The sequence below is a fragment of the Corvus moneduloides genome, chromosome 24 (genome assembly GCF_009650955.1).
Source record: "Corvus moneduloides isolate bCorMon1 chromosome 24, bCorMon1.pri, whole genome shotgun sequence".
NCBI classification, from domain to species: domain Eukaryota; kingdom Metazoa; phylum Chordata; class Aves; order Passeriformes; family Corvidae; genus Corvus; species Corvus moneduloides.
In genome coordinates this window covers 612,151-745,076 of record NC_045499.1, presented here as the reverse complement: position 1 = coordinate 745,076, position 132,926 = coordinate 612,151, and the positions used below count along the sequence as shown (strand labels likewise).

At 61.8% G+C, this 132,926-nt stretch overlaps 12 protein-coding genes and 1 non-coding gene across 29 annotated transcripts in view; 9 read left to right on the top strand and 4 right to left on the bottom strand.

Moving 5' to 3' along the window:
• Window positions 1-14,252, top strand: part of LMOD1 (leiomodin 1) — a 21,171-nt gene extending 6,919 nt beyond the window's left edge. The window contains exons 2-3 of the mRNA XM_032133129.1: window positions 11,025-12,614; window positions 13,422-14,252. Coding sequence (XP_031989020.1) covers window positions 11,025-12,614; window positions 13,422-13,448 — 1,617 coding nt within the window. The 3' untranslated portion in view covers window positions 13,449-14,252. The remainder of the gene's footprint in view (window positions 1-11,024; window positions 12,615-13,421) is intronic.
• Window positions 14,253-15,441: 1,189 nt separating this feature from the next.
• LOC116455358 (collagen alpha-1(I) chain-like) lies at window positions 15,442-18,460 on the top strand. Its single transcript, XM_032133135.1, has 2 exons — window positions 15,442-15,921; window positions 17,778-18,460. The coding sequence occupies exons 1-2, from the start codon at window positions 15,450-15,452 to the stop codon at window positions 18,308-18,310; spliced, it is 1,005 nt and encodes a 334-aa protein (XP_031989026.1). The 5' UTR covers window positions 15,442-15,449; the 3' UTR covers window positions 18,311-18,460.
• Window positions 18,461-19,017: 557 nt separating this feature from the next.
• On the bottom strand, window positions 19,018-23,291 carry SHISA4 (shisa family member 4). Its single transcript, XM_032133136.1, has 5 exons — window positions 23,027-23,291; window positions 21,910-22,081; window positions 20,652-20,785; window positions 19,490-19,672; window positions 19,018-19,404 (listed from the first exon to the last, which is right to left on the bottom strand). Exons 1-5 carry the CDS (start codon window positions 23,097-23,099, stop codon window positions 19,358-19,360), a joined length of 609 nt encoding a protein of 202 aa, XP_031989027.1. The 5' UTR covers window positions 23,100-23,291; the 3' UTR covers window positions 19,018-19,357.
• A 725-nt stretch (window positions 23,292-24,016) lies between these two features.
• On the bottom strand, window positions 24,017-32,504 carry INAVA (innate immunity activator). The gene is given in 11 exon segments (XM_032133242.1): window positions 24,017-24,377; window positions 25,565-26,132; window positions 26,942-27,256; window positions 27,258-27,342; window positions 27,683-27,736; window positions 28,835-29,039; window positions 29,667-29,786; window positions 29,865-29,989; window positions 30,708-30,767; window positions 30,937-31,111; window positions 31,353-32,504. Coding segments are annotated over 11 exon segments (2,127 nt in total). The 5' UTR covers window positions 31,680-32,504; the 3' UTR covers window positions 24,017-24,284.
• An 82-nt stretch (window positions 32,505-32,586) lies between these two features.
• LOC116455395 (protein FAM107B-like) lies at window positions 32,587-35,550 on the bottom strand. Its single transcript, XM_032133244.1, has 5 exons — window positions 35,378-35,550; window positions 35,059-35,095; window positions 34,178-34,322; window positions 33,964-34,102; window positions 32,587-33,020 (listed from the first exon to the last, which is right to left on the bottom strand). The coding sequence occupies exons 1-5, from the start codon at window positions 35,492-35,494 to the stop codon at window positions 32,910-32,912; spliced, it is 549 nt and encodes a 182-aa protein (XP_031989135.1). The 5' UTR covers window positions 35,495-35,550; the 3' UTR covers window positions 32,587-32,909.
• Window positions 35,551-37,233: 1,683 nt separating this feature from the next.
• Window positions 37,234-39,231, top strand: TMEM167B (transmembrane protein 167B). The gene is made up of 3 exons (XM_032133245.1): window positions 37,234-37,340; window positions 37,934-38,065; window positions 38,530-39,231. The coding sequence occupies exons 1-3, from the start codon at window positions 37,331-37,333 to the stop codon at window positions 38,610-38,612; spliced, it is 225 nt and encodes a 74-aa protein (XP_031989136.1). The 5' UTR covers window positions 37,234-37,330; the 3' UTR covers window positions 38,613-39,231.
• Window positions 39,232-39,959: 728 nt separating this feature from the next.
• Window positions 39,960-40,254, top strand: LOC116455564. Its single transcript, XR_004244422.1, has one exon.
• Window positions 40,255-42,510: 2,256 nt separating this feature from the next.
• On the top strand, window positions 42,511-56,141 carry KIAA1324 (KIAA1324 ortholog). Of its 2 annotated transcripts, none has more exons than XM_032133379.1 (22): window positions 42,511-42,678; window positions 44,857-44,977; window positions 46,048-46,240; window positions 47,390-47,537; window positions 48,103-48,183; window positions 48,470-48,575; window positions 48,653-48,802; window positions 49,734-49,822; window positions 49,897-50,074; window positions 50,675-50,803; window positions 50,886-50,976; window positions 51,068-51,173; window positions 51,246-51,383; window positions 51,485-51,739; window positions 52,343-52,516; window positions 53,374-53,539; window positions 54,285-54,381; window positions 54,455-54,556; window positions 54,937-55,063; window positions 55,131-55,309; window positions 55,390-55,555; window positions 55,799-56,141. In XM_032133379.1, exons 1-22 carry the CDS (start codon window positions 42,580-42,582, stop codon window positions 55,865-55,867), a joined length of 2,964 nt encoding a protein of 987 aa, XP_031989270.1. In that variant the 5' UTR covers window positions 42,511-42,579; the 3' UTR covers window positions 55,868-56,141. The 2 variants fall into 2 exon arrangements, with proteins under 2 accessions (XP_031989270.1, XP_031989269.1); XM_032133378.1 differs by having other exon boundaries at window positions 55,751-56,141.
• A 2,012-nt stretch (window positions 56,142-58,153) lies between these two features.
• SARS1 (seryl-tRNA synthetase 1) lies at window positions 58,154-66,006 on the top strand. Of its 3 annotated transcripts, none has more exons than XM_032133252.1 (11): window positions 58,154-58,347; window positions 60,565-60,635; window positions 60,801-60,881; window positions 61,428-61,586; window positions 62,019-62,162; window positions 62,449-62,604; window positions 63,340-63,561; window positions 64,113-64,242; window positions 65,104-65,261; window positions 65,349-65,478; window positions 65,552-66,006. In XM_032133252.1, the coding sequence occupies exons 1-11, from the start codon at window positions 58,212-58,214 to the stop codon at window positions 65,704-65,706; spliced, it is 1,542 nt and encodes a 513-aa protein (XP_031989143.1). In that variant the 5' UTR covers window positions 58,154-58,211; the 3' UTR covers window positions 65,707-66,006. The 3 variants fall into 3 exon arrangements, with proteins under 3 accessions (XP_031989143.1, XP_031989141.1, XP_031989142.1); XM_032133251.1 differs by having other exon boundaries at window positions 58,157-58,347; window positions 60,777-60,881; XM_032133250.1 differs by having other exon boundaries at window positions 58,156-58,347; window positions 65,104-65,478.
• Window positions 66,007-67,382: 1,376 nt separating this feature from the next.
• CELSR2 (cadherin EGF LAG seven-pass G-type receptor 2) lies at window positions 67,383-98,132 on the top strand. Of its 5 annotated transcripts, none has more exons than XM_032132947.1 (35): window positions 67,393-71,158; window positions 73,671-74,318; window positions 74,881-75,103; window positions 75,679-75,794; window positions 76,214-76,302; window positions 76,915-77,072; window positions 77,516-77,679; window positions 78,150-78,275; window positions 78,725-78,891; window positions 79,283-79,468; window positions 79,581-79,694; window positions 81,260-81,434; window positions 82,359-82,500; window positions 82,936-83,056; window positions 83,244-83,427; window positions 83,843-83,944; window positions 84,616-84,710; window positions 84,791-85,000; window positions 85,882-86,065; window positions 86,823-86,966; window positions 87,497-87,734; window positions 88,110-88,295; window positions 89,266-89,392; window positions 90,379-90,579; window positions 91,076-91,250; window positions 92,187-92,299; window positions 92,380-92,456; window positions 93,264-93,390; window positions 93,904-94,020; window positions 94,103-94,233; window positions 94,733-94,821; window positions 94,912-95,055; window positions 95,593-95,799; window positions 95,872-96,100; window positions 97,509-98,132. In XM_032132947.1, the coding sequence occupies exons 1-35, from the start codon at window positions 67,399-67,401 to the stop codon at window positions 97,528-97,530; spliced, it is 9,291 nt and encodes a 3,096-aa protein (XP_031988838.1). In that variant the 5' UTR covers window positions 67,393-67,398; the 3' UTR covers window positions 97,531-98,132. The 5 variants fall into 5 exon arrangements, with proteins under 5 accessions (XP_031988840.1, XP_031988838.1, XP_031988839.1 ...); XM_032132948.1 differs by lacking the exon at window positions 97,509-98,132 and adding an exon at window positions 97,276-97,313 and having other exon boundaries at window positions 82,993-83,056; XM_032132946.1 differs by lacking the exon at window positions 97,509-98,132 and adding an exon at window positions 97,276-97,313.
• Window positions 98,133-98,200: 68 nt separating this feature from the next.
• On the bottom strand, window positions 98,201-101,450 carry PSRC1 (proline and serine rich coiled-coil 1). Of its 4 annotated transcripts, none has more exons than XM_032132951.1 (6): window positions 101,332-101,450; window positions 100,194-100,231; window positions 100,050-100,107; window positions 99,289-99,640; window positions 98,681-99,086; window positions 98,201-98,595 (listed from the first exon to the last, which is right to left on the bottom strand). In XM_032132951.1, exons 2-6 carry the CDS (start codon window positions 100,207-100,209, stop codon window positions 98,480-98,482), a joined length of 948 nt encoding a protein of 315 aa, XP_031988842.1. In that variant the 5' UTR covers window positions 100,210-100,231; window positions 101,332-101,450; the 3' UTR covers window positions 98,201-98,479. The 4 variants fall into 4 exon arrangements, with proteins under 4 accessions (XP_031988842.1, XP_031988843.1, XP_031988844.1 ...); XM_032132952.1 differs by having other exon boundaries at window positions 101,337-101,450; XM_032132953.1 differs by lacking the exon at window positions 101,332-101,450 and having other exon boundaries at window positions 98,681-98,851; window positions 98,930-99,086; window positions 100,194-101,166.
• Window positions 101,451-101,550: 100 nt separating this feature from the next.
• On the top strand, window positions 101,551-104,394 carry PPIL1 (peptidylprolyl isomerase like 1). 2 transcript variants are annotated; one of them, XM_032133275.1, is made up of 4 exons: window positions 101,551-101,679; window positions 102,844-102,998; window positions 103,078-103,146; window positions 104,112-104,394. In XM_032133275.1, the coding sequence occupies exons 1-4, from the start codon at window positions 101,624-101,626 to the stop codon at window positions 104,330-104,332; spliced, it is 501 nt and encodes a 166-aa protein (XP_031989166.1). In that variant the 5' UTR covers window positions 101,551-101,623; the 3' UTR covers window positions 104,333-104,394. The 2 variants fall into 2 exon arrangements, with proteins under 2 accessions (XP_031989166.1, XP_031989167.1); XM_032133276.1 differs by lacking the exon at window positions 103,078-103,146 and having other exon boundaries at window positions 101,571-101,679.
• A 1,383-nt stretch (window positions 104,395-105,777) lies between these two features.
• Window positions 105,778-120,096, top strand: LOC116455411 (copine-5-like). 6 transcript variants are annotated; one of them, XM_032133271.1, is made up of 21 exons: window positions 105,787-106,181; window positions 107,462-107,502; window positions 108,140-108,186; window positions 109,296-109,399; window positions 109,985-110,024; window positions 110,108-110,184; window positions 111,153-111,212; window positions 111,297-111,360; window positions 111,590-111,693; window positions 111,896-112,000; window positions 113,063-113,104; window positions 113,365-113,440; window positions 114,149-114,202; window positions 114,278-114,339; window positions 115,129-115,175; window positions 115,837-116,018; window positions 116,976-117,103; window positions 117,253-117,273; window positions 117,954-118,011; window positions 118,237-118,310; window positions 119,231-119,363. In XM_032133271.1, exons 1-21 carry the CDS (start codon window positions 106,099-106,101, stop codon window positions 119,298-119,300), a joined length of 1,539 nt encoding a protein of 512 aa, XP_031989162.1. In that variant the 5' UTR covers window positions 105,787-106,098; the 3' UTR covers window positions 119,301-119,363. The 6 variants fall into 6 exon arrangements, with proteins under 6 accessions (XP_031989164.1, XP_031989165.1, XP_031989162.1 ...); XM_032133272.1 differs by lacking the exon at window positions 119,231-119,363 and adding an exon at window positions 119,370-119,512 and having other exon boundaries at window positions 105,792-106,181; XM_032133269.1 differs by lacking the exon at window positions 119,231-119,363 and adding an exon at window positions 119,370-120,096 and having other exon boundaries at window positions 105,793-106,181; window positions 117,171-117,273.
• The last annotated feature ends 12,830 nt before the right edge of the window (window positions 120,097-132,926 follow it).

The following is a 132,926-nucleotide window of genomic DNA, read 5'->3' as shown; positions in this document are numbered from 1 at the left end:
GGGTATAGCAGGGATTATATCGTTCCTTGAACATCTTCCCAGTTTGTCCCTAACACATGTGTACTGAAACTCTGCTCTTCTGTTTATCAGCTGGTTCTGTCAACTGCCAAGACTGTTCCTCCTCCCTTCCAAGAGTCTTCACTAATTCCCAGCCCTTGCCTCTCTTTTAGCCATGTCCTGACCTGGTCTCTTTTCCCTCATCAGAGAATCTTTATGATTGGAAAAGACCGCTAAGGTCATCAAGTCCAAAGAATCCCAGAATCCCAGACTGGTTTGGGTGGGAAGGGACATTGAAGCCCATCCCATTCCCACCCCCTGCCATGGGCAGGGACACCTTCCACTGTCCCAGGGTGATCCAGCCTGGCCTTGGACACTTCCAGGGATGGGGCAGCCACAGCTGCTCTGGGCACCCTGTGCCAGGGCCTCCCCACCCTCACAGGAGAGAACGGACCAGAATATGTTGTTCTGAACAGCTTCTGGCCTCCAGAAGAGGTGAAAGGGGGTGGGTGACACCGGGACATCCACCCAGAGGCTGCTCCAGTGGCTTCTGGCTCATGGAATGGGCAGTGGGCAAAGATGTGGATCCTTCCACCGGCACACAGAGGGGACTAGAGCTGGCAGCTTCCTGGACTTTGCGTTCCTCCATGGATGAAAGCCAGGGATATCCAAACTAGTCACACATTTGGAAAGAAACCAAAGGTATTGAGCCGTTCCTATTTGGTCCTTAAAGGAGGTCACAGATGGTGCCTCCAGCTGCACAAGTCACTCTCCAACTCCCTGACAGGAGGGAGCAGCCAGGTGGGGGTCGGGCTCTGCTCCCAGGGAACAGGGACAGGACAAGAGGAAAACGGCCTCAAGCTGCACCAGGGGAGGTTCAGGTTGGACATCAGGAGGAATTTCTCCATGGAAAGGGTGGTAAGCTTTGGAAGGGGCTGCCCAGGGAGGTGGTGGAGTCCCCATTCCTGGAGGTGTCCAAGGAATGCCCGGACATGGCCCTGAGTGCTCTGGACTGGATGACAAGGTGGGGGTCAGGCACAGGTTGGACTCGATGATCTCAGAGGTCTTTTCTGACCAAATTGATTCTGTAATTCTGTGGAGTCCAGGAGATCCCTTTTATTTGTCACCTTTCATTGCTCAGAAATGAAAACTGTTTTCTGTGCTCTGGTGTTTTGTTCTGAGTTTCTAAAAAAGTCCCAACCCTGTCACAAGAGGGACAAGCAGCACAAGCAGGAGCTGTTCCCTGCAGCAGATGATAAAACAACCCTCCAAGGTAAACACAGAAGCAAGAACAATCCCATGACAGCTCCCAGAAGGATCTGCAGTGTGGAGAACAACTGAAAAAACTGAAGTGAGAGCACAGGCATCTTTGAGCTGCATTCCTGAAAAAATGGTGTGAGAAAGACCTTCACGGCTGGATTGGTGTTTTTGTAATGCCCTTGGGGTCAGAAGCCTTGCTCTCCTTGTTTTTCCTCTTGTGACCAGGGCAAGTGGCAGCACAAAGTGTTCCCAGTGACACAGAGGTCACGCCAAAGGCACACACAAGTCTGGGAGATCCACAGTCCATCTAAGGGCACAAGCAGGGAAAAAATGTGGATTTCTAGTCAACTGGAAAAAAAAAGAGTAAAAATCTGAGTTCTATATTTACATAAAGCACAACTCGGATGCAGATAAATCCATGGAAATGTTTGGAGTGTTTAGCTTACATGGGCTGAGCTGCCCGGGAAGTTTAGGACGTGTTTATGTTGAGCTGATAAATAGACATGGAGGAGGAGAAGAGCGGGGTCCGTTATGTGTCCCTCTCTTTCGCAGCACTGTGACATCACTTGTGTGCTAAAACCATCTCAGTGACTCAGCTCCCAGCAGGATGCTGGGATTAACCGGTCATATTGCTCCATCCCACCCTTTGCTGTGTGGGAATCGTGGCAGGATGGAGCAAGAGGATCTCAGTGTCAGGGCACATGTTTTGAAGTCAAGATGTGGCTGACAGGATGGCAGGGGACAGACACACCGTGGAGGGTCAAGAGTTCTGCTCTGTCCTTTCCTCTGCCCAGAATGTGGAGTAAACAGGGATGAAAACAGAAAGGAAATAAAACCAAACAGAAAGCTGTGGAAACAAGAGCCTGTGCCAGCCATGGTGTGGCAGCAGGACCAGGGCAGTGCCCATCCCCTGTGCTGGGCACTGGTGGGGGTCACACCTTCAATCCTTTGAACAGTTTTGGGCTGCTCAGTGCAAGAAAGTCATTGAGAGGCTGGAGCATGCCCAGAGAAGGGAACAGGGCTGAGGAAGGGCCTGGAGCCCCAGGAGCAGCTGAGGGAGCTGGGAAAGGGGCTCAGCCTGGAGCAAAGGAGGCTCAGGGGGGACCTTGTGGCTCTGCACAAGTCCCTGACAGAAGGGGGCAGCCGGGGGGGGTCGGGCTCTGCTCCCAGGGAACAGGGACAGGAGGAGAGGGAATGGCCTCAGGCTGGGCCAGGGGAAGCTCAGGTTGGATCTTGGGGAAAATTCCTGCATGGAAAGGATTGCGAAGACCTGGCATAGGCTGTCCAGGGCAGAGGTGGAGTCACCTTCCCTGAAGGGATTTAAGAGCTGTGTGGATGTGGCTCTTGTGGATTTGGGTGGTGAACATGGCAGTGCTGGGGGAATGGTTGGACTTGATGACCTTAGAGGGCTTTTCCAACCACAGTGATGCCATGATTCAGTGATTTGCTGAAATACAGCTGGAGAGGCACCAGCCCAGGTCACAGAGGCGTCCTGTGGAGCCCTTTTACCATGTGCTGAGCTTACACACAGTATTTGGGTCAGGATTTATGCTGCATGCTGCTGAGGGCTCCAAGGGGTTCCTCCTGCTGACAGGGGCACCATGGCATATGTTGGACATGCCTGGCACAGGAATGAGCACCTGCACAGCCACGGGAGCCTCTGCTGAGGAGAGTGAGCTGCTGTTTGCCTCCTTACAGGGAATTCCCCAGTTCCCAAGAACCAGAGATGGTGACCCCTGGCATGCCCGGCTCTCTCCCACTAAGTGCTCTGTCCTGGGATGCAGCTCCCATGTGGTGCCAGAGCCTGAGGAGCCGGTGCTCCTGTTTCCCACAAACTATTTAAGGGAATCACCAGCAAGCCAATGACCAGCAAAACTGGTTTGATTTTGCAGGGAGGCATCTGAAGCTTGGCTCTTCTCACCTGCTTCAAGGACCTGGAATCATCTTCCAACACCAGGTGCCCACGGGCAGGGAGGGGTCTGTGACAATCCCATGGGCTGCTGGATGGGATCCATTGGACACCTGCACCAGCAAGGGGCCTGGAGATGTGTCCCCACGAGGCTGGGAACAGTGTCCTGCTCCTTGAGCATCCAGCCTTTACGACACAGAGGATGGAGATAGGATTAAGACTTGCTAGGGCTGAATTGCAGTTCTCCTGTTCCTAAAAATCCGAGGAATGCTTTTTGTGGGCTTCCCACAAAGTGCACTGGGCAGAAATCCAGCCCAGAGGTGTTTGTGGTGTGAATCGCTGGCATTCTCTGCCCTTTTTAACCCCTGATGAAGAGACAACCAGGGAAAAGGTCTCATTTTGGGAATATTCAGTTCAGCCATGGCAGTGCCAGGAGAAGGGCTGTGAATACAGCAAATAGAAGAGAAAAACCTAGACTTCTAAAACCAGATTTTGTTAGAGGAGCAAAAGTTTCCATTTGCAGAGTATACAGTGGCTTTACAGCTTTCTGGAAAATGGCTGTGTCTCCATGGAAGGGCTGGAGCTCTTCTGTTAAAGGAAACCAAGTTGAAATATTTATCGGCCTTAATTCAGGAAAAAAATGCAAAATCAGGGCCAGAAGCTGCCCAGTCTCTGGAGAACAGCTCTGCATCTCAGAAAGGGGACTTCTTAAAAACACTGGCCTGAGACATGCAAAGACACAGTGATATTTGGGGTCAGAGAGGTCTGGCCAGAAGGGAAGGGGAAAAGCTGAGCTCCTCATTAAAATGACAGGATAATATGTGAGGCAGGACAGGGCAGGGAGTTGCTTACATCTCTCTGGGCTTTGGCACACAGAGCATGGCCAGGGGTCATGTGTGTCCCAGTGCTGGAAGCTGAGGTCCTTTCACCCTTCCTTCATGCCAAGAGTCCAAACATACCAAGAGAGAAGCTCTTTGCAGCCTGATCCTCTCAAGGAGCCCTGAGGATGTGAGCAGGGTCTCCCACAAAGCTCTCCATGGTATTTGCTCTCAGCTGAGGAGCAGAAGGGTTGTCCGGGGTGTTCCGGGGTCAGCAGAAGTCTTGCGGTCCTGCTTCCTCTGCGGGTCTCTGGCAATCCAGGCTCAGCAGCTCCCAGGACTCAGCCAAGGACACAGCATTCTTTCTGGGAAAGTCCTTGGCTCTGAGTTGTCCCTAGGTTACTCAAAACTGGCTGAAGAATGGAGGGAAAGAGCTTGGGCAGCTTGTTGTGGTTTGGCTTGACTCTAGCAGCCCTCTCCAGGAGCAAGTACTCAAATACCAGGATCATCAAACAACCTGCAACCCCCCTGCCTTTGCCCCGGCCACCTTGATGGCCTCTCCGTGCAGTGGGACAGTCTTGGAGGACATCCCCATCCCTGAGGAGCTCTCACAGGGCTCATGCTCAGCCTCCTCAGCCTGCAGGGTCACACTGAGGGGTGGAGGGGTGCTGGTGCCTCATTCATGGGCTCTGGCTGGGGTTTGGGATAGCTGGGTGGGACACAGGGAACATGGGGGTCCTCAGAGTCTGGCAGGCAGGGAGGTGTCTCCAGAGGGTGATCCCCAAAGTTAGAGCTGTGGATTCAATCCCAGAGTCTTGTGGTGGCTCTGGAGACTTTATAGGGCTTGGCAGCATGTGTAGGACAGACTGAAACCCCCCAGGCAGTGAAAGCAGATTGGCTTGTTGGTCTTGGATCCATAATTATCCCTAAACCTGCTCCTTCAAGTAACCCAACCCAGCTCCCTTCCCTCACCAGTCTGGTCTGGGACCCCCACAGCTGACCAAGAGATTTTGGTGAATTGTCTCTCTGTGTCTCAGAGGTCTGCCCTCATCCCTGGGCTTCCCCATTTTTCCACCTCCAAAAGCCAGTCAGGATTTGTGTGGGACCGACGGAGTTGTGCTGGTGTTGTCTAAGCCATGCCCTGCCAAGAGATGAACTGGAAAAAGTCCCATAGGCTGCAGGAGAAATTTCTCATACCAGCTGAGGCTGGGAGAGAGGAACAACCCCTTGGCCTGGGCGTTATTCCCAAGTCTGCAGCTCTGGAGGGATTCTGGTTGCTTTGCAAGGAGCACAGTTCTGGGGGGACAGTCTTTGTTGGTGGCCAAATCCATGTGCCAGACAGCCAGCATGGCCCTGCCAGGGGAGCTGCCAGACAAGAGGGAGGCAGTGGGTCCCCAGAGAAGGGTTGTGGTGGGCTCCAGTGCAGACGCAGAAACCACCATCAGCCACCTTGGAGCTGACCCTGGATTTCCCAGCAGTATGGCTTATTGGGATGGGCCTGATCCTGGCTCATGTTTCCCCTGTTGTGCTCCTGAGGTTCTCATATCATCACAGGGTGATGTCTCACACTCAGCTTCCAAAGGCCCCCAGAGCTGCAGGTGATATTAGAGACAGAGCCAGTGTCATGCTGAGTTCACTGTTCCTGGAGCCACTTCCACAGGAGCTGCACGTGCAGGTTTGGCCTGAGATCTTTTGCTGACACGTCCCTTTCCTCATGGGGACCAGCATGGCCCGTGTCCCCAGCAGTCACCCGCACAGAGGAGTGTCCTGAATCATGGAATGGTTTGGGTGGGAAGGGACCTTAAAGATCATCTCATTCCACCCCCTCCACAGGCAGGGACACCTTCCACTAGCCCAAGTTGCTCCAAGCTCTGTCCAACCTGGCCTTGGACGCTTCCAGCCACAGCTGCTCTGGTCACCCTGTGCCAGGGCCTGCCCACCCTCACAGGGAACAATTCCTTCCCAATATCCCATCTAACCCTGCCCTCCAGCAGTGGGAAGCCATTCCCCCTTGTTCTGTCACTCCACGCCCTTGTCCCAAGTCCCTCCCCAGCTCTCTTGGAGCCCCTTTAGGCCCTGGAAGGGGCTCTGAGCTCTCCCTGGAGCCTTCTCTTCTCCAGGCTGGACACCCCCAGCTCTCCCAGCCTGGCTCCAGAGCAGAGGGGCTCCAGCCCTCAGAGCATCTCTGTGGCCTCCTCTGGACTTGCTTCAGAAGCTCCATGCCCTTCTGATGTTGGAGGCCTTCTGGCTTCCCCCTTTCAGCCAAGCCCTCCTTGAACCCCAGTGGGGTACTCCTCCCTGGAGCCAGCACAGAGCTGCTCATGCCCCTGAGATTCCATCCTCACATCTTCTTCTTTGGCTGAGCCAAGCACATCCTGCCGTGATGTCCATGAGGGACATACCCAGGACATACCTCTGAAAATAACTGCAGGCTGGGGAAAGTTGGCCCCTTCCAAAGACAAAACTTCTGCAAACGTATTTCCATATGTCCCCTCTGCCAGGGACTGATCTAACAGCAGCTGCCAGGTCACCAAGTGCCCCTTCCCTCATCTTGGCTACAGGATTTGTGAATCCCTGGGTAACACCTCCTCTCCTCTCCTCTCCTCTCCTCTCCTCTCCTCTCCTCTCCTCTCCTCTCCTCTCCTCTCCTCTCCTCTCCTCTCCTCTCCTCTCCTCTCCTCTCCTCTCCTCTCCTCTCCTCTCCTCTCCTCTCCTCTCCTCCTCTCTCCTCTCCTCTCCTCTCCTCTCCTCTCCTCTCCTCTCCTCTCCTCTCCTCTCCTCTCCTCTCCTCTCCTCTCCTCTCCTCTCCTCTCCTCTCCTCTCCTCTCCTCTCCTCTCCTCTCCTCTCCTCTCCTCTCCTCTCCTCTCCTCTCCTCTCCTCTCCTCTCCTCTCCTCTCCTCTCCTCTCCTCTCCTCTCCTCTCCTCTCCTCTCCTCTCCTCTCCTCTCCTCTCCTCTCCTCTCCTCTCCTCTCCTCTCCTCTCCTCTCCTCTCCTCTCTTCCCCTTTCCCTTGGAAATCTGCTCTGGGCACAGCAGGGTGACTGTGCCCACATTCTGCCTGCTGAACAAACAGCCAGCTCAATAACTACCATTAAACCAGCAGTTTTCTACCCCAAAATGAGCTGTAGGGTTTTCGGGGCAGGAAGTGAGACCCTCACTCCGCCTCCAGATTCACTCTCCCCATCCCCAGCTCTATCCCCAGCCCCATCCCTTGTTCAGTGCTGGAGCGAGTGCTTGGATTCCAGACGAGAAGTTCCCAGTCTCCTTTGCCTTTTAAGGCAACATCTGAGTGGGTTTGAGGGTTACAAATGCTAACAAGCCATGGCAATGCTCATTTTAGTCTATTTAGAGGAAACGGGAAGGCATTTCAGTTCATCAAAACACTGGTGATTAATCAACCGAGTACCAGGCTGTTTTCATTAGGCTTATTTTTAAAGGTCTGACACGCTGTGTAAAAATACTCCCCTAATAACTGTGCTTGTGGCAGAGGGAATGGCACAGAGGGGGTGCAGCTGCACTGGTTCCCAGGTACCCAAGGTAAATATGCCAGTGGGCAGAGAGGAGTGAGCAGGCAGGACTTGGGATGGCCATGAGGAGGGGAGTGCTGGCCCTGGGCTGCAGGAGAAGCTGTGCTGGTGGCCACAGGGACAGCCAGGGTTTCCAGAGCAGGGGAAAGTTGCTTTTCTCTCTCCTCTTCTCCATCCATGCCATGCAGCTCTGCCACCAAGCTCCACTTCCAGCTGCACTTCCAGCCTGGAGGTGAGGACTTTGGCATGGTCACCAGCCAAAGTGACACCTGAGGCTGGCACCTGCAGCAGGGCTGGGCCAGTGGGCCACGCTGAGAGCCCAGGGATGGGTGGGAAGTCAGGAGGGGACAAGGACACGTTCCCTCCTGGGCACACATGTGGCCTCAGGCAGGGCCCAGAGCAGACCTGCTTTGGAGATGTCCCCAGGCTCCAGCAGGGGATGGAGATGGGCTGCAGTGACCCTTGGCTTTAGAAACACACATCTGGTTTCTTGCCTGAACTTTTTTCCTCCTGATTCCTCCCCCTCTGCTGCCACTGGAGCTGGGCGCCTGCCAAGGACTCTCCCAAGGCAGCTCTGCAGGAGATGGAGCAGCTTGAACTCTCACCCCCTGTGACCATCCAGCACTTCTTCCAGTAACCTGCAGTTCTTTGATGGGATCCTTCTGATGCATCCCAACTTTGCTGGATGCAAATGATGCCACAAGTGCTACCAACAGCGGCACAAACACCCATGATGGTCACTGCATATCTGCTGCATTCCCTTTGTCCCATTCTTGGGGCCACACCTGGCTCCTTTTCCCCTGGCTTATTTTCCCTGACTTCTCTCAACTCCTTTTCTCTGGATTCATTTCCCCCCCCCCCCCAGTTTTCCCACATCCCATTCTCTGGCTCCAGGTCTCTCCTCCCCCAGACCTGCCCCACAGCACAGCACGTGGACATGTGGACCCACATCTATGGATGGAAGCTTTAATGAGATACCAGGACATTCCCAGCATGTGCTGCAGCAGCCTTCCCAAGCAGGGAGCTTGGACTAAACCATCACCTTCTCCGAGCATGGGAGATGTTGCTGGTCATTCTCACCAGGGTTTTTATCCCTTTCTCCAAGATCTGCTCATTCCTGGCCAAAGCCTTTGCTCTGCTTGGTCTTGGATGTGCCCAGGGTGCTCAGGGGAGACTCAGGGGTCCCCAGTGTCAGGCTGGGTGAGCTCGGGCTGGGAGGGAGAAGATTTTTGGAGCAGTTGGCATGGAGATGAGGCTGCTGGCTCTGACTCAAGGGGTGCTCAGCCTGTGGTCACCAAAGGGTCTCAGAGCCCTGAGGACAATGGATGTCCTTTCTCACAGGAACCTGCAACCTGGGCACTGGAGAGGCCCTGTTGGGCACCAGCAGTGGAACAACAGTGTCCTCATCCCACAGTCCTCCTGCCAGGGCTCTTGCTCCACCGAGGTGCTTCAGGATGTCACTGAGCATCCGGGCACCATCCTGGGAACAGGCCACAGCTTGGTGAGAAGGACCTCCAGCTCAGCGCCAGAGGAGGTGGCATCACCTGCTCCCTGCAATCCCCAGGATACCTCTGGGAGCCCTGTCCCTGGTCCCTGGGGTGGCAGCAGTGGGGACTGTGTGGACACCAGGCCAGGCTCTGTAGGGGTCTGGCACGAGCCCTCCTGTCCCTGTTCAGCCTTGCGCCAGGGAGCCAAGAAACCTCTTAACTAAATAAACAGCTCTCTCGTCCCCGATGGCATCTGTTTATACACCAGGTACAAACAGTCCCCAGGGCTGCCCATGCACAGCCAGTTCTTTCCACAAAACATCTGTCCCTGAGGGCTGGCAGTGCTGCGCATGGGGAAAGCTCAGCCACATGCTGCCCCAGCACGGACACCATGGAGTCCCAGGATGGACAAGAGGAGGAGGCCAGCCTGACTGCAGACTGGGGTGTCTGGATTCAGATTTGGGGGTTCCAGGCACCGGATGAAGCCACAGTGTTGTCCTAATTGTGAGAGGGTCCAGGGAGACTGTAAAGGCATCACAGCTGCATCTCCCGGAGGCATCTTCCTTCCTGCTTTCCCTGGAGTCCTAAAATCCCCCCAGCAAAGATGATGAGCCAGGCCAGTGGTGAGGACCTGTGTGTTCCCTAGCTGTGGAGGAGGGAGAAGGAGGTTTAAATTGCCAACCTTGATGTGAAATTTATGGTAGGATCCTCCACTGTGCAGCAAACTTGGTCCCAGTGTCAAGTTCATCTGCCTTCAGCCACCTGAAGCGTTGGCTCCTCTCCCTTGAGATGTGTTTCATGTCATGGAGTCCCACATTTGTTTAGGTTGGAAGGAACCCTAAAGTTCATCCAGTTCCACCCCCTGCCATGGGCAGGGATACCTTCCACTAGCCCAGGGTGCTCCAAGCTCTGTCCAGCCTGGCCTTGGACACTTCCAGGGATCCAGGGGTAGCCCCAGCTTCTCTGGGCACCCTGTGCCAGGGCCTGCCCACCCTCACAGGGAAGAATTCCTTTCCAATATCCCATCTATCCCTGCCCTCTGGCAGTTTAGAGAGAAGGATGGGAACCATATCAAAGGTCATACCAATGCTGATGGAGACCCCTCCTACCCACTCAGACTTGGGGGAAGGCTGCAACAAAACATTGGCTGTGTTCCCAAGCTGCTGGAGCTGGTTGTGGCCAGCAGCAGTGCCCAGGACAGGCTGTGCCAAGGGCAAGGGTCGAGTGCTTGTAAAAATGACCAAAACTTCCTTCTGACCTTCCCCCAGACTCTCCAAGTTAAGCTCTTCCCTCTTATGATGTCTTTGGACACTGGAGCAGATGTGCTGGGAGAACCTCATGCATGAGAAAGCAATAAATGCCATGCTTCCATTTCCTCGGTTTTCTGCTCAAAAGTGCAAGCTGCTGTTGAAAGGAGAATGGTTTCGGAGAGCCCAGGGTTGGAGTGACTGCTGGGTCAGCAGTGCTGTGGGTGCTCCCCTCCTTGCACACACATCCAGGACAGCATGGGAAGTGTTGGGCTGCAGACTGTGAAAAGCCACTAAGCATCCAGCTGGAAACCATTTAGGAAAGGAGGGAAAGCACCTGGGGCTCACAGGGAGACAGGCGCTACCTCCATCCCCAGTTAGAACAAGGATTAAAAAATGATAACTTGTAATGGGTATGAGAGGAGGTGCCTCCCGCAGCTTGTTAGTTCATGGCCTGTTAGGGAGGGTGTCCTGCAGACCTCCGAGCCCTTTGGGAAGGGGTTGGAGGCAGAAGGAGAGCAGAGCTGCCTTGGAGAGCTGCAGCAGGATCTCATCACACCTGGGTCCTGCAGGCTCTGCCTACGTTCAAGGCACTCAGATGCTGAACCCTTTCCTGGAGCTGGGACCTCAGCTGGGCCAAACATTCCTCTTCCAAAGGCCAGACACAGGCTGCAGGATGTTCCCATGTGACAGAAGTCGGTGAAAGTGAGACTGGGGTGGCGAGTCTGTAGGTCAGAGGCATCTGTCTCTGTAATTCCCAGGTGTTTTTCTCTCACTAGGAAAGCAGGTTGAGCAAGAATAAGAGAGACAAAAATGAAGAAGGAAAAGGAAAGGAATCTCCTTCCAAAGACCTGGCCCAGAAACGAGATACTAAAGTGGGGAAAGACTCTAAAAAGGAAGAAAGTGTTCAGAAAACAGACCTGAAAGGTAAAGCTGAGACTGAGACCAAGAGCAAAGAGAACAAAGCCATGAACGATAAAGTCAAGGCCATGGAGAAAAAGCTGATGGGGAAGGACAAGAAGGAGGAAGAGAAGGGTTCAGTGTTGAAGAAGGGAACAGGGAAGGACAAAAAGGAGGAAGAGAAGAGCTCAGAGTTGCAGAAGGATGCAGGGAAGGATAAAAAGGAGGAAGAGAAGGGCTCAGATTTAAAAAAGAAGGATGCAGGAAAGGATAAAAAGGAAGAAGAGAAGGTCTCAGCAGCAAAGAAGGAGACAGAGAAGGAAAAAAAGCAAGAAGAAAAGGATTCAGCATCAAAGGACACAGGGAAGGACAAAAAGGAGAAGAAGAGTTCAGAATCAAAGAAACAGGCAGAAGAGGACATAAGAGGGGAAGGTAAGAAAGAAAAAGATAAAAAAAAAGAGGAAAAGGGTTCAGCTGTGAAAAAACCCGAGGCAGATGAGAAGAATAAATCCCAGACAGAGCCAGAAAAGGCAGAAAAGGTGGAGGAGAAACAGGAGGCCAAGGCAGGAGCTGGGAGCAGCCCTTCCAAGCCTTCCTCCAGCAGCTCTGCAGATCAAGCCAAGGATGATGAAGCCTCCAGCATCTTTGACGAGCTCATCGAGAAGGTGAAGAACAACGACGCTGAGGTGACCGAGGTCAATGTGAACAACTCCGACTGCATCAACAACGAGACCCTGGTGCGCTTCACCGAGGCCCTGGAGTTCAACACTGTGGTCAAGGTGTTCGCCCTGGCTAACACCCGCGCTGATGACCACGTGGCCTTCGCCATCGCCATAATGCTCAAGTCCAACAAGGTGCTGACAAGCATCAATTTGGACTCCAACCACATCACGGGCAAGGGTATCCTGGCCATTTTCCGGGCACTGCTGCAGAACAACACGCTGACAGAGCTACGTTTCCACAACCAGCGGCACATCTGCGGGGGAAAGACCGAGATGGAGATCGCCAAGCTCCTGAAGGAGAACACCACACTCCTGAAGCTGGGCTACCACTTCGAGCTGGCTGGGCCACGCATGACCGTCACCAACCTGCTGAGCCGAAACATGGACAGGCAGAGACAGAAACGACTCCAGGAGCAGAAACTGGCACAGGAACGGGGGGAGAAGAAAGACCTTCTGGAGGTGCCCAAGCCTGGAGCGCTGCCGAAGGGGTCCCCCAAGGCATCCCCGCAGCCATCCCCCAAGGCTTCTCCCAAAAGCTCTCCCAAGAAAGGTGGGGCACCCACCACACCACCCCCACCTCCTCCGCCGCTCGCCCCACCGCTGATGATTAACGAGAACCTGAAGAACTCACTCTCGCCGGCCACGCAGAGGAAGTTGGGGGACCGGGCGCTGCCAGTCCAGGAGAAGAACTCTCGGGACCAGCTCCTGGCAGCCATTCGTTCCAGCAACCTCAAACAGCTCAAGAAGGCAAGTGCAAGGCCAGGTGGGGCCCACCCATGGGGTGGGGCTGGGAGCTGGGGGCTGGGGGCTGGGGGCTGAGGTCCTTGCCACTGTCACTCTGGCAGTGTCCTCTGGAGCAGGGTGTCCATGCTCCCAACCCCTGCACAGATCCAGCCTTTTGCCAAGCACATGGGGAAGGAAGATCCATCCTTTAACACCATCCCTGCAGAGCAGATGGGGTCAGCAGATCCATCCCTTGGCAGAGCTCCTGTGTTTGGCAGACCTGCCAGGATCCAGGGGTTGGGACACGAGGAAGAAGCCATCTGTAACTTATTACTCACTGCACCCTTGATATCTCGTTGTTGTGGCTGAGCCCACGCCCCTGGGGTGGGAGGTGGCCCCAGGATGGCTGGAGGGGCTGCATCTCCAATGCTGGTCCCAGCATGGAGCCTTGAAACCTCTCACACGCTCCGGGTGGTTTGTGTCCCTGCTGGGCTGTCCATGGGCTGGAGTGTGGGGACAGCCAGAGGTCATTGAAAGGTTTGGGTTGGAAGAGACCTTAGAGACCACCCCTTTCCTGCCACGGGCAGGGATACCTTCCACTAGCCCAGGTTGCTCCAAGCCCAGTCCAACCTGGCCTTGGACACTGCCAGGGATCCAGGGGCAGCCACAGCTTCTCTGGGCACCCTGTGCCAGGGCCTGCCCACCCTCACAGGGAACAATTCCTTCCCAATATCCCATCCAGCCCTGCCCTAGATGTCTCTGGACCACATCAGGGACATTCCTGCAGCCCCTCCCATTGTTCTCCCAGTAATGGGGTGTCCTTCCCTGCAGGTGGAGTTGCCGAAGCTGCTGCAGTAGGGAGCGGGAGGATTTTTCCCCTGCAGCCCATGGCAGACCCCCAGACACTCACCTTTCTCGTGACTGTTTCCATGACAAGCCCTTTGGAACCTGCAGTGACCGATGCCAAGGAGCAGGGATCTCTCTGGGACACGGAGGACGGGCCGGGCCCAGCAGGACATGATGGAGGACATTGTATTTATTTTTTGATGGTTGTGAAGCCTTCAAGCTCACTCTTCTGCCAGCACCGTGCCCCGCCGGCGATGCCAAGAACAGAGCAGGGGTCTGCAGAGCTGATCCTTATGGAAATCCCCCCCTCAGAGAGCAATGAAGGGGTTTGGCACCCTCTATCCAGGGTCCAGCCTGGGGTGAGCGGGAGTAGCCCCAACCTTGGGGGGGCAGCAGGGGACACCCAGACCATCATCACATCACCACAAGGTCTCTGGGTGGCCAGCAGAGTTTTGGGATTCAGGCACAGCAGTGGCTGCAGAGTCGGGGGTTCAGACTAGATGTCAGGAGGAATGGGAGGGTCGGAGAAGGGAGCAGCCAGGGAGAGAGGAGGCATGGAAGTGGTGGGACATGGGGAGCCAGGCTGAGGCCAGGAGCTCCGGGCATCTTTTACACACCCACAGCACTGCTGGGGATGCCCCAGAACCCTCAGAGCATGGAAGCCAAATTCGTCCCAGGGAAAGTAGGGAAAGCACCGACTCAAGGAGGGTAGTGGGTTTTGGGGTTATGGGATGCCCATCCTTCCTGTCGTGATGCCTTGATCACGATTTGTATGACTGCGGCCACTGCATCAGCAATAAAGCTCACCCGACGCTTCCCGTGCCTCCGGACAGCTCCACTCCCCCAGACCCCAGACTGGGAATGGGCTCAGCAACCTCGGCCAGGGGCAGCTCTTCCCTCTTCCACACCCACAGCCCACCCTGAACTAGGCACCCTGGGACCACGTGGACACCCCAACCTGGGTGTCCCTGGTCACCCACCCACCCAGAACCGCCCCCGGATGGGGCACTCGGGACCCCCCAAATGGGACACCCAAACCCTCCCAAATGAGGCACCCTGCTGCTGCTGGACACAACCAGGCACCCAGAGCCATGCAGACACCCCAAAAGCCTGGAGTCACCCAGACCTGGGCACCCCAGGACCACCCCACAGTCACTCCCAACCCTTTGAGGCCACCCAGAACTGGGCACCCTGGGGCTGCCTCAGGGTCACTCCAAAACCCCGGCGTGACCCCAAAACTGGGCACCCCAACCCCCGGGCTCACCCATAACTGCTCTCCCCCCTGGCACCACGGGGCCGGGGCCGGTTTGGGGGTGCAGCAGCTCCCGGGCGTCCCCTGGGAGGCTCCCCCTGTCCCGGGTCACCCACGTGCGTGGTTGAGAGGCGGCTCCCGGTACCAGGGAAACGCCGTTTTTGGGGCATTTCCGCAGCCGCGCAGCGCCGTGGGCCCAGCGGGAGGAGTGGTATCGGTACCGGGGGGTCCCCACGCCCCTTGCCCCCGCGCTCCTGCCCCTTGGGTCGGCCCCCGCTAAGGCGGGACCTCAACCGGGCACCGCGGGGCCATTGGGACATCCCACACCGAGCATCCGGCCGGCCGCGGGGTGGGAGCACCGGGGCATCACCCAAACATCGGCGGTGTCCCCTAAACCCACGGGGGCGGGGCGGAGCGGGGCAGCGCAGCTCCCGGGGGGGCGGGGGCCGGCAGGGGGCGCCCTTAGCGCACCGGGGCCGCCGGTAACGAACCGGGGGCGGAGCGGCGCGCGGCGGGGCCGGTAGGGGGCGCGCTGCAGCCCCGGCCCGTCCGCTCCGTCCCGGCCCCGGCCCCGGCCCCGGCCCCGGCCCCGGCCCCGGCCCCGGCAGCGGCAGCGGCAGCGCCCGACGGGGGCTATCGGGGGCTATCGGGGGCGTCTGGCCCCGCTCCCCCCGCTCCGCACCGGGGAACCGGCGCAGGGCACGAGGCCGCGGCGATGGACGGCGGGGCGGCGGCATGAGGCGGCGGCGGCGGCGGGGAGCATGGCGGCGGCGGGCGGCGGCGGCGGGGCGCGGCGGGGGCTGCTGAAGCGGAAGCCGAACTTCACGCTGCAGGAGCTGGAGGTGCTGATGAGCGAAGTGCTCCGGTACGAGCCGCTGCTGTTCGGCGCCGCCGCCGGTACCGTGAACGCGTACGAGAAGCAGAAGATCTGGTGGCGGATCACGCACAAGGTGAACGCCGCCGGCCGCCACCAGCGCGACATCGGCGAGGTGAAGAACCGCTGGCGGGGCCTGCGCCGCCGCGCCGGGGACAAGATCAGCCGGCACCGGCTGGAGCGGCAGGGCCCGGCCGGCAGGGCCGCCGCCAGGAACGGGAGCACCGGGAATAACGGCAGCAACGGGAACGGCGCGGCCGAGCCCGGCCCAGGGCCCGCCCCCGCGCCCGGCTGGGGACCTCGCGGCGCCGCCGGAACCGACCCTCCGGTGCGCAGCGCCGAGGGGTCTGCACAGCACGGTGAGTGCGCGGGGACGGGGCACGGACACGGGGAGGCTGGGGCCGGGACAGAGGAGTGGAGAGACGGACATGGAGGACCGGGACACGGACATGGGAGGACCGGGACTGGGACTGGGACAGGGACAGGGGAGAACGGGGCAGGGTCACGGGAATGCTGGGAGCGGGATGCGGGAGGACCGGCACACAGACACAGGCACTGGGACTGGGACAGGTGTATGGTGGGACAGGGACATGGAGGACCAGGACACAGACATGGGAGACCAGGGCAGGGACTTGCTGGGGGGACCGGGATGGGACATGGGGGACCGAAAAGGGGCCACGGATGAGCTGGAATGGGACAAGGAGAAATGGGATCAGGAAGTGGGGGCAAGCGACAGGTACATGAGGACACTGGGACCGGGACAGATGCATGGAGGGACAGGGTCACGAGGAACAAGGACCAGGACATGTGGGACCAGGACATGGACATGGGAAACCAGGACACAGACACAGGGCCACTGAGATTAGGAGAGGATTGGGAGGAACGGGGACACAGGGGACCAGGACTAGGATGTGAGGGGATCAGGATACAGGAGACCAGGACAGTGACATGGGGATACTGCGACCAGGATGTGGGGTCCAGGACACAGACATGGGGGACTGGGACTGGGATGCAAGAGAACTGAGACTGAAACAGGTCGCTGGGACCAGGACAGGTGCATGCAGGGACACAGGAGACCAGGACCAGGGTGAGGGGGATCAGGAAAGGGACACAGCCAGACCCGGACACAGGGGCAGGTGCATGGAGAGATGGGGATGGGGACTAGGGGGACCTGGACCAGCACCTGGGGAACCAGGACACAGGGCATCAGGACAGGAACATGGGGAACTGGAACAGGGACACAGAGGCACTGGGACCAGTACAGGGACATGGTGTAACCAGGACATGGACCTGGACTGAGAGCAGGGAACCAGGACCAAGAAACTTGGAAACAGGACAGGTGTGTAGAGGGACCAGGACAGAGACACGGGAGATTAAGGCCAGAACAGGGACACTGGGACCATGCTGTGGGGAACTGGGACACGGATACAGGGGACAATGGGGACAGGGACATGAGGGATATGGGGGCACTAGGCCTTGGAGAGGTACATGGAAGGATTGGCACACAGATCCAGGGAAACAGGGCAGGGATGTGAGAGGACTAGAACAGACACAGACGTGAGGGGACTGGGACCAAGATGTGGGAAATACCAGGACTAGGACACTGGGACCGGTACAGGTGCATGGAGGGACTGGGGCAGGAACAGTGGGGCAGGGTCACAGGTGACAGGGATGTGGGAGGACCAGGACAGGGACATAGAAGACACAGAGAATAACAGGGGCACCTGGACCAGGACAGAAGGGTACCAGGATCAGGACAAGGATATGGGTGACTGGGATTAGGACAGGGACAAAAGGCAGGCGGTACTGGGACTAGACAGGGATAAGAAGGGGCTGGGAACAGGGCAAAGACATGGTGGGATTGGGACAGTGACATGGGGCAGGACCAGGACAGAGACAAGGAACATGTGGATACTGGGACAAGAACAGGGATGTGGGGGTACCAGGACCATGCAGACACATGGGGACACCACATTCAGGACAGGGGTATGGGAGTACTGGGACCAGGAGAGGGACAAGGGACACGGGATGGATTTGAACCACCATGAGGGACACAGGACTAGGGAGATATGTATAGATGGAACCAGGACTGGGGGCAGGAGAGGGCGTGTGGGAGCACAGGGATGGAGACAAGAGGGTCTGTCACTTGGTCCGTGGGGCACTGGAGACACTGGAGATCCCTCCAGCTGCCCTGTGCTCCCCGTCCCTCCCACAGGTGTCAAGGAGGAGCCGGTGAAGGAGGAGCCGGTGGAGGTGAAGACTGAGCCCTTCCACGGCCCCGCTGCCGACGGCATTCCCGGCCGCGGCTCAGAGCGCCGGCTGCCCCGCACTGGCATCTGCCCGCCCAGGGAGCTGTGCGAGGGCTGGAGCCGGAGCCCCCCGCGCCCCGCAGCCCCCGAACTCTCCCTCGGCGACCTAGGCGGGCAGCAGGAGCCGCTGGGCTCCGACTTCCCGAGCCTGCTATTGGAGCAGGAGGCCGAGCAGCTCAGTCACTGCGGCGCGGGAGAGGCGGGGCCCCCCGGGGCGGCGGGGCTGGACGGGACCCCCGAGTGCCCCCAGCTCAGCCTCGTGCAGTCCAGTGAGCGGCTGGTGCAGGAGATGCGGGCATTCCGCCGGGAATACGCCGAGAGCCGTCGGGAGACCACGGCGGTGCTGCGCAGCATCGCCCAGGCCCTGGGCACGCTCAGCCGCAGCCTGGCCGAAATCCGTGACCTCTACCTCCGGGAGCGGGGGGTCCCCAGATCCTGAGCCCCCCACGCAGCTGGCTGTGTACACACACCCCCACCCCTCCCCCCTGCACCCACCTCGCTGCTTTTATTATTATTTTTATTATTATTTCTTTTCCTCTCCATCCCACTTCAATAAAACTTGGAGCTGCACCCCCTCAGCTCCCCCCACCCCGGGCTCCTCAGAGGGGTTTGGGGGGTGATGGGATGCAAGGGCCTGGGAGATGGGACAGGAGTTTGGCCCTCCAGGCAGGTCTGTCTGGCTTTGCTCCTGGACTGATGGACTCTGGTCCCAAATTTAGCCACCAACGGTGGGGGGGATGAATCCCACCAGGAACAACCATCGGGGTGACACCACCCACCCACCCTCCCCCATTTATTCCTGTCCAGGGGAGGGAGCGTGGATAGAAGAATCGTCCCTGCGCCTACAGTCCCCATCCCGGCGCTGAATTTGCTGTTTTCTCACCCAGAAGATGTCCAAGGGTGGTTTCACGCCCCCGTTTTGAGTGAGAGGGGCTGGGTAGGCTGCAGCACTCCGGGCTGGCTCATCCAAGCGGCTGATTTGGTAGGAAAGACCCATCCCAACAAAATTTTGGGATGGAGAAGTCTCGGGAGCAGAAGGAGCAGGGCGGAATTCATGTTCCCCCATCTTAAAGCTGGCGGGAAGGGGTTGGAGGTGTTGCCCTCCCCTTCTTTCCCCATTACAGAGTCACCGAGACGACACCAGGGTGTGGGCACAAGACGTGGTTTAATGCCAACCCCGGGGGTGAATCCTGAAGTGTGCGTGCAGGGTGACAGCGGTGCACGGCCCTCGGGGGACCCCCCTGGGGACCCTGCCGCGGGTGCTCGGGGCTGCTGGCACCCAGAGCCGCAGGGGTAGGCACCCACAAAGGGCCCAGTGTGCGGCACAAGGGACGCCCTGTTCTGCTGGCACCGGATCACCCCAGGATGGCCGAGAAGAGCCCGATCCAGCCCCGGCTGGGGCACCCCTCCAGCGGCATGGGGGGTCCCGGGGGTCCCCAGCCCGGCCCCGCTGGCCGGCAGTGGGTGCGGGGGTCCCGGCGGGGGCCTATGCTCCAGGGTAGCTGGGCTGTGCCGGGGTGTAGGGCGGTGGTGCTGCGGGGGGAGCAGACGGGGTGTCACCGGGCCACCGGGCCCCCCCGGGAATAGGGAGGGACCCCGTTCCCCCCGCGGTGCTCACCTGTGGGGTTGTAGGCAGGGGGGCCGGAGGGGTACATGGGGTACTGGACGGCAGGGCTGGGCGAGGGGTACATGGCCATGGGGGTGAAGCCAGGCTGGGGAGGCATAGGGCCGGCTTTGGGGTCCATGGGGAAGGGAGCTGGAGGAGCTGCGGGGGGGTAGCTGCACAAGGGGATTTCCGGGCCTGCGGGAGAGATTGGGGAGGTCTGCGGCACCCCGGCACTGGGACAGGGATGGTGCCTCGGGGTGGTGGGCACCAGGGTAGTATCAGCAGCCCCCAATCCAGTGCCCAATATTCCCCCCACATCCCTTCAGGTCCCACCACCTCACCACCCCACAACCTCTCCACCCTGTACCTCAGGACCTCTCCTGTTCTCCCCATCCGTGTACCCCATGCCGCCTCCTACACCTCCATCCCTGAAGTCCGCCCCCCCCCGCATTCCAACAGCCCCCCTTCTCCTTGCCTCCCCCATCCCCCCCCCCCCACGCACTTACAGGACTCTTCTGCTCCCCCTCATCCCTTCAGCTTCCACCCTGCACCACAACCCCGCCGCACCCCTCCAGCCCCCCGCCGACCCCTTCACCCCGTACCTACAGGATCCTGCACACCCCCATCCCTGCAGCTCCCCCCTTCCACCCCCAGGCCTCTCTGCATTCCTCGAGGCCCCCTCAATATCCACCACCCTGTACCTCAGGAACCCTCCTGCACTCCCCCCCATCCCTGCTGCCCAACCCCCACACTCGGATCCCCCCCTGCATCCCTCCAGATCCCCCCTCCTTGCCTCTTCCCGAACTCCTCCACTCTACCTACAGGACCCTCCTGCACCTCCCATCCCTGTAGCCCACACACACCCCAGTTCCCACAGGCATCCATCCAGGCTCCCCCAGTCACTCATCCTGTACCTACAGCACCCCCCATCTGTGCATCCCCCATCCCTGCACCCTCCCATTCCCCCAGGCCCCCTCAACCCCTGCACCCCGTTACCTGCAGGACCCTCTGGACCCCCCTCCTCCTGCACACCCCCATCCCTTCCGCCCCCCACCAGACTCCTGTTCCCCCTGAATTCCTCTAGGCCCCCTCAATCCTCCTCCACCCCCTTTACCTACAGGACCCTCCTGCACCCCCTTCTCCTGCACCCCTGTCCCTGCCCCCAGCCCCGCACCTTGCAGGGGGGTGGGGGGGTGCCGCCGGCGCTGGTACAAGTAGCAGCAGGAGCACATGAAGCAGCAGACGATGGTGGTGACGATGGCGATGAAAAGCACCACGGCTGAGGCGATGCCCGCGATGGTCTTGGGGCTGTGGGATCCCCGGGCGTGGGGAGCAGGGCCTGGGGGGCATCCGGGGCACACACCCCCGGCCAGCACCCACTGATACTGCCCACTGCCCAGTGCCCAGCACCCAGTGGCACTGTCCAGTACCACTGCCCAGCACCCAGTGTGACGCTGCCCAGTGCCCAGTACCAATGCCCAGTGACACTGTCCAGAACCGCTACCAGCACCCAGTACCAGTGACCACTGCCCAGCACCCAGTAGCATTGCCCACCCAGTAGCAGTGCCCAGTACCCAGTGCCAGTGCCCTGTACGAGTGCCCACTGCCCAGTGACCAGCATCCAGTAGCAGTAACCAGTGCCCAGCACCAGCACCGCTGCCCAGCACCCAAGTGCAAATTCTCAGTACCAGCGTCCAGCACCCAGTGCCAACCCCCAGTACCAGTGACCAGTCCACGGCATCCATCCCCCTCAATGCGCAGTGCCCAGTACCAGTGTCCAGCACCCAGAACCCAATACCAGCCCCCAGTACCAGTACCCAGTGCACAGCACCCAGTAGCAGTGCTCAGCACTCACTGCAAAGCACCAATGCCCAATACCAGTGCCCAGGGCCCAACAACCCAGTACCAGTATCCAAAACCCAGCACCACTGCCCAGTGCCCAGTACCCAGTGTCAGTATCCAGCACCCAGAGCCAACAGCCTGGCAACCCAACAGCACTGCCAGCACCCAGTACCACTCCCCAGTGCCCAGAACCAGTGCACAGCACCCACATTCAGCGTCCAATAACAGCGCCCAGTGCCCAACACCCGGTGCCCCTGCCAAGTACCAGTGCAGAGCACCCAGCATCCAGCACCCGGTGCCACTGCTCAGTACCAGTGTCCAACACCCAGTACCACTGGCCAGCATCCAGAACCAGTGCCTAGTACCCAATACCAGTGCACAGCCCCCAGAATCCAGCACCCAATGCCCAATACCCAGTAAAAGGGCCCAGATAACACTGCCCAGCACCCAATACCAGTGCCCAGCACCCAGCACCTCTGCCCAATGCACAGCACACAATGACCAGCACCCAGTACTAATGCCCAGCACTCAGTCCCAGCACCCAGCCCGCCCAGGGGAGTCCCCAGCCCCATCAGCCCTGGCTGTGGCACCTGAAGGCAAGGCAGTGGCGCTGCTGGCGCTCGGTGAGCAGGCGCAGAGGGTCTCGGCAGCAGTACCGCTGGTGGCACGTGCCACAGCAGAAGGTGAAGAACTCGCAGTCGAAGCCAGGGTGCCATGACCCGTTTCTGTCCACGTACCACAGGCAGTCCTCGCCCCCGGCCACTGTGGACAGCCACCCATCACCAGGGCCTTGGGGCACCTGGCCATCAGCACCCTCGGGGGCATCGGCAGCACCCCATGCCCTCCATCCCCCACATGAGCACAGCCTGTACCCCACTGTGTCCTATTCCCTCGTCCTGGTCCATCCTGCCCCATGGACCCCCCAAACCCCTGCTCTGCCCCATCCTGCCCCATATCCCTTAAAACCCTGCTCGATCCTGCACCTATGGACCCCCACACCCTACTCCATCCAACCCTACACCCTTGCAGACCCCCCTGCAGCTTGTGCTGGAGCCCTCCAGGATGCGTCCCCCACACCCTTGCAGACCCAGCTCCCCGACCCCTCCAGATGCCCCCAGATCCGCCCAGCTTCCCCCCTTCCGCGTGTTCCAGTGGCACTTCCCGCTCTATTTCTGGCCGGTGCCACCTGTCTTCCCAGAAATAGCCGCGGGCCGAGGCCCGGGGGCGGCCGGAGGCGCGGGGGCAGCGTGCCGGGAGCCACGGAGATAGGCTTTGCGGGGGTCTCACACGGCATTCACACCCCCCAAAATGGGACCACGGCAGCTCAGGGGCAAGTGGGGAAACTGAGGCACGGGGTTCGTGCGTGGGAAGCCCCCAGATTCCCCAGGGCTGGACATCCCGGCTCGGTCAGCCACCGTCTCCCTGCCTGCTGTTCCCGGGGGTCAGCGGCTACCGGGGACACCCCGAAACCAGCAAATGGGAGGTGGGTTTGGGGGGGGGGGAGGGGGGTGGACAGAGTGCCCAGGGGGACACTTCGGTGCAAGCAACCCCCGGTCAAAGAGGCCCTGTGTGGCACGACTCACAGTGACGGCTGGCGGCACCGAGTCCCACCCAGCGGGATCCCCGTGTCACGGACGGTGGCACCGTGTCCAGGCGCAGGGTGGCACCGGATCCCCCGGCCCTCCCCGCTCCCCGTATGTCTCTTACCCATCGAGGCGGCCACGGCCACCAGCAGGGTCCCGGCCAGGGGCCAGCCGCTCCCGGCGCCGCCGGGCCCCATCCCGGGGCCGGGCCCGGTGTCCCCGCTCAGCGCTGCCCGGGACAGGGGCGGCGGCTGCGCGGCGGCGCCGGGACCGGAGCCGCTTCCGGGGCCGGTGCTGCCCGGGGCCGGTGCCGCGGTGCCGCTCCCTCTGCCGGCGTCTCCCGGTGCCGGAGCGGGGCCGGCGCAGGCCCGCAGTGACGCCGCAGCCCGGCGGCGCTCGGTTGCTGCCCGGTGTCCCCCCCCCGTCCCGCCCCCCCCCGACGCCGCCTCCCGCCGCAGCCACCGGCCCCCGCCCGCCCCCACCGGGAGGAACGGCACTGGCAGGGCCGCCCGGGGATGCGGGGACTGGAGTGGCCTCGCTGGCACTGCCCCCCTGGCACCCGTTATTTCCCCTCTTCCTGCACTCCATCCTTTCGCTCGTCCTTGCACTGCTCCCCCGCACCCCATCCCCTACATCAAATCCCTTCCCTACCCCCTGCTCCCCAGCATTTCCCCTCTCAGCACCTCTTCTCCCACCTCATCCCACCCCTGCACTCCTTATTTCCCTCCCCTGCACCCCATCACTTTGGTTCACAACACCCTTTCTCCAACCCCATCCTTTCCCTGAACACGTTATTTCCACCCCCCACCCCGCACCCCATCCCTTCACCCATCCTTGCACCCCTCCACTGCACCTTTCCTTTCCACCCTCCTGCACCCCAGCCCTGCACCACTCACCTCCATTCCATCCTTCCCTTCTACTCCTTGCCCCTTTCCCAGCCCGGGTCACTGGGATCCACAGCTGGATCTGGGGCACCCTCTTGGCACTGGGGTCACCCCATTACTGCCCCGAGCACAGCCAGACCCCAAATCCGCAGAGTCTCATCCTGGCAATGCCAACTGGACCCAGGGATGGGGGACCTCAGAGGGGGCACGGAGGTGACACATCCTGAGGGTGACGTATCCCAAAAAGCACCTTTATTAGAGACCAGAACCTCAAATTCAGGATCGTGGTGACACCAAGGTCACCGCAAGCATCGGGGTCACAGTGTCCCTATCAGCATCACAGTGCCAGTGAGGGAACACAGGGTGGGGGCCAGCCCCTGCCACCCTGCCGTGGCTCCCACCCGTGCCCCCACGCCGGGGTGGGGAGGCGTGAGACATCCCCGCCGTGCCTGGGCCAGCCAGGATGTGCCCCCTGCCCCAGGGTGGGGGTGTGGGCACTCACACTTGTGTGACGATCTCACCGTTCTCGGGCACGTAGACCTGCACAGGCACGCCGGCTGCTGAGCGTCGCAGCACCTGCACCGGGGGGCCCTGGGGGGACAAAGACCCTGTGGGTGTTGGCCCCCACCCTGTTTGGGCACACCACCGGGGGCACATCCCGGTACCGGCGTTGAGCTGGGGCAGTTGAGGGGGCATGGCCGCAGGTCCCCACTTGCCCAGCATTTGTCCCAGCAAGACCTCCAGGAGGAGAGAGGAAGCTGGCCCCTTCAGTGTCTGCAGGGACCCTTCCCTGCTCAAGGCCACCCCAGTGCTGCCCCAGGGACCCACATGAATCCTGCTTGTGGCAAACTGGGTGTGCCAGGAGGGACTCACATAGGTCCTGCCCTAGGGACCCCCTTGAAGTCCTGATCCTTCCCATGGGACTCTTGTGAGACCCCAATCTTGCTCTAGTAACCCCCTTAAGGTCCTGGTCTTTCCCATGGGACCCCAGTTCTTCCACAGGAACCCCCATAGGGTCCTGGCCTTGCCCTTGGGACCTTCAACAGAAAGTAGGGACCTACATGGAACCCCAGCCCTGCTCCAGAGAGCCCCTTAAAGTCCTGACAGACTCACATGGGACCCCAGTCCTGCCCCAGGGGTCCTGGTTCTGCCCCTGGGACCCAGATGGGACTCCAAACCTGCCCATGGGACCCTTAGCAGGTCCTCATACTGCCCTGAAGGACCTTAAAGGACCTTATTTCTGTTTCCAAGACCCTCACAAGACCCTGGTCCTGGCCACTGAATCTCCTCAGGAACCCAGTTCTGCCCCAGAGACTCCTCTGGGACCTGAATTCTTCCCCTGTGATTCCCTCAGGACCCTAATCTTCCCATGAGGACCCACTCAGGATCGTGGTCCTGCCCCAGGGACCATCAGGGACCCTCCAGACTCAACCTATGGGACTTGGACCTGCTCAGAGGACCCTTAGAGGGTCCCGATCTTGCCCCAAAGGATCTTAAAGGACCTTGATCGTCTCCTCGGGATCCTCCTGAGACCATGGTCCTGCCCCAGGGTCCCTTCTGGGATCCCAGTCCTGCCCCAACAACCCTCACAGGACCGCATGGACCCCCTCAGGACTTCACTCCTGCTCCAGAAATCCTCATGGAACCCCACCAGAGCCACATGTCCCTACACTACTCACTCAGGGTGACAACTCATGTCACCTGCAGGACAGCACCCAGGTCTCCTTTCTCCCACATGACCACTCCCATCCAAACCCCAGCCAGACACCATGTCCTACCTGAACCAGTGACAGGACTCCACGAGCAATGGGCCCCTCCCTAGTGGTCCCACCATGGGGTCTCCGGAAAGCCCCTTGCCGGTCAAGGGAGTGGGGCCGGGCACCCCTCAGCTGGGCACGTTGGTGCCACGACTTGAGCTCCTCAGTGACGGCAGCCTTGGAGAGCCCCCGGGCCCCAGCGGGCGCGTAGTCCTTGAGCGAGGGCGTGCGCACAATGCGGCTGCGGGAGGGCACCAGGCGCTGGTACCGCAGCGGGGCCAGATCCTGCTCGTACAGGAAAGTCGGGGGGCCAGCGGACGGCAGGAACTGGAGGGCACCTCGCGGGTGGTAACCAGGCTCGGTAAGGGGCAGCGGAACTGCAAAGGACACGTCAGGGCTGCTGCTGCCCGGGGAGGTGGCGTGGGAGATGCTGGAGAGGTCGGAGATGCTGTCATCGGAGCCAGAGCGGCACGCGGGCCCGGGGCTCAGGATGCAGGAGGTGGGCACGGTGACCGTGTAGTAGGTGGGGCGCCGGCGGGGTGCGACGCTGCGGCCCCGCGGCTCGGCTGGCTGCCAGCACGGGTCCACCCTGCAGGCAAGACACTGTGGCTGTGGGAGGACCCTTCCCCTTGCCCCAAAGCCAGGGCGAGCCCTGGGAAAGGTGCGCCCATGGGTGTGGGGTGCAGCCACCTAGTGGGGAGACATCCAGCCTCCTCCCATGGGATTAGCTCCAGCTTCCCGGGGGGGCAGCCTCCAGCCTCCTCCCAAGGGATTAGTTCATCCTTCCCATGGGGCTGACCTCCAACATCTCCATAGGGTTACTTCCATCCTCTCCATGGAATTATCTCCAACCTCCTCCCAATGGATTTCTGTCCATCCTCCCCACAGGGTTTTCTCCCACATCCCCCCCACAGGATTATCTTCATCCTGGCTCTGGGATTATCTCCATCCTCCCCGATAATATTGTCTCCATCCTCCCCATGACTCAGCTCCACCATCTCCATGGGGTTAGATCCATCCCCTCCCTATGGGATTATATCTGTCCTCCCCATAAGATTTTCTCCATCCTCCCCATACAGTTAGGTCCACCTTTCCCTTGGTGTTCTCTCCATTATCCTCTCCATGGGATTATCTCCATCCTCCTCCCCATGGCTTTAGCACCATCATCTCCACGAGGTTCTCTTCATCCTCTTCCACAGGATTACTTCCATCCTCCTTCCCACAGGATTAGCTCCAGGGTTACTCCCATCCTCTTTCCCACAAGGTTAGCTCCATCTTATTCCCAGTGGGACTATCTCCATCCTCCTTCCCATGGATTGAGCTCCATCGTCCACATGGGATTATCTCCATCCTCCCTTGCAGGAACCCTTGCCTATCCTCCCCCTGCTCAGGACATACCTCAGGGACTGGGTCTGTGCCCGCCGTCCTGATGGCTCTGGGGTGCTGGGAGCGCTGGAACCCGCCTGCCGGCACAGCACCAGGGTCCGCATGGGGATGAACCGGTAGGGAGGGTCCCCTATCCTGGATGCTGGGGAGCCTGTGGGGTCAGGGCTGCCGGGGGCCAAGGAGCTGGCGGGGGCAGCCATCAGGGACCCAAGATAGCACTGGGAGCTCTGGGTTTCCCCATCCTCAGGGTCCACACTGGCATTTTTGGCCCTCTCATAGGGTCTGTCCAGGCTGGTCTCCTGCCAGGGAGTGGGGGGGGGCCGTCAGAAGCCCTGACTCCTCCTCCTCCTCGGCGGGGTCCTTTGGAGATGGGGACCTCCGTGGGGTGGCAGGTCCTGGTGGCCGTGTGTCCTCTGTAGGAGAGATGGAGGGTTGGGATGGAGGGGACACAAAGAGAGGGTTGGGATGGAGGGAACAGGTGGATGGTTGGCATGGAGGGGACATGTGGGGGGTTGGGATGGAAGGGACACACAGGAGAATGGCACAGAGGGGACATGTGGGGGGTTGGAAGGGACACACAGGAATGGCATAGAGGGAACACATGGCAGTGGAGTGGGATGGAGGGGACCTGTGTGGGTTGGGACGGAGAGGACACAGGGAGAGTTGGAATAGAGGGGACACAGGAAGGGTTGGAATGGAGGGAACATACAAGGGGTACCCTGGTGTCCCCCCTGCTCCCAACAGCCCCCTCACCCTCCTCCAGCAGGCCGGCGTCAGACATGGAGCTCTCGTCGGAGGCACTGAGCTCTGTGGGGCAGGGCCCTGTGAGAACAGAGCCGGGGCCGCCTCCGGGTGCCAAAGCGCTCCCACGGCCCCGCCACCACCCAGCGCATCCCCGCGGGCCTCCGCTCCCCTCTCCCACGCTGCCTGTCCCAACATGCCCCAGGATGGCGGCGGTACCGGCCAGGCCGGCTCTACCAAGCCGCGTGCAGTTCCCAGCCTGCCTGGGATGGGCAGGCCGGGGGTACCAGCAGGGAAGGAGCCGCCAGCGCTGCTGTGGCCCTGGTCCTTGGAGGGGACGGGGACAGAGAGAATGGGGACAGCCTTGGATGGCCGCCACTGGGATGGGGACACGGCAGCTGGGCCACATCCTGCCCCCCTTTGGGTGCACGTGCTGAGGATGGGTGATCGGGGAGAGTTATGGGGTGCAAGCGGCAAGGGTGAAATATTGGGGTACATTCAGGGGAGTGCAATGAATGGAGGTGAAGTACTGGGGTGGATTCACTGGGTACCGCTGGGGATGGTTTATCGGGGTGCATGCACTAGGGATGGAGTTCTGGGGTGCATGAAGGGGGTACATACGCAAGGGCTGGTGTGTTGGGGTGCATGCACTGAGGACAAAGTTTTGGGGTGCACTCACGAGGGTACAACCACCAGAGATGAAGTATTGGGGTACCTTCAAACAGGGTGCATTGACAGTGAGAGCGTACTGAGGTGCGTGTACCAGGGGCAGCCTTCCAGAGGGCATCCAAGGGGTGCATTCAGCAGAGATAGGGAACTGGGGTGCATTCACCAGGGATGGTATGTTGGGGGCATTTGGGGGGGTGCATTCATTGGGGGTGTAGAACTGGGTTGTATTCACAGGGGATGGAAGGTTGGGGTGCATCCAGGGAGGTGCATTCACCAGGGATGGGGAACTGGGGTGCAGGCATTGTGGATGGCATATTGGGGCGCATCCAGAGGGGTGCATGCACTTGGGATGAAGGACTGGGCTGCATCCAGTGGGGTGCACAGGGAATGTGGAATTCAGGTGCATTCCCCAGGGACACCCAACCAAGCAGCACCCCATTCTGCCTCCCTGCCCTCCAGCATCCCCCCACCAGCTGGGGGGCTCGGGGGGCTCACCCTCGGCAGTGCTTGTGTCCCGCTGCCCTGCCAGGAGCCGCCGCTGGATCAGGACCTGCTCCAGGTCCCGCAGCTTCTGCTCCTCCCGGAGCGCCGCCGTCTGCCGCCTCTTCCGCACCCGCCGGTCAATGTTCTCCTCGTGGCAGAGCCGGCGGGAGGCCTCGGCAATCTGCAGCTGCAGTGCCCGCTCCCGTTCCAGAGGGTCCTGGGGGCGGGGGACATGCTCAGAACCACACCTCGACACCCCAAGCCACCCATTGTGCTTAACACTCCAACACCACCCACAGCACTTGGGATCCCAACCCCTCCCAGCATCTCATCTGGAATCCCAACACCCAGCGCCACTCTTGGATCCCAACACCACCCGTCATGCTCAAACCCCACCACTACCCATAACAGTTGGAACCCACCTCCTCCCATAATTCTGGCACCCTGATACCACTCATCACACCTGGTACCCCCCCTCCACCCATCACCTTGGCACCCCAACTCCACACATTATGTTTAGGACCCCATGACAACCCATTAACTCAACACCCCAACACCACCCATCACGCTTGGAACCTCACTTTGTCCCATCCCCTGGGGACCCCAACACCAAACATCACATTCAGAACCCAAACACCTCCCTTCACTGGGGTATCTCAGCCCCCCAACACCATCCATCACGCTTGGAAGTACCCCCCTGCCCCTCCCACTCACAGCACTCGGCACCCAACCACCACCCATGGGATGGGGATGGTGACATTTCCAGGTGTCCCTCAGGCACCCAGGGGAGGGGAGGGGAGGGGATGGGGTCCCCACCACCTTTTCACCCCAGGGACCCCCTCACCACCCCACGCAGAACGACAATCTCATCCAGCTTGAAGGCAGCCCCGATCCTGCGCCGGACTTTGGGGGGCTTCTCGCCGGCTTTCAGGGGGTACTCGCGGGGCAGGGTGCCTGTCAGCTCCTGAGGACGGCACAGGGACACTGAGCAGAGCCATGGCAGCATGTGAGGGCAGGCAAGGGGTCCTCGTGCCCTGCTCACCGCCTCCCGCAGGCACAGCCGCCGCAGCTCCTGGACGCAGCCGTCGAGCCGCGCCTCCAGCGCCTGCTGCTGCCGCCGCCCCGCCTGCACCCGCTCCTTCGGCGGGGACACCGGGCTGTCGGGGCCTGGAACGGACACACGGATGTCTGGAGGGATGGGAGCACCCACGTACCATCCCCCGCCACCCCACAGCCTCCCTGCCTTAGCTTCCCTCCACCGCAAGGGGAGGCAAAAGCAGCCGTGACCCTCCTAGCAGCACCCATGGGTGCTCCGGCTGCCCCAAAGCAGCTGTGCCTCCCTTCCCCCCCGGCAGCACCCGTGGGTGTTCTGACTCCCCTGGGACACCAGTTTCCCCCACCCAGCAGCACCCATTGGTGTTCCAACCCCCTCAGGGTATCCAGAACCGCCCCCCGCCCCCCCCCATCAGCACCCATGGGGGTCCTCCAATCCGCCAGGGTATGCATGAATTGCCCCAGCAGCACCATGGGCGCTCCAGCCCCCCCGGGACACGCGTGACGTCCCTGTTGGGGAAGGGGGGGGGGGGCACAGGAGGAAGGTTTCAGTCTGACTCAGCCATCCCAAGCCAAACCCGTCTGAGTCAAATCCTGTCCAGAGCACCCCCCACCACACTGGGGGTGCCTCCCCAAACCCAGGGGAAGCCCCCATTCCTCTACCCCTTCATTTCCCCAAAGCTTTTCCCAAGCAGCTCTTGCATGTCCCCAGAGTGTCCCCATGCACCCAAGTCCTCGGTTCTCTGCCTGGGAAGGAGGGGCACGTCTATCAGAGCACCCATGGGCGACAGGGGCACCCCAAACCTCCCTCACCCCCAACCCCCCTTCTCACCCGAGTGCAGCATGATCCCGCTGTCCGTGTCACTTGCCTCCCCCATGCCGCGCCGGGACCCTGCGGGCAACAGGGGGGACACAGCTCGTCCCCACGCCCCTAGCCGGGCTGCACCCATGGGTGCCCCCCACCCCGCACCCCCAAAACGCCTCATGTCACACCGGGTGTGCCGCGATGGCGCCGGCGGGGAGGCGAGGCTGTGTTTGCTTTGCCTTCTTGTAGGTCCTACCATAAATAAAGGGTGCGGACAACGCGGGGCGGGGGAAGGGTGACACTCTTGAAGGGCTCAAAGGTGGTCGGGGTGCGGCGGGGGGGCGCGGGGGCCCCTCGCTCCCGCCCCAGCTGGTTTCACTGCGCACCTCTGCCAGTTTTCCTTTCTTTTCCGTCTGGGCTGGCGGCAGATCCTGGGGTGGGAGCGACCGCCGGCCTGGGAAAAGGGGGTCCCCAGCACCCCAAGACCCCCAAACTCTTGGGGAGGGAGTGAAAGGGGGGCAGTGGGGCGGGGGGGGGAGGGGGTTCACACCCCTTTTCCAGCGCCGTCACCTCGCTGTGCCTCAGTTTCCCCAACCCGCTCCACGTCGCACTGGGCGGCCAGAGGCAGAGCAAACGTCCCGGGGGTCCCGACGGGGTGGGAGAATCCCTTACCTGGGCCCGCCGCCGCTGCCGGCTCTGCTGCGCCGGGGCACGGACGGGTCTGGGCTTGAGCGGAGGGAGGAGCGGGGGGAGCAACACCTGCCCCAGTCCCCGCCCCGCTGCGCTGCACCGCACGGCACGGAATGGAATGACACGGCACGGCACGGTACGGCACGGCACGGCACTGTGTGGCATGGAATGGCACTGCATGGCACTGTATGGTATGGGGTGGGTGGCACGGGAACGTACAGTGTGGCGTGGCTCTTGGTGGCACGGCATGACATGGCATGGTGTGAGATGTTTTACCATGGTTTGGTTCATGTTGATATGGCATGGCATGGCATGGTATGGTGTGGTTCAACCTGGTACAGTGTGGCACAGCATGGCATAGAACTGTGTGGTGTGGGATGGAACTGTGGCCTGGCATGGAATGTCATGGCACGGTATAGGTGTGTCACAGCATGGCCTGGCACAGTGCAGCATGGGGTGCTGCAATTTGGTGTGGTGTGGCGCTGCAGCCTGGCACAGCCTCATGTGGTGCTTATTGGAGGCTCCATCCTTAGTGCCATGTAGGCATGGGCCAAGCACAGGGACCACTGTCCCCATCCTTGCCCTGGCCATGCACAGCAGGACAGTGCCAGGATGGTGCCAAGGCTCTCCCAGGCCGTGACAAGATAATGCCACAGCCACTGTGGCCCCTCTGAGCTGGATTGGGGTGAGTTGGGCACATCCTGCATTGCTGCACCTGGCAGGGTGGGGAAGAGGCTCATCCTCGTGGGATGGGCTGGACAGGATGGGGTGAAAAGGCAGGGAACAGGCAGGGTGCAGGCAGGGGGATGCAGGGAGCAGTGTGGAGGGGGCTGCAGGCTCCCCAGAACAATGGCCTGTTCCCCTCCTTGGTGCCCAGGGCGGTGCTGCCAGCCTGGGGCTGCTGATGTGAGATCAGTGCCTCCTTCCCTCCCAGCGGGCTCCAGCTGCAGGTGGAAGGGGCAGGGGTGAAACACGTTTAACTGTGGAAATGGAAAGAAACACCAGGAGAAGACAGAGGAGAAAGGAGAGGGAGACTGAATGAGTGAGGAAGGCTCTGTGCCACCAGGGGATGGCTGAAGGCCTTGGATGGACACCAGCTGCAGCTGGGCTGGTGGCACCACCAGCAAAATGAGCCAGTGGCCACCATGGCCACCCTTCATCCCCACCATGCACCATCAGCCCATGGCAATACCGCCCCATTCCTGTCTCTGTCCCATTTCAATCAAGAAAAACAAATAAAAGACTTTATTTGATGTTTTCTGGTTCATGGAGCCAGGGCAGGTGCAGGTCAGGGGGAGAGTGTTGCCTGCATCCTCCACATCACCCATGGCACTTCCCTGGCTTTATCAGCTCCTTCCAGCCCTGGCACCCTGGTTGTCACTGGCATGGGGACACCAAGGCTCCAGTACTCATCCCTGACCACAAGCTCACCCAGAATGGCAGCGCTGAGTGCCGTTCCCAGTGCCAGGATGTGCTGGGGACGGGGGCAGCCCAGTGTGTGCCGGGGGCCTCAGGGAGCTCTGCTGGGCTGGCTTCCGCTCACGTCTGCCGGGCACCCGCCTCCTCCAGCTTCATCTTCCGCAGGCTGTCCCTCACCAGCAGGAACTCGGGGCGAGGGTCCGGCTCTGGCCCAGCCACCCCCCGCTCGTGCTGCAGGAGGGGCAGCCATGGGGCCTGGTTGGGATCCCCCCAGCCCTCCCCATGACCCGGCTGTCTCCTGAGCCAGGTATTTCCTCAGCTGTCACCATGACCTGGTCACTGTTGGCCATCCCTTGACCTGTGTCCACTCCGTCCAACTTCCCTCAGCCACCCACCAAGCTGCCTGGATATTACTCAGCCCAACTGCCCCAACAGCCTGATCAGCACCTGGCTGTGCCCAGGGAAGGACATGGATAGGTAGCTGGATGGGCATGGGGAGGATGGATGGATGGATGGATGGATGGATGGAGGGAGGGATGGATGGACGGATGGATGGACGGATGGAGGAATGGATGGATGGATGGATGGATGGATGGATGGATGGATGGATGGATGGATGGAGGGAGGGAGGGATGGATGGACGGATGGATGGACGGATGGAGGAATGGATGGATGGATGGATGGATGGATGGATGGATGGATGGATGGACGGATGGATGCGTGGATGGATGGATGGATGGACGGATGGATGGATGGATGGATGGATGGATGGATGGATGGATGGATGGATGGGCACACGGATGGATGCGTGGATGGATGGATGGATGGATGGATGGATGGATGGATGGATGGATGGACGGACGGATGGATGCGTGGATGGATGGATGGATGGATGGATGGATGGATGGATGGATGGGCACACGGATGGATGCGTGGATGGATGGATGGATGGATGGATGGATGGATGGATGGACGGATGGATGGATGGATGGATGGATACATGGGTGCATGGAGGTTGGATGGGAGGATGGATTCATGGGTACGTGGATGGATGGTAGATGGATACATGGGTGGATGAATGGATGGATGATGGTGAGGTGAAGGCAGGAGGGTTGGCCTGGATGCAGGGATGGAGGCTGGGACAGAAGGACAAGGACAAAGAGACATCACAGACCTCCTCAAGTCTCTGGTGGCGCTTCCTCAGCTGCTGCTCCAGGTCGGACGGGGGCCCCCGCAGCTCCTCCCGCAGCTGCCTCAGCCGGAGGCTCTCCAGCACCCGCGGGAGCTCAGCCCTGTGCCGGGGCAGGATCCCCCTGTGGGGATGACAGACTTCAACCGGCCACCCCACCCGGCCACCCAGCTGGAGGTAGGCCTGTCCCTATGCCCACCTGCTGTGGCTGAAGAGCAGCTCCCGGTGCAGGTCCCGGTGGCTCCGGGACTCCCGTATCGGGTTTGGCACCTTCTTAGGCTGAATGAGGCCCCTGTGGCCATCAGGGGCCAGGTCCAGGGAGAGAACATCGCTCCTGTCACCTTCTGGAGGGGTAGGGGGATCAGTGGGGGATGGGAGCACCAGGGGATGGGTCACCAGAAAAATGAAGTCACCAGTGGGAAAGGGTCACCAGGGAGGGGGTCATGGGGGGATGGGGTCACCACAAGGGGTAGGACAACCTGGGATAGGGTCACCGGCGGGTGGGGAGGAGCCACATGCCAGCACAGGGTGAGATCCTGGACACCAGCCCTGTGTCCCCCAGCCCCTGGAGTCTTGTGGTGACATAGCCTGGAGTCCTCACATGCTGCCCCCAGCACCCCAAGGGTCCCTGTGTACAAGTGTCCCTGTCCCAGGCCACCCTGTGGTCCTCATATCCTCCCATCACCCCTTAGGGTCCTCATTATCCCTGGTGTACCCACCACCCATCAGGTGCCCATCACCTCTCAGGTTCCTGTTGTCCCTTGGGGTCCTCATTGTCCCTGGGGTCCCCATCACCCCTGGGGTGTTAGTCATCCCTCAGGGTCTTCATTAGTCCTTGGGGTCTCTATCGCCTTCAATGTCCCCATTGTCCCTGGAAATCTGTTCCCCATTGCTCCTGAGGACCCCAAGTTCCCATCACCCTTTGGATTCCCACCACTCCCTGGTCCCCATAACATCCAGGTTCCCATTGCCCCTGTGTCTCCATCACCCCTGGCATCCCCATTTGCCTTGGGGTATCCATCACTCCCCATCCCCATTCCCCTGGGTCCCACAGCCCCATGCCCTAGTCCCAGCACCCACCCAGCACCGCGCTGCTCCTCAAGGCTTTGTCATCATCCTGAAAAAGGCAAAGACAAAGTTGTCACTAGTGGGGACCAAATCAACCCCTGATGTCCCTCCCGCTGCGAGCTGCAGCTGGCCTTGGTGGGAGCAGGAGAATGGAAATTCTCCATGTTAGATCTGAACAGAACATGTTAGAACCTAAGGAGGGTGAGGGGTCCCCAGGCTAAACACCAGAGGACAGGCAGACGTTGGCCCTGGGGATGTGTCTTGGCATGACCCCTGTTGTCCCCTGCCACCCCCAGCACGGGTGTCCTTGTCCCCCTGGCATCCTACTCACCCTCTCGCTCTGTGAAAGGCTCCATGTCCTCAGTGCCAGCTCTCCTTGTCCCTGCACCCTGGGGGCTGGGGGTGCAGGAGCACAGCCGGGGCCAGCCCCACAGAACCAGCGGATCATCGCTGTGCCCTGCCAGTGCCAGTGACGGTGGCAGTGACGGTGGCAGTGACGGTGGTCCTTCTCCTATCAGCAAGAGGCACTAAGCCCTGGGATTAGCCCTGACTGGGTTGAGGGGATGATGACAGATGTCCTGCGCTGGGCTGCTGGCACTGTGCCCGTGGCTGCTCCTGGGGGCACTGGGGTCACCAGTCCCACTCTGGACACTGGAGTCTGCTGGGGGCACTGGAAGCACTGAGGGGAACTGGGACCACTATGGGTGCACTGGATGTGCTGGGGGCACCAGACTCAGTGGTGGCACTGGGAACACTGATGCTGGGTACATTGGGAACACTGGGAGTACTGGGAACACTGGGTCTATAGGGGTACTGGGACCACTGGGGGCACCGGAGTCTGCCGGGGGCACTGGGAGCACCAGACCCTCTGGGGGAGCACTAGGTTGACTGAGGGCACTGGGAGCACTAGGGACATTAGGAACACTGGGTGTACTAGGAGCACTGGGCTTGCTGGGGGCACAGGGAGTACTGGGAGCACCGGGACTGCTGGGGGCACTGGGGGCCCTGGGAACACTGGGAGCCTTAGGTTTGCTGGGGGCCCTGGGAACACTGGGAGCACTGGGGACTGCTGGGAGCACCAGGACCACTGTGGGAACTTTTGGGCCACTGGAGGCACTGGGAACCCTGTGGGTACTGGGGTCACTGGGAAAACTGGGACAACTTGGGGCACTGAGGTTTGCTGGGGGCACTGCGACTGCTGGGGGCACTGAAAACACAGGGACCATGGGGGCCACTGGTGGGCACTGAGAACCCTGGGGGCACTGGGGATTGCTGTGAGCACTAGCAGCACTGGGAACGCTGGTGCTGGCTGCACTGGGACTGCTGGATTGTGTGGGTTACTGTGGGAGCTGAGGGTTACTGGAGGAACTGAGCTGGGGACTGGGTGCTCTGGGAATTATGAGGGGTGCAGGGAGTTACTGGGTGCACTGGGGGTCAACTGGGAGGCTTACAGGGGATACTGGGATGGTGATTGGGTGACATATGATGTTACTGGGAGACTGGGGTTACTGGAAGTACTGGGATACTGGAGGCACTGGGGTTTATCGGGGGACCTGGGATTACTGGGGGGCCTGGCAGTTACTGGAAGGGCTGGGAGGGGGATTGGTGCTTGGAGAGGGGCCTTAGGTTTAGACTGGGAATTACAGGGGAACCTGGGGGTCAGATTGCACTGGGGGGTTACTGGGAGGACTGGAACTCACTGAGGGCTGGAATGGAGACCAATTGCACTTGGGTGGTACCGGGATACTGGGAGGATGGAGGGTTACTGGGAGGACTGGGGCTTACTGTGGGCTGGGATGAGCACTGGATGCTGGGGGGTTATGGGGAGATTGAGTTACTGGGGAATCCGGGTTTCACTGGGGTCTGGTTGCATTGGGGGGGCGGTTACTGGAAGGACTGGGGATTACTCGGAGTACTTGTGGGTTACTGGGAGGACTGGAATGGGGTCTGGGTGCACTGTGGGGTTACTGGGAATACCGAGGCGTCTCTGGAGCACTGAAATGGGGACTGGTCACACACGGCTGAGCGCACCAGCAGCTCCTGCGCGGACGGGGCGGCGGCAGCGCTGGGGCTCATCGCTGCTGCTGGGCGGGCACTGGGCCGGCACTGGGCCATACTGGGCCATACTGGGGCTGCACACGCACCTCCCCCAATAGGCGTTCGATTGAGGCCGCCTGCTCCTCAGGGTCCGCGTCGGGCGGGTCGGCGCTCGGCTGGCCGTGCCTGTCGGCCGCTTCCGCTGTCGCGTTGGCGCCGCGGGGGCCCGGGGGGGTCCGGGGCCGCCATGACCAACGGTGGGAACGGGGCCCGGGACAACCGAGGGGCAACCGAGGGGGCCCTGGGGAGAGCCGGGGGCCGGCAGAGCCCATGCTGGGAACGCGGGAGCGAGGGGCTGTGGGGCGACGGGAGGGCCGGGGGGCCGCCGTGACTGGTGGTGGGAACTGGGGAACGGAGGGGCCCGGGGAGTCCGGGCGGATCCGAGTGGGTCCGGGGCCTCAAAGACTAACGGGGGAGGGAGGGGGGGGGAACGGGGCTTTGGGGGTTCCGAAGGCGGGGGGGCTGACGGGGCGCTGTGGGGAGAGCGCTGAGGTGCCGGGGGGGGGAGGGGGGGGTTGGATGGGGCTGAGGTGGGGGAGGACTGGGAGGAGCTTTTGGGAGGCGATTGGAGACCGTGTCCCTTTGGGGGCGGGGTACGGGGCGGCCTGAGTGTCTTCGGGAGGGACACTGGGAAGTCTGTGTCCCTTTCCGGGGGCATCCTGGGAAGTCTGCATCCCCCCATAGGGGCAGAGCTGGGAGGTTGTTCCCATGGAGTGTGGGGGTCCCCTTGGAGGGGGCTGAGCAGGGACCCGCAGTGCCCCCTGACCCCCCCTGACCTCCCTCCCCGCAGTTTACTCCCTGGACGGGCTCCTGGTGTTCGGGCTGCTACTGGTTTGCACTTGTGCGTACCTGCGGAAGGTGCCCCGACTGCGCACCTGGCTCCTGTCCGAGCGCAGGGGGGTCTGGGGAGTCTGCCACAAGGGTGAGGGACACTGGGGACACTGGGGTTTGGCGCAGGGGTGCTGGGAAGACTGGGATGGGGGCACTTGGAACACTGTGAGCGCTGAGAACGCTGGGGCACAGGGTGGGGGCACTGGGAACACTGGGATCTGGGATGAAGACATTGGGAATACTGGGAGTTGGGATGGGATCCTGGGGTCTGGGATGGGGTACTGGGAACACTGGGGTACAGGATGGGGATGCTGCGATCACTGAGTTCGGGTCTGGGACGGGGGCATTGGGTCCAGGATGGGAGCACTGGCTTCTGGGATGGGGACACAGGGGTCTGGGATGGGGGCACAGGGATTGGGAATAGGAACAGTGGGTCTGGGATGGGCTCACAGGGAATCTGGGATGGGAACATGGAGTCTGGGATGGGCTCACGGGGATTCAGGATGGATCTGGGATGGGGACACGGGGTCTCACCCCACTCCGTCCTACCTGCAGCTGCTGTGATTGGGACCCGCCTGCACGTGGCTGTGTCTGTGTCCTGTCTTCTCATGGCCTTCTACGTCCTTGTGGGGAAGTGACCACTTGGAGGCCTGCTGGTGACCTGAGAGAGACCCTGGGACTGACAAGAGATCCTACGACTGATTCCAGAGACCCCAGTATGGACCAGAGACCCCGGTACTGACCCCAGTGTCCCAGTACCAACCAGAGACCCCACTGCTGGCCCTGGAGACCCTGATACCGACCCTGGAGACCCCAGTACTGACCCTGAACCACCCCAGGTCCTGCCCCTGGCAGCAGCCTGTATCCTGCGTGTGGCAGCCTGGGGACCATCATGGCCCATCACCCTCCTCGAACCCACCGTGGGCAACTGTGGGGGCCACCAGGGCACCTTTAGACTGTTGGAAAAGGATTTCCTGTTAATCCTGTGGAGAAGTGGGTGAAGGGACCCCTGTGGCTGGGGGACCCAGCTCTGCCCCGTGAGCCCCTTCTCTTGATGCCGAGCAGGGTCCTGGCGGTGGGACCATGGCAGACTGTGGGGCCCACACAGGGCCCCCCGCATCAGTGGGATCTTCCCATGCCCCTGCAGCATGAGGGCCCTTAGGGGGGTCTCCCTCTGCAGTGGGGGGCTGTGACCCCCCCCCGGGTTGTAAATACTGGACCACCACATGCAAATAAAGTGGGGGTTCCTCTGTGGCAGCACTGGCTTGGGGGTGCTGTGGGGCGGGGCAGGCCTCCTGGGGGGTTTTGGAGGGGTCCTGTGGGGCTGGTGCTGTGCCAGGGAGGTGCTGTGGGGATGTTTCCTGCAGGGTGGGGGTTCCTCTGGGAAAGGGGGATTCTGTGAGGCTGCTGCCCTGTCCGAGGGTGCTGTGGTGTGGGTCCCATTGTGTGTGTGTGTGTGTGTGTGAGGAGGTCCTTGGAGGCTGGCTCCTGTGGGTTGGAGGGCTCCCATGGTTATGGGGGTCCTGGGGTGGGGAGGATTTGTGCAAATAAAGCGTGGACTCCCCTGTGGGTGCCCTGGCGGGGCTGTGGGGTGCGAAATTACTGAGTGGAGCCTCCTGGCCCGGCGGTGCCGTCCCCGGTGCGGGTGCCCTGTGGGGGTTCCCGGCGGTGCCGTCCCCGGTGCGGGTGCCCTGTGGGGGTTCCCGGCGGTGCCGTCCCCGGTGCGGGTGCCCTGTGGGGGTTCCCGGCGGTGCCGTCCCCGGTGGGGGTGCCCTGTGGGGGTTCCCGGCGGTGCCGTCCCCGGTGCGGGTGCCCGGTGGGGGTTCCCGGCGGTGCCGTCACCGGTGCGGGTTCCCGGCGGTGCCCGTGGGGCGCGGGGAGGGTGCAGGGCGCTCCTCCGGCCGGCGGGGGCGCCACGGCGCCGCCTCGCCTTCCCGTCGTGCTCCGCGGCCGCGCTGTACAAAGGGCAGGACCGGAAGTGGCGGCGGTGTGGGCGCGCGTGTGTGTCGGGTGCGTGTCTGTGTGCGCGCTTGTGCGGGTGTTTGTGTGTGTTTGTGTGTGTGTGTGTGTTTATGTGTGTGTGGGGTGTGCGTGGCTGAGGCGCCCCCTCCCCTCCCCTCCCCCTACACGTTGATCTTATTCGATCGGCCGGGCCCCGCCGGGCCGAGGTGAGAAGAAGACGCCGCGAAGCCCCCGGGCGCTGTGCGGCAGGGCCGGGCGGGATGAGTCGATCAGATAGGCGAGGCCGCGGCCGCTGAGCGCCCTGCGATTCTGACCCGCGCCCTCGTCCGCAGCCCCGGGGCCGCCACAGTCCCGGCCCGGGCCGTGTGGGGAGGCGGCAAGTACGCCCGGTACCAGGCTCCGTGCGAGCTTTGCAGGGGCTGCTGCAGCCCGGCGGGCCTTGCACGCTCCGTGCCACGCTGGGTGTCGTTCGCCGGGCTTTGCAGTTGTGTGCGGCACAAAGGCTCTGCACGGGGCTCTGCTGGCACCTTGCCAAGTGTGTGAGTTGGGCACGGGCCCTGCTAGCCCCGCAGGGCACTGGGGACTCTGACGAGACCTGTGAGTCCCGTGCAACATGTTGTGTGTGACACCACAAGCGTGGCCTCTCTGTTTTATTGGGTGTGTGGTGATGGGCACAGCCGTGGTGGTGACAAGACGATGGCCACAAGGGGACAACCACGGTGATGACTGGGGGATGGCCGTGGTAACAAGAAGGACAGCCATGGTGCTGACAAAGCTGTGATGGTAACCAGGGGACAGCCACGGTGGAGACGAGGACCATGCTGGTAATAAGAGGACAGCCGTGGTGATAACAGGAGGACAACTGTGGTAGTAGCAAGAGGATATCCATGGTGGTGACAAGGGGACAGTGGGGTGGTGACCAAGGGGTGACACAGTGGTGACAAGAGGATACCCACAGAGGTGAAAAGGGGACAGCTGGGGTGGTGGCAAGGCCATGGTGGTGATGAGGGGACAACAGTAATTCTGGCACTACTGGGAGAAGCAGCTGTGGTGGCTGCTGATGGTGGCCCTGCTGTGAGGACACTCAGAGAGGGGGCTCACCAGCTTAATGGTGCCTGGCAGGCTTCATCTGCTAAGGTGACACTGCAGATGCTGTGGGGCACGGCCACCCCATGCCACTGTCTCCAGCTGTGGCCCAGTACACCTGGGGTTGTGCCCATGCTGCCATGGGGACAGGCATGACCCCTCCCTGTGGCTGTGTCCCCCATGCCCATGGTACCTGCTGGCATCCCTGTGCCAGCACAGATGGACAGGTGTCACTTGTGTTCCCTAACCCACAGGGTGTGCCACCAGAGTTGGGACCTCTGTGTCACCTTAGCAACTCTGTTCCCCATGTCCTCCTGTATTCCCCTATGTCCCCTTGTGACTGTGACCCCCATGTGCCCGCCTTCCCCATCTCTATCAGCTATGTCCCTCATGTTCCCATATTGCCTGTATCCTTCATGTCCCCATATGTCCCCCATCTTCCTGTGTTCCCATATCAGCTGTGTACCCAGTGTCCCTCTGTAGCCCCATATCAGTTGTGTTCCTCTGTGTCCCCCACGTCCCTCATGTTCCAATATCCCCTCTATCCCCTGTGTCCCCCATGTTCCCATGTCTCCTGTATTCCCCTTGTCCTGTGTCCCTGTATCAGCTCTGTACCCAGTGTCCCTGTGCCCCCGATGTTCTTGTGTCCCTCGTGTTCCTATATCCCCTGTACCCGCTATGTCCCTCGTGTCCCCCATGTCCAGCCCACGCAGCTGCGTGTGTCCCTGTCCTGTACCCAGTGCACTGGGGCTGGCCCAGCTCTGGGAGGACGTGCCCTGCGGGGCACACGGGTGGGACACAGTCCCCCAGGGGTGGAGGCAGCTCCGGGGTGCGACCCCCCCCTGCCATGTCCCGGTCCTTCCCCAGAGCCGGGGGAGCGGGAAGCGGGGCTGTTCCCGGGGGCGAGATGCCCCGAGACGGTCCCAGTGCTGTTCCTGGAATAACATTCCCAATTCTGTTCCCAGGGATAAATTCCCGATGCCGTCCCCGGGAGCACGTTCCGGGATTACGTTCCCAGTCCTGTTTCCGGGGATACACTCCCAAGGATGATGGGGTTCCCGGTGCCGTCCTCATGGATAGCGCTCCCAGTGCCGATGCCCGGCGCCATTCCCGGGATACCATTCCCGGGATCATGTTCCCGGTTCCATCCCCGGGTATAACCCTGCCGGTGCCGTTCCCGTTCCCATGTGTCTATTTCCGATACCGATCCGCGGTGCCATTCCCGTGAATAACATTCCCGGTGCCGATTCCCAGTGCCGTTCTCATGGCAAGCGTTCCCGGAGGCGATGCCGGCTGCCATTCCAAGGGGTTCTATTCGCGATCCACTGCCCGTTCCCGTTCCCTGGGGCGATGCCCCGTGCCGTTCCCGGGGGTTCCGTTCCCGGGGGTTCCGTTCCCGGGGGTTCCGTTCCCGGTGCCGTTCCCGGGGGCGGGGGCAGGTGGCGGCAGGTGCGCGGGGGCCGGGCCGTTGGCGGGGGCGGGGCCGCGGCTCCGGTGCTCGCACCGGCCGTTGCCGCCGCCGTTGCCGCCGCCGTTGCCGCAGTCGTTGCCGCCGCCATGGCCGGTATCGGAGCCCGGTGGATGCCGCTGGTGCTGTGTTTGGCTGTCACCGTGTCACCGGCACGCACCGGGGAGCAGCTACACGTCTGCAAGGAGGTACAGGCACCGGGAATGGCGGGGGGGAGGGCAACCGGTAACACACCATCACCCCCAAATTCCCCACACACACCCCGGGGATGAAACGGCGTCCCGGAGCACGGGGAGGCCGGTCCCTATGGGATGGGTGGGACAAGGAGGGGACAGGTAGGGGTCGGGGATCCCGGTGGCACCGGGGGTGGGGTGTCTCCTGTAGCGGAGAGGGACTGGCCGACCCGCTGGGGGCCCGGGGAGGGGTCTTCGCTCCCAGGGGCTCGGCCAGTCCCCGAGCGTCTCCTTGGGGACCCCAACTGGCGTCGTCCCATCATTGTCCCCAAGTCCCTCTCCCTCAGACCCATTGGGGTCTCCCCAAACCCTCCCTGAGTGCTGCTGGGGCGGGCGACAAGGAGCGGAGGGACAATCCCACGTGCCATTCCCAGCCCAGCACACGGTGGCCAAAGTATCCTGTGAAGAAAAACTAGGGGGGATATGTCACTCACCAGGATCTGTTTGCCTTGGGGACAGTGGGTGAACCCCCAAATGCCCTCCCTGGGTCGTCCCCCCCACCCCCCCATTTTCCTCCCCCCTCCTCAGAGCTGCGGCTGCTTTTAATCTGGGCCAGGAATTTTTTTTTTGCCGTGATCCAATTATTTTTTTATCTTGTTCCATGATCCGGAGCTGGAAACAATAGACTGGGGCTGGCACCTGCCCCAGGAGGGATCAGTCCCCCAGAGGGGGTGTCCCCTGTCCTTCACTAGGGACAGCCCTTTTCCCTCCCCTGGCCAGAGCAGAATGACAGTGGCAGTTTGGGGTGCCCTCTGCCTTCAGAGCCACCCTGGGGCTGAATTAGGTCAATTTACCTAGATTAAATAAAAACCTGGAAAAGTTTGGGAAGAGAGAAAAAATACCCTCTCCCCAAGGGAACCCCTAGGGACTGAGAGCAGTGTGGTAGTTCGGGGCTGCTGAAAGTTGAGGTCACCCTTTAGGTACCCCCAGGGTGGTGGGGACCTTCCTCTGTGTCCCCATCCCAGGGCCGGGGGGGCTCCGTGCTGCCTGTACATGGGCAGGGAGTGCTGCAGGCACACCCTGTCTCCCCTTTTCCTTCTCCACCCCCCTTTTCCCTCTCCAATCCCTCTTTCCCCTCCACACCCCCCCACCCCCTCTTTCCCCCCCATTGCTGCGTTTCCAGCTGATGGGAACATCAAAGCAGTTGTTTTCTCATCAACCTGCCACGCTCCAGCAGCCGCTGGGAGCATGAAGCCACAGCACCGGCTCTGACACCCCAGAGCTGCTGTGAGAGGTGGAGAGCTCCCACTGTACCCCAAACCCCAGCACCACCGCCAGATGTGGCCTTCACCCTGCCCACGCTGTCTGTCCCTGGCATCACCTCGCCAGCCTTCAGCCAGCCCCAGCCTGGTGCAGCTGGCAGGATGGAGGGGGTCACGGTGCCCCTGCTGTCCCCAGCACTTCCCAGTTCCCCCTACACCCCCCTGTGCTGGCCCCCCATGCCTGGGGTGCTCCCACACCGTATCTGGGTTGCACTGCAGCTGTTTGACAGGCGAAGGGTGCCACAGCCATGCCAAGGCGCACCAAGGGGTGTGACAGTGCCATGTGCTGCCAGGAACATGGGGGGCCCCGGGGGTTCACCCCGGGAGGGGGTGCGGGGCTGTCGCTGCTCTGAGGCTATCTTGTGCTGTGGGCTGTTGGGGAGATCCTGGGTGACCCCACAGCGCTCTCTGAGGGAACACGTCCTGGGGTGGGGGAGTCGTTACCTGAAGTGCTGCCTGCAGCAGTCCCCCAGACCCCCCCAGCCAGGCAGCCCCCCACCTCCAGCATCCCTATGGCCCAGGGTCCCCCACCCTGGGCGACCCCACCCTGAGCACCCCCTGCCACAGCATCCCCCCACCCAAATCGTCCCCCCCACCCACAGCACCCACATTTCCCAGCATGCCCCCATACTGACCCCCTCGCCACAATACTCCCCCACTCGGAGCACCCTCCCAAGCCCCTTTTACCAGGCCCTGGGCACTGCGGGATGTTGCCACACCTTAATTCAAAACCATCCCTTCAAGGCACAGCTGGGCCCAGGTGCTGGGCCCAGGTGCCAGGCCCAGCCCCTCTCGGGGGGCACAGGGTGTGGGGCAGCCCGGGGGTCTCGGAGTGCAGCTCCCCACCACATTCCCTCTCTGTCTCCTGCAGTCCGAGTACCACTACGAGTACACAGCATGTGACAGCTCAGGCTCGCGCTGGAGGGTGGCTGTGCCACACACGCCTGGACTCTGCACCGGCCTGCCCGACCCCGTCAGGGGCACTGCGTGCTGTGAGATTTCCACCAGGAATGGGACGGGGTCAGGTTTGGGGGGTGGGAATGACAGGGGTGGGAAATGAGGGCAAGGGGAGGGAGAGAGAGGGGAGACAAGCACAGCCATTGTCAGCTCCAGTGCAGGCAGCAACAGGAGGGATGGAATGGGATCAGTGGGATGGGAATCCCCCTGGGATGGATGGCAGAGGAACTACAAACACTGAGATGGCATGGGGTAGGAATCACACACACACGGAGTCCCTGGGATGGGATGAGAGGGATGGAAATCACACGCAGGCATTGGGATGGGATGAGCCAGATGGGAATCACATGCACACATGGATAGGATGGGATGGGAATCACACATACAGTCATGGAATGGGATGAGAGGGATGGGAATCACACAGACACTGGGGTGGAAATCCCCTCACCCCACATGCACACCAGGACAGGACGAGTGAGATGAGAATCCCCCTCACACAAACTCACTCACCAGAACGGGATGAGAGAGATGGAAATCCCGCTCTCATAACGGGATAGGATGGGATGGGAATCCCACACATACAAGTACTAGGATGGGATAAGAGGGATGGAAATCACACACACACTTGCACAAGGATGGGATGGGAATCATACACACAGTCACCAAATGGAATGAGAGCCATGGGAATCCCACACACAGTCACCAAATGGAATGAGAGCCATGGGAATCCCACCACATACACTGGGATGGAAATCTCCACTGGGATAGGTTGAGTGAGATGAGAATTCCCCTCACACAAACTCACTCAGCAGGATGGGGTGAGCAGGATGAGAATCCCAAACACACCCCCCCAAACCTTGGGGATGCCCCAGCTCCATGGCAGAGGGTTACATCCTGCCTGGATTGGGCAGAGCTGGGCATCAGGTGCCAAAACTCATGGATGGGGGGGGTTGCCTCTGTGGAGTGGTCAGAATGGAGGATCCCAACACCTCCACCAGCTGGGAGCTCTTGGAAATGTGGAGCTGAGGGTGATGAGGCTGTAGCAGCAGCAGGGGGGCCGGGGGGTGACCCTCCAGGCCCCATGCCCCCCTGTCTCCATTGGCAGCATTCTCCTGCAAGGCGGGTGAGTTCCTGGAGATGCAGGCACAGATGTGCCGGCCCTGCGCTGCGGGCACCTACTCACTGGGCACTGGCGTCCGCTTCGATGAGTGGGACGAGGTGCCCCATGGCTTCGCCAACGTGGCCACCAACCTGGAGGTGGATGACGGCTTTGGCGATGCGGCAGGGAACTGCACAGCGTGAGTCATTGTGTCACTGGCTGTGACACCAGCACGTGGGCACTCAGCATGTTAGGACTGGGTGCAGGGCACAGCAAGCAGGATGGGTGCTGTGACGCCCCTGTGCATCCATAGCACCCTGTTGCCCCAACACCCCATCCCCTTCTGTCATCCTGCCTGGGAGGTGACACTAGCAGGGCACCCTGATCACAGCAAGGGAACACCCAGCAGCGTCACCCCACAGCAGTGGCAGGATCCCAACCCCATGGGACCCCCATATCAACACTCCTCAGAGACAGAGCACCTGTGGAGGTCCCCACAGCACCCATGGGGGTCTCCACACCTCTGTGCCACCAGCCAGTGCCTTTATTTACCACCACAGCCCTTTGATCCTCACTGGCAACCTCTGAGCTCTTTCAGTTGTGCTGGCAGTCACCAGACCCTCCCAGTTGTTCCACAGCCATTAAACCTCCTACCAGCTGGTTGTACCAGCAGCCTCTAAACCTTCCTGGTTTTACCACAGCCTCTGAACCCTCCCAGTTGTACCAGCAGCTGTTGAGCCCTCCCAGTTGTACCAGCAATCTTCTGATGAAACCCTCCCAGATGTCCCGATAGCCACCAAACCCTCCCAGATGTCCCGATAGCCACCAAACCCTCCCAGCTGTACCACACCAGTGAGCCCTCCCAGTTGTACCAACAGCCACCAAACCCCCCTGGTTATACCAACGACCACCAAACTATCCCATTTGTACTGGAAGCCCCTGAACCCTCCTCATGGTACCAACAACCTTGAAACCCTCCCAGTTGTACCAACAACCACCCAAACCCTTGGTTTTACTGGCACCACTGCACTGCCCCATCGATGCCCCTCTCAGCCATTCCCTACTCCCAGCAGCATGTTCCTCATCCAGCCACATTCCCAGAACGGGGCAACCCCACTCTACTCTCCTTGCAGTCCCCATAGCTCTCAGCAGGGCAGGGGATTCTCCCCAGGGATACGTGTCTAGCCACCACACCTTGCCATGTCCCCAAGCTGTCCCCAAGCCCCTGTGCCCCCCATTTCCCTCCTGCTTCCTGGGGACCCTCCCAGCTGTCCCTACAATCCCTGTCCTGCCTCCCATGGGGTTGAGAGTGGTGACAGAGTCCCTGGGGCCATGTCACTCGCCCCAGGTCAACATGGGTGCCACTGGGGGACTACGTGGCCTCCAACACGGATGAATGCACGGCCACCCTCATGTATGCTGTGAGCCTCAAGCAGTCGGGGACTGTCACCTTCGAGTACATCTACCCGGACAGCAGCATCGTCTTCGAGTTCTTCGTGGGTGACAGGGGGCAGGGGTGGAGGGTGTGGATCCTTGGGGACATGAAAGGGGTCTCTTGGGACATGGAGGGGTCCATGGGGATATGGGAGGGGGTCCTTGATGGCATGAAGGGGTCTCTAGGGACATGGGAAAAGTCCCTTGTGACCTGAGTGGGCCCCTGGGCACTCCTTAGGGGTCCCTGGGGACAGGATGTTTATCCCTAGGGACATGGGAGGAGTCCCTCAGAGCATGATGTGCCTCCCTGGGGACATGGCAGGGGACCCTGGAGACGTGGGAGGAGTCCCTGAGGGGATCTCTGGTGACGTGACAGGGGTCTCTGGGAACATGGGGAAAGGGACCCTGGGGATATGGGAGGGGTCCCTGGGGATATGCTGGGGGTCCTTGCAGACATGGAGGGGTCCCTGGGAACATGAGAGTGGACCCTGGTGACATGAGGGGAGCCCCTGGGGACATGGCAGTGGTTCATGGAGACATGAGGGGGGGTCCCTGGGAGCATGAGGGGTGTCCCTGGGGACATGCGGGGTCCCTGTGAACATGGGGTCCCTGGCACTCTCCCTGCAGGTGCAGAATGACCAGTGCCAGCCCACGGTGGAGGAGTCCCGCTGGATGCGGACGACAGAGAAAGGCTGGGAATTCCACAGCGTGAGTGTCCGGAGGGAGGTGACGGGGGGGGGGGGAGAGGTGACACAGGGGGGGAGGTGACACGGGGGGGAGGTCCCTCGGTGTTCCCCCGGCGTCTCTTGCCCCGCCCCTGGGAAGTAGATGCTCCACGAGGCTGCAGAGGGGGCGGTGGGTGGTGGCAGACGGGGGTGCCACACCCCCCCCTTCACTGGTTCCAGCCCCCTCCTCGGCAGCGGGACCCCCACCCATGGTGCCAAACCCATCCCTGGCAGTGGGATTACCCAGCCCCGTGGGATCCCTCTCCCAGGTGGAGCTGAGTCGCGGGAACAACGTGCTGTACTGGCGGACCACCGCCTTCTCCGTCTGGTCCAAGGTGCCTAAACCGGTGCTGGTGAGGAACATCGGCATTACAGGTGGGTGGGGGCAGGAAGGGGAGTCTCAGGGGTCGCGCACCCCCCTCTACGCTACCTGAACCCCCTCCTGCTCCCAGGGGTGGCCTTCACCTCCGAGTGCTTCCCCTGCAAACCCGGCACCTTCGCCCCCACCGCCGGCTCAACCGCCTGCCAGCCCTGTCCCGCCGACACCTTCTCTGGCAAAGGGGCCACCGCCTGCCAGCCCTGTGACCCCGATACCTACGCCGGTGAGAAGGGACACCCGGGGGTACCCCGTCCCAGAGCTGTCCCTCTAGTATGTGCCCCTGAGAAAGGGAGGGATGATGTGGGGAGTAGGGGTGACCTGACATCCTCTGGTGGGGACAGTGTTGGGGCCCCTCACAAACCTGACACCTATGCTGGTGAGAGGGGACACCCTTAGGGGTCCCTTTGTTCCCGCACTCTGTGCTGCAGAGGTGGCCCTGGGGGAGGGAGAGGTGATGTGGGGAGCAGGGAGGACCTGTTTTCCCATAGTGAGTCAGGGACATGGATACCCCACAAAGTGAGGACAGTGTTGGAGTCCGTTCACGAATCTGACACCTCCACCGGTGAGAGAAGACACCCAAGTGTCCCTCACCCAGAGCTGCTACCCTTAGGGGTCCTCCTGTTCCCCCAGTGCGGGGGTGCCCCTGGGGAAGGTGGTGCGGGAGACAGGGATGACCTGCTATCCCTTGGTTGGGAGTGGGGACATGGACACCCCATGTGGCAGCACTGGGGTCCCCTTGTGAGCCTGATGCCTACTCCAGTGAGAGAAGATCAGGACGTCCCTACCCACGAGCCTTGGGCTTCCTCTTGTTCCCCCACTTTGCACTGCAGGGGTTGCCCTGCGGGAGGGAGAGGTGATGGTAGGGACAGGGAGGACAAGGACACTCCGCAAGGTGGGGACAGTGTTAGAATACCCTTGCGAGCCTTATGCCTCCACTGGGGGTCCTCCCACCCAGGGCTGACACCCTTAGGGGTCCCTATGTCCCTCCACTCTTCCCTGTCTGGGTGTCCTTGGAGCAGGTAGGGGTGATGCGGGGAGTAGGGAGCACCCACTACCCCTTGGCTGGGAGGGAAGACGAGGATGCCCCGCGTGGTGGGAGCAGCGCTGGGGTCCCCGGGCCGTGCTGGCTCACCCGCCGTGTGCCCCCTCGGCAGAGCCCGGCTCGGGGTCCTGCAAGCCCCGCCCCCCCTGCACGGACAAGGATTTCTTCTACACCCACACGGCCTGTGACGCCGGCGGGGAGGTAATGCGGGGGCACCCCGGGGTGGTCCCCCTGTCCTCCGGTGTCCCCCCCCGGCTCACCCGCTCCCGCGGCAGACCCAGCTGATGTACAAGTGGGCAGAGCCGAAGATCTGCAGTGAGGAGCTGCCGCAGGCGGCCCGGCTGCCACCCTCGGGAGTCAAGACCCGGTGCCCACCCTGCAACCCTGGCTTTGCCAAAGGCAATGGCAGCACCTGCCAGCCCTGTCCCTATGGCTCCTACTCCAACGGCTCCGGTAAGGCGGCCCTGTCATTGTCCCCAAAGTGTGACTGGGGCACCCCGAGCTGCCAGGGGAAGGTGGGTGCCACTCTGGTGCAGGGTTGTCCCCTCTCGTCCCCATGGCTCCAATAAGGACACCTCCATCATTGTCCCCAAGGACTAACTGGGGTCCCCAGGGCTGCCAGGGGGAGGTGAGTGCCACCTCAGTGCAGGGTTGTCTCATCCTGTCCCCATCATTGCTCCTAAGGGGTGACCATGGCACCCCAAGCTGACAGAGAGGAAGGTGGTACCACCCTAGTGCAAGCGCTGTCCCTATGTATCCGGTGAGAACATCCCAGTTATTGGCCCCAAGAGGTACCTGGGGTCCCTGGAGCTGCCAAGGGAAGCTGGGTGCCACCTCAGTACAAAGCTGTCCTCTCCTGTCTCCATCATTGTCCCCAAGGGGTGGTGACCAGGACACCCCAAGCTGCAGGGAGGGGAATGTGGTACCACCCTAGTGCCGGGCTGCCCCCTCTTGCCCCCATCACTGGCCTCAAGGGGCAAGCAGGGCACCTCAAGCTGACAGAGGGGGAGGTGGCTGCCACCCTTGTGCAGGGCTGTTGCCTCCTGTCCCCAGCCTGCCTCAGCTGCCCAGCGGGCACTGAGCCGGCGCTGGGCTTGGAGTACAAGTGGTGGAACGTGCTGCCCCCCAACATGGAGACCACTGTGCTCAGCGGCATCAACTTCGAGTACAAGGGCATCGCAGGTAGTGGCAGAGGGTTGTCCCTTCCCTGTCCCCTGCCAGGGGACTGCCAGAGACCCCTCTGAGCGTCACTCCATCCCTGCAGGCTGGGAGGTAGCCGGGGACTACATTTACACGGCAGCTGGAGCGTCTGACAGCGACTTCATGATCCTCACGCTGGTGGTCCCTGGCTTCAGGTGAGGTGGGGACCACCACCAGGGTGTCCCCAGGGAACAGGGGGGACACAGCCGTAGGGCAGAGCTAGCAGTGTCCCCATGCTATCCCCAGCCCTCCGAGCCCAGTGCTGGAGGACACAGAGAGCAGGGAGGTGGGCAGGATCACCTTCGTCTTTGAGACGCTGTGCAGCGTTGGCTGTGAACTCTACTTTATGGTGGTGAGTGGGGGGACACAGCAGTTTGGGGGGGACACAGTGAATTTGGGTGCCACCATCCCCCTGTCGCTGCAGGGTGTCAACTCCCGCACCAACACTCCGGTGGAGACGTGGACAGGCTCCACAGGGAAACAATCCTACACCTACGTGGTGGAGAAGAACGCGACCATGAGCTTCACCTGGGCCTTCCAGCGCACCCCCTACCATGAAGCGGTGAGGGGCGGGGAGCCCTGCTTTGGGAGGGCTGGAGGGCCCCCAATTTGGGGGGCCAGTGGGGGTCGGGAGGTTGATGGTGATGGTGCTCTCGGTGCCAGGGCCGGCGGTTCACCAGTGATGTGGCCAAGCTGTACAGTGTCAACGTCACCAACGTGCAGGGGGGGGTGGCCTCCTTCTGCCGCCCCTGTGCCCCCCAGCCCGCTGGGTCCTGCACCCCATGTTCCCCTGGCAGTGCTGTGGACCCCGGCTCAGGCACCTGCCAGCCCTGCCCGCCTGGCACCTACCTGCGGGGTCACCCCTCCGACGGGACACCCACCTGCCAGCCCTGCGGCCCTGGCACACACAGCAATCAGGTGACTGGGAGTGGCAGGGGGTCCAAGTGTCCCTAAGTGTCCCCATGGGTGATGCTAATGGGCCCCAGAGGAATGACACCAGCCTCCCCACACCCAGGATGTCCCAGATGGTAGCACTGGCCAGCACCAGGAGGGTGATACCATTACGGGTGGGTGACACCAGCCCCCCCAGTCATCCTGGGTGCATGACACTGTGTCCCCAGGGAGGTGACACCAGGCCCTTACAGCCATTCTGGATGGGTGACAAGATGGGTGGCAGTATGGATGACAGTGTCTGACCATGGCTGGGTGATGCCTGCCCTTGGCCATCTCCAGGGAGGTGACACCAGCCCTGTGGGTGACAGGGTGGGTGACAGTGTCTAATACTGGGTGGGTAATGCCAGCCCCCCAGCTGTCCCCAGTGAGATGACACCAGCCCCTCCCAGCCACCCCAGATGGATGACACTATCTGACACTGGTGGGTGGCAGTGAGTGACCCTGGCGGATGCCACCATGGCCCTGCTGTCTCTGAGGGGTGGTGCCAGCTCTCCACAGTCCCCACAAGGGTGTCCCCAGTGGGTGCCGTGGCCATCCCTGAGCCCCCGTCCCTGTCCCTGTTCCCAGCTGCGGTCGCTATGCTACAACAACTGCAGCCTGGCACTGGCGCTGCCAGGCCGGATGCTGCACTTTGAGTTCCCGGCTCTGGGCATGGGTGCTGGGGTGGGCACCGGGCCCAGCTTCACCCCCAAGGGGCTGCGCTACAGCCACCACTTCCGCCTCAGCCCCTGCGGGCACCAGGTGAGACCCACGCGGGCAAACACGTGTGCACACATGGGAACGTGCCCGGACATGCAGGATGTGGGCATGGGCACACAAGTGTAACCCTGGGCACATGGGTGGGCACTCAGGAGAGTGGGCACACGTGGGCAGGAGGCCATGGAAACATACATGCAGACATGGGAACACACCTGGGAAGGCAGGTCCCACCTGGGCACGGGCACACAGGTACAAACACAGGCACAGGAACGCAGGTGCACACATGGGCACACACAGACGGGAGGGCACAGGAACACGCATGCATGTATGGGAACACACCTGGGCACATGGGTGGGTGGTTACGGGTGCACAAGTGCGAACGTGAGCACACATGGGGGTGCGTGTGCACACACGGGCACGTGAGTACAAATATGGGCACATGGGTGGGCACTCAGGAGGGTGGGCACAGAAGCACAGGTGGGCACACTTGGGCACGCATGGGCAGGAGGACTCGGGAACACACATGTACACATGGGCGTGTGCATGGGTGAACACGGGCACACACCTGTGCACGTGGATGGGACAGGGGCATGCAGGTGGGCAGACATGGGCACACATGCATATGTGCTCATAGGCATGCAAGCACAAGGACATGTATGCAAACACACACACACACAGGTGTGCAAACACGGGTGTACATGCAGCCATACCTGCACACACACACGCTCTTGTGCAGTCACATGTGCACAGTCACACACACGCCTGCACAGTTGTGCAGACACACGTGAACACTCATGCAGACACGTGGACACTTGTGCAGCCACACCTGCACACACAAACACCTGTCCCTTGCACACACATTGCCACCCCACACACGTGTGTCATGTGTGTCCCCACAGGGCAGGAAGATGGCCTCGTGTGCTGACAATGTGACGGCAGGTCGGGGGGACGCTGCCCGTGTGGTCACCTCTTACGTGTGCCAGAGCATTCTGGTGCCCCCTGACATCACCGGTGCCCGCACAGCTGTGTCTTCTCAGCCTGTCAGCCTGGGCGACCGCCTGCTGGGTGAGGGGGCCACTCAGGGTCACTGAGACACATGGGCGAGACAGACAATGGAACACCTTGGTGGCACTGGGACACTACCACTGGGACACTCCGTTGGGACTGGGACACGTGTGGGACAGGGACTGGGACACCCTGGTGGCACTGAGAGTGGGACACCTGGTTGAGGTGCGACACCCTGGCAGGACAGGGGCCAGGACATCTCAGTGGCACTGGGATACATGGGTGGGACAGGGAGTAGCCTACTCCAGTAGCACTGGGATGCCCTGGTGGGACTCAGACACATGGGTGGGACAGGGAGCAGCACACCCTGGTGGGACTGGGACACCCCAGTGGCACTGGGAGTGGAGTACCCTGGTGGGATTGGGACGCTCTGCTGGGACTGGGACACTGGCACTAGGATATTTCAGCAGCACTGGGATACCCTGGTGGCACAGGGACACCCCAATGGGACTGAAATACACCCTGGTGGAACTGGGACGCTACAGGGGCACCTTGTTTGGGATTGGGACATTGTCACCGGTATACCTCAGTGGGATTGGGATACACTGCAGAGGGAATGGGACACACTGGTGGGACTGGGACTCCTCAGTGGGACTGGAAGACCTTGGTGTGACTTGAGGCACCCTAGTAGGACTGGGACTCTCTGGTGGGACTGGGACACCCTTGTAGGACAGGGTCACTCTGGTGGCACTAGGACACTGGGACACACCCCAGTGGGACTGGAGACATCCCTCTCTCCCCGCAGGTGTCACCACCAGCTCCGTGCTGGACGGCATTGTGTCTCCCCCAGAGCTCTTCCCCCCCAGCCACCCTGACCTGCCTGACATCATCTTCTTCTTCAGGTGCAGGCAGGTGACAGGGAGGTGACACCCACACAGTGCCCCCACTGTCCTGACCCACCATGTTCCCTGGCAGGTCCAACGACATGACACAGCCCTGCAGTGGTGGCCGGGCCACCACCATCCGCCTGCGCTGTGACCCCCTGCGCCTTGGCACTGGCACCCTGGCTGTCCCCAGGTGGGGAGGGAACACTGGGGACCCCAAGGAGTGATTTGGGTGACCCAAACATCTCTTGCTGTCATGGGTGGGCATGTCCCTGAGGTGCTTCGCTTTGGGGACTCCACTGACACAGTGTCAGAGTCCCTCACCCTGAGGCGTCATCCTGGCTGTGTCATTGGCATCCTGCGTGTACTCAGGTTGGCAGTGGAACAAAGGAGACCCCGGGGGAAGTTATGGGACCCCCAAGGTCTCCTGCTGTCATGGGTAGGCACTTCCTTGGGGTGCTTCACTTTGGGGATACTGCTGTCATGGTGTCCCCACCCTGGGTTGTCACCTTGGCTGTATTCCCCACTTTGGGGTGTCACCTTTTTGAGCCCCTCCTTTTTGCCCCTCCCCAGCAAATGCCCTGAGGGCACCTGCGACGGCTGCACCTTCCATTTCCTGTGGGTGACGGCCGAGGGATGCCCCCGCTGCTCCAGCTTCCACCACCGCCCCATCGTCGGCGCCTGTATCGGCGGCGTTCAGGTACCGCCCCGTGCCCTGGGCTGGGCTGCGGCTCCCGCGGCCCCTGACCCCCCTTTCCCCCCACCAGAAAACCACCTACGTGTGGCGGGAGCCCCGGCTGTGCCACGGCGGGGACGCGCTGCCGCCACAGGTGATCCAGGCGTGCCGGAGCGTGGATTTTTGGCTAAAACTGGGAATTTCCACTGGGACATGCATGGCTGTCTTGCTGGCCGCGCTCGCCGCTTATTTCTGGAAAAAGACTCAAAAGTGAGCAATTGGCGGCGGGCTTTGGGGACACGGGGGCTAGCACTGTCACGGGGGGGTGATGGCACCGCCTGCATTCCCAGGTTGGAATACAAATATTCCAAGCTGGTGATGAACGCGGCGGCCCGGGAGAGCGAGGCGACGTCTCCCGACAGCTGCGCCATCATGGAGGGGGAGGACGCGGAGGACGAGCTGCTCTTTGCCACCGAAATGTCACTTTTTGGAAAACTTAAAGCCCTGACGGCCAAGGTGAGCGGGGCGGGCCGAGGGGGGGGGGAGGTGGTGCACAACTCTGGAGTGGCCACCAGAGAAGCCATGGGGGTGGGATTTGAGGATGGTCAGTGCCTCAGTTCCCCCAGCCCGGGGGGCTCTGTGCCTCAGTTTCGCCACCCCGAGGGGGCTCCAGCCCTCAGTTTCCCCACCCCGGGGGGCTCCGGGCCTCAGTTTCCCCACCACAGGAGGGCTCCGGGCCTCAGTTTCCCCACCCCACAGCGGATGCCGGATGGATTCGACTCGGTCCCGCTCAAGACCTCATCCAGCAGCACCGATCGGGAGCTGTAAGAGGACGGGGGACACACTCGCATCCCCCAGCCCTCCCGGGAGCTGTGACGGGGCAGGGGGCACCCACAGACGCCCTGCCCCCAGGCAGCTGTGAAGGGAAGGCGGGGTACCCACGACCCACCCCCCGTCCCCCTCAAAGTGGCCTTAGGGACCCGCTTCGGACCGGAGCTTCGTTACGGCTTTTGTACGTGTGGCCCCACCCGTGCCCCCCCCCGTGTCCTCCCCATACCGAGCACCCAAAAATACCAAATACAGGAGTGGGGTTTGTACAAGGGCTTCGTGTGTGTGGGCATACGGGGCTGGAGGGGGGCACGCGTAGGGGGTGCGGGGAGCGGAGCGTGGGCACCCAAAATGGGTGGAGGGAGGGTGTGGGGGTGTGCGCGCGGTGTCACACACGTGGGAGTGGGTACCTCGGGCTGGGGTAGGGGTGCACACGTGGCGGGGCCAGCGGAACTTTGACTTCCACCTCCATGCCCCCTCGGGGTGCGAAGGGGGATAGGGTCCCCCACATGGGTGGAGGCACGAAGACCCCGCCGGGACCCCCAGGGAGGGGACGGTGAGGTGACATGGGGTGACATGCGGTACCATGGACAGCTACAGTCGTGCCATGGTAGAGGGGCGTAGAGCAGCCTTTGGGACTCCCGTGCGCAACTGGGGTGCGGGGCGTCCTCGGCTAGGAGGTCCCCACTGCCCACCAGTATCCCCGGGATGTGGCTGAGGAACCCCGGAGGTGCTCGGGGTGCGCGGGCAGACCCGCGGAGATCCCTCGCGGGGGGGGGGGGGGGGGGGGGGGGGGGGGAGCTCAAGGACTGCTCAGGCCCCTCCAGACCCCCTACATCCTCCCCAAACCCTCTCATACCCTCCCCATACCCCAGTCCTCCCGCCCTGCCAGGGCCTCCAGACCCACTGGAACGCCCCTTTGGCAGGGGTCAGGGATGCTCGGACCGCTCGGGCCCCCCCAGCGCCCCCATATCACCCCCGTACTTCCCCTGCCCCCCCATTCCCCTGCCCCCCCATTCCCCTGCCCCCCCATTTCCCGGTCCCCCATTCCCCCCCCATTCCCCCGTCCCCCCATTCCCCCCCCATTCCCCCGTCCCCCCATTCCCCCGTCCCCCCATTCCCCCGTCCCCCCATTCCCCCGCCCCCAGTTCCCCGCCCCCCGTTCCCCCTTCCCCGCCCCCCATTCCCCCGCCCCCCGTTCCCCGCCCCCCGTTCCCCCTTCCCCGCCCCCATTCCCCCGCCCCCCGTTCCCCGCCCCCCGTTCCCCCTTCCCCGCCCCCCGTTCCCCCTTCCCCGCCCCCCATTCCCCCGCCCCCCGTTCCCCGCCCCCCGCCCCCCCTTCCCCGCCCCCCATTCCCCCTTCCCCGTTCCCCCGCCCCCCATTCCCCTGCCCCCCATTCCCCCGCCCCCCCTTCCCCGCCCCCCATTCCCCCGCCCCCCGTTCCCCGCCCCCCGTTCCCCCTTCCCCGCCCCCATTCCCCCGCCCCCCGTTCCCCGCCCCCCGTTCCCCCTTCCCCGCCCCCCATTCCCCCGCCCCCCGTTCCCCGCCCCCCGCCCCCCTTCCCCGCCCCCCATTCCCCCTTCCCCGTTCCCCCGCCCCCCATTCCCCTGCCCCCCATTCCCCCGCCCCCCCTTCCCCGCCCCCCCTTCCCCGCCCCCCATTCCCCTGCCCCCCATTCCCCCGCCCCCCATTCCCCCGCCCCCCATTCCCCCGCCCCCCGTTCCCCCGCCCCCCGTTCCCCCTTCCCCGCCCCCCATTCCCCTGCCCCCCATTCCCCCGCCCCCCATTCCCCCGCCCCCCCATTCCCCCGCCCCCCATTCCCCCGCCCCCCATTCCCCCGCCCCCCATTCCCCCGCCCCCCATTCCCCCGCCCCCCATTCCCCCGCCCCCCATTCCCCCCGCCCCCCATTCCCCCGCCCCCCATTCCCCCGCCCCCCCTTCCCCGCCCCCCATTCCCCGCCCCCCATTCCCCCGCCCCCATTCCCCCGCCCCCCATTCCCCCGCCCCCCATTCCCCCGCCCCCCATTCCCCCGCCCCCCATTCCCCCGCCCCCCATTCCCCCGCCCCCCCATTCCCCCCGCCCCCCATTCCCCCGCCCCCCATTCCCCCGCCCCCCCTTCCCCGCCCCCCATTCCCCCGCCCCCCATTCCCCCGCCCCCCATTCCCCGCCCCCCATTCCCCGCCCCCCATTCCCCCGTTCCCCCGTCCTGCTGCGCCACCTCCAGCCCACCAGGGGGCGCTGCTGCCCCCGCCCGCACCGCCCCGGCCGCGCCCCTTGTGCGCACGCGCGCGGAGCCGCTGTCCCCGCCGCAGTTCCCGGTGCCGCCGCCGCCATCGCCGGTCATGGTGCTGGACCTGGACCTGTTCCGCGCCGACAAGGGCGGAGACCCCGCCATGGTGCGGGACATGCAGCGCAAGCGCTTCAAGGACCCCGCGCTGGTGGATGCGCTGGTGCGAGCGGACGGCGCCTGGCGGAGGTGTACGTGGGGGGGGGGCAACCGCCGGGCTGGGGGCTGGGGGACCCCGGAGGGCTCGTGACCCCCTTGTCACACGCGAGCATGTCCCCCCTCCCTGTGCCTTTCCCCGTCAGCCTGGTGACCGGGCCGCAGGTGATGGGACCCCCCCACACCGCCCCTCCTCGGGGGATCCCCTCCCCCTCTCCCGCTCTCCCTGCTCCCTGAGGACCTGGAGCCGGCCCGCACACTGATCCCCGAGCCGCCTCCTGAGATGGGGTCACCTTTAGGGGGCTCTTTCCCACCCTCCCCAGCTGTTTGGTGGTCCCTCCCCAGCCCTTGGGGATCACCTCGGTGGATCATCCCTCTCTGGGACTGGACCCTGTGGGTAGATCGCAGCGGAGACCGAGGGTTTGTCCCTGGGTGGATCCCCCTCGTCCCTAATCCCAGGGATTGAGGTGGGAGTTCTCCCACTAGACGCGCCTTCCCTCCTCCCAGGCTGGGGGGCAGATCCCAGGTTCCCCTTAAACGGCACATGGATCCCGTCCCATGGCGATCCCCAGCGATCCGCTCCCTGCACTGCCGCAGGATCCATCCTAAGAAGTGCTACGCACAGATTTGGGGTACACCTACACCTGGGCGGCTCGGGGGGGGCAGGAGCCGCCTCCCCGTGGCTCCCGGCGGGATATGAGGCAGCGGGATCCGCATCCAGCTCCGTCCGTGGGTGCCGGATGTGGAGAGGGGTGTGGAGGGCGGCGGGAGGGGTGGGTACCCCCAAACCCCGCCGTTCCCAGGGCACCCAGCATTCCACTGCTGCGGGATGAAAGCGGCGCTCGGAGCTGCCCTTTAATGCGTGCGCCTTGATGTCCTTGTGGGATCTTGCCTGGGCGTCCCTGGCTCCAGCCGTGCCCTCGTTTTACCCCTGAGCGCTTCATCCCACGGGATCGCCCGCTTCCCAGCCCCGTTCCCGCGGGCTCTGTGTCCTCGGGACGGCGGTGCTGGAGGATGGCGGGGGCTGCAGGAGGTGACAGGGTGACACGGGCGGAGGGCTGCAGGAGGTGACAGGGTGACACGGGCGGAGGGCTGCAGGAGGTGACAGGGTGACACGGGCGGAGGGCTGCAGGAGGTGACAGGGTGACGCGGGCTGCCGGGACGCGCTGGCTGATGCAATCCCGCGGCGCCGGTGCCGTGGAGCCCGTGCTGTGCTGTATCCTGTTGCGTGTTCCCTGGCTCTGGATCATCCCCTGCGGACTGACCCCTCCCGCTGATGGGGTGGCACGTTCTCGGCGTTGGGTGTCCCCAGTTTGAACTGCCCCGGGTCCTGGGCTCTGCCCCTCCCGTCCCTGGGGTCACAAAGGGGATACATCCATGCTCCCCTCATCCAACAGCCCCTGAATCTCGTCACCGTGGCCCCAGATCCCAGGATCTGCTCTCTCCTTAGCACTGCCATCCCGCTGAAGGAGGGGTTTCATCACAATGTGGGATCCCAGCGCAGTGTGGGGGTCCCATCTTGGCATGGGGGAGTCCCATCCTGGCAGGGGGGTCCCAACCTGATGTAGGGGTCCCAGCACAGGGGGGCTCCGAGCCCGTGGAGGGGGGTGGCCCCATCCTGGCATGGGGGTCCCAGTGCAGCATGGGAGTCCCATGCTTTTGGGGGGTCCCATCCTGGTGTGAGTGTCCTAGCCCAGCATTGGGAGGGCTCCCAGTGCAGTATGGGGGTCCTACACTGATGTGGGGGGTCCCATCTTGGCATGGGGATCCCAGCCCAATGTGGGGGGTCATAGCGTGGGGCGGGGATCCCATTCCAGTTTATGGTTCCCAGCCTGGCATGGGACATTCAGCCCAGTGTGGGGGATCCCATCTTGGTGTTGGGGGTCCCATCCCCTCATGGGGGTCTCAATGTGGAGGTCCTATCCCAGTGTGGGGGTCCCAGCCCAGCATGGGGAATCCCAGTGTGGGGTTCTCGTCTTAGAGTTGGGGTGTCCCATCCCCGCATCAGGAGGTCCCAGCACTTCATGAGGGTTTCCAGCCTGGCATGGGGGTCCCAGTGCAATGTCACTCCAGGGGTTTTCCAATGCCATCCCTACTCCCTGCGGCTCTCCTTGCAAAAACCCCAGGGCTGGTGCCTGTGGGTATTCCTGGAGCTGCCACCCCCACTCCTGCTCCCATGTCACCTCTCTGCACCAGATGGGCACCCCAGCCCCTCTCCCACTCCAGCTGACAGCCCCTGCCTTCCTTTCCAGGCAGGTTTCGTGCCGACAACCTGAACAAGCTGAAGAACCTGTGCAGCAAAACCATCGGGGACAAGATGAAGGTGGGGCACAAGGGCCCTGGGTCACCTCATGGTGGGACATCACCAACTGGTGACATCTGCCCTTCTCCCAGCCCTCCAGCCTCTCCCTTGTGTCACTGAGGGATGTTTTCCCCCTGGAATTCTACTCTTCAATTCTCCCAGGGTTACTTTTTCCTCCCTCTGCAGAAAAAGGAGCCAGTAGGGACAGATGAATCAGTACCAGAGAGTGCACAGAACCTGGATGAACTCACAGCTGATGTCCTGGGGGTGAGTGAGACCCCAACTTTCCCCACTGTGCCTACAGTTTGGCCAGAGCTTTGCCTGGAATTGCCCAAACTGGTGGCCTGAAGTGCCCACCAAATGAGGGGGGACTGCCTGAAGCCCCAGCTGGGAGGATCCTTTATCTCCCAGTCCCACACCAGCAATAACCGACTCTTCCTCGGTGTCCTTGATCTCCCCAGCATTGCTCTATGTCAGTCAAGGGCTCATCCCTGGGAATTGGAGCAGCCTCAGTCCTTCTGTGTCCTCAGTGTGTCCCTCCCTGCCTGCTTCCACCCCAGTTTGGTAGTCACCCTGGTTAATGAGTGCAGTGCTGGCTGCCATGTGAGCAGCTCAGGCCTTCCAGAGCCCAGCTTGTCACCCCTTTGTCCCCTCAGGCTGTTGTTGAGTGTGTCCAGCCCAGGGGCTCACTCCAAAATCTGTGGGGGTCTGGAATTCACCATGCTGGGTCCAGGATTCCCTTTGCTGGGCGAGCAGGCTCCCATTCCCGGTGGTCTTCTCCCTCCCCCACCTCATCTGGAGGTCTTTCTGCAGTGTCTCCAGGTATCCCAGATAAAAAAAATCCGGCTGCTCATTGATGAGGCCATCCTGGAGTGTGACTCTGAGCGTCTGCGGCTGGAGGCTGAACGCTTTGAGAGCCTCCGGGAGATTGGGAACCTTCTCCACCCCTCGGTGCCCATTAGCAACGACGAGGTGGGACACGGGGTCAGCAGAGCTGGGAAGCTCACAGTGGGAAGCAGGGGGCTCCCAGCGGGGTATCCCCCAAGCCTGGCTGGGTGGGCGAGTGAGGGAAATCTGCATGACAAGCTGGCATTTCCCGCCGGGATCAGACAAAGAGCAGCTCAGACGATGCTGGGCACACCATTGTTGGGGGAATTCATGGGAAAGGCGCTTCCTGTGGTGGGGATGGGGTCTCCCTCTGCTGCCTCCATTCATCCACGGGAATATTTTGCCGTGGGAGCACAACTGGGCCAGGCTCGCTGCCAAGTGGCTGCACAATAAGCTATGGGCTGGAGTTTGAGCTCCCAAAGTGGGCTCAGTGTGGTTCAGGGACTGGTGTCACAGAGTTCCAGGGCACTGAGGAGGTGATGGGCTCCCGCTCCTCTTTTCTCTGGGTTCCTGCAGGATGTGGACAACAAGGTGGAGCGGGTGTGGGGTGACTGCAGCTGCAGGAAGAAGTATTCCCACGTGGATCTGGTGGTGATGGTGGATGGCTATGAGGGGGAAAAGGGCGCCGTGGTGGCTGGCAGCCGCGGCTACTTCCTTAAGGTGAGAGCTGTGACCCCAGGATGATCGGGATCAGAGGGGAACAAGGAGGGTCAGGGGCCTTTGGTTTGCCTCTCCTGGGATGGATGATGGGAGCCTCCATGGTGGGGGTGTGGGATGGACTCTGACCACAGTGGTGCATCGGGATCTGTTCCTGCCGAGGTCTGGGGTGACGCTGAGCCTGGCAGCCATTGCAGCTCCGTGGACTCCGTGTCTCCTGGGCCCACTGAGCAAGGAGGAGTAGTCCAGCGGGGTGTGTGGTGACAGGCAGTGTGTCCCTTGTTCCCAGGGCCCGCTGGTGTTCCTGGAGCAGGCACTGATCCAGTACGCGCTGCAGAGCCTCCGTGCCCGGGGGTACACCCCGGTGTACACCCCCTTCTTCATGCGCAAGGAGGTGATGCAGGAGGTGGCCCAGCTCAGCCAGTTTGATGAGGAGCTTTACAAGGTGAGGGATTGCTCCAGATTTGGGACTGAACTTGGGAGCAAGCCACCCCCATGGGGTTGTGGGGAGGGAGGCAGCGAGGTCCCCTCTGCCCTGGCAAGGCTGTGGTGGTGGCAGCAGTGGTTCCTTCCCCTCTCCTTGGGATCCGTTTCCACATTGTGATGGTGCGGATGTGGCAGGGAGGTGGCTTGTCTTTGGGGTCCATCCCCATGGGAAACACTTCATGGTGACACTGCAGTGACAAGGAGGTGGCTCATCTCGGGTCCATCTCCATGGGTGACACACTGTGATGGCCATGAGGTGACAAGGAGCTGGCTGGTCTCCGGAGTCCATCTCCATTGGTGACATGTGGTGACAAGGAGGTGGCTTATCTCTGAGGTCCAGGTTTATCAGTGCCACAAGATGGTGATGAGGTGACAAGGAGGTGGCTCATCTTCGGTGTCCATTTGCACGGGTGAGACATGATGGCAGTGCAGTGACAAGGAGGTGACTTGCTCTGGGGTCCATCTCCATGGGTGACATGGGTGACAAGGAGGTGGCTTTGTGATGGTGATGCGGTGACAAGGGGTCCATCTCCACGGGTGATACAGGTGACTTGTCCCTGCCATCAGCCCCTTTGAAGGACCAACAAACTCCTGTGATGAACTCCCAAACCATCCAGCCCTGGAAAAACTCCCTGCTGGTCCCTGGAGGTGTGGGAGCAGCTAGAAGAGAGCCAGTGGCTCGTGTCCCTTGCAGGTGATCGGGAAGGGCAGTGAGCGGGCAGAGGACAGCTCCATCGATGAGAAGTACCTGATTGCCACGTCAGAGCAGCCCATCGCCGCCCTGCACCGCGACGAGTGGCTGCGGCCCGAGGACCTGCCCCTCAAATATGCGGGGCTCAGCACCTGCTTCCGCCAGGAGGTGGGATCCCACGGCCGGGACACGCGCGGCATCTTCCGCGTCCACCAGTTCGAGAAGGTGAAGGAGCAGGGAGTGTCCCGGTAGGAATTCGGGTTGTACTGAGGGCTGCTGTGAAGTTCCAGTGGGAATTCAGGGTGTACCCAGCATCGGTGTGGGGTTCCAGTAGGAATTCAGCGTGTTCTGGTGGGAATTCATGGTGTATCTGGCGTCACTGCAGCGTACCCAGCAGGAATTCAGAGTGTTCCTATTGTCACTGGGGTGTTCCAGCAGGAATTCAGGGTGGGCAGGGGGTTACCATGGGGTGAACCTGCTGGGAATTTGGGGTGAACTTGGTGTCAACTGCAGCATTCCCAGTGGGAATTCAGGGTGTACGCAATGTCACTGCAATGTTCCAGTAGCGATTCAGGGTGTACCAGATGTCACTGTGGTATTCTGATGGGAATTGGGGTGTACCTGGTATCACCACAGGTTTTCAGTGGGAATTTAGGGTGTACTGGGTGTCACTGTGGGGTTCCAGTTGGAATTTGGGGCTGTATCCAGTGTCACCGTGGGGTTCCAGTGGGAAGGGGGGTTTTCCAGATGTCACTGTGGAATTCCGTCTCCCACAGATTGAGCAGTTTGTCTACTCCTCCCCCCATGACAACAAATCCTGGGAGATGTTTGAGGAGATGATGGCCACAGCTGAGGAATTCTACCAGTCCCTCGGGATTCCCTACCACATCGTCAACATCGTCTCCGGTAGGGGCTCCTGTGCCACGGGGGGTCGAGGGGGGCCCTGACCTGCTTCCCAGCATGGCAGTTCCTTGTCCCTGGCTCATTGCTGTCCCCAGCCTGAGGAGGAGGAAGGGAAGGGGACATTTTGTTTTCTGTGGAATCCTCAGCCTTGCTCTGGGCCCATGGGAGCGGGTGTGGGCACTGCTGTGATGGATTGTCCCTGCTGTCCCTTCCAGAAGGACAGTTGGAGTGTCCCAGCTCCTCCTGGAAATGCTCACCGGAAAATGATCTGGTTTAAAAGCTCCTGTGGCTGACTGAGACCCCTTTATCCCCTTGGCAGATCAAGAACCCCACATCCCCACAGCTGAGCAGGAATCCCTCATCCCTGTGGCTGATCCCAGATCCCCATGGCACAGTCCCATCTCCCTACAGTCAAGTGGGAAGCCCATGTCCATGTGGCTGAGAAAGAGCCTCATGTCCCCATAGCTGAGTGGGAATCTCACATCCACATAGCTGAGAGGATGGTCATTCCTGTGACCAAGCAGGACCCCATATCCCCATGACACAGCAGGGACCCCATGTCCCTGTGGTCAGGCAGGAACCCGATGTCCTGTGGTTGAGCAGGAGTCCTGCATCCCCATGTCCAGGCAGGACTCCCATACCCCCACGTCCCCATGACCAAGCAGCAGCCCTGTGGCCGAGCAGGGACCCTACATCTCCATGGCTGAGAGGTAACCCCACATCACTATGGCAGAGCAGGAATCCATGTCGGATTGGCACCAAGTTGTGGGAGTCACTTTGGAGGCTTCACCCTGCATTCTACCCCAGGATAGGCAAATTCAGGATGGCAGTGGGACCCCCCGCTCAGCACTGTCCCCCCTCCAGGCTCCCTGAACCACGCAGCCAGCAAAAAGCTGGATCTGGAGGCTTGGTTCCCCGGCTCTGGCGCCTTCCGCGAGCTCGTCTCCTGTTCCAACTGCACGGACTACCAGGCCCGGCGCCTGCGCATCCGCTATGGCCAGACCAAGAAGATGATGGACAAGGTGAGGCTGGTGGGCATGGGGGGGTTCTTCCTGTGCTCCCTTTGCTTTCCCCGTGTCACATATGTCTCCCGTGTCCCCCTGCCACAGGTAGAGTTTGTGCACATGCTGAATGCCACCATGTGTGCTACCACCCGCACCATCTGCGCCATCCTGGAGAACCACCAGACCGCTGAGGGCATCCGCATCCCTGAGAAGCTCCAGAACTTCATGCCCCCAGGTAACATCCCCCTGCGCCCCCCTGTTCCCTGCTCCTTGGCAGGGGGGTTGACAGGGGTTCCTTGTTCCCCCAGACCTGCGGGAGCTCATACCATTTGTCAAGCCAGCACCCATCGAGCAGGAGCTCTCCAAGAAGCAGAAGAAGCAGCAGGAAGGAGGGGTCAAGAAGAAGGCAGGGGGAGGACGTGACCAGGTGCTGGAGGAGCAGATGAAGAACATGGGGGTCTGAGGGTGTCCCCCCGCACCCCAAGGACTTTGGGGGCCTCCCGAGTCATCTCACCTGCATTGCCAGGCTGTGCCCTTCACCATCGTCTTCGCTTCGGAGGGGAGTCACCGTCCGTCCCCCCCGTGGTACAAAGAACTGACACTGTCAGGGCACTGCCCCTCTCCCTGTGTGTCCCCCCCTACCCCGCTGAGTGGAGCCGGGATCCGCCATGTGTCCGTCCCCCTCAGGCTGAGTGGTGCCGGGGACACCCGTGCCCATGGAACATGTCCCTCCTCCATCCAAAATAAAGGCAAGACCTGCTGAGCGGTGTGTTCTTGGGTTCCGATGAGGGAAGGGGGGGGGGGGGGGGGGGGGGGGGGCGGGAGGGGGGGCAGGTCGGGGTGGGAGGAATCCAGCCCGGGGAGGTGTCTCCGTTGTACACCACCCTGCCCTCCCCGCCCTCCCCCCCTCCCGTCCCCTTCTCTCTCCCCCCTGCCAGCCCCAGACAAAGCCCCTTTGTGATGCAAAGTGGGGCCGAGGGCCCCCAGCCTCAGCCCCAGCTGCCGCCCGCCCCCCACCTCCGGGGTGGGGTGACACACGGGAGGGTTGCCCCCTTCCATCCCCATGCGGGGGGACTTGGCTGCGCCCCGCTGCGTGTGCGTGGGAAACCCCCGGCTGCGCCGCGGGTGTCGGGTGGAACCGGCGGGGAGCGGCCCCGTGAGTCACCGGAGCCCCCGGCGGAGGCGGGGGGGTCTCGGCGCTCCAAGTGCCGCCCCGGCGCGGGGGGGCCCCTCCCCGCTACCCGTCCGACCCGTTCTGCCGGGGGGGGGCTCGACTCCGCGCCGCCTGCCCGCACCCACGCCCCGGGAACGGCGCCGGCTTGGGGGATGGCAGCACCCACGGACCGCGGGGATCCGCCCCCGTCTAGCTTCCCCAGTCCCTCCCAGTCTGGCCCAGCGCCCGCCAACATCCCCTGTCCCCCCCAGTTTGCCCCAGTGCCCCCCAGCATCCCCAGTTCCTCCCAGCCTGGTCCAGTCGCTCCCAGTCTGTTCTATTGCCCCCGGATCGGGGGGGGTGCCACGGCGTGAGGGGACACGGACTCCCGTGTGTTGAGTCACGGCTGGCGGTGGGGACACGGGGGTTGGGGGGGGGCGTGGGTGTGTCACAAGGGCTGTGTGTGTCACACATGTGCTGTGTGTTTACACACATGATCTCTGTGCCGTGTCACACACGTGCTCTGTCTCACGTGTGTGCTCCATGTATGTCACACATGTGCCGTGTGTTTCACATGTCCTCTGTGTGTCACATGCGTGGTTCCCGTGTCATATGTGCTCGCTGACGCCTGTGTGCCCTGCGTGTGCGACGCGCCTGTTCCCTGCAATGCACAGGTGCGTGCAAGGCCCTTCGCGTGTGCGTGTACGTGTTACATGTGTGCGCGCAGGGCGCACACGTGCACCTCACATGTGTGTGCGCAACCTGCGCGCGGGTGCGCGCTCGCTGCCCCCGTGCTGCCGCTGCCGGTGCGGGTGCCCGTGCGGGTGCCGGTACCCGTGCGGGTGCCGGGGGCGGCGGCGGCGGCTCCTTTAAGCGCGGCCGGGCCGGTGAAGTGGCGGCTCCGCCCCAGCGGGCGCGCGCGGGCGAGGGCGGGGCGCAGGCGGCGGCGCGGGTCGCTGCGGGCACCGGCACCGGCACCGGGGGCACCGGGGGGCAGCGGCTATGGGCCCTCCGCCCGCCCGCCGGGCCGCGCTCCCGCTGCTGCCGCTGCTGCTGCTGCTGCCGCTGCCCGCACCGGGACCCGCCACCGCCATCGGCGCCGGCACCCCCACCGGCATCGGCACCGGCATCGGCACCGGCACCGGCACCCGCACCCGTCCGTCCAGCACGCTCCCGGCGCCACTCCAGCTCCGCGGCGGCAGCGGGGGCAGCGGCGGCTCCGGCGGCACCGGGGACAGCGGCGGCGCGCGGCCCCCGCCGAGCACCGGGGACAGCGGCGACAGCGCTGGGCCCGCACTGGCCGCGGGCGGCAGCGATGGGACCGCACCGGGCACCGGCTCTGCCGGTGGGGACAGCGGCGGCGGCGTTACGGGGTCCCGAGGTATCAGCGGCACCGGGGTTACCAGGGACACTGGAGGCACCGTGAATACTGGAAGCACCTGGAAGCCTGGAGGCACTGGGGGCGCTGGAAGCACCAGGGACGCTGGAGGCGCCCGGGATACTGGAGGCACCGGGGTTACTGGAGGAACTGGAGACACTGGGAGCACCGATATCCTCAGGGGCACCAGAAGCACCAGGAATACTGGACACACCGGGGACACCAACATCCCCACGGACACCAGGAGCACTGGGAACATGCTGAGCACTGGGGATGTTGGGAGCACTGGGAGCACTCCAGTCCCCAGGGGCACCAGGAATTCTGAACTTACTGGGGAGACTGGGAGAGTCTCCAGAGACGCTGGAAGCACTAGGAAAGTCCCCAGGGATACTGGGAGCACCAGGGATACTGAACATAATGGAGAGACTGAGAAAGTCCCCAGCAACCCCAGGAACACTGTGGACACTGCACATGCTGGGAACACCAACATCCCCAGGGAGACCAGAGGCACTGGGGATGCTATGAACACTGGGGATGTTGGGGAGTCCCAGACCACAGTGGTTCCCAGGCCCCCCATACCTCATCACCGCCCCCGCCGCAGCCCCAACACAGCACCTCAGTTCCAGCCCTCCAGCTACCAGGCCACGGTGGAGGAGAACCGGCCAGCAGGCACACCGGTGACACAGGTGACAGCGCAGGACCCTGATGAGGGGGAAGCAGGCCGGCTGCGCTACGCCATGGCTGCACTCTTCGACAGCCGCTCCGATGCCCTCTTCACCGTGGACGCTGTCACTGGTGCCATCAGCACTGCTGCACCGCTGGACCGTGAGAGCAAGAGCACCCACGTGTTCCGCGTGACAGCAGTGGACCATGGGACACCCCGGCGCAGTGCCATGGCCACACTGACGGTGACGGTGAGCGACGCCAATGACCACGACCCAGCTTTTGAGCAGCCAGAATACCGAGAGAGTGTGCGAGAGAATCTGGAGGTGGGCTATGAGGTGCTGACAGTGCGGGCCACCGATGGCGACAGTGGTCCCAATGCCAACATCCTCTACCGCCTTCTCAATGCCGGTGATGCCAATGAAGTCTTTGAGATTGACTCCCGCTCAGGCGTCATCCGCACCCGCGGCCCCGTGGACCGGGAAGCGGTGGATGCCTTCGAGCTGTTGGTGGAGGCCACAGACCAGGGCCAAGATCCAGGTCCCCGGAGCGCCACGGCCACTGTCCGCATCACTGTGGAGGACGACAATGACAACACGCCGCAGTTCAGTGAGCGGCGTTACGTGGCGCAGGTCCCCGAGGACGTGGTGCCCAATGCAGCAGTTCTGCGGGTGACGGCCACTGACCGTGACAAAGGCAGCAATGCACTGGTGCACTACAGCATTGTCAGTGGCAACACCCGTGGGCACTTCTACATTGATGCACAGACAGGCACTCTGGATGTTGTTACCCCCCTGGACTACGAGGTCACCAAGGAGTTCACCCTGCGGATCCGGGCGCAGGATGGTGGCCGCCCACCTCTCTCCAACATCAGCGGTTTGGTTACCATCCAGGTGTTGGATGTCAATGACAACGCACCCATCTTTGTCAGCACGCCCTTCCAGGCCACCGTGCTGGAGAATGTCCCCGTGGGCTACTCCGTCATCCATGTACAAGCCATTGATGCCGATTCGGGTGACAACAGCCGGTTGGTTTACACCCTGCTGGAGACCGGCACCGGCTTCCCCTTCACCATCAACAACAGCACCGGGTGGATCGTGGTGGCCTCTGAGCTGGATCGGGAGGTGGTTGATTTCTACAGTTTCGGGGTGGAGGCACAGGACCAGGGCACCCCCCCAATGGCCTCCACAGCCAGCGTCAGTGTCACCGTCCTGGATGTCAATGACAACAGCCCTGAGTTCACCCAGCGGGAGTATGGCGCCCGCCTGAACGAGGACGCAGCAGTGGGCACCAGTGTCCTGACTGTCTCTGCCATCGACCGCGATGCCAACAGCGTCATCACATACCAGATCTCCAGTGGCAACACCCGCAACCGGTTCTCCATCACCAGCCAGAGCGGTGGTGGGCTCCTCTCCCTTGCCCTGCCCCTGGACTACAAGCTGGAGCGGCAGTACCTGCTCACCATTGCTGCCTCAGATGGCACCCGCCAGGACACTGCCCAGGTGATTGTCAATGTCACCGATGCCAACACCCACCGCCCCGTCTTCCAGAGCTCCCACTACACCGTCAACATCAATGAGGACCGGCCAGTGGGCACAACAGTGGTGGTCATCAGCGCCACAGATGAGGACACGGGGGAGAATGCCCGCATCACCTATGTGATGGAGGACAGCATTCCCCAGTTCCGCATTGCTGCTGAGACTGGTGCCGTCACCACCCAGATGGAGCTGGACTATGAAGACCAGGTGTCCTACACCTTGGCCATCACGGCACGGGACAATGGTATCCCGCAGAAATCCGACACAACTTACCTGGAGATCCTGGTGAGTGATGTCAATGACAACGCACCCCAGTTCCTCCGCCATTCCTACCAGGGATCCATCTACGAGGATGTCCCCCCCTTCACCAGCGTCCTCCAGGTCTCTGCAACTGACCGTGACTCAGGGCTCAACGGCAGGGTCTTCTACACCTTCCAAGGGGGTGATGATGGTGATGGTGACTTCATCATTGAGTCCACCTCGGGCATTGTCCGCACCTTGCGCCGTCTGGACCGGGAGAACGTGCCGCTGTACTCCCTGCGGGCATTCGCCATGGATAAGGGGTTCCCGGCCCGGCGGACGCCAGTGGAGATCCAGGTGACAGTGTTGGATGTCAATGACAACCCACCTGTGTTTGAGCAGGATGAGTTTGACATCTTTGTGGAGGAGAACAGCCCCATTGGGCTGGTGGTGGCCCGAATCACTGCCACGGACCCCGACGAGGGCACCAATGCCCAGATCATGTACCAGATTGTGGAAGGCAACATCCCCGAGGTCTTCCAGCTGGATATCTTCTCTGGAGAGCTCACCGCCCTTGCTGACCTGGACTATGAGGCCAAGGCCGAATACATCATGGTGGTCCAGGCAACCTCGGCACCACTGGTCAGTCGGGCCACTGTCCACGTGCGGCTGCGTGACGCCAATGACAACAGCCCCCAGCTCAAGAACTTCGAGATCCTCTTCAACAATTACATCACCAACCGCTCTGGCAGCTTCCCCGGGGGTGTCATCGGTCGCATCCCTGCCCATGACCCCGACGTCTCCGACCACCTCACTTACGCGTTTGAGCAGGGCAATGAGCTCAACCTCGTGCTGCTGGACCCACACAGTGGGGACCTGCGCCTCAGCCCGGCCCTGGACAACAACCGCCCACTTGAGGCCGTCATGAGGGTGTCTGTCTCTGGTAAGATCCCCACCCGTGAACGGGGCTTTGTGGAGGGAGGTGCATGAGGTTTGTGTCCACCCCTATTTCTGCATGGGGGCGAGGTATTATGGGGGTCTCAGTACCCTGTTTTGGCTGCCCCCACCCTCCAGATCAGAAGGATCTGGACGATGTGTTGTGGGGTCCCATCATCCCACTGAGGTGTTTTGGAGTTGCACCACGTGGTTGCCTCCACCCTCCAGATCTAGGGGAGGGGGGGATAATGGGATGCTCTGCCCCCCTCACAGCCCAGACATCCAATCTGGAGGCAGTTGGGGTGCCTAGCACCCCCTTTGCTTTCCCCAGCCCCTGGGCTGTCCAGAGGTGGTCCTGGCACTTCTCTGTGTGTCACTGAGCAGGGTGGGGCAGGACCCACTGCATGTACTGGGGGAGCAGAGGCTGGTGTGTGCCAGCGGGGTCCTGATACCCCTGGGGGCTTGCTATGGGGGCCTGATGGGTGAATCTGGGAAGGCTCAGGGTGCAGTGCAGGATTGGGGGAGTCCTAGCATCATAATGTTTGTGTTTCCAGGAGACTCCACTGCTTGAATTCAGGGCAGGAGACACAGGGCCTGGTCTGTGTATTTGGGGGGGGGCACCTTGACCTCCACTGAGAGGCCCCCAAGCCCAGTGGGGGTGGTCGCAAGATAAGGGGGGTTGTGCTATCAGTTGTCACCACCGTTTGGGCTGGGGGGTGTCCAGGAGGTGCTTCTGGGGGATGGGGGTCACCCCAAGGTGGGGGAACATCTCCTTGGCCACCCCCAGGTCAGGGGGGGAAACTGTGTCACAGGCCATGCCTGATGTCCATTGTCCCCAGCCACATGGCCCCCATCAACCCCCAGCTTCCCCTAGCTGGGGTCCCTGCTCTGGCCACACAAAGCAGGGGGCCCAGGGCACAAAGGGTGGGGGCAGGGAGCCCCCCGTGCCCCCCCCCCCAAGCGCAGGGGCAGCCGGGAGGGGAACAAAAGGTCCAGCCATAGCTGGGCCCCCGCAGCTGCAGCCATGGCAACCTTCCCCCCGCTGGCCACTGGCCACCAGTCACTGGCCACAGGCCACTGGACAGCCCTGGCCCCTGCCACCCCTGTGGCACCCCCTTCTGCCTGCTTGGCCCTCCAGCTGTCCCCATGCTCCCTTCATCCATCTGTCTGCCCACTCCCCATCTGTCCTGCGTCTCGCTGCCCTTGGCCAGGGGAGGACAAAGAGAAGGAGGAGGAGAAAGGTGGGTGCCCCAGTGCTGAGCAGAGATTTTGCTCCCCCAGCCCCACAACCAGCACCAACCCCATAACCAGCACCAACCCCTTAACCAGTGCTGGCTCCCTAACCAGCCTCAGCCTCATAGACAAAACCAGCCCCATAACCAGCCCCAGCCCCATAACCAACCACCATCCCCATTCAGATGCCCCCATCCCACAGTGTCCAAGCAGGTCAGGTCCCCCACAGCCAACACCATCCCCATCCCACTGTCCCCATCCTGTGGTGGCCAAGCAGGATGGGTATCCCATCCTGCCAGTGTTGTCCCCATTCCACAGGGCCAGGTGGGACAGGAGCCCCGTGACCAGTGCCAGCTCCATTGCTAACACCAGCCCCATCCCGCTGATCCCACCCTGCACTGGCCAAGTGGGATGGGTACCCCAAAACCAGCACCAGCCCCATAATGAGCACCAGCCCCATTCCACTGTCTCCACCCCAGTGGAGTGGGATGGGTACCCCAAAAGCAGTGCTGTCCCCATTACATAGGGGTCAAGCACATCAGGTCCCCGATAGCCACTGTTGTCCCCATCCTGCTGTCCCCATTCCATGGCGACCAATCAGGATGGGTGCCCCATAACCAGCATCAGCCCCGTAGCTGGCATAGTCCCCATTCTAGAGTGGTTGACTGGGACAGTGGCCCCATAACCAGTGCCATCCCCATGACCACCTACAGTGCTATTGCCAACACTGTCCCCATCCCATGGTGACCAAATGGAATGGGCACCAACAGCCAGCACCATCCCCATAACCAGCACTGTCCCCATTCAACAGTGGCCAGGTGGGACAGGAGCCTTGTAACCAGTTCCAGCCCCATTGCCAACACCGTCCCCATCCCGCTGTCCCTACCCTGTGATGGCCAGGTGGGATGGGCACCCCAAAAACAGCACCAGCCCCATAACCAGCACCAACCATATAACCATCGCTGTCTCCATTCCTTGGTGGCTGAGTAGGAAAGGTCCCCCATAGCCTGCACTGTCCCCACCTGACAGTCCCCTTCCTTGGTGGCCAAGTGGGATGGGCACCTCGTAGCCAGTATTGTCACCATTCCACAGTGGCTACATGGGCCGGGTGTTTCATGGTCAGTGCTGTCCTCATTCTATGGGGACCAAGCAGGTCAAGCCCCCATAGCACCATCCCCATCCAACAGCAGCTGATTGGGTTGGTTGTCCCATATCTAGCACAATTCCCATCCCAGAGTTGTCCATTGCTGTCACTGACCCCCTCCTGTGTCCCCCCTTTGTCCCAGATGGTGTTCACAGCGCGACAGCGCAGTGCACGCTGCGAGTGACAGTGATCACAGATGAGATGCTCAGCAACAGCATCACCCTGCGCTTGGCCGACATGTCCCAGGAACGCTTCCTGTCCCCCCTGCTCAGCCGCTTCCTGGAGGGGGTGGCCGCTGTCCTGGCCACCCCCCGCCACCGCGTTGTCCTCTTCAACATCCAGACGGACACAGACGTGGGGCCGGCGCGGATCCTCAATGTCAGCCTCTCAGCGCTGCTGCCAGCCGTGGTGCCGGGCGCGTCGCGGTTCTTCTCATCGGAGGAGCTGCAGGAGCGGCTGTACCTGAACCGCTCGCTGCTGGCGGTCACCACGGCCCAGCACGTCCTGCCCTTTGATGACAACGTGTGTCTGCGCGAGCCCTGCGAGAATTACATGCGCTGTGTCTCCGTCCTGCAGTTCGACAGCTCCGCGCCCTTCCTCGCCTCCGACACCATCCTTTTCCGCCCCATCCACCCCGTCACGGGCCTGCGCTGCCGCTGCCCGCCGGGCTTCACCGGTGACTACTGCGAGACCGAGATCGACCTCTGCTACTCCAGCCCCTGCGGCAGCAACGGGCGGTGCCGGAGCCGCGAGGGCGGATACACCTGCGAGTGCCACGAGGACTTCACTGGTTAGGGCCACTGGCCAGCCCTTCCTCATAGTGTCCATCCTCATCTTTCCTCATCCGGCTGCTCTTCAGCCCTCCCTCCCTCCCTCCCCTCGTAGACTGGTGCCACTGGGGCCATACCCCCTACCCCCACCCTGGGACTCCAGCCCCCACGGGACCCCCTGGTGGGGGGTGCCAGTCAGGTGGGGGAGGGGATGTGAGGGGAGGAGGTGTCTCTGGGTTTCCATGGCAATGGGAGGTGGTTGCCATGGTGATAGAGCTGGGGATGAAGATGCTGGGGGGGGAGGGAGAGGGGATCCCCACCCTCCCACCCCCCAATTTAGGGTGCTTGGTGTCACATTGGGGAGCCCTGTAAATGCCTGGGGGAGAACTTGGAGGTTATTGGGGGGTGGGGAGGGGAGAGGACCCCCACCCCCCATTTTTGGGGTGCTGGTGCCATTGGGGTGTCACACAGGGGAGCCCTGCAAGCTGAGCACCTGGAGGGGGCCACTCTGGGGTTAATGGGGAGGTGTGGGGGGGAGATGGAACTCCTCACCCTAGTTTTGGGATTCTGGATGTCACACAGGAGAGCACTGTGAACTGAGTGCCCGGGGGGGCCGCTGCACCCCGGGGGTCTGCCGAAATGGGGGCACCTGCCTGAACCTGCTGGTGGGGGGATTCCGGTGCCAGTGCCCCCCTGGGCACTACGAGAAGCCCTTCTGCACCATGAGCACCCGCAGCTTCCCCCCACGCTCCTTCCTCACCTTTCGTGGCCTCCGCCAGCGCTTCCACTTCACCCTCGGCCTCACGTGAGCCTGGGGGAATCTGGGGAGGTGGGAGGTGATGTGTGCCCTCGTGGGTGTCACATGGGGTGTGGGGTAGATGATGATGGGTGCCCTGTTGGCATGAGATGACGTGATGGGATGTGAGGTGATGGGTATCTTGTGGGCACTGGGTGGGTGGGGGTGATAGGTGCCCCCATTGGCATCATTTGGGGTGTGGGGTGGTGGGTGTCTCAAGGGTGTCAGATGGGGTGGGGGTGCCCCATTGGCATCATCTGGGATGAGTAGTGATTGGTGCCCCACTGGCGTCATACAGGCTGTGGGGTGATTGGGTGTGGGGTGATGGGCACCCTGAGGCCACAGGGTGGGAGCAAAGGGTGTGGGTGACCCCTTGGCATGGGGGACATGCCAGTGGGGTGGGGGGCACCTTGTGGGGCAGGGGCTGATGGGTACCAGCATCTCACAGTGGGTACAAGGTCACGGGGCAGGGGGTGAGAGGTGTGCCTCAGGGGCACGGCAGGGTCAGGGGGTGCTGGGGAGTGCCTGAGAGGCATAGTGGGTTTGGGGAGTATTGGGGCACCCCTGGCACTTGTGCCCCCCAGGTTTGCCACACGGGAGCGGGACGGGCTTCTGCTGTACAATGGGCGCTTCAACGAGCGGCACGACTTCGTGGCACTGGAGATTGTGGATGAGCAGCTGCAGCTCACCTTCTCAGCAGGTACGCGCTGCTCCTGCCACGCCCTGGCACCGCACCCTGGCACCCTTGTGGGCACTGTATCCTTCACTGCATTCCTCACTTCATCCCAGACATCCCATCCTGGCACTGCCTGGCACTGCATCCTGGGCATCCCATTCCCGGCACTGCATCCTCACTGCATTCCTCACTGCATTCCTCACTGCATTCCTCACTGCACTCCTGGCATGCCATTCTTGGCACTGCCTGACACTGCATCCCGGGCATCCCATCCCTGACACTGCATCCCTGGCACTGAATCCTGGACATCCCATTGCTAGCACTGCATCCCCTGCATCATGTCCCCAACACTGCATCCTTGGCACTGCAACCTGGGCATGCCATCCCTGGCACTGCCACCCCTCCTTCCCGCTGGCTGTGTCCCCCTGACGCTGTGCCTGCAGGTGAGACCACCACCACGGTGTCACCCTTCGTGCCTGGAGGTGTCAGCGATGGGCAGTGGCACCGGGTGCAGCTGCACTACTACAACAAGGTGGGGGAGCGGGGGGCATGGGGGGCACAGTGGTGGGGAGTGTTTGGGGACAGAAAGAGGAAGGGGAGATGGAGGGGAAGGGTGGGGGACTGGAGAGATGGGGGGGAGCAGGTAGGGGGTTTGGGGGACCTAAAGGACCCCTAAGGGATGTGCCCACCCATGAGTGTCCCAAGGGATGGGGATGGGAGATAGAGGAAGAGGAGAGGGGGGAGTGGGGGGGACAGGGGTGTTGGAGGGGTGAAGAGAGTAGAGAGGAGATTTAGGGGACTCCAAGGGACCCTCAAAAGATGCCCTCATCCATGGGGAGACCCCACCCCCTTCCCCACCCATTGGACCCCCGAGAAACCCCACCTATCTCCTTCACCTGTGGGGACCGCCAAGGAATTGGAATGGGGGGATGGAGGAAGAGGAGGTCAAAAGGATGGGGGCTTGGGGGGATGAAGGGGACCATTGAAGGGTTTAGGGGGGCTGAAGGGTGGGTGGCAGGCGGGCTGGAGGGATGTGGGAGCTCGGTGAGGGTTGAGGGGCCAGAGGGCAGGAGGAGGATGAGGAGTGGGAGGAAGGCTGCGGGATGGGGGTCCTGGGCCCCCCGCCTGATGTGGGGCCCCCCAGCCGGTGGTGGGGCGCTCGGGGGTCCCGCAGGGCCCCTCAGAGCAGAAGGTGGCTGTGGTGACTGTGGATGACTGTGACACGGCCATGGCCCTGCGCTTCGGCCCCCGCCTCGGCAACTACTCCTGCGCTGCCCAGGGCACCCAGACTGGCAGCAAGAAGTGAGGGGGGGCCTGGGGATCCCATGGGTGGGGGTCCCTTGAGGTACCCTTAGAGGGGTCCCTTGGAGATGAATGGTCCCTGTGGGTGAGGTACCTTTGGAATCCTCACTGGTGAGAGGTCCCTGGAGGATCACGGGTCCCTATGGATGGGGGGTCACTGGAGGTCCCCATGGGTTGAGGTGGGTTCTCTTGGGGTCCCCATGCGTTGGTGGGGGCAGGGAGTCCCTTGAGGGCCTGTTGAGTTCCCCATGAGGGAGCATCCTTTGGGCGGTCCCTCAGGTCCCCATGGGTTTTGGGGTGAGTTGGTGTTCTTCGGGGTTCCCTTGTGACTCCCTTGGGACGGGGGGTGGCTGGGTGTCCCTTGGGGCTCCCTCAGGGTCCCTGTAGGTTGTGGGGTCCCTCGGGGGTCTCTTGAGCCCCTGAGGTGATTGTGGGTTCTGCAGGTCACTGGACCTGACGGGGCCACTGCTGCTGGGGGGGGTCCCAACGCTGCCCGAGAGTTTCCCGATCCGCAGCCGGCACTTCGTGGGGTGCATGCGGCACCTCCACATTGACCAGCGGCCCGTGGACATGGCAGCCTTCATTGCCAACAACGGCACCCTGCCCGGTGGGCACCGCCGCTGGGAGACTGGGCAGAGGCCGGGGGGGCTGTGCTCCTCCAAGCAGAGCGAGATGGGGTGTAGGGTTAAGGGGTACCTGAGCAGTGGGGCCATGTCCCCTGAATGTGGGGAGGGGGTGCCAGGCTCATGGGGCTGGATGGGGGTCCAGGGACACGGTGGTAGGGCATTCTGTGCCCTGGTTGTGGGGTGGGGGGTGAGGGACTGCCACAGCTGTTGAGCTGGAGTGGGTGGCACGGACAAGGCTATGTCCCTGGGGGTGGGGTAGGGAGATGCCAGGATGGGGGGGCTGGATGGGGCTGTACCCACTTCAGGGTAGGGTTGGGATACAGGGTGGGGGGTCAGGGGGTACCAGGACTGTGGGGTTGGATAGGGGTTTAAGGATGGGTGGGTGTCTGTGCCCCATGGGGCCAGGGGTCCTGGGTCGTGTGTGGCATGTGACCGCTGTACCCCCTCCCAGGTTGTCCCCCCAAGAAGACCCTATGTGACACCAACACATGCCACAACGGTGGCACCTGCGTGCATGAGTGGGGAGGATTCAGCTGCCGCTGCCCACTGGGCTTTGGGGGCAAAACCTGCCAGGAGGGTACTGGGGGGCCCAGGGAGACAGTGTGGTGGGGCTATGTGGAGTCCATAGGCTTGTTGGGGGGGGGCATAGGGAGGGGTTCTGGGTGCGTGTGAGGGGTGTGGGAAGGGGGTGAGGGGCCTTCCTGCATGTGTTTGGGGGTCCATGGAGTTGTGGGTTTGTGAGGGGGTATGGGGGGTCCATGGGTGGGTGCAGGAGATCTGTGGGAGGGTGTGTTGGCATCTGTGGGATGTGCATGGGGTCCCCGGGTGGGTGCTGGGAGCCCAAGGGTGGGTATGTGAGAGGCCGTGTGGGGTTGTGGGGGGCCCGGGTGGGGTGCAGGGAGTCCGTGGGTGGGTGTGGGTGGTCTGTAAGCGGGGGCACGCCACCACCTCACAGCACAGGGGCCCCTGGGGTGGGCTTGGGGGGGTCTGTGGGGGTTGCCCCCATCCCACATGCATGCCCCGTAGAGATGGCGGGCCCGCAGCGGTTCGTGGGCAGCAGCCGCGTGGCGTGGAACGGGCTGGCGCTGCCCCTCTCCCTGCCCTGGCCTCTCCGCATCATGTTCCGTACCCGCCACCCCCGTGGGGTCCTGCTGAGGGCGGGGGCCGGAGGCCGCCTGACCCTCACCCTGCAGGTGGGCATGGGGGGGACATGGGGAGGGCACGGGGGAGGCAGACAGGGGAGTTTTCCTGAGGAAAGTGCCAGGGGGGTGTCGTTGCCCTGGGAGGGTTATTGATTTGGGTGGGCGTCATTGGCACAGGAGGCATTGTTTTTGGGGCCATTGGCATACAGGTATTGCTTTGGAGGGAGGTCATTGGCATAGGGGGCATTGCCCTGGGAGGGTATTGACTTGAGCGGGAGTACAGGGGGGGTTGGCACTGGGGCAGTGCCAGGGGTTATTGCTCTGAGGGTAGGGGGGTTATTGGCACTATTGGCACTGGGGGGTTGTTGGCACATCGTTTATTACCCTGGGTCCCCAGTGCCCACCAGGTTTACGGGGTCCTTGACGTGTCTACCCCTCACAGCTGAGCGAGGGGCAGGTGGAGGCTGGTGCCTGGCAAGGCGGGGCCCGTTTGGCCACCCTGCGTCTGGCCCAGGCCAAAGTCAATGACGGTGCCTGGCACCACGTGGAGCTGGAGCTGCGGGGGGGCCCTGGCCACGACCCCTCTGCCACCCTCCTCCTCCTCACCCTCGACTATGGCCGCCACCAGGTACAGGGAAACTGAGGCACGGGGGGGCATCCACTCTGATGATCCCCAGGTGCCACCGTGGCACCCCCTGTGGCATCCCAAGGCACCCACGAGGGTCCCTGTGCCCCTCCAGGTGGTGGGCGATGTCCCTGGAGAGCTGCAGGGACTGCGGCTGCGCACGCTGAGCCTCGGGGGGCTGCTGGGGGACAGTGGCACCGTGGAGGAGGGGTTCCAGGGGTGCCTGCAGGTATGGAGGCACAGGCACGGAGGGTGTGGGGAGCATGGGGCGGTGGGTGTAGGGCTGGGGGGTGGGCGTGGGGATGTGGAAGAGGACATGTAAGGGTAAGGACATGGGCACAATGGGAGGGGGGCACAGGGATATGGACAAAAGGACATGGCACGGGGTTTGGGGAAATGGACACAGGGTTGTGGGCACAGAGCTTGGGGATGTGGCACAGGGTGAGGACAGGGCACAATGAAGCAGGGCCTTGGCTTGGGGATGGGGACATGGGCACGGTGAAGGGGGCACAGGGACATGGGTACAGTGCTTGGGGACCTGGCACAGGGCTTGGGGATATGGGTATGATGAAGGGAGGCACAGCGACATGGGCACAGTGGGAGGGGGGCACAGGGATATGGCACAGGGCTTGGGGACACGGCATGGGAAGTGGGGATGTGGGCACAATGAAGGGTGGCACAGGGACTTTGGGACATGGGCACAGGGATGGGGGCAGGGGGCTTGGGGACGTGGCACAGAGAAGTGGGGACGTAGGCAGGATGGTGGGGGCACAGGGACATGCACAAGGACATGGGGACATGGGCAGAATGGGTGTGAGGCGCAGGGACATGTCACAGGGCTTGGGGACACAAAGTGGGGACATGGCACAGGACATGGGGACATGGGCAGGATGGAGAGGGGCACAGGAATGTGGGCACAGGGACATGGCACATGACAAGGAGACATGGGCTGTGTGGGCAGGGGGACATCGGGGATGCACTGGGTACTCATGGGCACAGTGGCACGGGGTGCAGGGCCGTCATCCCAGGACCTGGGCAGGATGGGGACATGGCCATGGGGAAGCAAATGTGACTGGGGGGGTCCTGGGTGGTACAGGGGGTACCAGCTGGTGTTGGGGCCACTGAAGCACAGAGAGGTGACATGGCTGGGGAGGGGGGCTGGGGTGACATCGTGGGTCCTGGTGTGAGGTTCGGGGTGTCACATGTTGTAGGGAGGGGCTGAACAGGGTGACACAAAAGGTCCTGGGTGGTAGCAAGGGACATTGAGGCTGGACTTGGCACTGGGGCAGGAGGGGTCATAGGGGCTGGGGCATCACTGGGGTCACTGACAGGTGACCCCACACAGGGAAGTTGGGGTGGGGTGGGGGGGTGTCCCAGATCAATGAGAGGACACTGCGGGTGACACGGGGGTGTCACCAGGTGGTGCTGAATTTGGTGCTGAGGTACAATGACAGGTGACACGATGCAGGGGGTTCAGGGTGGCACAGTGGGCCCAGTGTCATGGTGGGGGGCACTGAGGAGGTGGTGACACCACAGGGTGGTCCAGGTTGTCCTGGGGTGTCCTGTGTTGTGGCAGGGGACACTGAGGTGGGGGTGACAGTTGGGCAGGGGGTTTCAGGGTGACATAGTGGGTCCCGTGTGGTGGTGAGATCACACAGATGGTGACACCGGGCAGGGGGCTCTTGGGGGATTTTGGGAATGGTGAGGGAAACTGAGGCATGGAGTGGAGTGTGTTGGGGGGTCCAGGGTGGCTTGGGGGGCTCTCAGTGAGGACATTGATGGGTGACCCTGCAGGGCCTGCGTGTTGGGGACCCTGTGGTGACTGCAGGCGCCCTGAGCCTGGCACAGGCGGTACAGGTGAACGTGGAGGGGGGCTGTGCCCTGCCTGATCCCTGCGACTCGGGGCCCTGCCCCTCCCACAGCTACTGCAGTGACGACTGGGACAGTTTTTCATGCCGCTGCCACCCCGGTGAGCAGGGACCCCTCAGACCCCTGACCCCTCAACACACCCCAGACATACCCCGATAGCCCCATGGACACTGACACCCCTGTGACACCCCCCTCTGCCAAACCAGTGAGCAGGGACACCCTGAGACCCCCTGAGCCCCCCTGACATCCCCCAACACTTCCTGACACTGCCCCGACACAGCCTGATACCCCCCAGGATGCTGACATCCCCGTGACACACCTGTGACACTTCTCAGTGCTACGCCTTTGAACGGGGACCCCCTGACAACCCCTGACATCCCCTACACCCCCTGGGACACTGACACCACTGACAACCCCTGTGACACTCCCCACTGCTACCCCGGTGAGCAGAGACCCCCTGAAGCCCCCAGCAAGCCCCAACACCCCCTGGGACGCTGCCACCCCTGTGACAACCCCACTGCCACCCCCATGAGTGGAGACCCGCCAGCACCTCCTGACAGCCCTGAGACGCTGCCATCCCCTGCACTGCCACCCCTGTGACATTTTCCCCCAACAACCCTGGCACTGCTACCCTTTCTGGGCACCAGCGCTCCATCCCTGTCACCAGGGCAGTGCCACCCCCCTGTCACTGTCACCTGGACACTGCCACTCTTGTCAGTGTTCCTAAGGCACTGCCAGCCTCCCTGGGCACTGCCAGCCTTGTCACTGTCCCCAGGTACTGCCTCCCCTCATCCCTGTCCCCTGAGCACTGCCACCCCCTCTCACTGTCCCCAGGGCACTTGCACCCCCGTCACTGTCCCCAAGGCACTGCCATCCTCCCTGGGCACTGCCACCCCGTTGTCACACACCCCAGGGCATTCCCACCCTCCCTTATCACTGTCACCCCTGGGCACTGCCCCTCACCCCCATCCCTGTCCCTCATCACTGTCCCCTGTTGTTGTCCCCAATCCTGTCCCGTGCCCAGGGTACTTCGGTGACAGCTGTGTCAGTGCCTGTGCCCTGGACCCCTGCGAGCCTCCAGGCACCTGCACCCGCCGCCCGGGCACGGCCTCCGGCTATGCCTGTCACTGTCCCCCAGGCACCTTCGGGGCCCTCTGCCAGCACCGGTTGGTGACACTTGCGGGGCACACGCATGTGCCAGGGGGGCACAGAGCACTCGGGGGGAAAGGGGGTGGTGCTGCGAGGGACACCAGGGGCGGGGGTGGGGTGAGAGGAGGGTGGGCATATGGGCAAGGTGAGTGTGCAAGGGGCATGATGTGCTTGCAAGAGCTGTGGTGGGTGTGCAAACGGCAGGGGGAGCCTGGAAAGGGCACGGTGGCTGTGCAAGAGCTGGGGTGAGTGTGCAGGGGTCACTGTGGATAGAAAGTGGCACAGGGGGGGTGCAAGGGGCACTGTGTGGGTACAGGTGGTACTGTGAGGGTACAAGTGGCCATGTGGGTGTGCAAGGGGCAGTGTGGGTGTACAAGGGGCCACGTGAGTGTACAAGTGGCACTGTGCGGGTACCCTGGCATGGTGCCCGAGTGCCAGCCCCCGTGTCCCAGGGAGGCGCAGCCGTGCCCGCGGGGGTGGTGGGGACACCCCACGTGCGGCCCCTGCAGCTGTGACGTCACCCACGGCTTCGACCCAGACTGCAACAAGACCACGGGAGAGTGTCGCTGCAAGGTGGGACCTGCCAGCCCTTGTCACCTCCCCTGCCAACCCCGCCATCCTCCTGTCACCCCTCTGTTGCCCCTGTCACCCCATCACCTCCCTGTTACCCCCCATCACGCCCCTGGCACCCCCCCAGTCACCTCCCTGTCACCCCCTGTCACCCCACCCCCGTGCCTTCAGTAACCCTGTGTCCCCCCAGGACAACCACTACCGCCCTCCTGGAGGGGACACATGCCACCCCTGTGAGTGTTACCCCACTGGGTCACTGTCACGCCGCTGCGACGCCACCACCGGACAGTGTCCCTGCAAAGCTGGTGTCATCGGCCGCCACTGTGACCGCTGTGACAACCCCTTCGCTGAGGTGACAGCCAGCGGCTGCGAAGGTGGGGGACTGTCAACTTGTGTCACCCTGTGCTACCCTGAGTGCCCACCATCACCCTGCTGTCACCCTCCATTACTCTCTGTCACCTTGTGTCACCTTGCATCACCCTGTGTCACCATCAGTGCCAGTGACCAGGTACTGCTGTCATCTGCCGTCACCTTGTCGCCCTGCATCACACCATTGTCACATTGCATCCCCTTGTGTCAACCCACTGTCACCCTGTGTCACGCTGCTGTCACCCTATTTTCACCCTGTGTGATCCTTTTGTCACCCTGCTCTGCCACTGCTGTCACCCTGCTGTTACCCTGTGTTACCCTTTTTCACCCGGGGTTCCAGTGACCAGGTGCCACTGCCACCCTACTGTCACACTGTGTCACCCTGCATCCCCCATTTTGATGCCCCATTGTGCCCTGCAGTGAACTACGACAGCTGTCCCCGGGCCATCGAGGCCAGCATCTGGTGGCCCCGCACGCGGTTTGGGCTGCCAGCCACAGCCCCCTGCCCCAAGGGCTCTGTGGGTACGTGGGGACATGGGGACAGGGTGGGAGTGGCACTGGGCACACTGCCAGAATGGGGCTGTGTGACACAGCAGTGACATCACTGGGATGGGGCTGAGAGGGGGTGACACCACCGTGGCATCGCTGGGGTGGTACAGGGAGGTGACACCATGGTGGCACTGCTGGGATGGGATGGTGACACCAGTGTGTCATGGTGGTGGCACCAGTTGGATGGAGCTGGGGTGGGGTGGCACCATGGGGCATCACTGGGACAGGGCAGGGAGGTGATACTGTAGTGGCATTATTGGGTTGGTACAGGGAGGTGACACTGTGGTGGCACTGCTAGGATGGGTTAGGGGTGGTGACACCTTGGTGGCACCACCGAGATGGAGTGGGGGTGACACAAGTGTGGACTTGTGGAGATGAGGCTGGGGCTGCCGCTCTGGTGTCACTGCAGAGACTGTGACACTGGTGGCATCACTGGGACAGGACTTGGGGCTGCCATGGTGGTGTCACGGGGGGGTGGCACAGGAGTGTGACACTGATGGCACAGCTGGGAGAGGGCTGGGAGCACCCCTCTGGTGTCACTGTGGGGTGGAGTAGGAGTGTGACACTGGTGGCACTGCTGGCATGCTGTGAGTCGAGGCTGCCCCATTGTCCCCGTGGTGCCACTCAATGTCCCCATCCCACAGGCACAGCACTGCGCCACTGTGATGAGCACAAGGGCTGGCTGCCCCCCAACCTCTTCAACTGTAGCGCACTGGCCTTTGCCGCCCTGCGCCCCTGGGTGAGCTGGGGGGACACCAGGGACAGCCACGGGACGGTGCCACTGGGGCCCTCCTGACTCTGTGTGTGTCCCCCCCCAAGGCAGAGCAGCTGGTGGGCAACGAGTCCCGGTGGGATGCAGGGCAGTCCCGGCGCGTGGCGCTGGCACTGCGCGAGGCGATGCGTGGGGCCCGCGGGTACTTTGGCAGCGACGTGCACCTGGCGTACCGGCTGGCAGGGGCCCTGCTGCGCCATGAGAGCCGCCAGCGTGGCTTCCGCCTCGCTGCCACCCAGGACGTGCACTTTACCGAGGTGGGCACGAGGCCCAGGGATGGGGACATGCCTGGAGGGGGGGAATGGGAGAAGCGGAAAGAAGTTGGGATGATGAGCACCCTCATGGGGAGGGGTGTGGGTGCGTGAGCCCAGACACTGGGGTGATGGGCATCCTTGTGGGGAGGGGGATGGGGGTGGGAGATCAGATACCAGAGTGATGGACCCCCACCTAAGCGGGCAGAAGAGCAGATGCCAGGGTGATGGGCAGTGATGTGTGTGGGAGGTGTTGGTTCAGGAACCTGGATGCTAGGGTGATGGGCACCTGCCTGGGGAGGGGAACTGGGGAAGGAGGCCAGACGGTGGGGTGGTGGGCACCCTCGTGGTCAGGGATGTGGGTGCAAGAGCCCACATGCCAGAGTGATGGGCACCCTCATGGGGAGGGATATTGGGGCAGGAGAGCAGATGCCAGGGTGACGGGCATGGGAAGGGAGGTAGAGGGAGAAGCAAAAGTGGTTGGTGACCCTTGTCAGGAGGGGCATGTTGGGGCAGATGGTCAGACATGGGGGTGGATGGGCGCCTGCATGGGGAGGGGGGAGGTGCTGGTGCAGGAACCTGGCTGCCAGGGTGGATGGCACCCACCTGGGAAGGGTATTGGTGAGGGAGCCCATGCATCAGGGTGGTGGGCACCCACCTAGAGAGGAATGTTGGTGTAGGAGGTCTGATGCCAGGGTGGTGGGCACCCGTGAGCAGTGGGTGTTGGTGTGGCTCGGGGTGCACCCTCAACTTTGTGGGGGTACAGCACCCCCGTTCCCCACTGTCAGTGCCAGGGTGCCCCAGCTACAGAGCCCTGCAGAGGAGGTTGGGGACCCCCTGCCCCAGAGTGCCAGCTCCCAGTGCCACGACCGCTACTGTGCCCCCAGAACCTGCTGCGGGTGGGCAGCGCTCTGCTGGACGCGGGGAACAAGCGGCACTGGGAGCTGATCCAGCAAACAGAGGGTGGCACGGCCCAGCTGCTGCGGCACTTTGAGGAGTACGCACGAGCCCTGGCATGGAACATGCCCCAGACCTACCTCAGCCCCTTCACCATTGTCACCCCTAACATCGGTCAGTGGGGACATGCGTGGCCGGAGGGCTGTGAGAGGGGTATCTGCCCGGGGACATGGGCACGCTGGGGACACGTGTGTGCCTGGGGACACGCGTGTGCCCTTGGTGTGGTGCTGGGGACATGGGCATGGGTGTGCCTGGGGACATGTGTGTGCTCAGGGGATGTGTGTGTGCTGGGGACATGGACACGTGTCTGGGAACACAGACACGTACATACCTGGAGTATGTGTGTGCCTGGGGACGTGTGTGCAAAAGGACATACATGTGCTGGGAGCATGGATACATGTGTGTACCTGGGAACACGTGCTGGGGACATGGACATTCGTGTGTCTGGGAAATGTGTCCTGTGGAACATGGGTGTGTCTAGAGGCACGTGTGTGCCCCTGGGGACATGAGCTGTGTTCTGTGTGTCCCAGGGTTGATGGGTGCTGGGGTCAGTGGGTGCTGGGGTCCATGTGCCCGAGGGTTGGTGACTGCTGGTGTCTGTGGGTGTATGGATTCATTGCTCTGGGGTTGTTGGATGCCAGGGTCAGTGGGTGCTGGAGTCTGTGTGCCCCGGGATCCATGGCTCTGGGGTTGGTGTGCCCCAGGGTCGGTGGGTGCTGGAGTTGGTTTGTGCCAGGCTTAGTGTGTCCTGGGATTAGTGAATGCAGAGGTTGGTGTGCCCTGGGGTTGGTGGGTGCCGGGGTCTCTGTGCCCCAGGCTTGCTGGGTGCCATGCCATGCCATGCCATGCCGTGGGTGACATGGTGCCACAGTGGTGTCGGTGGTGCGGCTGGACAAGAGCAGCTTTGCGGGTGCCCGCTTGCCGCGGTATGAGGCGCTGCGGGGGGAGAAGCCCCCGGACCTGGAGACAACCGTCATCCTGCCCGACAGCATCTTCTGGCCCCCCGAGGACAGGCGTGAGTTCGGGGTGTAGCACGGACAGGGGGCAGGGTTAGGGACCCACTTGGGTCTGGCAGAGCTCGGGGAGCCCCCCATTTGGCCATGGGGACGTGGCACAGCTGGGGACCCTGGCTTGGGCTGGCAGGGATGGGAGAACCCCAGAATGCCCATGGGCTGACAGGGTTGGGAATCCCAGTTCCACCATGGGGACCCCAGTGTGGCCATGGGGCTGGTGGTTTGGGACCCCCGGATGGGGCTGGCATGGCTGGGGACCCTGGTAAGGAGGCAAGGACCAGGGACCCCAGGATGGCATCAGAGATCCTGGTGTGGCCATGGCAGTGGGCAGGGTTGGTGACACAAGTGTGACCATGGGGACCTCACTGTGGCCATGGGGACCCCGGTGTGGACATGGGGACCCCTGGAGCTGGAAGGGTTGGGGGAACCTTGTTGTGGTCATGGTACTGGCAGAGTTGGGGACTCCAGGGTGGCCATGGGGACCCCAGTGGGGTCTCAGAGCACCATGCTACCCCCTGCCCGTGGCCCCCAGGCCCCTCAACTGGGCATGGGCAGGCACCGCAGGGCACAGGTGGGCAGGAGGAGAAGGAGGAGGATGAAGCAGGCGAAGAGGAGGAGGAGGACGAGGAGGAGGCAGGGATGACTGTGGTGACCCGGCACAAGCGCCACCCATCCCTGGGTGAGGGCCAGGCCATCGCCAGCGTCATCATCTACCGCACCCTGGCCAGTCTCCTGCCCCAGCACTTCGACACCGACAAGCGCAGCCTCCGGTGCCACTGGGGATGGGGGCATGGGGGGAACAGGAGGGGAACAGGGAGGGCATGCGGGGCTGGGGGTGGCACATGGGGTGCCAGGGCAAAGCCAAGCATCTGGGCGGTATAGGGAGATGGGGACAGGGGTGTCCCAAGGGATCCCAGGGGAGGGATGGAAAAGGGAGCACATGGGGTGCCCAAGGATGGGGGGCACAGGGTTGGAGGGGGGGCTCAAGAGATGCCCAAGGATGGTGCCCATGGGGTGCCCAAAAGTGGGGGCACAGGGGAGAAAGGGGTGCCCTCATGGCGTCTGTGTGGTGCCAGGGCACTCTGTGGCACCAAGGTGGGTTTTGGGATGCCCTGAGTGGGCTCCCTGACCCCAGTGCCCCCCAGGGTGCCCAAGCGCCCCGTCATCAACACACCGGTGGTGAGCATCAGTGTGCACGCGGGGGGCGCGGGTGGCGTGGGGGGCACGGGGACGCCCCGGGCGCTGGCCAAGCCTGTCACCCTCCAGTTCCGGCTGCTGGAGACCCAGGAGCGCTCCAAGCCCATCTGCGTCTTCTGGAACCACTCCCTGCGGTGAGGGCGGGTCAGAGGACACCCCAGGGGTGACAGGGACATCCTGGGGCACAGGGACATCCCAGAGGAAAGGGACATGGGATTGAGGATGGGAACACCTTGGGGAACTCCAGGGGAACAAGGGATCTCCCCAGGGAGACGGGACATGGGGATAAGGACACCCAGGGGAACAGAGGATATCCCAGGGAACACCCTGGGGGGATGGGGACACCTTGGGGAGTCAGGGACAACTTGGGTGGACACAGACACGCTGAGATAACAGGGGACATGGGACACACCAGGGGAACAGGGAGCACCCTGGGGGGACAGGGACCATGGAAATGGGGACACCCCAGGGAGATGGGGACACCTCAGAGGGGACAGGGGAGATGGACTGGGGACACCCCAAGGAGATGAGGACACTCCTGGGGGATAGGGATCATGGCGACTGGAACATCCCATGGAGACAGGGGACATAGTAACAGGGATAGGGACACCTTGAGGAGACAGCAGACATGGGAATAGGGACACCTCAAGGGGACAGAGGACATCCAGAGGGGACAGGGCAGGATGGACGCCCCAGTGTCCCCGAGGGTCATGGGTGAGTAACACGGGAACAGGACATGAGGGGGCAGCTCTGACCCTGGTGGGTGTCAGGGATGGGGGGTGTCCCCAAATGGAGGGGTGTTCCCGGGTGAGTGTCCCTGGTGGGTGAGTGTCCCCAGGTGGCAGCGGGTGTCTCTGCTGGGTGGAAAGATGTCCCAGTGGGTGGGTGGGTGTTATCTGTGGATGTACCTGGTGAATGCGTGTCCCTGTGGGAGGGTGACCCCAAGTGGGTGTCCCTGGTGCGTGTGTCCCTGGTGGGTGTTCGGGTGCGTGACCCCTTGGATGGGTGTCCTGGGTCGGGTGCGTGTCCCTGGGTGAGGGTGGATGTCCCCGGTGGGTGTCCTGGCGGGTGTCCCGGCCTGTGTCACCCTGTGGCGCTGTGCAGGGCGGGCGGTGCAGGGGGCTGGTCAGCACGAGGCTGCGAAGTCACCTTCCGCAACCGGAGCCACGTCAGCTGCCAGTGCCACCATCTGACCAGCTTTGCCGTCCTCATGGACATCTCCCGCCGAGAGGTGGGGACATAGCGGGACACGGAGGGGTGCATGGGGACACAGGGAGACAGATGGGACACAGGGGACGTGGAGGGACACACAGCGACCCTGGGGCACGGAATGACTCAGGGTCAGGGCCCTGGTGGGGACATAGCGGTGGATGGAGACACACGCAGACAAAGGGCACAGGGTGTGAGGCGGTGCCAGGCACGGGGGCGTGGCGTTTAACAAAAGGGGAGGGACAGGGATAGGAGGGGCTTGGCAGAATGGGAGGGGGCTAGTGGGGCAGAGTCAGGGTGGAGGTGTGCGTGCTCATAGAGGTGGGACTGAGAAAAGTGGGTGGGACTTAAGTGGGGTGGGGCTAAATCCAAGGGACATGCCTAAATCCAGTGGGTGGGGCTCCCTTGGGACAGAGCTAAGTGGGATGGGCGGGGCTCATCCCAGTCAGGATGAGTGGGATTCCAGTGGGTGGAGCTGAGCAGGCTGGGCCTGTCGGTCTCCAAGGGGCAGAGCTGATGTGGGTGGGGTTACAGGAGGTGGTGCAGGCGTGTTTTCACGGGGTGTGGCTGAGTGATGTGGGCAGGCTTTCCTGGGGCGGGGTTGAATTTTGTGGGTGGGGTTACGAGAGGTGTGGTCAGCGCTGTGGGTGTGGCTTCAGGGGCAGGGTCGAGTGCAGTAGGTGGGGTTGAAAGGGGCTGAGGGATGTGGGTGGGATTTTGAGGGCTGGGGTTGAGTGGTATTGGAGAGGTTTAAAGGGGTAGAGCTACACAACACGTGTAGAGGGGTGGAGTTTTGAGGGTCATGGTTGAAGTGCTGTGACTTTCAAAGGGTGGCGGGGCTGAATAATGTGAGCAGCACTTCCCATTGGGCTGTGCATTGGGGCCGGGACTTCCCAGGCCCAGGGACTGATTGCTTTGTAAGGGGGGCCATGTCTCTGTTGATGGGAGGTTCTGGGGGGACGTGCCCACTGAGCACATGCCTGACACATGCCGATCCTGGTGCTGCAGAACGGGGAGGTGCTGCCGCTGGCAGCGCTCACCTACGGCTCACTGGGCGTGGGCCTGGCGGGGCTGGCGCTGGTGGTCCTGGCCCTGGGGACCCTGAGGCAGCTGCGCTCCAATCGCCACAGCATTCGCCGGCACGGTGCAGCTGCGCTGCTCCTTGCACAGCTCGTCTTCCTGCTTGGCATCAACCAGGCCGATATCCCGGTGTGTGGGGAAAGGGGGCTGGGAAAGGAGGGAAGGAGTGGTGATCACTGGGAAGGGCTGGTTAGGGGATCTGCTGCCTTTGAATGGTCTGGGTTGGTGGGGCTGAAATGGGTGGGGTAAGGAGTGGGCAGGGCCATGGTGGGCTGGGCCTAAGGGGCGGGATCGAATCGACGGGGGGGCTATAATGGGGTGGGGTCTGTCAAAGGGGTGGTGATCCCAAGGGGTGGAGTCTGTATAAAGGGGTGGGGCTGATAAAAGGGGTGAGGCTCCCAAAGGGGTGGATGTTATCAAAGTGGTTGGCTCTCGAGGGGGTGGGGCACTCAAGGGGTGAGGCCTATAAAAGGAGTGGGACCTTTTAGAGGGGTGTGACTTCAACAGGGGAATAATCTCTCAAAGGGGGTGGAACTCAGGGGGTTGCGCATGTGGTTGGATGGGCGGGGCTGTGAGCATGGCCAGGGCATGGGGCCGTGGGCTGGCAGTGACGGGGCGGGTGCAGCTGGCGTGCACGGTGGTGGCCATCCTGCTGCAGTTCCTGTACCTGAGCGCGGTGGGCTGGGCGCTGCTGGAGGCGCTGCACCTGTACCGGCGCCGCAGCGAACCCCGTCATGTCGACCGAGGGCCCATGCGCTTCTACCACGTGCTGGGCTGGGGACTGCCTGCCTTCATCACTGGTGAGCCCTGCTGTGGAACCCTGCCCTCATTCTGCCCCCACCCCCTGGGCCGCCAGCTGGGTGGAGCACACCTCCACCTGGGTCAACACATTCTGGTGGCTACACAGCCCTGAATCCCTCTCCCCCAGTCAATTTGATGCATGGTGGGGTCTTATTTCCATGTGTAACTCCACCCCCAGAATACAGCCCCCCCGCCCCCCCATGCATCTTTACCAACATAGCCACACCCCTGGATATAACCCTGCCTCCAACAGGATAGCCATGCCCAATCCAAAACAGCCCCACCCCAAGAGTTTAGCTCCACCCTGATGGTTTTAGACACACCCAGAGTCACAGCCCTGTCCTCATCATCAGACCCTGTCCCCAAGATTTTAGACAGGCCCCTGGATCAATAATCCTACCCTCATCCATCATAGCTCTGCCCCCAAATTTTCAGACGCACCCCCAGGGTCATAGCCCTATCCCAAAGAGTATGACCCTGGCCCAACATTTTATCCCCACCCCAGGAGTTTAGGGTTCCCCACCCTCATCCATCATATCTCCACCCCAAGAGCATCTTTCCCAGCCTCTTCAACATGCCTCCAGGGCCATAGCTCTTCTCCATCAATCATAGTCAGACACTCCCCAGGATCTTAGCCCTGCCCTCATCAGCATAGCCCCACGCCAAGAGCATAGACCTGTAATAACCCCTTAGACAAGCCCCCCGTGCCCTATCCCTGCTCTCACCAACATTGCCGCATGCCCAAGGGCTTAGACCCACCTCATTTGCACAGCGCCGTCTTTACCCAGCGTAGCCACACTCCCAAGAGCAGCACCTTCTCGCCAGCCCTGTGCCATCCACGTGCCGTTCCGTGCCCCGTCCTGCCATAGCCCCAGCCCTCCCACCGTAGCCCCCTGCCTCCTCTTATAGCCCCGCCCCTGACCTCTCCTTTGCAGGGCTGGCGGTGGGGCTGGACCCCGAGGGCTACGGGAACCCCGACTTCTGCTGGCTGGCCCTGCACGACAGCCTGGTGTGGAGCCTGGCTGGGCCCTGCGCTGCTGCCCTCGCTGTGCGTATGGGGCTGGGCGCCGGGGAGAGCGGGAGACCCCCACTCACCCTGCTCACTCCCGGCACCCCCTGCACCCCCAGGTCGGCATCTTCTTCCTGGTGCTGGCGGCCAGGGCCACCTGTGCCACCCCCCAGGGCTTCCAGAAAAAGGGCTCAGCGTGAGTCACCCAGGCAGGGTCACCCACGGGGGGCAGGGGACACTGGGGGGATGAGGTTGCCCAAGGGGGCATGGGAGGTTGGGGCACCCATGACGGGCACAGAGGGTTGGAGCACCCATAGAGGCTAGGAGGGCACCCATGGGGGCCTGGCCTTTTGGGGAATCTGCAGAGAGCAGGGAGGTACAGGAGGGACTGGGGCACCCATGGGGGGCAGGAGGGGACTGGGGTGCCTATGAGGGGTAGGAGGGGACAGTGGGGGCTGGGGCATCTATAGGGGCAGACGGGCACAGGGCAGCCATGGGGAGGTAGAGGGGCATGGACAACGGGGGTACAGGGGGCTGGAGTGCCAATGGGGGGCATGGGAGAATGGGAGGTTGGGGTAGCTGTGGAGGGCAGGGGGGCACAGGAAGGACCAGGACACCCATGGTGGGTAGGGGGATATAGAGGTCTGGGGCATCTATGGAGGGCAGGGGGCATCAAGGGCAGAGGCACCCATGGGGGCCTGAGGGGGTCAGGGGAGATTGGGGCATCTGGGGAGGGCAGGGGGACACAGAGCACCCATGGGGAGGCAGAAGGGCATTGGGGGCAAGGGGCACAGGGGGCTGGGGTTAGGCTGGGCCCACAGGGAATCAGGGGGGCACGGGGGGCTGGAGCACCCATGGATAGCAGAGTGGGTCAGGTGAGGGTTGGGGCATATGGGCAGGAGGGGGCTGTGAGGGGCTGGGGCAACCCTGGGGGGCAGAAGTACAGAGGGCTGTGACATGAGATGTCATTGGGGTGACACTGGGCTGCTGTTGGGTTGCCCAGGTCTGGGGTGCGCACGGCTGCGGTCCTGCTGGCCATGCCCAGCCTGGCCTGGCTTCTGGCCCTGCTCTCAGTCAACAGTGACACATTGCTCTGTCACTACCTGTTCGCTGCCTCCAACTGCCTCCAGGTCAGTGGGGACCCCCAAAACACACACCCCGAGACCCCCAAAACACACACCCCTGGGACCTCCAGAGCTACCACCCCTGGGACCACCAAAGACTCCAGAACCCCAAAGCCTCCACCCCTGGGACTTCTGGAGACCCCAGAGCCCCCTGAACCTCCCACGCTTGGAACCTCCAGGCTCCCACACCTATTTGTGGGGCACCCAATGGGCACAGAGGGGTCCTTTGCCATATGCAGGGCACTAAGGGGAGGCACCCAGTGTGTATGGGGCACCTCAACCACTCCGTGGTGCCCATGGGGGGCACCCAGTGCATATGGGGGTCCCTCATCCTGTCTGAGATATCAATGGGGGGCACCTAGTGGGTATGGGGGGACCCTCATTCTCTTTGCAGTGCCAGTGGGATGCACCTAGTCTGGATGGTGACCCCTTGACATGTCTGGGGTGCTGCTGGGGTCCTCCCAGGCTGTACACACCCCTACTTGTCCCCCCTGCCCACATGCCCCCCTCTCTGCCCAGGGGCCCCTCATCTTCCTGTCCTGCGTGGTGCTGAGCAAGGAGGTGCGGAGGAGCCTCCGCCTGAGCTGTGCCCGCTGCCACCATCCACCGCTGGCCACCAAGGCCACCCTGACCCCCGTGAGTGCTGGGGGACACGGGGGGTGCTGGGTAGCAAAGGGCAGCTCCTGCCATGGCTATGACGTCCCTGTGCCCTTGGCAGGCCTATGGCGGGGACAGCACATACGTGGCAGGGCGGCTATATGCCCCCCCAGGTGGAGGGTCCTCGGGGTCCCTGCACAGCACTGCACGCTCGGGCAAGAGCCACCACAGCTACATCCCCTTCGTGCGGCGGTACTGGGCACAGCAGGGGCCGGGGCATGGGTTTTGTAGGGGTCCTGGGCTGGCGTGGCACTGGGATGAGAGGATGGAATGGTGGGGTGGCAGGGTGCTGGGGTGGTTGAGTGGTGGGTTGGTGGGGTGGCAGGGTGGTATGGCATGGGGGTATTGGGATGGCAGGATGGTGGGTGGTGGGGTGACATGGTGTGGGGGTGTTGGGATGGCTGGGTGGTGGGGCAGTGGCATGGTTGCATGGCAGTACAGTGGCAGGGTGGCATCCAGATGGAGTGGTGAGGTGGCAGAGTGGGGGGTTGAGGGGGTGGTGGGGTGAGGAGGTGGCAGGGGTAGGTGGCAGGGTGATGGACATCAGGGTGGTAGGTGTCAGTGGATATTGGTGGGTGTTGGGGTGTCAGTGGATATTGTGTCAGTGGGTTGGTGTCAGCCAGCGGGTGACAGTGGATGATGGGTGTTCACGGGGGGGGGTCAGGTGCTGATGAGTAATGTGTCCCTGCAGGGAGGACTCAGGGCTGGTGGGCAGCCCTGGGCCAGTGCCACTGCCCGAGCCTGGGGGGCTCTTTCTTGATGCCCAGGACCAGCCCGAGGGTATGGCCCCACCTATAGGGCAAGTGTGCCCAGCCTTGGCCCAGGGGGCAGGAGGTGTCCCTGGGCATCCCCTGACCCGTGACCCCTCAGAGCACGACACGGACTCAGACAGTGACCTGTCCCTGGATGACCCAAGTGGCTCCTACGGCTCCACACATTCCTCTGACAGCGAGGATGAGGCCCCCCGCAGCTGGGACCCCCTGCCCGGAGCCCCCCCGGGTCCCCCCAGCCCTGGTAACACCCCCAGGGGGCAGCCAGTGGAGATGGGGCATCTTCAACCTGGCTGGGTGCTGATGGGGGGGCACCCAATGGGTTGGGGGAGGTCCCTTGCCTTATCCAGGATGCTGATGGGGGGCACCTGCTGTGGATAGGGGTCCCTTGTCCAGTAGGGGGTGGTGATGGGGACACTGAATGGATTTGGTGGGGGGTCCCTCATCTTGGCTGGGTCCTGATGCAGGGGGCACCCAGTGAACACAGGATCCCCTGTCCAGCCTGGGGTGCTGATAGGGACACAGTGGGTGTAGTGGGTATGGGGGAGAGGGTCCCTTGTCCAGTCTGGGGTGGTGATGGGGGACACCTAAAAGGTTTGGGTTAGGGTGATGGGCACCCAGGGAAGAAGGGTAGCCCCTTGTCCACTCTGGGGTGTGGATGGGACTGACACAATGGGTTTGGGTGCATCCCTCACCCTGACTATGCGCTGATGAGGGCACCCAGTCAGGACGGGGTGGGGTCCCTGGCTCTGCCTGTCCCAGCTTCCTTCCTTCTCCGCAGGTGACCCCCTGGTGCCCCCGGGGTGCCCATACTGGCCAGGGGAGTTTGTGACGACAGCAAGCGAGAGTGAGGGACCAGGAGGCAGCGAGGGGCTTCGAGTGCAGCCGGCAGGGGGCCAGGGACACCCCTGGGGCGACCCCCCCCGGCCCAACGGCGAGGCACTCCCCAGGGACCCCCTGCTGCTGCCCCTACCCCACCCCCACAAAGGTACGGGCTGCCATGGCAGGAGGGGGCACTCCAAATCTGCCCCCCCCCCCATGGGTGATGCCGCTCCTGCAGGCATCCTGAAGAAGAAGTGCCTGCCCCCCATCAGTGAGCGGGGCAGTGCCCAGCGCCCTGGGCCGCCCCCGCCGCCTCCCGCTGGCACGGCCGCCTCCTCGGGCAGCGACGGAGGGGCCCCCCCAGCCCCCCGGCCTCGGCAGAGCCTCCAGGAGCAGCTCAGCGGCCTCACCCCCATTGCCATGAGCATCCGGACGGGCACCGCTGACGAGGACTCCTCTGGCTCTGAGTGAGTGCCCACCACATCCGAGGGGTGTTCACTGGGGGTTCTTGGGGTGCCAGGGTTCCCTCTGGGCACCCATTGGGTGTGAGGGTGCCCTTGGGGTGCCAGGGTTCCTGTTGGGTAGACAAGCAGTCTAACACCACTTGTTTGGTTCCCCTTGGGTGCCCATCAGGTGCAAGGATGGCTGGGTGCCAGGGTGCCAAGGTTCCTGTTGCACTCTCATTTGGTGCCAGGGTTTCTCTCGGGTGCCCACTGGGTCCAACACTGCTTGTTGGCTGCCCATCAGGTGCCACAGTACTGATTGGACACTTACTGGGTGCAACATTACCTGTCAGGTATTCATCAGGTTTCAGGGTTCCCTTTGGGTGTTCACTGGGTGCCAGGGTGCCCAAAAGGTGCCTTTTGGATGCCCATCAGGTGCAAAGGTTCCTACTTGTTGGGTGCTTATCAGGTCCTAGCAGTCCCTTTGGGCACTCATTGGGTGCCAGGATGCCCATTGGGTGCCCACTGGGTGCCCATCAGGTGTAAGGGTGGTTTTCAGGTGTCCATAGGGTGCAAGAGTAACCGACAGGTGACCATTGGGTGCCAGGATTCCTCTTGGATGCTCATGGGGTACAAGGGTGGCTGTTGGGTGCCTACTGGCCACTAGATGCCCACTGGGTGCTGAGTGTTGAGGTACCCATTGAATACCCATTGGATACCCATTGAACACTCCCTGGGTGCCCATCAGGTCTAACTGCACCCATTGGATGCCCATTGACTGTCCATGGGTGCCCATTGACCACTGGATGCCCATTGTGCATCCATTGACCATTATGTGTCCATTTGGTGCCCATTAACTGTCCACTGGGTGCCTAACGACCTTTGGGTGCGTGCTAGGTGCCCACCAGGTCTAACAGCACCTGTTGGGTGCATGTGAATTGTCCATGAGTGTCCATTGACCACTGGGTGCCCCTTGGGTGTTGGAGTGCCTGTTGGGTGCCCATTGACTATCCAAAGGTGCCTGTTGACCATTGGGTGCCCTTTGGGTGTTGGGGTGCCCGTTGGGGCGCCCAGTGGGTGTTGGGGTGCTCATTGGGTGCTGGGGTGCCCACTGGGTACCCCCTGACCACCTATGGGTGCCCAGGGCAGAGCTAGCATGGCAGCACTAACCCTACTCTTCTCTCCCCCCCACCCCCCAGATTTCTGTTTTTTAATTTTCTCCATTAACCCCACGGGGCTGGGGGGCTCCTGCCCCCCAACCCCCCCCCCCCTCCATCTCTCCCCACAGGCGGGTGCTGGGTGCTGGGGGCCACAGAGGGCAGCCTGGCACCCACCTCCCCCATCACGCATCTGTCTGTCTTGTTTTTTATTCCCCCCCCACCCCCCACTTTGTATCCACCCTCCCCCGTCTGTCCATCCCCCTCCCCACCAGGAGCGACGAGACCTCGATCTAATGGGGACCCACCCAGCGGGCACCCCCTGCACTGTGCCAGGGACACCAGGACAGGGAGGGCACTGGGATAGCGGGGGGCGGTGGGGGCACGAGGATTGGGGAAACATTAGGAGGGGGCAGGGAGCCACAACTCCCCCCCCCCCCCAGTGCACTTTGTATCCTTGCAGGGATTGGCACCTTGCAGGGGTGGCACAGGGTGCCCCTGTTCCCTCCACATGATCACTCCCAGATCCTTTGCCCAGCAGAGGGTTTTATTTAGAAAATACATGAAAATACAAAAAAATGAATTTATAACCCACTTCCCCCATTGTGCCAACCCCCCTTCCTCCCCCCCCCCGGTGCCAACCCCCCCACGCAGGTGCCACCCGCCCCATTGTGCCAACCCCTGCATTATGGGGCCAACTCCCCAGGTGGGGGGCACGTGGAGGGGGGATCAGTTAGGGGTTGCAGGGATGTCTGGGACCTCCCCCCAGGGGTGAGGCTCAGGTGAGGGAACCCAGAGATGGGTGTTGGGGGAGTGAAGGTCCCCTGGGTGCTGGGGGGCATGGGAGGTTTCCTACTGCTGACAGGACCTTTTGTAATTAAATCAAAACCCAATGAAAATGCCTCGGCTCATCCCTGGGGAGGCCCCTGGCTCTGCCACCCCAACCTCAGCTGGTCCCTGAGGGTTCCAGGTCTGGCCCCCACCCTGAAAACCCAACAGGTGCCTTGGCTGGTCCCTGGGGGCCCCTGGCACCACCTGCCCCCTTCCAAAACCCAGTGGATGCCTGAGCTCATCACTGGGGTGGCCTTGGCTCTGCCCCTGCCCCCAACCCTGGCTGGTCCCCAGGGGGAGCCGGGCTCTCCCCTGCACCCCCCCCCCCCCACCCCCATATTGCGTGAGATCTCCCAGGAGGGGGGGGTCCGGGTGGCCCCAGAGCCTCTGGGTGGGTGTGGGGTGGTTTGGGGTGTCACCTCGGGGTGCTGCTCACCGCCGTCTTGCGGGGAGGCCGCAGGCGGGCGGGGGGGGGTCCTGGTTTGCACCCCGTGGCAGCAGTTGGGGGGGATGCCCGTGCCACCCCCGCGCCTGCAAAAGGGAGAGAAGCCGTAGGGAAACTGAGGCACGGGGAAGGGGCATCCCCTGTGCCCCCCCAACCCCACTTCATCCTTACCTCTGGGGGTGGGGGTCCTCCCACCCACTGCTGGAGTCCGGGAAGACACCTTGGGCAGGGCAGTGGGCGCCGGGGAACAGCCGGAGGGGACAGGGGTGGTGGTGGCTCTGGTGTGGGGCTGGCGGGTGGGCGGGGGGCAGGGGACTGTGCCCCCCCTCGCCCTAGGCTGCCCTGGGGAGAGAGGGGGGGTTGGGGCACGGTCTAGGAGCCCCCTTGGCCATGGTGTCCCCGTCCCCTGGCCATCACTACCTGCTGTACCACCCCGGGGGGGCTCCGACCTGCCCCGGGCACCAGCCCCCTGCCCCTGGGGAGGGCACGGCCGGGGGGGGCCCACACGGCTGGGAGGGAGCCCCCTGGCCCCAGAGGGTCCCTTCGGCGCTGCTGTGGAGTGACGGCTGGGGGGTACCTGGAAATAGAGGGTGGGGACATGGGGGCATCACTCAGTGAGTGCTCCCCATCCACAGGGCTGGGGGGGTCGCGATGCCCCTTGGAGACAGGGGAGGCACGCACTGCCCCCCATCCAGGATGGGTTTGTGGGGGAATCTGGGTGTTCAGCTCGGGTGGGACACGGCCAGACTGGGACCCCTACCCCCGGGGGTCTCACCTACCTTGGGGACACTGGTGGCAGCAGAGGCACCCCGGGGCTTGGCGGGGGGGCAGGGGCTGGGGGCAGGTCCCCGCGACTCCACGGTGGGCAGGAGCGCCCGCACCGGGCTGTCCTTCACCACGAAGGTCTGGCGGCGGGGGCTGCGGGGGGTGCCGGGGGGCGTGGCGCCGGGTCCCGGGGGGTCTCCGGGGGCGGGAGGGGGCAGGTGGCACCCCTCCAGCTGTGCTGCCAGGCGTGTGGCCTCCCGCACCATCTCTTCCAGACGGGCCCCGCGCAGGGGACTCCAGCGCCCGTTGCCGCCCCCGTGCCGGCGCCCCCCGCCCGGGCTCTCCTCATCCTCCTCTTCCTCCTGGCTGCGGATGGGGCGGGCGGAGGGGGAAAGGTGATGTCAGCCCTCTTTCCCCTGCTGTGTCAGCCCCCAACGCCACTGCCAGGAAGTCATCCAGGATCCCATCCCTGAGGTGACACGTCCCTAGGGACCCCCAGAACCGCATCTATGAGGGGGGCATGTCCACTGGAACCCCCAAGACCCTGTTCATGGGGTGACATGTCCCCTAGGACCTCATTTTTGGGGTGTCATGTCCCTCGTGATCCCCAGGACCCCAACTATGAGTTGCCACATCCCCCACAGCCCCATCCATGGAGTAACACGTCCCCTAGAACATTGACAATGAGGTGCCATCTCTCCCTGTCCTCCATGTCCCATCCTATTCCCCGTGTCCCCAACTATACGGTGCCCTGTCCCCACTAACCCCCCCATACCTGTCAGATGGGGACAGCACGCCGAAGTCGAAGCTCTCCTCGGTGACAAATCGAACATCTGGGGGGACACTGAGGGTGAGCCCCGGCCGCCCCCCCACCCCGGGGGGGAAACACGGGGGACACGCAGCGCTGGTGCTGCCGTACCTCGGTCCTCGGCCATCTCCTCGGGGCACCGGGGCCACCTGCGGGAGCTGGGGGGTCACCACCGACCCCATCGGGGTCCCCCACCCCTGATCCTACCCGCCCCCCGTATCCCCAACCCCCCGCGGGGGCCCGGTGCCACCGGGCAGCGCGCGGGTGACGCGGCCGGTGCCAGGCGCCGCCGGGCTCGGTGCCACCGGCACGGGGACAGGGACGGCTCCGCCGGCGCCAGTAGGCGGGGATAACATCGGCGACCCCCGCCCGGGGAACCCACAGCCCAGCACCCCCAGCCTGCGTCCTCAGGGCCACAATGGGGAGTCCCAGCCCTGCACCCTGATCCCTGTGAGTCCCCAGTGCCACAACGGCGGTTCCCAGCCCCTATCGGGGGGGCCCCAGCCCAACACTGAGAGCTCCCAACACTGGGAGGTCGCAGCCCCACACCCGATCCCGGGGGGTCCCCAGCGCCACATTTTGATCCTCAGGGGGTCACAGCCCCACACCCTGGGGCTCCAGCCCCACACCCCGATCCCGGGGGGTCTCCAGCCCCACATTTTGATCCTCAGGGGGTTCCAGCCCCACACTAGGGGGCCCCATTCCCGTACCTAGGAGTCCCAGCCCTTCATCCCAATCCCTTGGGGACCCCAGCCCCACACTGAGGGGTCCCAGTCCTGCATCCCGATCCTGGAGGGTCCCATCCCCATCCCTAGGCCTCCCAGCCCCTACGCGGGGGGTGTCAGCCCCATAACGGGGGGATTCCTTCCCCACACCCGGGGAACCCCCCAGCCACACACCCCCAGCCGGGAGTCCCAGTCCCACACTGGGGGGGTCCCAGCTCCAGACTAAGTGGGTTCCAGCCCCACCGACGAGTCCCAGTCCCACACCCCAACCCCTTGGCGACCCCAGCCCCACACTGAGAAGGTCCCAGCCCTCACGGGCGATCCAGGCCTCACCGCCCCATCCTTGAGGGTCCTCAGCCCCCACCAGGGGGTCCCAGCCCCTCACCCCGACCCCACGTCACGCCACCCCCGCATGGGGCGGTTCATCCCCGCCCTCTGTGCCGCCTCTCCCCCCGATCTCCCCGCAGCCTCCCCCCCTTCCCGGGGGTCCCGCTGTCGCCGCTGCCCCCCGCTCCCCTCCCCACCTCACCGCCCCCGGCTCCCGCTCGTCGCGCGCGCCGAGGAGGCGTGGCCCAGCAGGGGGGGCGTGGCCTCGTTCGAATTCCCCCTCCCCTTGCGGCTCGATCGCGGCGCGCCCGCCCCGGCTTCCGATTGGTCCGCGCCCTCTAAACCGCCACTCTGACTGGCCCGTCCCCTCGCCCTCGGCCTCGCTGATTGGCTCTCCCCTCTCCCGCGCCCCGCCTCCCATTGGTGCCCGCCGGGCTAGGGGCGTGGCCCGGAAGCGCGGGGTCCTTCCGCCGCCGGTGCCGCCGCAGCATGGCCGCCGTGCCGCCCGACTCCTGGCAGCCGCCCACCGTTTCCATGGAGACCACGTAAGGGCGGGGCCTTGTCCCGGTACCGGCACTGTCGCGGGAGGCCCCGCACACCCCTGGTCCCGCCCCCTTCCGCGGCACCGGGAGTACATCGGTGTCCGCCCCCTCCCTCCCCGGTTCCGGGCAGCCCCCGGTGTTCCTGAGTCCGCGGTCCTCCCGGTACGGGGCAGTCCTCAGTGTCCGTGAGCTCCCGGTGCCGGGCAGACCGTGAACTCCACAGATGCTAAGAAGCTTCCAGTGTATCCCGGAACGGGACAGCTCCGTTATCCCCCAGTATCAACCAATCCCGGTGTCCGCCCCGGCACTAGAGAGCCCCTGGTCCCCCTCCGGTGTCCCCCATGGTGTCCGTAACCCCCAGCCCCCCTCAGTACGAGGCAGGTCCCAGTGACCCCGGGGTGTCCCGTTAGCCCCGGTGTCTCCCGGTACCGCACAGAAGCAGCCGGTCCGGGCTGTTTCCCCTGGTACCAAGCGCCATCCGTGTCCTCCGGGGCTCCCATTATCCCCCAGCCCCTGCAGCTCCCATTGCCCACCCCCTCTCACCCCTGTGCTCCCTGTCCCTGACTGACCCTGCCGGGGGGGAGGGGGGGTCACGCTGAGGTGTTTCCTGGTACCCTTCCCGTTCCTGTTCCCATTCCCCGTGTTCCCATTTCCCATTCCCAGCGGGGCCTGCTGGTGCTGGAGCTGTACTGACAGCATAGCCTCCTGACTTGGGTCTGAAACTGGGGCTGGGGGTCGCAGTGGGCCTGTCAGTCAGCTGCAAGAACTGACCCCACAGGTGGAAGGCTTCACAGCAGGGTGACCCCATCTCCTGTTTCCATTCCCAGTTGTGTTCCCCATTCCCAGTGCCATTCCTGTTCCCGGTTTTCCTATTCCCAGGATGGGCCCACCTGTGCTGGAGCTGTACTGGCAGACAAAGCCCCTAGCTTTGGTCTGAAACTGGTTGTGGGAGTCACAGTGTGATGACCCTGTCTCCAATTCTCATTCCCAGTGCTGTTCCCATTCCCAGGATGGGCCTGCCGGTGCTGGAGCTGTACTGGCAACACAGCCCCTGGCTTTGGTCTGAAGCTGGGGATGTGGGTATCAGTTTGAGATGACCCCGTTTCCTTTTCCCATTCCCATTCTGGGTGCCCTTCCTGTTCCTATTCCCTGTGTTCCCATTCCCAGGATGGGCCCACTCGTGCTGGAACTGTACTGGCAACATGCTCCCCGTACCTGCAAGAACTTTGCTGAGCTGAGCCGCCGCGGGTACTACAACGGCACCAAGTTCCATCGCATCATCAAGGACTTCATGGTGCAGGGAGGCGATCCCACGGGTACCGGTGAGCACAGGCCCCTGAAATCTCCCCGGGACTCTCCCCGGTGCCAGCAGATCCTGCTGACCCCCGAATCCCCCTGCAGGCCGTGGTGGTGCCTCCATCTATGGGAAACAGTTCGAGGACGAGCTGCACCCTGACCTGAAGTTCACTGGTGAGCAGGGCCAGCACTGGGAGAACACTGGAGGGGCACCCCGGGGACCCCCAGGACCCCACCTATAGGGGAGCAGGACCCCTGGGAACACACCCATGGGATGGGATGTCCCCTGAGTCCTCATCCATGGGGTGACATGAGTCCCAGGACTCCAGTCATGGGGTGACATGTCCCGAGGAGGCTGGTCATGGGATATGTCCTCCAGGACCCTGGCCATGAGGTGGCATGTCTCCCCTGTCCCCCAAGACCTCATCTCTATGGTGACCAGTCCTCTGTGTCCCCCAGAACCCCATCCATGGAGTGACATGACCCCCAGGAGCTTGGCCATGGGATGCCCTGTCCTCTGTTTCCCCATTCCTGGGGTGACGTGTCCCTGTGTCCTGGATCCTGGCGATGGCCGATGTGGGGCTGGACACCAACAGGAGCCAATTCTTCCTCACTTCCCCTAAGACCTCTCCATTGGGTGACATTTTTCCCATGATGCCAGGGCCTCAGCCATGGGATGACATGTCCATGAGACCCCATCCATGGGGTGGCATGTCCTCCATGTCCCCCAGGACCCCATCCCTGGAGTGGCATGTCCCCCAAGACCCTGACCATAGCGTGGCATGTCCCTCAGGGTGCCAGGACCCTTGGCCCATGTCCCACAGGCACTGGGATCCTGGTGATGGCCAGTGTGGGGCTGGACACCAATGGGAGCAAGTCGTTACTGATGTCCACTGTGACCCCTCGATCGGGTGACAGGTCCCCCAGGAGCCTGGCCATGGAGTAAAATGTCCCAAGGATCGCAGCCGTAGGATGATGTCCTCCAGGATCCCAATCTTGGGGTGACATGTTTCCCATGATTCCGGGATCTTGGCCATGAGATGACATCCCCCACGGGATGACATGTCCCCCATCATGCTGTGGGGTAGCATGTCCCCTATATCCCCACCCATGAGATGACATGTCCCCGTGTCCCCCAGGTGCCGGGATCCTGGCAATGGCCAATGCAGGGCCAGACACCAATGGAAGCCAATTTTTCCTGACCCTGGGCCCAGCACAGTGGCTGGATGGGAAGCACAGCATTTTCGGGAGGGTATGCCAAGGAATGGGGGTGCTGGGGCGCCTAGCCATGGTGGAGACCAACTCCCAGGACCGACCCCTCGACGATGTCAAGGTCATCAAGGCGTATCCCTCGGGGTAGGGGGTGGGGGGTACCCTCTCCAAATTGTACTGCTCGTTTGTAATAAAAAAGGTTGGATGTGGTGGGGCCCCCCCCAGAGTGGTGGTTTTTGGGGGAGGCTGTGGGGAAGGTGTCTTTGGCATGGTGGGGGTCAGGGGGGTTGTGAGCCTCCCCAAAAGGGGTTTGTGGGTGCCCTTGCAGCGGTGGGTGTCTCTCCCTTGGGACATGGAGCGGCAGCCAGACTGGAGTGGCCCCAGTTCCTGGGGGCAGAGTGGGTGCCAGAGACCCAAATTTACCCCTACTGTGTTGTGTCTGTGTGTCCCCAAAGTGTCCTGGGACCCCCGCAGAGTGTTCCCCCACCATGGACCTGTTGGATCAGTGAGCTTTGGGTGGAAAGGGGGGGATGGTGCTGTCCCCCCAGAGTGGGCTCCCCACACAGCACTGGGGACCCCCAAACTGGCAGTGGCGTCCTCCTGCCAGCACACAGTGGGTTCCCCCAGTGGGTTCCCCCCCTGGCGCTGGGTGACCCCCAGCACTGGGTGTCCCCCTCTAGCTCTTGATGTCACCTAGTGCAGGACTTGGGACAGTACTGGGAGCTGCTGGGTGTTACTGGGAATGGTGCGGGGGTGATACTGGGAGCTACTGGGGGAATAGCAGGGGACTGGGGGACTCTGCATCTGCAGTTGATGGGGCTGTGGGGATACTGGGGGGGTTCTGACTAAGGGGAACTAGGGCAACTGGGGGCTCATCCTGGGGAGTGGGTGGTACCGAGAGTGTCACTACAGCACAGGGGGGCGCCCTGGGAGTACCAGAGGAGTGCTGGGGTACCAGGGAGCGGGCACCGGGGGTTCAGTCTGGGGGTGATCCCGGGGCAGTACCAATGGTCCCTGGTGTACCGGGGTCTGGAGGCAGCCTCGGGGGCAATCCCAGGGCAGTAGCGGTGGTCTAGGGGCGAGCCCGAGGCTGATCCTTGGTACCGGCATCCGGGGGGTACTGGGGATGGGGAGGCGGCACCGGGCGCCTGAGGGTGATGCCGGGGATCTGAGGGCTATCCCGGGGACAGTACCGGGGGTCCGGGGCGGTACCGGGAATGAGGAGGCGGCCCCGCGGGCGATGCGGGGGAGATGCCGGTGGTCAGGGGAGGTACCAGGGATGTGGGGTTGATCCCGGGGCGATACCGGGAATCTGGGAGGGATCCTGGCGACAGTACCGGGCTTCCAGGGGGAAACTGGGCTATGGAAGCGGCTCTGGGGATGGTGCGGGGGGCCATCCCGGGGATCTAGGGGCGATTCCGAGGCGGAACCGGGGCGGTCCCGGGGATTTGGAAGTAGGCCCGGAGGCGGTGCGAGGGTAGATCCCCGGAATCTGGGGGTGATCCCGAAAATTTCGGGGCGGTCCCGGGGGCAGCATCAGGGGTTCGTGGCGGTACCGGGGAAGGGGAGGCGGCCCCGAGGGCGATCCCGGAGGCGGTGCCGGGGATCTGGAGGCGATCCCAGGGGCGGTCCCGAGCCGGTCTCGGTCTCCCCGCTAGCGGTCCCAAAGAAGACCGGGGCAGTCCCTCGGTGCGGGGCCGGGGCCGGGACCGGGAGCGGGCGGTGACCGGGTCCCGGGCGGTGACAAAGGCGGTCCCGGTCTCCCGGCGGGCGGTCCCGAATAAGACCCCGGGCAGTCCCTCGGTCCGGGGCCGGTGCCGGGAGCCCCGGGCGGTGCCAAGGGCGGTCCCGGGGCGGAGCCGATCGCGATCGCGGCGCCGGTGCCGGTGTCGGGGCAGCGGCGGAGCCCGGGGTATGGCGGGCCTGGGTGTCCCGGAATCGGGCGCCGGCCCCGGCCCCGTCCCGGCCACCCGCGTGGAGCTCACGGTGTCCTGCAGGTAGCGGAGCCGTGGCGGGAGCCGGCATCGGGCGGCGGGGGCGCGGGGAGGCGCTGGGAGGCACTGGGGAGCAGCGGCAGCTGGCGTTGGAAGATGCTGGGAGGCACGGGGTTGCACTGTGGTGTACGGGTAGCTGGCGTTGGAGGGTGCTGAGATGCAGAGAGGCGCTGGGAAGCACTGGGGAGCGGCGGCAGCCGGCGTTGGAGGGTACTGGGATGCATTGGGAGGCACTGAGATCCCTTGGGATGCACTGGGAGGCATTGGAGAGTTGGGAGCAGCTGGCGCTGTAGGGCACTGGGTTGCACTGGAACGCAATGAGATGCAGTGGGAGGCATTGGGAGGCACTGGAGTGCCGCAGCTGCTGGCGTCGAAGGGTGCTGGGGTGCACTGTGGTGCACTGTGATGCACTGAGATCCCCTGGGATGCACTGGGAGGCACTGGAATGCACCGGAGAGTGGGAGCAGGTGGTGGTGTGAATTGCTGGGGTGTACTGGAATGCTCTGAGATGCCCTGGAAGGCAGCGGGAGACACGAGGGAACGGGGAGCAGTCGGCGTTTTAGAGTACTGGGAGGCACGGGGAGGCACTGGAGAGCAAGGCCGCTGGCGTTGGAGGCACTGAAATGCTCTAGGAGGCACTGGGATTCACCGGGAAACGCTGGAATGTGCTGGGAGGCATTGTGGAGCATGGGGAGCACAGGTGTCGGGTATGGGGACAGAGGGGCACTGGGTGACCCAAAGGTGTTGTGGGTGCGGGGCCCTGAGGGGAGTGGGGGTCACGGGGGGGGCATTTGGGGGTCTCTGGGGCCGGGGTTGCAGGGGGGTCAGGTTGGACCCTGTGTCCCCTGCACCCGCTGTTACTCCTTGCCCACCCTGAAACCCCTGAATACCCGGCCCCCACTGCACCCCCTGTAGCCCCTGCCCACCCTGCACCCCCTGTACCCTCTCTCTGCAACCTGGGGTCCCGCTTTGGTGTCCTGACACGTGGCACTCTAACATGTGTCATGCTGTGCACCCTGTGCAGATGTGTCCGTGCACCCCAACATGTGTTGTGGGGCACATCTGGCAGTGCACCCCAACACCCAGCCATGCTCACCAACGCCCTGCTGTGCACCCCGATACACGGGCCCCCAGCGCATGGCCCCCCAAAATGTGTCAGTCATGCTTTGCACCCCAGTCCGTGTCCTGGGGCACACCTGGCCGCATAAGGGCTACACACAGTCACAGGCACAGCCAGGTGCTCACACTCACACTCACACTCACACTTCCCGCTGCCCCCCCAGGCAGCTCCTGGACAGGGACACCTTCTCCAAGTCGGACCCACGTGAGTGGGGCAGGGGGGATGGGGTGTGTTTTAGAGTCTCTGGGGGTGTTTTGGGGGGACTCTGGGGGGCTTGGGGTTACTGGGGGTTTTGGGGTCTCTGGAGGGTGTTGTGGGCTTGGGGGATGTTTGGGTCTCTGGGGGGTTTGGGGGTCTCTGGGGGGCTGGGGGGTCTCTGAAGTATTTTGTGGGGTATCTGGGGGTTTTGGGGGGGGTCTCTGGCAGCATCAGTGTCTCTGGGGAGTGTTGTCTGGGGGTTTTGGGGCTCTCTGAGGTGTTTTGGGAGGTCTCTGGGAGTGGTGTGGTTCTATGAGGTTTTGGGGGTCTCAAGGATGTTTTGGAGGGTTCTGGTCGTGTTGGAGCTCTGGGGAGTGTGGGGGTCTCTGGGGGTTTTTGGGTGGTCTTTGGGGGTTTTGGAGGTCTGGGGGATTTGGGGAGCATCTGAGCTGTATGGGGGGTGTCTGGGGGGATCTTAGGGGCTCTCTGGGGGGTTTGGGGAGTCTCTGAGGTGTTTTGGGGGGTCTCTGGGGAGTTTGGGGAGTCTCTGGGGATGCTGGTGTCTCTAAGGGTTTTGGGGGTCTCTGGAGTGTTTTGGGGGGGTCTCTGGGGGTGCCCTTCCCCCTGACCCCTCCCCCCGCAGTCTGTGTGCTGTACACGCAGCGCCCTGGCAGCCACCAATGGCGGGAGGTGAGTGACCCGATTGGTGGGGGGCAGCCAATCAGCATGTTGGGCTGTGCTCAGCTGGCCAATCGGCATGTTGGGGTGCTCTCAGCCGGCCAATCAGGATGTTGGGGTGCTGGCTGGCCAACCAATCATCAGCATGTTGGGGCAGTGGCCAATCAGCATGTGTGCTTGCCAACTCGATGGCCAATCAGCAGTCAGGGGCCATGGCCGCCCCCCAGCCAAGCAGCATGAAGGATTCTGGGCTATCGGCGCGTTGGGGTGCTGGCCAAGTGGCCAGTCAGGGTGTTGGGGTGGCGGGCACTTGGCCAGTCACCAGTGAGCAATCAGCGTCTGGGGGTGCAGCACCTGGACCATGAGCACGCAGCCAGTGCCCCGGGGCACAGCAATCAGCCAGCCGGCGCCCTGGGGATCTGGGGAGCATGTCGAGGTGCTAGGCAGCCAGCCAATCAGCTGTCGGCACGCAGCCAGGCCCCGTCCCCCTGTAATTAACAGGATGTTAATTGCGGGGTGACGAACAGGGGGTGGGACCGGGGGACGGGCGGCCCCGCGGCACAAAGCGGCACCTGGGCCCACCCCGCCCCTGTCCGCCCCGTGTGCCCCGGCCCGAACCCGCTGTCCGCCCTTGCTCCGCCTCATCCGCCCACACATGTCCCCATGTCCCCAATCCCATGTCCACATGTTCTCGTGTCGCTGTGTCCCCGTGTCGCTGTGTCCTCATATCTGTGAGTCCCCATGTCCACATTCCCATGTCCCACTGCCCCCGTGTCCCCACCCTCATTCCCATGCCCCTGTTTTTCCTCTCCTGTGTTCACACGCCCCTGTGTTCCCATGTCCTCATGTCCCCATCCCTATGCCCCCATGTCTCTGCATCTTCATGTCTCCATGCCCCTGTGCCCATATCACCACATTCCCATGTGCCCATGTCCCCGTGTCTGTGTCCCCATATCCCTGTATCCCCATCCCCCATGGCCATGTCCTGTGTTCCCATGTTCCCATCTCCATGTCCCTGTGTCCACATCACCACATCCCCATGTCCCTGTGTCTCCATGTCCCTGTCCCCACCCCGTGTTGTCCTGTCACCCCGTTATCCCTGCTGTCCCTGCATCCCCCAGTTTGGCCGGACCGAGGTCATCGACAACTCCCTGAATCCTGACTTCCTGCGCAAGTTTGTCCTTGATTATTGCTTTGAGGAGCGGCAGAACCTGCGCTTTGACCTGTGAGTGACCCCTGCGGCCCCAGGGTCACCCCCATGTCCCCCAGGGTCACCCCCTCACCACCTCAGCACAGGCTCCCAGAGTGTCCTTGTCCCCATCCCTGTTCTGTCCCCACTCCTGGACCATCACCACCCTTGTTCATAACCCTGTCCCCATCCTTGTCCCATCCCATCGTCATCCCTATCCTATCCAGTCCGCATTCTGTCCCTGACCCATCCTGTCCCTATTCACATCCCATCCCTGTCCATTCCATTGTGTCCCTATTCTACCCCATCCTGTCCCTGTACCCATCCTTGTCCCATCCTACCCCTATTCTTTTACCCATCCCATCCCATCCCATCCCATCCCATCCCATCCCATCCCATCCCATCCCATCCTGTCCCTACACCTAATCCATCCCTATTTGTGTCCCATCCCTGTCTCATCCCATCCCTGCCCCTCCCTGTCCGCCTCCCATCCCATCCCATCCCATCCCATCCCATCCCATCCCATCCCATCCCATCCCATCCCTGTCTCCATCCCCATCCCTGTCCCATCCAAGGCCCCCCATGTCCCATTCCATGCCAACATGTCTCCTCTGTCCCCAGGTATGATGTGGACTCCAAGAGCCCTGACCTCTCCAAGCATGTACGTGCAGGATCAGCTCTGCTCCCCTGGCCTCCCTGGGATGGGCATCCCCCTGGTAACACCCAGTGTTCCTGATCCTGCAGGATTTCCTGGGCCAGGCATTCTGCACCCTGGGGGAGATTGTGGGCTCAGCCGGCAGCCGCCTGGAGAAGCCCCTGACGTGAGCCCCCCCTTTGCCCCAGTGTCCCTGTGACCCCAGTGTCCCTATGCCCCCATGTCCCACCCCAGTGAAGCCCCTGATGTGAGCCCCTCTTGTGCCCCCAGTGTGCCCAGTGCCCCCAGTGTGCCCATCTTCCTCCTAGAGAAGCCCCTGACATGAACCCCCTCATCCCCAGTGTCCCCATGTCCCACCCCCAGAGAAACCCCTAGTGTGAGCCTCCACTGTGGTCCAGTGTCCCCAAGGTTCCCAGGGTCCCCATGTCCCCCCACTGGAGAAACCCCTGATGGTCGCCCCCCTCAGCCCCAGTGTCCCAGAGTGCCCATGTCTCTGCCCCAGGGAAGCCCCCAATGTGAGCCACCTCCCCCACTGATCCCAGTGTCCCCATGTCCCCCCCCGGAGAAGCCCCTGACATGAGCCCTCCCTGGTGCCAGTGTCCCCAGTGGTCCCCAAGTCCCTGACATGAGCCCTGCCTGGCTCCCATGTCCCCATGTCCCCCAAGGTCCCTTTTGGTGTGCCCAGGATGGACCCAGACCCCAGAGCTGACAGTGGCATTTTGGGGGGCTGGCTGTTTGTTTGGGGGGGGTGTGTGGCTTTTGGCAGGAAAGACATTTTTGGGGTCTGGCTTTTTGGTGGGGATTGATGGGTCTGGCTTTTTCTTGGGGTGGTAGATTTTGGAGGGAATGTGGTTTGGAGGGGTCTGGCTTTTAGAGGGGTCTGACGATTTTGGGTGTTGGCTTTTTTGGGGGCAGTTTGTTTTGTGGGAACTGACTTTTTGGGGGGCTGAATGTCTTTTGGGGACAGGCTTTTTTGAGGGGAGGAACAGCTTCTTTTTAGGATGCTGGAATTTGGCAGGGGGCGGGGCTGGTTTGGTTTGTTTTTTTTTTTTTTGGACACTTCTTTTTTTTGGGAGGGGGGCTTTTTCTTGGGTGGGGATCCTCCCCATGACCCTTCAGCATGCGTCCCTGCAGGATGGGGACAGCCAGCATGCACCCCCGGGGCAGGAGACCCGCCCCGGCCGCCTCCAATGGGTAAGTTTTGGGGTGCCCAGTGCGGGGGGGACACCCCCAGGACACCATGTGTGCCCCTGCCACGCTCACATCCCATCCCGGCAGTGGCATTCCGGGGAAGAAGTGCGGCACCATCATCCTCCTCGCTGAAGAGCTGGGAAACTGCCGGGTGAGCCGCGGCAGGGCAGGGGAGGGAGCGTAGCTTGGGGACCCCTCAGTATCGGGGGTGGCTGAGACACACCAGCCCACGCCCCAAGATGAGGGTGATGGCTGACCATCCCCACCCTGTGTCCCTCCTGTCCTGGATCCCTCCTTCCCTCATGGAGCAGCCGCCCCCGCGGGATCCCACCCCTCAGGGGGGTGCAGGGTGGATGACGCCTCCCGATTCCACCCCCCAGGACGTGGCCACACTCCAGTTCTGTGCCAACAAGCTGGATAAGAAGGATTTCTTCGGAAAATCTGACCCCTTCATGGTCTTCTACCGCAGCAATGAAGATGGGACGTGAGCGACCCCCTTTCAAAAACACAGTGACCCTGCCACACCCCATGGGAGGGCTCAGCCCCAGCACAGGACACCCCGATGTCCCCATGGGCTGGCATTGGAGGGGGTGTCCAAAAATCCTCACTGCGCTGCGGGGGTGACAGATTGGAGGGTGTTGGGATGGGAGAGTGACCCCCTTGTCCCCCTCTTGTTCTCCCCCCAGTTTCACCATCTGCCACAAGACGGAGGTGGTGCGGAACACGCTGAACCCCGTCTGGGCAGCCTTTGCCATTCCCGTGCGTGCCCTCTGCAATGGGGACCATGACCGGTGAGCGCCAGGGGACTGGGACCCCCCGCATCCCCACTTTGGCCTCAAAGACCTCCTTCCCCTTCTTCCCCCCATCTCTAGGGTCCACTAGGACCCCTGAACCCCCTTCCCCCATCTCTGTCATACCCAGGGACCCCCTGCACTCCCATCTCTGTGGTCCTCTGAGACCCCCTGAGCCCCCTTCCCCCCCATCCATGGTGCCCCAGGACCCCCTGCAGCCCAGTCCCATCTCTATGGGCCCCCAGAACCCCTTTTTTCTTCTTCCCCCATCTCTCAGGTCCTCTGGGAACCCCTGCACCTCATGTCCCCATCTCTGTGGTCCCCAAAGACCCCCTTCACCCCTTATTCCATCTCCATGGTGCTCCAGGATGCCCTGAAACCCCTTCCCCCCCTCTCTGTGGTACCTCTGGATGCCCAGAACCCCCCTCACTCCATGTCTGTGGTACCCCAGGACCCCTGTCCTTTCTTTCTGTTGTCCCTCAGAATCCCTTCCCCTGTGTCTCTGGTACCCCAGGACTCCCTTTATTCCCTTCCCCCCATCTCTGTGGTCCCAAAGACCCCTGCACACCTCCTTCTCCATCTCTGTTGTACCTCAGGACCCCCTGCAGCTCCTCCACCCTCTGTGTGGCCCCCTGAGAACCCCTTCCCCCACCTCTGTGGCCACCCGAGACCCCCAGAACCCCTTCCCCCGGCTCTGTGGTACCAGCAGCACCCACCCTCCCGGTGTTACCCGCTTCTGCCTCAGTTTACCCATCTGGGCAATGGGCATCACTGCTGCCACCGAGCCATCCCCCCCCCCCCACCCCAAACCAGTGTCACGAGCTGTTGTCCTCACAAACAGCTCCTCACGCCGCTTTGGCCCCGTGTTGGACGTTGCTGTGGCAACGATGGATAAAAATATCCCAACGAGGAGGAGGAGGAAGCAGGAAAAAGCCCACAGAGGCGTCAAAACAAATCCCACAGGGAGTGGGGGGTTGTGTGTGACTGGTCCCCGGGGGAGAGGGGGGGGGATGGGATTTGGGGGTGTCGGGGGGTGTTGGTGACCCTCCCCCCGCCTTGCAGAGCCATCAAGGTGGAGGTGTACGACTGGGACCGTGATGGCAGGTGAGCTGTGTGTGCTCCTGGGGACCCCCCACACCCTGGACCTGCACCCCCCGGGTGATGGGGACCCCCCGAATGGTGGGGAGCCCCCCATCCCTGCATCCACGGGGAGATGGATCCCCCCCGGGTGATGGGATTCCCCCCCGGCTATTTGGGACTCCCTGGCTGATGGGAAACTTCCTGGGCAATGGGAAATCCCCCATTCCACCCCCCCCCCGAGTGATGGGGATCCCCCGGCTGATGGAGAATCACCGGCCTCACAGCCACGACTTCATCGGGGAGTTCACCACCAGCTACCGGGAGCTGGCACGGGGCCAGAGCCACTTCAACGTGTACGAGGTGAGGGGGGATGGGCACATGGCTGGGGGGTGCTGCACCCCCCGTGGGGGTCACGGTCCCCAGGGTTCCTGTGCTGCATGCCTGTGTGTTGGGGTCCTAACACTGCACCCCTTGGTGGGTACGGTCCCCAGGGTCCCTCTCTCTGCTGCACCTCTGGGCGTCAGGGTCCTTGTGTGGGTGCTACATACCCCAGGGTCCCCATGATGCAATCCTAGGGTGTTGTGGTCCCCAGGGTCCCTCCCAACGCTACACCCTGGCGTGTCATACACCCAAAGGTCCCCCTCCTCCACTCTGAGGTGTCATGGTACCCAGGCTGCTCATGCTGCAGCCATGGAGATTTACAGTCCCCAGGATCCCTGTGCTGCACCCCGGGGTGTTGGGGTCCCCACACTGCACCCTTGGGGTGTTATGGTCCCCAGGGTGCAGCACCCACAGCTGCTCCCTTGAGGGTCCCGGGTCCGCAGCCCCCACCATGGATCTGCAGCTGCACTACAATCCCCAGGGTCCCCACATGCAGCCCTGGGTGTCTCAGCCCACCATGTGCTCCTCAAGGTCCCTCTCTGCACCTCAGCACAGTGCTCCCACCGCTGCCCCCAGGGCATTCTGTGCCCCCCTGTCCCCCAGGATGTGACAATCCCCCATGCTGCTCCCTGGGGCCTCCCATCCCTGTGAGGAGCAGCCCCCTTCCCTTCCCTCCCATCCCCGCAGGTGGTGAATCCCCGGAAGAAGATGAAGAAGAAGAAGTACCTGAACTCGGGCACAGTGAGGATGGGATGTGCGGAGGGGGGGGACGCAGGGGGTGTGGCACTTTCCCCCCTGAACCCCATGTCCCCACAGGTGACCCTGCTGTCCTTCGCTGTGGAGGCCGAGCATACCTTCCTGGACTACATCAGGGGCGGGTGAGCAGGGGGCCCCCAGCACCCCCAGCTGCACCTTTGAGGATCCCCAACACCCCCAGCTCCTTCCTTGGGGGTACCCAGCACCCTGAGCTGCTCCCTCAAGGGCAGGGAATCCCCAGCATCCCTAGCTGATCCTGTGGGAGTCCCCAGCATCCCCAGCCCCTCCCTCACTGGCAGGGAGGTCCCCAGGACCCACTGTTGCTCCCTTGAGGATGGGGGGGGGGGGAGAGGGGGGGGAGGTTCCTTCTATCCCCAACTCCTCCCTGTGGGGTCCCCAACACCCCCAGTTGCTCCACGTGGGGTCCCCAGCACACCTAGCTCCTCCATTGGGGGTCTCAGCACCCCCATCCAGATGCCTCCTTGAGGGCAGGGGGTCCCCATCACCCACAGCTGCTTATTGGTAGTCCCCAGAACCTGCAGTTGCTCCTTTTGGAAGTCTCCAGCACTCCCAACAGCTCCCTTTGGGGTCCCCAACACCCACAGCTACTCCTTTGTGGAAAGAGGGTCCCCACCATCCCCATCTTCTCTATTTGGGGTCCTCAGCACCCCCACCCAGATGCTCCCTCGTGGGCAGGGGCTCCCCAGCACCCCAAATTGGTCCTTTGGGGGTCCCCAGCACCCCCAGCCACTCCCTTGATTGCAGCATGGTGACACCTCAGTGCAGGGACGCTTGGGGGTGCTCTGAGTTGGGGGATGGGTGCACCAAGTCCAGCCTGTGGCCCCAGGGGTGTCCCCACCCCAAACCCATGGGTCACCCCGTGTCACCCCAAGGCCATTTTGCCCCCCCAGGACCCAACTCAACTTCACAGTGGCCATCGACTTCACGGCATCCAATGGTGAGTGGGGGCTGTGTCCCCCCAGGGGATTTATTTGGGGCAGTTGTAACCAGTTTGGCATCATGGTGGTGTTATCCTTGTCACCAGTTTGGGGCCATGGTGGTGTTGTCCTTGTAACTGTGTTGGGGACATGGTCATGTCTCCCTTGTCACTGGGTTGGGGTCATGATGGCATTGTCCTTGTCATGGGTTTGGGGCCATGGCAGTGTTATTTTTGTCACTGTGTTGGTACTATGGTGGTGTCATACTTGTCACCAGCTGTCACTGGGTTGGGGATTTGGTGGCACCATCATTGTCATTGAATTTGGGACAGAGTGGTGCCATTCTTGTCACTGGGTGGGGATCATAGCAGTGTCATCTTTGTCACTTTGTTGGGGACAGAGTGTCATCCTTGTCTCTGTGTTGGTTTCATGGTGGTGTCATCCTTGTCACCAGCTGTCACCAGGGTGGGGATGTGGTAGCATTTGGGGACATGGTGGGATTATCCTTGTCCTTGTCACTGTGTTGGAGAGATGGTGTCATCCTTGTCACTGGGTTGGGGCCATAGTAGTGCCATGGTTGTGGGGATGCTGGGGATGTTTTGGGGGTGCTGGGGGGATTTTGAGGGTTCTGGGGGGGGGCTATGGGGGTGCTGGGGGGTGCTGAGCCCCATGCCCATGCAGGGAACCCCTCGCAGCCCACGTCCCTGCACTACCTGAGCCCCTTCCAGCTGAATGCCTACAGCCTGGCACTGCGGGCTGTGGGGGACATCATCCAGGACTACGACAGTGACAAGATGTTCCCAGCCCTTGGCTTTGGTGCCAAGGTCCCCCCGGATGGGCACGTGTCCCACGAGTTCCCACTGGTGAGGGGCCAAGGAGGGACAGGACTGCGGATGAAGGGTGGTGTCCTTGTCACCCAGTTGGGGACATGGTGGGCTAATCTTGTCACATTGTTTGGGACATGGAGGTATCATCCTCTTCCTTGGGTTGGGGCCATGGTGGTGTCGTCCTCATCACTAGTTTGGGGCCATGGCGGTGTTGTCCTTGTCACCAGATTAGGAAGGGGCATAGTGGTTGTCCTTGTCAGCAGTTTGGGGTCACAGTGGTCTCATCCTTGATCACCAAGTTGGGTAAATGGTGTGTTTGGGTTGGATTTGGATTGGGGATATGGTGGTGTCATCCTTGTCCTTGGGTTGGGAACATAGTGGCATCATCAGTTTGTCACTGTTTTGGGGTCATGGCAATGCCATCCTTGTCACATTATTTGGGACATGGTGGTATCATTCTTGTCACAGGGTTGGGGACACGGTGGTATTATCCTTGTCACCATATTGGGGATATGGTGGTGTCATCCTTGTCACTGGGTTGGGGCTGTGGCAGTGTCATCCTTGTCACCAGATTAGGGACATGGTATTGTCTTTGTCACCGGGCTGGGGACGTGGTAGCATCATCCTCGTCACCAGGTTGAGAATGTGGTGGTGTGGTCTTTGTCACTGTGCTGGGCATGTGATGGTGTTGTCCTTGTCACCAGTTCTCACTGTATTGGGGACATGGTGGCATTATTCTTGTCCCTGGGTTGGGGATGTGGTGGCATTTTCCTTGTCACTGGGTTGGGGCCATGGCAGTGTCATCCTTGACCCTGAGATGGGAACATGGTGGTGGTCTCCCTTGCCACCACATTGTGGACATGGTGGGATCATCCTTGTTAGCATTTGGGGGCTATGGCAGTGCCATCCTTGTCTGTGCGTGGGGTCTGTGGTGTCACCCTGTCCATGGCTGGGGGCTGTGGTGTCACCGTGGTCCTGGTGACCCTGCGGCAGAATGGGGATGCATCAAACCCAGCGTGCCGCGGCATTGCGGGGGTGCTGGAGGCATATCAGCGCAGTCTGCGCCGCGTCCAGCTCTACGGCCCCACCAACTTCGCCCCTGTCGTCAACCACGTTGCCCGGTAAGAGGGGCCCCGTGCCCTGGGGTGGGGTCCCTGTGCCCTCTGGCATCACACAGGGTCCCCCCAGCTCGGCGGCCACGGTGCTGGACGGGTCCCAGTATTTTGTCCTCCTCATCATCACTGATGGTGTCATCTCTGACATGGCCCAGACCAAGGAGGCTATCGTCAATGTGAGACCCCTGTGGTGGTGCTGGGGCAGGTGGTGGCACCCCTGGTGCTGGTGGGGGGAGCTGTAAGCCTTGGGTGACGGGGGCAGTGGGGAGGGATTGGGACCCTTGGTGGGGTAGGAAAGGTTGGGGACCCCTGGGTGCTGGGGGGTTGAGGAGGGGCTGGAACCCTTAGCGGGTGGGAAGGGGCTTGGACCCCTGGGTTCTGAGGGGTTGGGGGTGGCTGGGACCCTTTGGGTGATGGGGTGGGTGAGGAGGAGCTGGGACCCTGAAGCTGGGTGGGGGGGGTGGGTTGGGACCCTTGCTTGCTGGAGGGATGGAGAAGGGGCTGGGAGCCCTGGGTGCTGGGGGAGGGTGTGGACCCCTGGGTGTTGGAGGCAGTGAGGAGGGACTGGGAGGTGGGAAAGGACTCCTGGGGTCAAGAAGGGGCTGGGACCACAGCGTTTGGCGTGTAGGGGTGTCTAGGACCCCTGGGTGCTGCAAGGAAGCTGGGGAGTTCCTGGGACCCCCCCACTGCTGGTGGGGAGGGGTCTGAGACCCTTGAGTGATGGGGGGTGCTGAGGGACTGGAATCCTTGGGGGAGGGGGTGTTGGCACCCCTGGGTGCTGTGGTGGGGGAGCGGCTCATTTGGTGGTAGCATCATTAAATTTTGTGAGACTCCCTTCACCCCCCGGCTCCCTCAGGCTGCCAAATTGCCCATGTCCATCATCATTGTGGGGGTCGGCCAGGCCGAGTTCGATGGTAAGATTTGGGGGCTGGGGGAACTAGGGGAAGGCTGGGGGGATGGGGGGGTCCCTTGGCCACTGGAGCTATGAGTTGAATGTGTCAGCATATGAATGGGCTCAGCACACCCCAGCGAGGGGACTTGGGGGTTCTGGGTGTGGGGTTGGGAGGGACATAATAAGATCCCACCCTGAAGTGGGGAGCACTGCCGTGCTGCTGACCTCCCCCCTGCATCTCCCCCAGCCATGGTGGAGCTGGATGGGGATGACATCCGCATCTCTTCCCGTGGCAAAGTGGCTGAGCGTGACATCGTCCAGGTACCGACCGACCTCGCCAATGAGAGATTTGGGGACCTAGCAGGGTGGTGGTGGGGGGTGCCCTGGGGACCTCAAATCAGCCCCGTTACTCCTGGGGTGCACTGGGTGGGACTGGTGTGGAGGGATGACAAGGTGGACTGGGATTTGGGCAGCACTGGGATTTGGGGGGCACTGGGACATGAGGGGGATGCTCTGGGACAATGGGATGCAATGGGTTTGGGATGCACTTGGATGGGGGAATGCACTGGGATTTGGGGGTGCACAGGGACATGATGGGGGGGCTTCACTGGAAAAAGAGGGTGCACTGAGATTTGGGATGTACCTTGGAATGGGGGTGCAGTGAGACATGGTGGTGTATTAGGATATGGGGGGGCACTTCAGCATGAAGGGGGTTGGTACTGGGAAATGGGGGGGCCGCTGGGATGTGGGGGCCACTGGGACATGGAGGGGCAAGTACTGGGATATGGGGTTGCACTGGGACATGAAGAGGGGGTGTACTAAGACTTGGGGGGGGGGCTGTGCTGCGAAAAAAGGGTGCAATGAGACTTAGCATGTTCCTGGATGTGGGGAGGAGCCTGGGACCTTAGGAGGCACTGGGACATGGGGGAACATTGGGATATGGTGGGGGGGCCACTGGGATATGGGATGTACCTGGATGGGGGGGCACTGGGACATGAAGGAGGAGTGTATTGGGGAAGGGGGGATGCACTGGGGAATGAGGGGGGCACTGGGATGCGGGGGGCACTGGGACATGAGGAGGGTGTGCTGGCAAATGAAGGGGGCACTGGGGTATTGGGATGGACCTGGATGTGGGGGGCAGTGGGACATGGGGGTGTACTGGGAAATGGGGGGGGGGCACTGGGATGTGGGGGCTATGGGAAAGGGGAGGCACAGGGATATGGAGGGGCATTGGGGCTTAGGATGCACCTGGATGTGAGAGGCACTGGGACATCAGGAATGGGGAGGGGACACTGGAGCTGCCGTGTGTGAGACACAAGGTTCCGGGGGCTTCCCGGCCCTGGACCCCCTCAACTGCTCTGCCCCCTTGTGCTCCCCCAGTTTGTTCCATTTCGTGACTACATGTCGGGGGGCCCCGGCGCGGGGCTGAGCATGGCAGGGTTGGCACGGGAGGTCCTAGCCGAGATTCCTGACCAACTCCTCTCTTACATGAAGGCACGGGGCATCAAACCCCCCCCCGTCCCTCCCATACCCCCTGAAACCCCCCCACCCTGACTGCCCACCCCCGACACACCATGTCCCCTCACCCTACCCCAGGACCCTCTATCCAGGGATCAAAGGCAGCCATACTCTGCCAGGGACTTGGGACCGTAGGTCCCTCTCCTCCCCTCCACAACCTCGGGGTCCCCCCCAATCTGGGCTCCCCTCCCCAATCCGGGTTCCCACCACCACCCCCATAAAACAGCTTTTGGGTTTCCCAGGGGGATTGGGATGGTGTTGCCTGAGCGTCCTTGGCCATGGGACCCCCCCCAATATCCACCCAGGACTGTCCTGCCCACCCCCCAAAAAGGGGCAGGGGGTCTTCACCCTCCTGACCAGAAAGCCGGGGTGCGCAGGAGCCTCCCCCAAATGTGGAGTGCCCCCCCCAGGGTGATGCATGACCCCTTCTCACCCCACCAGCTCCCCCAAATCCATAGACCCCCCTCCATTTTCTGGGCTGATCCCAGTGGGGTCCCCGGTGTTTTTTGTGTTCCCCCTTGCCGTGTCGCGTGTCCATGTGGGTTTGTATTGAGTTGCCTTAAATCGCAATAAATGATTGTGGCTTTAATTACAGCCCCCTCCCCCGGGACTCCCCAGCATCTCCCCTAAAAGGGCCCCCCCCCGTGTGTGACCCTCCGACTTCCCCAGCTCTGACCCCTCCCCATCTGTGTCTGCCCCACCACGCTGTGACCCCCCACCCGCTGTGTCACCCCCACAACCTGTGCTCCCCCCGGCTGTGTGTGACACCCCAGCTCTGACCCCTCCCCAGCTGTGTGACCCCACACACACTGTGTGAAGCCCCCCCAAAGGTATGACCTCCCTGGCTGTGTGTGACCCTCCCCCCAGCTGTGACACCCCCCAACTGTGTGATGGCCCCCATGTCTGATATCCCCTGGCTGTGTGTGATGCCCCCACACGGTGTGACCCCCCGGGCTTTAGCATCCCCCCCCAGCTCTGATCCCCCACCAGCTGTATGACCCCCCTCCCCCAACTGTGTGACACCCCCCCCCCCCACTGTGTGACCCCCAAAATTGCAAATACACAGAAACCACCTGGGGTGCGGGAGGGTTGGGTTATTTACAGGACTCTGCCCCCCTGCACCCCAAAACTGCTTGAACGGGGCCCTGAGAGGCCGGGGGGCTCACAGAGACACCACACCCCAACTGAGGGGGGCATAAAGCCCCTGAAACCCAAGTTGGGGGGGTTACAGGGACCCCACATCCCACTGGGGGATTCACAAAGTATCCACACCCCAGTTAGGGGGGTCACAAAGCCCTCACACTCCACTTTCAAGGGGTAACAAAGCACCCCCCAACTGTGTCTGGGGGGGTCTCACAAAGCCCCCAACTGTGGATATACTCACAGCACTCTTAGCCAGCCAGGCTCATAGTTCAGTGCCTTAGAAAGCCCAGAGCTGCCTAGATAGACTGCACGGGCGATCTGGCACTTCCGTAGCTCCAAAAGGGGCAAGTGGTAGCTGCAGAGCTAATACCAAGAGCAGAAACAAAGAGGTAGAAATGTAGCCCTCGCTCTGTGCTTTAATCCTGCCCGGAGATTGCGCTCGGTCCGAGACAGAGACACACGAGCTGGCAGCAGAAGGGGCAGCAGAGCCAGGCCCACTCCGTGCTCTGTCTTTTATTCAGGGAAGGGGAAGGGGAGAACTGGGGGCGGACCGGGGATAACCGGCCTATCAAACTCTGCTCCGGAGAGTCTGAGTTACTTTCGGTTTTACCCGCGCTTAGAACAAAGGGGATTCAGAGCACAGGGCAGGGGCAGGTCCCGGGAGGGGCAAGGGCAGCTCCCTCGGGCAGGCAGCAACACCCAACCCCAACTGCGGGGGGTCACAAAGTGCCTACGCTCCAACTTGAGGGCGTTATAAAACCCCTGCACCCAAACTGAGGGGATCACAGACACCCCACATCCCAGCTGGGTGAGGTCGCAAAATGCTCACCCCCCAGTTTGGGGCTCACAAAACCGCTGCACTCCAATGGGGGGGGGGGGGGTGAAAAAGCTTCCTCCCCCCCGGCTGCAAGGTGGGGGTTGGTTTAGGTCCCCCTCTCCCAGCAAAGAAGTGGCTTTCCAGTATAAGGAGACCAAACCTATCTGGGGGTACTGGGAGGGAAACCCCATGATGGGATGGCGGCTCTCAACCCCCCTTCCTGCACCCCTTCAGGCTGCAGGGGCCCTCCAGACCCCCAAATGGCTTCAAGATTCCATTCTTTATTGCTGCATTTCCTTCGGCCAAGGTCAGCCCCGGGGAAAACGGGAACAGATGCCGAGGGGGCACAGACCCGAACTGGCACACCAAACATGCGGGACCTCCCCTAACTTGGGCAGTGGAGTGGCATCATGTTGCTGTGGAGAAGGAAAAGACGGGGAAAGCTCCTGAGCCCTCCCCACAGCAGGGCTGACACCACGGGGGTCATCTTTCCCCTGGAGGCTGTCAGGGGTTGTCCCCTGAAATAAAACACTCCAAGTAAAGTGAGAGGAGGGGCAGATGAAACCCTGCATGTATGCCCCCCTACACAAGAGTAGGGAGAGGGTCCTTGACTGTTTGGGGGGCTTTGCCAGTTTGGAGGGGTCCCTGACTGTTTGTGGGGGTTCCTGACTGTTTGGGAAGGTCCTTGCCTATTTGGGAGGACCCACTGGGGCGAGGGGAGGTCGGGGGGGTTCAGAAAGGCATCTCCAGAGGCTGCGATTCCAGGAGATCGTGAGGAGGGATGGAATTGTCACACACTGGGGTCCCTCCACATTTATCCATTGGGCCTGCCCCAAACACTCACCTCTTTAGAATCATTGTGGAATAAACCCTTGGGTAAGGCTTAGGGTTGGGGGTTAGAGTTGGGGGTCTGGGTTAGGATAAGGCTTATGGTTGGGGGCCAGGATTAGGATTAGGATTGGGGGTGAGGGTTGGAGGTTAGGATTAAGGTAAAGGTTAGGGTTAGTTTTTCACTCCGTTTTCTGTCTAGAGCATACCCAGAAATGTCCCATTGGGGGGGGGAGGTCCTCCTATCCTACAGTCACTGCCATACCGGGACCAGACTCGGATCGGGGGTGGGGTGTGTGCTGGAGCAAGCTCCGCAGTCAACCCCTTCCCCCTGAAAAACAGGGCAGAATCTGGAAATCTCTCCTCAAAGTCATCTCTGCTCTTGCACTGCTGAAAGCCGAACCTATGTTCGTCTCAGCCAAGAATCTAAGGGCCCCGGCACAGTGGCGCCATAAAGCCCTGCCCCACTCCATCACCCGCCGGTAGCCCCGGGCCCCCTCACGCCCGGCCCGGCCCTTGGCGCGCTGCCTCCCCCGACCGGGCCGCACCTGTGGCCGGGGCTGTGCCCGTGTGCGGCCCTGCGAGCGCTGCAATTCCCCGCGCTGAGCGGGGCCAGCACGCTGCTCGCATTGACAGTCGAAAAGGACTTTGCATGGCCGCCCCCCCGGCGGGCCCTCCGACTCCGCTTTCGGCCCCAAGCAACGCCCACCCTGCTCCCGGGCCCCGCGGCACCGCCCCCGCGACCCGCCCCTGTCCTCCTAGCCCATTTGGATTGGCCGCTCGCCCGCCGCCGTAGGCATTCCCTCTGGCAACGGGGCGAGCCACCCGATCCCACCGCCACCCCCGCCAGCCCCTCTTCTCCTTGCCATCTTTGGATTCGCTGCTGACCTGCCATAATTGGCGTTTGTTCTGGCAGCAGCACTGGCCAGTGGTGCCTCTGGAGCCTCAGGAACCCCCTCATGCTGGGCTGGCACAGGGTCCCCTCTTCTCCACGGCCTTGTGTCATTTGGTGGCTGCCAGCCTGTGGGGACAGGTCAGGATCAAGTGTCAGGGTCAGGTGCCAGGGTTAGGAGTCGGCGTTAGGGTTAGGGTTAGGGGTCATTGTTAGGCTGAGGGTGAGATTTAGGGTTGGGGTTAGGGGTTAGGGGATTCAGCCAGATGAGCAACAATCAGTAGTTTTATTATATGCCAGTGTAGTCTTTCACTCTCGCAGATCCCAAAAAGCTTAAAACATCCAGCAGCTGCTTCCTTGCAACAAGCCCTGTAGCAGGGGGGGGTCCCGGGAGCAGGAGAATCCAGCCAGAGTCACGATACGAACACCGATACGATTTGAGCATCGTGCTCCAGTTTTATTGTTCGGTTACACCAAGTTATACTTTTTCCAAAGTTCACGCCCCTTTCCCATGAGAAAGCCTCTAAGCAACAGGGGAGCTGATCAGTGTATACCTTTTCCCAAGGCTGTTCAAGGCTGCCAGCTAGCAGGTGCCTTGCAAGCCTGTTTTCAGCCTGAGGCCCCGTCAGGGGTACTTCTGCAACCGCCCTGGGGTGCCCAAGCTCTCCTGGGGTATCCTATATTCCACAAGGAATCCCTCTACACATCCCCCGTTTTCTTTTTGGGCAACCCAGGTCTGGGCGATGATTTTTTGCAGCCCCCCTTTAAGGCAAAAAAAATACACCCAAGCATTATTAAACCTAAAATAACTACAAATAGCAATTGGCAGCCTTCTACTACCAAGGTACGCAACCATCTGGTGATACCCAGACCCTTAAGCCAATCTCCAAGAGGGTCATCTGTCTCCCGCAAGTTGTGCAGGTCCCTCTGGAGGTCAGAGAGGTGCTTGTGAATTGGGACAGAGGGTCAGAAAGATTCATACAGCACATACCCTGGAACTCTTCACAGCTGTGGCCATGAGCTAGTAGTAGAAAATCAATGGCTGCTCGATCTTGTAATATTGTATGTCTAGTAACATCTACGCTTAACTCATCAAGCATCTGCGAAGTTATGTTTAACTTATCCCTCTCCCAGCAAGCAAATTTATGCAAAATAGCGTGAACCCTGGCTGCTGAAGCACCAGGTACAAACATAGATGCTAGCCAAATTGACTGCCTTCACTCGATCTAAATGGGCGGACAGCTGATTGAAAATGTCCACTAATGCTCCTGTCTCAAGACAGTCAAAAACAATTTCTCACTCTACCTCTGTGTTTGGTGCTATACCCAAAAATTTATGCAACTCTCCTTCTTAGTTTTGCCTTTGGAGAGGGTTCCCCGACACCCACCACAAGTCACTAGCAACCACCCAGGGCAGCTGTTCCATTCGCCCAGGGTCTCGCTACTTCTCCTGCTATGGAGAGTGGTGGATCTGGCAAGTCCTCAGCTCCCTCACTCAGCCACGTCTGCAGCCTCTCCCAAGGCTTCTCGGGACGGAGGTCTCAGAGTTCCAGCTGTTGAAGTAGTGGCATCACTTTCCTCAGGAGCTGATGCTGACTGCGCCTTCTCACTTCGGGGTCCTGTATGCGTCACACGGCACCACTTGCTGGGCACCCCTCTGGTCAGTGCTGCGGCGATGACTTGTCCCTGTTGTTGCAGGACATTCTGCAGTGTTGCAGTAAAAGCAGCTGTTTGAGATGACTGTTCTGCATGGGTAGCACGTACGAGCATCTCGTCTACACCTGCTCCTTGGGGCAGCGTGGCAAGAATTGTCTTAGTTTGCCTATTAGCATTTTCAAATGCAAGTATTTGGAACATTTGCTCTTGGAGCTCTTCAGAGAGCTCAGTTGCATCCTTTAAGGCTGCTGACAAACAGTCGATGAACTGACCATATGGCTCTGACAGCCCCTGTCGGACTCCTGCATACGGGGGAGACTTCTTCTTTTCAGGTACTGACAACAAGGCTTTGTGGGCAAGAGTCTGTGACAGCTGATGAATGACTACGGGCATGGTCAGCTGTGTTACTGGCACCCCGTAAGCTCCGCTCCCAGTTAGCATGTCAGCTTGGAGTGCATAACATCCTGCCTTGCCGAGTCCAGCAACTCTCGCAGTGAGTGGACGGGTGCTGCTGTGCCTTTAATCGGTTTTCTCGCGGCCAGCCCGAAGAACCGTGCTACCCTGGACTCCACTCTGGTCTCTGGCCGCTGCTCCATAAGACCCCCGTCTGTTTCTTTCCCAGAGCTGCTACTCTCTAAAGCCTCTATGGCGGCCGCGGCCACTGTCCTCTCTGTTTTCATCTCTGCGAGAGTGCCAGTTACTGCCCTCCAGGTTAAGCCGAGAGCTTTAGCTTCTTTAGCTTCCTTTCCTCCCTCAATCGTGGACAGCCACAATTTATATCCAACTTCCCCCCACGCTTCGGTTGAAAATAAAAGCGAAGTGTAACTTAATAATGCATGTTCCTGGGCCCACGTAACGAGGGCTTTCAGATCTTGATCTTTCACAATCTCGCCTCTCATAGAGAGAATATTAGCTAGGAGTTGAGGTCCTGCCCCATAGTCCATAGCTTCTTGGGGTACCCGCTCGGCCGCGCGAAAATACGGTCTCCGGCCACTCGGCTTTGAGGTTTAGCCCCCGGCTTTACTCGGCTTTGGGACTTATCCTCCGGCTTTCTATTCTGCTTTGAGACCGGGCCCCCAGCTTTACTCGGCTTTGGGGCCACCCGCTCTGGTTCCCCTGGCTCCGCCGCACCGATACGATGAAATTCGGAGTCTTACTGCATTGAAGCGAATCTGCATGAAGCAAAACTCACTCGGGCCCCAGATTGGGCGCCACGTGTAGCAGGGAGGGGTCCCGGGAGCAGGGGAATCCAGCCAGAGTCACAATACGAACACCGATACGATTTGAGCATCGTGCTCCAGTTTTATTGTTCGGTTACACCAAGTTATACTTTTTTCCTAAGTTTACACCCCTTTCCCATGAGAAAGCTTCTAAGCAGCAGGGGAGCTGACCAGTGTATACCTTTTCCCAAGGCTGTTCAAGGCTGCCAGCTAGCAGGTGCCTTGCAAGCCTGTTTTCAGCCTGAGGCCCCGTCAGGGGTACTTCTGCAACAGCCCTGGGATGCCCAAGCCCTCCTGGGGTATCCTATATTCCACAAGGAATCCCTCTACAAAGCCCCACAGCCAAAAGCGAGGCCTGGCCTTCACTTTCCCCTTACAGCCTACAAACTCTGCCAGACATACGGGTGACTCTCACTTTCCTTCTCAGCTACATGTGAAAGCACATGCTCTCAGTGTCGCAGAGTCCTGAGCGAAACCAAACAGCGGTTCCACTTCAAACCGCTAAATGTGCCAGGACAGAAAGCTTTCACTGACCTTACCTTGCCTTTTCCTTGCAGCCTTTCCTCTTCAGAGCACGCACTGAAGCTATGCACTTTGCTTCTCAGCTGAGTGTATTGTCACATTGCCAGAGTCCCATACATCCATCTCCTTCTCGCCCAGACAAACTGCTTCTGTCGAAACATGCCGATGCTACGTGCTTTCCTTCTCAGCTATTCGCACCGTCACATTCTGTGTCCCGCTTGCAGTCTGAATCTAAACCCAGAAGTTTCTGGCACATCTCGCATGCACAGATGTGCGAGGAGGAAAAAATTGCTCTGACCTTGCCACTTATGCTCGAAAATGTCCATTGACTCTGCAATGAAATGACAGCTTTCTTTGCTTTACATCCTGCAAACTTCACACTCACAGAAACACACATGCGCACGCACACACACACACTGGAGCTATGTGCTTCCTTTCCTTCTCAGCTGAACTCACCCATCCCCCACCTTGGCTTTCTCTACTGCTTTGCTCTTGGCCTTGCCACGCATGGACTGTTCCTTTTAGGACACCCACTGTGTTGCCTATCCCTCCCTTACATCTCCTCTTCTTTCCTATCCAACTTTGCATTTCCTTGCCTGTTCTGATCATTCTTTTCCTTTGCCTACCCGACCCATCCATGTCCTTCCCTTGCCCTTCCTGCCAATCCAGTTCCTTTCATTGACTTGCTCACCTATCCCTCACCTTGACTTCCCTATCACTATTATCCTGGCCTTGTTGTGCATGGAATATTTTTCCTAGGACACCCATTGCCTTGTCTACCCCACCCTTGCGTTTCTTTGCCTTACCTTTAATATGCAGACTTACATTTCCTTGCCTTTCTTGTCCCTTCCTTTACTTTGCCTTGCTTCCCCACACCTTGCATTGCCTTCCTGTACCCTCTGTAGCCTTCCCTTGGCCTTCCTTCCCTCCACTGCCTTGCATTGACTTGCTCACACATCCCCCACTTAACTTGCCTTCCCATTTGTCCAGTTCCAGCCTTTCATTTCCTTCTCCTTCTAGGACTCTCATTGCCTTGCCTGTCTCTCCCCTATCTTGCCTTGCAAAGCCACCGCTTGCCTTGCTTTGCCCTTGAAGGCATTCCTTGCCTTGCATTACATTGCTCACCTCTCCTCCACCTGGAATTCAAGACTCCTCTTTTTGTGGAATTTCTTCAGCTTGCCTTGCCCTGCCTGCTCCTCCTAGGACTCTCAAGACCTTCACATACCTCCAGTGTTTCAGGAGCACGTGAGGGGAAGCCCAGAGGAGGTGTCTGTCCTGGCAGCTTTTTTTTGGGACCAATCCTTGCATGTCTGGAATTTTGGAAAAGCAATCCATAGTTTGCACTTGGGCTCCAGGACCAGAATGAGAGTTCTTTTGCATACAAAGGAAAGCAGGGAGCACGAGTCTTTTAGGTGCAGATTAGAGATGACCCACGTGAGATCAAGGCCACACAGAGCACTTGGTCCTGGCCACTTTTGTGTACCAGCAGTCCTTGAATGTACTTCTCACCTGCCTTGCCTGGCCTTGCCTTGGCAACACAACAGTTTCCTTGTCTTGCCCTGCTAGCCCTCTGGAGCCCGCTGGAGCCTTGCATTCCTTTGCATGGCCATGCCCCGCCCTTGACCTGCCTACTGCTTTCCTCCAGGGCCTTGACTTGCCAAGCACTTCCTGTTTCTGCCTGGCCTTCCCATCAGTGGACTTTCCTTCCTACGGCCAGCCTTGCCTCTAACTTCTGGGCCTTCTCTTGCCTACCACTCCATTTGCTTTCCCCTCACTGCTCTGGCCTTGCTTACCTCTCCCTTGACTTGCCCACAATTGCCTGCACTTGCTTTGCAGCGCCTTGCCTGCATGGAAGGCATGGGCAAGAGTGGTAGGCAGGGCAAAGCAAAGCCAGCAAGTTGTAGGTAGTGCGAGGCAAGGCAGACGTAGGCAAAGGAAGCAGAGCAAGGGTAGCTTAAGAAGAACTAGACAAGGTACTGAAGGCAAGGCAAGGCCAAGAGACTCAGAGTGCCTTTCCTTGTGAAGGCAAGGACATAGTGCCAGTGTTGCTGGAGCAGATGTTAAGGTACCATGGGGAGGAATAGTCCAGCAAGACGTTTCTCTCCTGGCCCCTTCCGTGTAGGGGCAATTGTTGGATATATTCAATCCTGGAGGTGGATCAGTGGCTGGATGTGTTGTATTTTGGAGGAGGGGATGCCATTTCTTTGGAGATGGGCTTGTAGTTGCTCTCTTTGGCAAGGAAAGCAGGTTTGGATGTGCACATCAGGTGCTCTTAGGGATTTTAAAGGCTTTTCCCAAGAGGCAGAGCTCTCTCTGGCTTAGAGCTGTTGAGCTGTCGGTGGGAATGCAAAGGCCAAGCTCGTGAGCCTTTTGTCCTGGTGCCTTTAGCGTGTGAGCAGTCCCTGGTGCCGTTGTCTTTGGATCCTGACTCTGGCAGAGGGAAGACTTAGGATGGTGCCTAGAGCTGAGAAGGAAAGTGCCCAGAGCAGCGTGTGTGCTGCTGGTTTGAGGGCTGCAGTTGAAGTTGTAGGCAGCAAGAGCTTTCTCAGCTGGCCCTTTTGTGAGCTCTGTTTTTGCCAGATGGTTTCAAGTTGGTGGCTGGACTCTGCGAGAGGGAAAAGATTTGTTTGGGCAAAGGAGTTCATCTTGCTCTTGTAGTGTGGTGCAAAGAAGAGGAAGGGGAAGATGAGGGAAATCTTTTTGTCCTGACACTGATGCCTTAAATTGCCACCTAAAAAACAGAGACTAGAAAGGAATAAGGGAATAAAGGTAGGCATTTATTCGAAGGGCCTTCAAAGGTACGCCCTGGGGAGTCCAGAGGCTGCTGCCGAGATGGACCCCAAGATGGATGGCAGGTATCGAGTTCTTCACACTTCTATATGTTTGGTTCATTTGCATATCAAGGTGAATTCTCCAATTAAAGCTTCAGTTAATGATGTCATTTCTCCTCCGCTTGCCCCCCCTTAAGAGGTTTTTGGTTTATACTTTTTGGGTCGTGGACTGTCTGAGCATCCTTGGAGAGCTGGCCCGGAGAGGCTTTGTTATGTCTGCCTGGCATGAGAGAGCAGAAGTTAACGGGCTACAAGAAACTTCAGAGTTACACACCAGGCAGTACAGGATTTGAAAAATATGAAAGTTAAAATCTTAGGCATCAACGCCGTTGATTTGAGAGTAGGGAAGTTTCCAACTTGCCTCTGCCCTTGGGGCGGTTTCGAGCAGCGCCAGGTGCTTGGCCTTCTTTTGCAAGTCGTCAGCGCCATCGTGTGGTTGTTTCGATGAGCGCTGACAGTGCCGGGGAAAAAGCCAAGCGCTTCGCTGGCGCGGCCGCAGTCGTGTGCGAGCAGTTGGTGGAAGAGCTCCGCTGTGCATCCTGCCTCTTGGAGAGGACACAAAAGAATGTGATCCTGCGCGTCGCGGGGAAGCAAGAGGAATCTTTTCATTGTTGGCTGTGCAGTTTCTAAGCGGCAAAAGTCAAGGCAGTTCCAGCACGGCCTCTTTCTTTCAGAACCTTTTCTGTGCCATCATGAACATGCTCAACATGGAACTCGCACCCACTGAACTGCATCAAAGGCCCTGGAGAGACGCACTTTCCTTCAAGCTCTAGGTACCATCCTACCCTCCACCTCTCGTGGATCCCAAACCCCTTCCAAACATCCAGCAGCTGCACGCAGAGAACAAGTGCTAGAACAAGGCATTGGCCTTCATAGTCCCTCTAAAGTCTGTAAACTAGGCGAAACATCGCAGTGACCAGCACTTTCCTTCGCAACTATCTATAGAGCGTCATCACATTCTCTCAGAGTGGCAGAGTCCACCCTTACAGTGCAGCTTCTCCAGCTGCAGCTCAGACTGAGAGATGGGCCAGGTGAGAAAGCATTTGACTTTCCCTCTTCTCTGTAAAACTTGATACCTGCAGTGCAATCACTTTCACACACCTTCAGTGCCGCCGAGTTCAAGCAGCTAGAGCTCACAGAGATGGGAGTGTCAGGATAAAAGACATTCCAAAGGTTCCCAATTCTTCTAGCAGCATTAAAATTGTGCTCAGCAGTCTGCAGCTCTGTAGCTTCCTTCTCCGACAGACGTGCCATCCCATTCTTGGCTCTCACAGGTCAGTTGCAAGCTGCTCTCATGAAGAAAAGAACTAGAAGAAAAAGCCAATGCTGGGCGGCACCTTCCTTTGCCTCACGTAAAGCCACCTAAACTCCCCCTGCACTCTGTACTTCCCTTCTCCTCGGCATCGACCACTGTGTTTTCTGCATCTCAAAGCCTAAAGGTAAGCGCCATTTTTATCAGGGAGGGCTGGAAGAGGAATAGGCAGCAGCACAAGTAGCTGCAGTTGAACTTTCTGTTTCTGACTGCTAACATGAATCCACAAACAAGTGAGTGGCAGCCAAGCTTCCTCTTGCAAACTGTGCGATGCGCACACGAGCCCTGTACCCTGCTGCTGCATTCCTCTCCTTACCTGTGCTGGACAGAACCGAAGCCCAGCGATGGCTTTGAGCTTTGCCACTCTTCAGCGTGTGTACTGCAGGCATCCACAGTGTGCTGTGCACGGATTTTCCTCAGCGCAACGTGCATGCAGAGTCTTTCTGATTCGAAGAGTCCAAACTCTCTGTCTAGGTCTTGCTCAGAGAAATGTGTCAGGAGAGAAGCCCTTGCTGGATTAGCCTTTCAATGTCCAAGACTTTCAACACAGCACCATAGTCTGGGCGACGAGAAGGTGTAATGAACAACATGCTTTTGTCCTGGCACTGTTCCCTGTGTGAGACGTAACCGAGAATCTTTCCCTTTACATTCGGATGACAAGAGAGGCAGAATGTGCCGGTGTATAGCACTGAGAGGGAAAGTGCATAGCCCAGGCGTGTGTCGGCAGAAGCAGTCGGCTGGAGCATTTCGCTGCCGGCACCGTGCTCTTTGTGCCACAAGTAGACGACGCTTCGACTCCGGCAGAACGAAAGCGCCACATGGCTACTAAAGAGGCTGAACGAAGGCGCCGAGCACCGGGCTCATGTCCGCAGCGTACAAACTGAGAAAGGAGCGTGGCTGGCACTCGCCTGCCTGCCGAATTCACGTTACCAGTCGGAAACAGAAAGTTCAACTGCAGCTACTTGTGCTGCTGCCTATTCCTCTTCCAGCCCTCCCTGATAAAAATGGCGCTTACCTTTAGGCTTTGAGATGCAGAAAACACAGTGGTCGATGCCGAGGAGAAGGGAAGTACAGAGTGCAGGGGGAGTTTAGGTGGCTTTACGTGAGGCAAAGGAAGGTGCCGCCCAGCATTGGCTTTTTCTTCTAGTTCTTTTCTTCATGAGAGCAGCTTGCAACTGACCTGTGAGAGCCAAGAATGGGATGGCACGTCTGTCGGAGAAGGAAGCTACAGAGCTGCAGACTGCTGAGCACAATTTTAATGCTGCTAGAAGAATTGGGAACCTTTGGAATGTCTTTTATCCTGACACTCCCATCTCTGTGAGCTCTAGCTGCTTGAACTCGGCGGCACTGAAGGTGTGTGAAAGTGATTGCACTGCGGGTATCAAGTTTTACAGAGAAGAGGGAAAGTCAAATGCTTTCTCACCTGGCCCATCTCTCAGTCTGAGCTGCAGCTGGAGAAGCTGCACTGTAAGGGTGGACTCTGCCACTCTGAGAGAATGTGATGACGCTCTATAGATAGTTGCGAAGGAAAGTGCTGGTCACTGCAATGTTTCACCTAGTTTACAGACTTTAGAAGGACTATGAAGGCCAACGCCTTGTTCTAGCACTTGTTCTCTGCGTGCAGCTGCTGGATGTTTGGAAGGGGTTTGGGATCCACGAGAGGTGGAGGGTAGGATGGTACCTAGAGCTTGAAGGAAAGTGCGTCTCTCCAGGGCCTTTGATGCAGTTCAGTGGGTGCGAGTTCCATGATGAGCATGTTCATGATGGCACAGAAAAGGTTCTGAAAGAAAGAGGCCGTGCTGGAACTGCCTTGACTTTTGCCGCTTAGAAACTGCACAGCCAACAATGAAAAGATTCCTCTTGCTTCCCCGCGACGCGCAGGATCACATTCTTTTGTGTCCTCTCCAAGAGGCAGGATGCACAGCGGAGCTCTTCCACCAACTGCTCGCACACGACTGCGGCCGCGCCAGCCAAGCGCTTGGCTTTTTCCCCGGCACTGTCAGCGCTCATCGAAACAACCACACGATGGCGCTGACGACTTGCAAAAGAAGGCCAAGCACCTGGCGCTGCTCGAAACCGCCCCAAGGGCAGAGGCAAGTTGCAAACGTCCCTGCACTCCAATCAACAGCACATCAGGACAAAAAGATTTCCCTCATCTTCCCCTTCCAAGTGCAGACTCTTCTTTGCACCACACTACAA

What these genes read in the sequence shown, in the direction of transcription:
- LOC116455358 (XM_032133135.1), top strand. Translation starts at nt 15,450, where the DNA reads ATGGCGGCGGCGGGCGGCGGCGGCGGGGCGCGGCGGGGGCTGCTGAAG. An exon ending in CGAGGGGTCTGCACAGCACG is followed by an intron (nt 15,922 to 17,777) that starts GTGAGTGCGCGG and finishes TCCCTCCCACAG; the next exon opens with GTGTCAAGGAGGAGCCGGTG.
- SARS1 (XM_032133250.1), top strand. Translation starts at nt 58,212, where the DNA reads ATGGTGCTGGACCTGGACCTGTTCCGCGCCGACAAGGGCGGAGACCCC. An exon ending in CCATCGGGGACAAGATGAAG is followed by an intron (nt 60,636 to 60,800) that starts GTGGGGCACAAG and finishes CTCCCTCTGCAG; the next exon opens with AAAAAGGAGCCAGTAGGGAC. An exon ending in TCACAGCTGATGTCCTGGGG is followed by an intron (nt 60,882 to 61,427) that starts GTGAGTGAGACC and finishes GTCTTTCTGCAG; the next exon opens with TGTCTCCAGGTATCCCAGAT.
- TMEM167B (XM_032133245.1), top strand. An exon ending in CTGGGGAGTCTGCCACAAGG is followed by an intron (nt 38,066 to 38,529) that starts GTGAGGGACACT and finishes TCCTACCTGCAG; the next exon opens with CTGCTGTGATTGGGACCCGC.
- KIAA1324 (XM_032133378.1), top strand. Translation starts at nt 42,580, where the DNA reads ATGGCCGGTATCGGAGCCCGGTGGATGCCGCTGGTGCTGTGTTTGGCT. An exon ending in CGTCAGGGGCACTGCGTGCT is followed by an intron (nt 44,978 to 46,047) that starts GTGAGATTTCCA and finishes CTCCATTGGCAG; the next exon opens with CATTCTCCTGCAAGGCGGGT. An exon ending in TCAGCCCCTGCGGGCACCAG is followed by an intron (nt 52,517 to 53,373) that starts GTGAGACCCACG and finishes GTGTCCCCACAG; the next exon opens with GGCAGGAAGATGGCCTCGTG.
- PSRC1 (XM_032132951.1), bottom strand. An exon ending in CTGCCACCAGTGTCCCCAAG is followed by an intron (nt 99,087 to 99,288) that starts GTAGGTGAGACC and finishes CTCTATTTCCAG; the next exon opens with GTACCCCCCAGCCGTCACTC. An exon ending in GAGGACCCCCACCCCCAGAG is followed by an intron (nt 98,596 to 98,680) that starts GTAAGGATGAAG and finishes TCCCTTTTGCAG; the next exon opens with GCGCGGGGGTGGCACGGGCA.
- CELSR2 (XM_032132949.1), top strand. Translation starts at nt 67,399, where the DNA reads ATGGGCCCTCCGCCCGCCCGCCGGGCCGCGCTCCCGCTGCTGCCGCTG. An exon ending in CATGAGGGTGTCTGTCTCTG is followed by an intron (nt 71,159 to 73,670) that starts GTAAGATCCCCA and finishes CCTTTGTCCCAG; the next exon opens with ATGGTGTTCACAGCGCGACA. An exon ending in CTGGCCCCCCGAGGACAGGC is followed by an intron (nt 86,967 to 87,496) that starts GTGAGTTCGGGG and finishes CGTGGCCCCCAG; the next exon opens with GCCCCTCAACTGGGCATGGG.
- LOC116455411 (XM_032133269.1), top strand. Translation starts at nt 106,099, where the DNA reads ATGGCGGGCCTGGGTGTCCCGGAATCGGGCGCCGGCCCCGGCCCCGTC. An exon ending in CGCAGCAATGAAGATGGGAC is followed by an intron (nt 111,694 to 111,895) that starts GTGAGCGACCCC and finishes TTCTCCCCCCAG; the next exon opens with TTTCACCATCTGCCACAAGA. An exon ending in TGCAATGGGGACCATGACCG is followed by an intron (nt 112,001 to 113,062) that starts GTGAGCGCCAGG and finishes CCCGCCTTGCAG; the next exon opens with AGCCATCAAGGTGGAGGTGT.
- LOC116455395 (XM_032133244.1), bottom strand. Translation starts at nt 35,494, where the DNA reads ATGATCCGCTGGTTCTGTGGGGCTGGCCCCGGCTGTGCTCCTGCACCC. An exon ending in CTGCTCTTCAGCCACAGCAG is followed by an intron (nt 34,103 to 34,177) that starts GTGGGCATAGGG and finishes TCATCCCCACAG; the next exon opens with GGGGATCCTGCCCCGGCACA. An exon ending in GCCACCAGAGACTTGAGGAG is followed by an intron (nt 33,021 to 33,963) that starts GTCTGTGATGTC and finishes CCCCTCCTGCAG; the next exon opens with CACGAGCGGGGGGTGGCTGG.
- PPIL1 (XM_032133275.1), top strand. Translation starts at nt 101,624, where the DNA reads ATGGCCGCCGTGCCGCCCGACTCCTGGCAGCCGCCCACCGTTTCCATG. An exon ending in ACCGTTTCCATGGAGACCAC is followed by an intron (nt 101,680 to 102,843) that starts GTAAGGGCGGGG and finishes TCCCATTCCCAG; the next exon opens with GATGGGCCCACTCGTGCTGG. An exon ending in CCCTGACCTGAAGTTCACTG is followed by an intron (nt 103,147 to 104,111) that starts GTGAGCAGGGCC and finishes CGTGTCCCCCAG; the next exon opens with GTGCCGGGATCCTGGCAATG.
- SHISA4 (XM_032133136.1), bottom strand. Translation starts at nt 23,099, where the DNA reads ATGGGGCCCGGCGGCGCCGGGAGCGGCTGGCCCCTGGCCGGGACCCTG. An exon ending in GGCCGTGGCCGCCTCGATGG is followed by an intron (nt 22,082 to 23,026) that starts GTAAGAGACATA and finishes GGCTGTCCACAG; the next exon opens with TGGCCGGGGGCGAGGACTGC. An exon ending in CGCCACTGCCTTGCCTTCAG is followed by an intron (nt 20,786 to 21,909) that starts GTGCCACAGCCA and finishes GGGATCCCACAG; the next exon opens with CCCCAAGACCATCGCGGGCA.